Source organism: Marmota monax, unplaced genomic scaffold (genome assembly GCF_021218885.2).
Source record: "Marmota monax isolate L192 unplaced genomic scaffold, Marmota_monax_Labrador192_F-V1.1 WCK01_AAM20220418_F8-fsc00175, whole genome shotgun sequence".
Taxonomy (NCBI): domain Eukaryota; kingdom Metazoa; phylum Chordata; class Mammalia; order Rodentia; family Sciuridae; genus Marmota; species Marmota monax.
Genome location: NW_026695246.1, coordinates 2,752,563 through 2,896,741, shown reverse-complemented (window position 1 = coordinate 2,896,741; position 144,179 = coordinate 2,752,563).

Genomic DNA, 144,179 nt, shown 5'->3' with positions numbered 1-144,179 from the left:
TGGGAGGTGGTGGAAATTTGAGGTAATGAGCATAGTTGGAGGAAGTAGGTCTCTGTAGACATTCCCTGGAAGAATATGTCTCATCCTTGGCCTCTCTCTGCTTTCTGCCTGCCATAAACTGAGCAGTTTCCTTTGCCATTTCCTCCACTATAATGTTCTGCCTTACCTCAGGACAAACCAAAGAAATCAGCTGACAATGGAATGAAACCATGAGCTAAAATAAAGCTTTCCTACTCCAAATTGTCTTTTCCAGGTATTTGTCACTGAAACAAAATGCTAACTAATACAGTATTCATGTGGTGACCCTATGAAATAAACTAGAAGAGTCAGTTGATAAATATCCACACCTGAGTCCTAACAAATTTCCTGGAGTGTAGCTTTTGCACTGGCTAACAATTAATTGATGGAAAGCCCAACAAGCACATAAAAAATTTTATTCTTTGGATGATTTTTTTTAAATAATATTTTTGTGTGTTTGTTTGGTACTGGGGATTGAACCCAAAGGCATTCAACCACTGAGCAGGTCCCTAGCACTTCCACCCCACCCCGGTTTTATTTCTTTATTTATTTTTCCGTTTTACAACAGGATTTCACTAAGTTACTTAGGACCTCACTAAGTTACTTAGGGCCTCAGTAAGTTGCTGAAGCTGGCTTTGAACTTGCTATTCTCCGGCCTCTGTCTCCTGAGAGGTTGAGATTATAGGCATATGCCACTGTTTCTGGCTCTTTGGTTAATTTTAAAAGTACTATTTCTTAAAATTTGGTGCAATGTCTTGACAGATCAACACAATCTTTCATATTTAATAATATATTTATAGAAGAAATGGTTTAGAAGTATATACTATTAATAGTTTTGTCTATTGAAAGTAACTACAAAACAAAACCACTCAAAGCCAAGTTATAAATTGATTTAAGAGTAAAAGAGAGGGCTTTCAATGGACATTGAAAGAGTCACCATTATTCAAAGGAATCGTTTTTTAGAAAGGTAAGGATCAGCTTTTTGATCACAGGTAATTTTGTGACTTCAGCTAGGATGACTTTCACATTAGACCTATTTCTGGTTAGAATATACTATTTCTCCCTTTCTTTCAGGACATGTACACAACATTTTAGTAAATAGTCTACTTGCTCACAGATTAGCAATACTATAGCTTCTAGAACAGCAATAATAATGAAAGTGAAATTCTTACATGGCACGTTTATAAAAAGGGGTCAGTCTGTTCCAAGTCCTCCTCCATTCTTTGGGTAATAATTGGAAATATTTCTCCATGAGTTATGGTAAATGACAACTATTGTCTTAAAACTTTTTTCTTCCTCTCCCTCCACCTCTTCCTCCTCTTCCTTCTTCTTCTTCTAGCTCTAGGGATCACACAGGAAAAAGAAAAGAAAAGAAAAGAAAAAAGAAAGAAAGAAAGAGGCCTGTTTAATTCTAAACAAAAATTAAGTACATTTTAAATTGATTTGCATGATTTAAAATATGGTACATTATAGCTCTTATGAAATATCCCAAGTTTGCCTTTAATAATTCTGAGGTTTTTTTGCTAGTTTCATTCTCTAATTTCCCTTCTTCTCATGTTACCCTTTCCTTTTCCTCCTTCCGCACCTTGATTCTGTTCTGTACAAGTTTAACAGCTTTCATGAAGATTTTATTTTTCCTAATTTTTTATCATATAACATGCTATAAAAGTGGGACCAAACTGACTTTTGTACTTTAAAGTAAAAATGTGAAGATTTTTTTAAACCTGGAAGCACATAAGATTAATTGTCCTTAAGGTTGTTCTTTTGCTACTTATTTTTTCTTTCTTTCTATTAACAAAAACTATGATTTGATCCAATCTTTTAAGTAGCTCATTTTTCATGGATTTAGTCTGGATTTATAGGAGACATGATACATGACAGAATACAGAATATAGTTTTTCTAACTTCACAGACTTATATATACAGAAAGATGTATATAGAGATTTACTTTTTGAAAAACATTTCTTGAGTTCCTAGCTATTTCTTCTCCATGCCCCTTTAATCATTACATTGTTCCTTCTTATTTTGAATTCAGTTTCCAGAAGGTTATCCAGTGGGGTTTTGTCCTGATGTTTACTGGTGACATTTGAGAGCAGAGTCTTTGAACATGTAATCAAGTTAAGGTGAGGTCAACCGGATATGAGTGGACCTTGAATCCAATGACTGGTATATTTAAAAGAGAAAATAGAAGAAGACAGAGATGCAGGCATGCACAGAGGGAAAGATGAATGCAGAAAGTTATAAGCCAAGGAGTGTCAAGGATTGCTGTCAACAATAGATGCTAAGAAGTGGCAAGGAAAGATTCTTTCTGTTGTTTTTTGGTATTGGGGATTGAACCCAGGGACATTTTGCCACAGAGTTTCATCCACATCCCTAAAACTTTTTATTTTGAGACAGTATTTTGCTAAATTGTACATTATATGAAATTATATAGATGTTCTTCTTTATAAATATTGATGAATCATTAAATGCCATTTTAAATAAAGATGAATTACAATTAACTTCTAAAATTTTAAAAATGCTATAATGAAGAACACAATCAATTTCACTTTGATATTATTGCTACATTTGATCAAGTGTGTATTATGCAAGATTAACACTGAAAGAGCATTGGTTATGTTTCTTGACTGTCTACTCTATGCTACCATCTATACTAAATATTCCACATAGATTGTTTCATTTATCCACAGCAACCTTGTACATTACGAGTTGTTGTTATCCCTTTTTTCTTATTGATGAAGTGACCTCCCAAAATGAGGTTTTGTTTTTATCTTTAAAGATAGTTAAATACTATTCATTATCAAATCCCAGTCTTGACTAGCATTAAGCCAGAGTGTCACACATCATACAGGTGCTTTGTACTTTTTTTCCCTTCACGGTAGGCATTCAATGAACATTAGAAAGTAAGAAGGCATTTTTGGTAATTATTCTTAGAGTTTTTAAAAATAGCATTTATTCAAACACACAGTTTCCTAGAACCGCAAGAAAAAAGGGCTGACACTTCTGGAACTATCTGCTTGTCTTAACCACTCCCATGCCCAGCCTTTCCCAAATCTCTTCTAAAGTCCCATGAAAACTTTACAAAGCAATAGTTTTACTGACTTCATCATTTTAGTAATAAGGAAAATGAGACTTAGAGAGACAGAGGGACTTACCCACAAACACTTACCCACAGAACTGAGATCAATAGAAATCCTGCTGAGAAGGAGAAGACCAGTCAACACTTTTTACAGCATAATTAATATGAGCCATCTGGGCTTCCCATTTTTCTTCTCACGTATACAGTAGGAAGCCCAGACACTACTAAGCAAACTACCTCACAGCTGCAGAAAGGACCATGAACATCTGTGAGCAATGTGCATTTTATGAAATTATGCAGATGTTCTTCATTATAAATACTGCTGAATCATTAAATGCCATTTTAAATAAAGATGAATTACAAAGGTATTAGCTGATGGTGATAGAGAATGTGCATATCTTGGTTATGTGTAAAACATATTGTCTCCCGTGTGTTACTTACTATACTTTATAAAATATAGATTTTCTGAGTCTAATGCAGGTGTAATGAATTTGCATTAAGTGCTGAGTGTTTCCTTTCACTTTTTCCCCCCTTTTCATCTAATCATGGGAAAATGAATTGATCTTAGAGCTTTGTAATTTGGATTTTGTAAAATTCTTAGGTCCCCTGAAATACATCAAGTTCTTTTATCATTAAGTGATTGTAAATTTCATGAACTTCTTCATGACAAAAATGTGATAGCTAGGATGAGTTATCCCTAACCCTTGACTGTCAGGTTATCTCCTGTGGTCTTACTTTCGGAAATATTATGGGAAAGAGACGTGTCCAGAATGGGGTTAAAGCTAGAATTGGAAGATTTTGAAAAAAAAAATAATAATCAGGGTAAATTGAGGTGTATATCCAGACATAGATTACCTTTAATGTTATCAGTATGTCAAGCAATCAATCTACAACAAGCAATCATTGATTTTCTTAGTTTCTAAGTCACTCATGTATACATTAAGCATTGCAAATTTGTCTACACTTCCATGAATTCTTCTGCCTAGATAATTTAAATAACCCCCTTGAGATCTAATGAGAAAGGAGGCCATTATATCCATGTGCAGTAATCACTTGTGCATCAGGTTATAGAAAATTCAAAAAAGCTTGATGTCATGCTATAGAAATCAGGACCAAAAAGAAACTGGAGAATTGCCTTGATATCACATGCAAATTTTACCAGTATTACACTTGTAGGTCTTACCAGATCATAATTCGACATTAAGCATACTGAATGAACTTCACTTTTTTTGCCTTAATATCTTAGCCCAAAGCTCCTATGCTCAGATCAATGTTTGAAAGTCTGGCTGTGAGTAGGCATGAGCCTGCCTTGATTCTGAACCCAGAGCTCTATCTTATCTGAGCACATATCAGAAGCTTCTTCTATGCAAAACATTAGAGTTCATGCAAAATCATTAGCCTCAGATCCTGGGTTAATTTTTGTCATATTTAAATATGCCTGGGTGCAGCAATACAAGTTGAAAAGGGCAATTTACAGGTGTATGGACATCTTTGTGACTGTGGATTAAGAAAAGATTTATTAAACTGGGCCCCAAATAACTAACCACATATTTAAAAATGATAAATTGGACTATATTAAAATTAACAATTCCTTTCATAATCAAAGTCAGCATTAATTGTATATAAAAATTACATGGGACAAGAGATACACATACACCCTTAAAATAATTTATATCTAGAATTTATGAGAATAATTAACAAAGAAAAAAGATGATCGATCTAATAAAAACTAGCAGGTAATTTGAAGACACTGTAATAAAAATATACCAATGACCAATAAAGATATGAAAAAGAGTCCAGTCCAATTTCATTAGCAATTAAGAAATTCAAAGCAAGACTTCTAATGTGATAATCACCGAAATGGCTAAAAAAGGAAAAAGAAGAAAATACAAGATGTGAACTTTGAGGAAGGTGTGGAGCCAATAGAATATTCCTACATTGTTTCGATGTAAAAATTATTACAATGCTTTTAGAAAGCATTTAATTAGTATTTACTAAAGTTGAGTTGTTGATTTCAATGATGAAGCAATTCCATCCTGAAATATATCAGAGAATATATATATATATATATATATATATATATATATATATCTTATACATGCACCATATGTATAACAAAAGACATGAGACTGAATGCTATAGATAATTGCTTCAAACTAGATATTACTCAGATGCCCATTAAGAGAAGAGTATACAATTAAACTACAGTGTATTGGCACAATGGACTACTATTCATAAATCAAAATCAAATGCCTACAACTAATCAATGACCTTGAGTGAATTTTATAAAATACTCTTGAGTCAGAGAAGCCAAGTGCCAAAATCCGCATAGTGTATAAATACTTTAATGTATAAACATGAAAGAAACTGAGAAGTATTCACTGTGTATCAAGTTACAGAAAATCAAAAAAAAGCTGGAAGTCATGCTATCCCATCCCCATGTAATTTCATTTTTCATGTAGAACTGGATTCTGCCTTTTATTAATTCTTGCATATCACTCTGAGGGCCTTCCTTAACAAGATATAAATAGCTACTACCATTGGGGTAATGCCCCTCTGTTGTCACAATTTCTGTTGGATATGTGAGCCTTGAGATCTACACTGAGCAAGGATTTTCTAAGCCCTTTCAAGATTTAGTGAGTTGTACTCTTAGTTTCTCTTAGAATAAGACTACTTCTTATTTCTTCTCTTTCATTTTAATTTTTTCTTTTCTTGTTTTAGATCAGGTTTCTCTTGTTGCCCAGGCTGTTTTCAAACTCCTGAGCTCAAGAGATCCTCCACCTTAGTATTTTGAATAGCTGGGACTAGAGGTGTACACTACCATACCTGGCTAGTTCTTCTTTCTTGATAAGTTCATTTTAGTCTTATCTAAGCCACCAGTAGCTTATTCTTGCTTTATTTCTCTGCACACACTCAAATTCACCTTGCATATCTCAAACTCATATGAGAAGAGCCTCATCAGCATAAATATATGTCTAAAAAGTTAAGTTAGTTTTGGAATTTAAATTGTAGTACAGATACAACATGTCCCTATGTTATTATGTTTATTTTAAACTTATAAATAAAAATGTCACAATTTATAGCTTACCATCTCATGTTTTAATTATATGTATATGTGTGTGTGTATGTGTGTGTGTGTATGTGTATGTATATGTGTGTATATATATATATATATAGATTTCAATGATGTGACTGTGGATTAAGAAAAGATTTATTAAACTGGGCCCCAAATAACAAACCACATATTTTAAAATGATAAATTGGACTATATTAATTGTATATAATTGTATATAACAATTGTATGTGTATATATATATATATATATATATATATATATATATATATATATATATGAAAGAGAAGTGTCCAGAATGGGGTTTAAGCTAGAATTGGAAGATTTTTAAAAAAATAATCAGGATATATATATATATATATATATATATATATATATACACACACACACCACACACACATACACACAAGATGAAGTCAGTTTAAACATATTGACCTCCTTAAATATTGATCACTTCCTTTAAAAAATATAGTACTCTACTGTGTACTAGAACACTGGAACTACTTTCTTCAATCCAATTGTAACTTAGTACCCGTTAATCAGTTTCTCTCTGTTTATTCTCTCTCTGTTACTTCCCTAGCCTGTAGCAACCACCATTCTAATCTCAGCTTCTATGAGATCAACTTTTTTAGATGCTACATATGACTGACATCATGCATTCCTTACCTTTCTGTACCTGATTTAATTCACTTCACATAATGACCTCCAATTCCATACATTTTATCACAAATGGGAGGTTTTCATCCTTTAAAAGGAGTGAGAATTCATAACTTCTATGACACCATAGCAGTTAAGGTTATATGTAAAGCATTTAGAGGTAGTATCAGTAATAATATCTTTTCTTTTATAGTATGAAAAGTAAATCTGTATAGGAAGAAGTTTTCAAAATTTTAGGGGGATTGCTCTTCTAAGTCATCTTTTATCATTCCCCATATTTTATATATCACAGACACTGAATAGGTTGAAAAGATAGTTCTGATAGAGGAACAATTTCATTTCTTCTGGTCACTTATTTCAAACTTGCTTTATTAGAGACTAAATCCTCAAACTATAACTGGCATGTTGGTTATATTCAATAATAATGTCCTCATATTCAGATATTTAAAAAGCACTTGTTTTGGGGAATTAATATTCAAGCAAAATCTTATTCTCACATTTATTTCCAGTCTTCTCTTTGAACCCCAACTCAAGCTTGATCTGCTATTTCAGGACAAGCAGTAAGGAGGGATGTTGTGGTCAATTTTGACTCACTTTGTTCATTTTCTCTCCTTAGCCCCTCTCCTCCAGCCTCTAATTCATGCAGAACTGAACTAGTGAACCATTAGGAGAAAAATAAGGGAAGACATCTCTCTGTTGAGTCAATAACTATAATTGAATATTAGCTGATGAAACCTCTTTCCCTAAGCAGATATTTTAATGCTTGCTCTTCTGTGTTGTAGTATTACTGGGCTCGTTTGAAAGCCCCTGCCTTTCACTGTCTCTTGGTATGAAAGTAGTCAAATGGTTTACTTTCTATAGGTCACCTTACAGCAGTTACCTTATGAAAATCCATACAATTCTTTTTTTTCTGGGACCCCTTTGTTCTAATCTGTGTTCCTTTTTGGTTGTGTCCTTTTACTCTGTCAGTTCTGGCTGCCTTGTGGTTTCTCCTTGCCCTTTGAGCACTCATATAATCTTGCCCCACCAATCACAGGAATGCATCTTGCTCACATAATGCTCTCCTCTCTTTCTTTGCTGGCTGCTCAAGGCATCCTCCTATCCTCAGACAGTTCTAGATAAGAGTCATTATAGGTCTCTAAGCCCTACCTCCTATTTGTGTATGTAAAGTTCTCCCAAGAGTCCTCTTGACTCTATTCTGGTGACTGCCCTGGAAAAGCTGAAGAGTTTTAAAAGCTTAGTCCATATCCTCTCAGGCAATAAGATATGAGATTCTCCTCTACCAACAGTCCACATCTTCAAAAATGTTCTCTTGATGCCTCTTGCCTTAAAATGTAGCAGGAGTGAGGGGATCCCCATTCTCTAATGTGGAGATGAAGGAGAAACACTGCAGAATTTTGTACTTTTACCAATTACTCCATAAAAGCATCCTTCCCCTATCCTTCTCCCTGTCAAATCCTCGCCATGCTTGATATTATTGTTAGTTACTGAGCCTGCTTGTTGCATTTAATGTCATGCACTACTATTAAGAGTTTTGTGCACATATACCTCATAGACATCAGAATTAATGATATATAAATTCTAAAAATTCCCAGTTGACATCTTATTATCAATCTAATATTTCACATGCTTATTTAGAACATATATCTCCATTAGTCACTACCCTATGTCATGATTCTACGGACCAGTGCAGTCCAAAAAGACTATAAGGAAAGCTACACATGTAAGTTTTACATTTTCTGGTACCAGTTTAAAAAATTTAAAAAGATATAATACAATTTAATAATTAAGATATTTAATAATATATACCAAAATAGTTAAACATGTGATCAGTATACTCAACAATAGGCATTTCCTATTTTTATTTCTTCTTTATAATAAACTCTGCTAGGTATTTGTTAGAGTTTGGTCATGAGGTATCCTTCCAAAAGCTCCTGTGTTAATACCAAAATATTCAGAGGTGAACAGATTAGATTATGAAAGCTGTAACCTAATTAGTTCATCCTAGTTTTAATGGAATCTAGGTGATTCCTATAAGCCGGTTGGGTACGACTGGAGGAGCTCAGTAACTGCGAGTGTTCCCTGGAAGGGTTCATATTCCCTGAAGCCTCTTCCCCACCTTCTCTTTGCTTGCTGGCCACCTTGAGCTGGGTAGATTTCCTTTGCTGTTGCCTTCAGCCAAAGTAGTCCAGCTCATCTCAGTCCTACTATAATTGAGTCTGCCAACGAAGGACTGAACCTCTGAAATCATAAACTAAAAATAAACTTTTACTCTTTGCTATTATAAGGTATTTTGATCACAGCAACCAAAAATGACTAGCACAGTATATTGAAAAAAATCGCCTTTTATTTCTGTAGCTACCTTTCAAGAACCCAATAGCCACATGCCATAGGGTCTACTATATTAGACAGTGCAATCTTGGACTACTACTCCTGATGGGGAAGAGCTGTATCTTATTCATCGCTTAATGATAGGTAATGAAAATCCAATACTGTAAGTTAGATATTCAGTTGTAACATAAAAGGAAAAGTATACCAGTAATATTGATTAAATATATTTATATATCTATATAAAAAAAGAAGAGACAAAATGAAATGATACCCTAAATTTATTTCATTTACTTTAGGAAGTACATTTAGAATCAGATTGTACTCGACCTATTACCACAGTGATTTGCATCAGATTTGCCTTTTCCCTCTGACTTTCTAATGCCTACTTGATGATTTTTTCCTACATACTTGTTTAAATATCAATTATTTTTGTCAGCTCAAGATGCATTATTTGAATGTCTAGAAAGTACAAAGTGTAATAAGAGATAGGAAAAATATAAGGATAATAACATTAAAATCTTATCAAAAGAATAAAACAAATAAAAATGAACTGCTTAACATTAGCAATTATAACCTTAGTAGCAATATCTAAATAAAAAAGTAGTTGTTTAACTGTTATTTATAAATAGTTCAGGATTTACAGTGATATGTCACTGATGAAGGGTTAAGAATGACAAGAGCAACAATGAATTGTACTATTGGACTATGTGTGAGTTAAGTTTGTAGCATTTCAACTTAATTAATCTGCTTTTAAAAGATTGCTTGGTTATACGATGTAGCATGTAGAAATTCAGTTACAGTCCTTTAACACAGTCAAATAAATCCTTGGCTTAATCAAGGGTACTATTAAAAACACTGGAAGTTATTATTTTTTCACTTTTATATAATAATTCATATAGTATTAAGCAATCATGCTGTCATATTTTAAGATTGATTTTTAGTTTATTATGTCTGTTGTATAATTAAAGAATTGACATCATATTAGGGAAAAAGGAGGTTAAAAGAAGTAATATTTTAATTCCTAATCTATTTCACTGTTTTATCAAATGATGCATTTTTATGCAGATAAACAAAATGGAAGATTGAAAATTGAAAATTAAATTCAGTAGACAGTACAAAATGATGACAAGCTTTCCTTAACTCCATGTAACTTGGAACAGTCCCATTCATTTCGGGCAGCCCCTCCTGTGTAAAGCAGTCATTTAGGAGATGTAATTTAGTTCTGTAAAAACAATTTTTAGATTATAAGTTTCTCTGACCAGAAAATATTGTTGTTGAAAACAAAAGTATTTCTGAATCCCTGGGCTAGAGTTGGATTAAGGTTCTTAAGTATGAAACAGCTATGAAATATTTTTGGCATTTGAGAATTTTCCAGACATTTCTTTGGTATTAGGTGAAAGAATGGAAAGGTTTTCTTTCTAAATTTTCAATACTTTACAGATATACTGAAGTAAACTTCAAACACCAAATGGAACACATGCAATAAACAATGATACTTAGTTTTCTAGCCATAGGTTAAACCACCTGCACAGTAAGTCACTGGCATTAATTCTTTTCTAGCTAACTGTGTCTGAAAAGATAACTTCTGAGGTGCTGTGTTATCTTTATTTCTTTGTCCTAGGTTGTATAACTTGCTACAACTGCAATACATTTTATGTTACTTTATCTTGAGCTAAGGAAAGGGAGGAAATCACACCATCAAATGTTTTGAGTCAATCACCAGTATGACCTAAATGTTTTCCATATGTTTCAGTATTCTCCATATGGTATTTGTGTCAGGAAGTTGCTAGAAGGAAAAAAGAAAATAAAAACAAAAATCAAGAACAAGAAATCTTATCATACTTTCATTGCAAGCCTCATTATCTATTTCACGTCTGTTGAAGAGAGAAACTGAAATTTTTCTTGCTGCTCCAAAATGTCTCTCACTTGCAAATTTGCCTGATTAGTCTTTCTGACCATGCCTGACATATGAATTCTCTTGAAGAACATAGTTGCTCTATTACTTTATGTGAAAACTTCTGATTATTTCTCTTTATTTAACTGACCATGACCGAACCCTTCAGCTTTGCATGAAAGTCTTCAGTTTATTCCACAACTACTATTTCATTTTTACATGCATTACTATCAAAAGTATTCTCTGGTTTCCTGTGTATATGTTTCTGTTCATGTTTTATGGCACCTCTATTCATCCATCTTTAAAAATATAATTTCATTTCATTTTGAAATCTATCCTTTAATAAATAAACATACCATGAAGTATGACAAATATTAAAAATGCATACAAAAATCACACCACCAAAAACAATGATATAAAGCAATAAAATTGTTAAGATTTTCTAAAAATTGTGTCTATATGATTCTAAGAATATTCAGAGAATGTAATATGACTAGATATGCAAGGGAAAAAAGTAAGTCTCCTACACAAGGGGGAAAATAATCACATTCATCACAAATTTCAATTTTATTTGATGACATATTAAAAGTCAGGTCAATCATGATGTTATGGAATGAGAAATCAATAACAGGAGGTTTCAGAAAATTTACAAACAAATGGAAATCAAACAATATGCTACCATGCATATGGATTAAAGAAGAAATTGATGGATAAAATTAAAAAAAATCTTAGACAAATGAAAATGCATACCCAAAGTTAAAGCTCAAAAGCAGTTTTAAAAGGGAAGTTTATAGCAATAAATGCCTGTACCAAATAATAATAATAATAATAATAATAATAATAATCCTCAAATAAGGAACATAATACCTCAAGAAACTAGAAAAAGAAAGAGCAATTTCAACATTATTAGAAAGAAAAAATATAAAATCAAAACAGAAATCAATGAAATGTATACTATAAAAACAGAAAAAAATCAACAAAACTTAAGAGTTTCTTGAAAAGATAAGCAAAATTGATAGCACTTTAGTTTGTGGAAGAAAGAGGGAAGACTTAAATAAGTATATTCAGAAATAAAAGGCATGGATTCCAATTGATGTCACAAAGGATCATAATAGATTACTGTGAGTAACTATGTGTCAACAAATTGGCTAACATAGAAGAAATGAATGCATTTCTAAATGCACAGAAATAAACAAGGTTGAATCAGTAAGAAATAAAATTTGAACTGACTAATAATGTATAAGGACAAAATTAGTAATAAAATCCTGTCAACAATGAACATCTCAGAACTTGATGGTTTTACTGTTAAATTCTCCCAAATAGTTAGAAGAAGTAATACCAATCTTTCTTAAACATTTCCTATGAAATTAAAGAAAAGAGAATACTTGCAAATGGATTTTATGAGGCCATCAGTTTCCTGACACCAAGCCAAACAAGGATACAATAGAAAATAAAATTATGGGTCAATATATTCTATGAACACAGGTAAGCTAAATATTAGAAAACTAAATTTAACATAACATTAAAAGGATCATTCATCATGAACAAGTGGGATGTAAGAATAGTTCAACGTATGAAAATCAATAACAACAACCACATTAATAGTGTGAATAACAAAAGCTATATCACTCTCTAAATAGAGGTAGAAACCATGGATAAAATTCACCATCCTTTCATTATAAAAACTCTGAATAAATAAAGTGTAAGCAGAAAGTATCTCAACATAGTCTATACATGACATGACAAACCCACAACTAGCATTATTCAGTCATGAAAAGTCTAATGTTTTTGTTAAAGATCTTGAACAAAGCAAGAAAGCCCACTCTTGACACTTCTATTTAACATAATACTGGATTATACTGACCAGAAAAGTTAGGCAAAAGAAAGATATAAAGCCATCCAAATTGGAAAGAAAGATTGTACAATTGTCCCTGCTTGAAAAGTATTTTAGATATAAAAAAATCCCTAAAGATTCCATCAAAACCCTGCTATAGCTAATTATATCAGTAAATTTTCAGGATACAATATCAACATGTAAAAAGTACTAGCAATTTAATATTGTAACAGCAAACTGTACAAAGTGGAAATAAGAAACAATCCCACTTACACACGTAAATTAAAATATATCCCATGTTCATAGATTGGAAAATTAATATTTTTAGAATGTCAGTATTAGAGAATGCAAACTATAGGTTCCATGTACTCAATGCCAATACTACTCTAACAATGCCTGAATATAAACAAAGAATGCACATTATCTGCTGCAGAAAAATAGCCAAATATCTCCATGGAAAACAATTGCTCTTTACTTTCAAAGACAAGATTAGCCTTGCTTCATTCTTTGTCTTCTTGATTAGAATATTAAGATACTCTACCATAAAATTACCCTGCTGTCTGATTATATCCAATTCAAAGTCTTGTTTCCGTGAAGCCTTTGCCAAAGCATCTCACACAAGCTCAAATAGTGTAGTGATAGCTTGTTATTGAGATAGCCCACGGTTCCCCATGCTGTGAGGTATTGTTCTGGAAAAGAGAGGATATTAAGTGACAGATATTAGAATTTTATTGACAGTCTCTCTTTTTCTAGCAGGAGCTAGAGAGAAAAGAATAAATTTATCAGACCCCATGAATCATGTCTCAATTTTTTATTTCTTTTTTTATATTTTTATTCTTACCATATTTCCCATTATTTAAAGTACAAGAGTTCTTTTTGCACTTTGCTTATGATCCTGTGTTTTATGAATTTTTAAATGTTTTCAATAGTGAAGAAGGTGTTATCTGAGATTTCACTTTATAAGTATCTTTTTTTTCCCATTTGTAACCAGAAGTTCACACAAAGCTTCCCCAATCTTTCAACATCTCAAAGATAATACCATTCTTTTTGTGTCTTGTATAAGTCCTTAATACATTTAGTATTTCCTGACTTGAGCCAAAATAATTTATCTTCTGATCTCCCTGGTATGATACTTTTTTTGACTCTTTTACCTACATATTATAATTATAGCTCAAATACGATCTCTTTAAGAATAAAAGACAATATTTTATGATCTTTGTATATTATAGAAAAGCTCAAAGATATTTAGTAAACATGTTGTTTTGGGAAGAATGCATAATAATGAATTTAAAACTATGGAAAAATAGCAAGGTCAATGCAAACATTGAAATGATATAAAGATAGCACTTTAAAAAACAATAGTTTCCTCTCTTGCCTTCCTATCCCCTACTTTTGATCTTCACAGTGTTAATGTCCTGATCAATACATACTCGTGTGCTTCCTCATGCTTATGCACAAACTGTACTAGCACAAATACAAATGCATTCAATGTATTTTTCTGTAATTATCCATAAACACTAATTATTCACTATGTTTATACATATATATTTTTTCAGATGATTCTCATATTCTTCAGTAAATCACTGATATCTATTCATATGTTCATATGTCAAACTGAACTAATTTCTAATTAAATAAATTTAAATAAATTATATAATACTGAATAATAGGTCAATTGAAGGATACTTAGATTCTTACTTTTTTATTTCATTAATAGCAATAATGCCATGTGTAATATTTCTAGGTTAAATTCCAATCGGCAGTGGAAATTCACTGATGCATGATTAATATATCATCTGTATATGATGTTTCTTAAACTTTTAAGGTACATAAGTGAAAAAAAAGAAAATGTTATTGTACTTTGTAATTCCCCAGCCTCCAGGCATATATTTTAAATTTTACTGATCTTTTATAATTTAATATAAAATTTTTAATGAAATTTTTGCATACATTTATGTTAACTGTATTTCTTATGTATGTTGCCTATATTATTAATCTTTTTGCTTTTATAAAATAGTTAAACGTATCTCTTTTATTTTTGGTTTCTAGAGTTCTTGATTGGATATAGTCCAAAGTTCTGTTGTAAAATATTTTATTATTATATTATGTTGCAAATTTTAATTTATTAGCCTAAAATACTTTATCTGACATTAGAAAGGATCCCATTCATCCATTTTTTTCAGATACCCCATTCTTTTCCTCATGCATTGAACTGCCAAGTTTTTTGATTACTAATTTTCTAAAATATACTAACCTTTCTTTGTTGAATATCTTTGCTATTAAAAAATCTATTAATCTATTAATAAATCTATTAATATCTTTGCTATTAATAAATCAATAGATTTATTACTGTTTTTTCTATGTACTGAATATATTCCATTTTTATTTCTGTGGTACTATAGTTTCCACAAATTTTTGAACAATATCAAATGTTAAATACATAAAACTCATTTATTTAGATAGATATTAATAAAGTGAGGTCTAATATCATGAGTTTAACCATATTTTTCTTTGTGGAAAGAGCCTCTAAGGCTAGCCATAACAGGGCACACAGTCTGAATATGAAGAAGATGTTGGAAAGAAAGCAAATGCTTGAATGAAAAGGAAAAGAGAAAAAGAACTGTGTTAATGATCTCCATGTATTTTCTTTTACCTCAGTTTAGGAGAAGATACATTTCCATTTTATCAATGGACAAAGAAGTTCAAGGCCAGCTGTTAAGACTTTATTTATCCTGTTGCAAACAAAATGTACTGGTTTTGAACTAGAATGTCCCCCAAAGTCTCATGTGCATGTAGGTTGGTCTTTTAGGAAACTTTTAAGTCATGAGTGCTCTGAGCTCATCAGTGGATTAATCTATTTGATGGATGAATCCATTTGTAGCAGAATGGTTTACTATGAGATGAGACCTAGTTGGAGAAGATGTGTATGGTTTAGATATGAGGTTTTCCCCTAAATGCTCATGTGTGAAACAATGCAAGAATATTCAGAAGGGAAATGATTACTTTGTAAGAGTTCTGACCTAATCAGTAGATTGATACACTGATATCAATTAACTGGGTGGTGACTGCAGACAAGTAGAATGTGAGTGGAGGAAGTAGGTCACTAGGGTATGACTTTGGGTTTTATACTTTGTCCATGGTAAGCTGAGCACTACCCTCCCTCCCTCCCACTCTCTCCCTCTCTGCTCTCTGGCTCTTATTTCCTGAGCGGCTTTCCTCTACCATGTCTTTCTACCATTATGTTCTAACTCATATTGAAACCAAAGCTGTGGAATTGACCAACCATGAACTGGCCCACTGAAACCATGAGCCAAAATAAACTTTACCTCCTCTAGGTTGTTCTTTTAAGTTATTTTAATCACAGCAACAAAAAGCCAACTAAAACAAGGTGGAATTCTGTGGTATATCTTCAAAATGTGTCTTCTCCCTGTCTTTTCTCACTCTTTGGCTGCCATGAAGTGAGCAGCTTTCCCTGCTCTGACCATTACTCAGAGTAAAGGAACTGACCAGCCAAGGTCTGAATCTTCTGAAATTGTGAAATAAAATTAATATTTCCTCCTTTAAGTTCTTCTTGTCAGGCATTTTGGTCATAGTGATACTAATACATCAACTGTAGACATTCTAAGCATCTACGTTGTGGGCCTGTTGATGTGAGCTGTTTTGAAATCATATCTTTCCACACAATGAATTTCTTGAGTGTCATGTAGACTTAGCTACAATCTGTTATGCGTTCCTTACAAACTGGTTGGGACAAAAGCACTCTACTTTGTGATATGTAACAAAAAAATAGAAAGCAGTGTATTTTTAAATTGCCTTAGATGTCATTGTGACGATATGACAGAAAAGATCTGAACATTGTCTCTGATAACCTAATGTATGTATCAATTCACCAAAATAATAAAAATAACTCAGTATTTAGTATTGACTTTCTATAGGAGTCCAATACCTTCACTAGACTTGTTAGAAAAGAATCTCAGAATAACTTATCTGTATAATTAAGTAGACTCCCATCTAAGGACTGCAAATATATATTGCATTTTAAAGTAAATTTTAACACTTTTAAAAAATATTTATTTTTTAGTTGTAGTTGGACATAATACCTTTATTTTATTTATTTATATGTGGTGCTGAGGATCAAACCCAGGGCCTCGTACATGCTAGGCGAGTGCTCTACCACTGAGCCACAATACAAGCCCACAGAATACATTAATACATTTTTAATGTACTTTTTAAATACAGAAAATTGGCTTTTGTCACTCTGGCTATTTTAAAGAATGTATATTATTGTTGGAGTTTGAAACCATTATCTTAGAAGGTATTAAGCCAAATGTCATTTATTTGTATCTGAGCCTATTTCTGAACTGAACACAGAAATGCAATGTCCTCTTCACTGCAGCAAAAGATATTGAAACCCATATAATGTACTGCTTATAAGCTCTAGCTTTGGTGTGAAATATACTTTTCTTTGAATCTGGGACTTAACTCATATTTGAAAATTTACATTTGTAGGAGTTAAGTAAATTAGCTTGCTATTTCATCTTCAAAATGTCATAATGCTTCTTACTGATATAATTAAAGGGTTTGCAGTACTGGAGCTTGAACCCAAGGCCTGATACATACTAGGCAAGCATTTTGCCACTTAGTTATATCTCCAGCCCTTTTTAATTTTATTTTGAAACCGGGTCTTACTAAGTTATCCAGGGTGATCAGAACATGTTATCTTCCTGACCCAGTTTCCTGAGTCGCTGTGATTACAGGTGTGCACAACTGTGCATGGATTAATATATATTTTTAATAAGCTGTGAGTGTTACAAATATCTTGTTTCTTTGTCCTCCCTATGGCCTTAGCCAAGGGTGATATGCTAAGTCAATGAAAAACATGCAAATTCAATGGTGTAGAGTCTGACACATGATCTATGTTACTTATAATTAAATATTCCAGTTCATTGCAAAATGTACCATAGCCTATTATTTGTTAAAATTTGGCCTTCAGAATTATATATGACAGTACTTAACACTATGAGGTAAAAATATATTCCAAGTTTAAACATTTTGAGTGATTTACAATGAATAATGAAAAAAAATATAGTTCACCTAAAAACTAATTGGCTAAGTTTTTGTCTGAATCCACAAATTTATTTCTTATTCCATTGAATTAAAGTTATTTTAAAAATCTCACTAACAAGATGCTGAGAGGTCATTTAACTGCAAACGTGCTAAAAGTCTCCACAATAATAAACAAAAAAAGTTGGATGTCATAAGCTCTCTTTGATACGGCTATTTTAAATGATTACAAGCTTAGTGATAATTAATTATATTTCGTGAGACTGCAAACTCATTTTCTATACTGAGAATTGAAAGAAAATCTGATATTTTATAGCAAAATACCAATTGGCATTTGTTGTTTTATAAGTGTTGCCTGGAATGAGGTACTTGAACAGGATAAAGATAAAAGGAAAATGCCAAAAAGATGATTTATTTTCCAATTGTTCATGCCTTTCCAATAAACAAACAGCAATGCTACACACTGAGACAATTCATATATTTGAAACAGGAAAACAAACTTGTACTTCTTTGTGATTTGTTTTATTTCTAAATATCTAAGCTTTTCATTTCAGGGTTCAAGCAAATGTGGATATTTTGAATGGCTGGGGCATTCTGCATCTCTCTGGAGCTTGTTATTATTCTTGGTACATAGAATTTACACAATAAGTGTCCAAGGAAGGACCAAGTTATTCTACTGTTAAAATAAGATTTACCAAAAATTAGATAGTCTAATAAAATAATTAATATGCAATTTTTTCTTAATAGACTCCTAACATTTAAGTAATACATGTTATTTAGTGCTCCCATTTGATCAAAATTAGTTCTAGTATACTTACCAGAGCAACAATTTGAAACGAATATTAATTTGAATCAATCTTTGATTTGAACATGACACTCAGTTATTTATTAAGAAAAGAAATTTCAAAAAAGAAAAAAAGAAATTTCATGTTCTGATTCCTTTGGATTTGATCAGCTTAGATAATTTCCCTTTTATAAAAAATTTTAAACCCTAGAAACTTGCTCTGATCACTTAGAGTTGATGATAGAACTCAAATTAATAACCAGATTTTTTCTAGTTCTAATCTAAAGCCTTTTTCATGCAAAGCAGAGATATTATTAATTAGCAATCTGATTTGAGATCCCTTTTCAAGGCACATTTGCTTTAAATCAGATATTCTACTATAAACAAAGCCACAATTATCAATGAAATACAGAAATGTCATTGAATTTCCTCAAATTTTAAAATTTATGTTTTCTGACAAAATTTGTTTTCTATTGTTGAAAACTTACTGAAGTCATCAAATGATATGTTAAAATACAATAAGAAATTTAAACCTGATCCATAATTTTTTTCCTGTTTAAAATACTAGATATGTAATGTTAGTGAATTAATAATATCAAGTAAATATATAAAGCTAAACATTTGAATTTATTTTCTTTTTAATTCCAATGTGCCTCATTTTATCACAAGTAAAATAAATTCTTCTCAAGTGAGATAATTGTTGAACTTTGGGTTTATTAGAGCATATTCTAGGTGACTGATGAAGTCAAACAAAGCACAAGGACAAGTTTAAGAAAATGTAAAATCAAAGTTATAATTGCCAAGCTTGCCCATTTCAATTTCCTTCAAAATGTTTTATCATATGGAATTATTACTATTTATGTTTGTTATGCTAATTTCCTTTTCTCAATGAAATACAGAATGCCAAATCACTAATTTATTAATTTTACTTACAGCTTAGATGAGTTTTTCTAGGCATATGGTGGTTCCCTTAGCATATATTAATTTTATTCAGAATGTGTTCCCTTTGAAGTTAAAATAATAATGAAGTGTTTGGAGAATAGTACATTGAAAATGCAACCAGAAGCTCTTTCTCTGCACTAATGTCATTATTCTCCTTAATGATACAGAATTTGGGAAAATCTTGAGATACAGTAGTATCTCAAGCATAAATTTTTTAGGCATAAATTATCTCATGTTTACAGTGATACCTGTTTGCCCACAACATTGACGTAGCTCTGTTTTTAAGAAAGGGCACCAAATCAGGCAGAGATCTTACTTTTTTAACACTTTTAAAAATATCCACCTCTTTTTAATTTAACATTATCATAATAATCCCTCCGTATCATTTACACTAGTTCAGTGCTAAAGATAACAAAAGCTACCAGGTACCACTAATGTATTTTTAAACCTATGAAAAAAAAAAAAGACTTATTTATTTTTTTATAATGTATGTTTAGCTGTTTAAACTTAGTCTTCAAAATGGAATTTGATAACCAGTGTTTCTCTTTCAAAATAATACTTTGTTAAATTTGTTGGAAGTGATATTCATATTGTAGCCTATGTACATATTTCTATGAATAATACTAACACAGTCTGGCTCTAAGGCTTAGAAGCTAATGTAGAAAATATAATGTTAAAACTCACAAAAATATAAATTGATACAGTGCATGGACAAGAAATATAATCTTGAGGGTTGGACTCCATGTTTTCTTTTCTGTTTTATTCTTTGGTTAATTTCAGTGTCTTTGCCTCAAACTCATATTTTACCCTGAACAAATTCAGGTTGTATTGGTCCATTTCTATACAACTAGGGAGATGAAGTCAGTCCTTTGGTACTGACTTGTTTTTCTCCTATCCAAAAACATGTATTGTCCATACTCTTGAATAGCTTGATAACCCACACTGTTAGCTTGCAGACATTTCTGCATTTTATTTAAGAGTTGGGTTACAATAACATATGGCTTATTCTTCCTAACTACATAAAGCATTTATACTGCTGCTTTTACAGTTTTACTGCTCCCTGTTTTCCATTATATTGGGGCAAGATATATATTATAAGATTAATATTCTTCATTATCTTTCTAGCATTATGTTTTATATTCATCAATAGTTTTTTTTTTTTTTTTCATTATTTTGATACTTTCAAAAGAGGCCAAAGCTGCTGTAGAAATTCTGAAGTAACCTGGTATGGTTAGATATATGGCTGCAGGGTCAGAAGTTATTGGAAGCTTATAAGTTGTGAGTGTAGAGAGAGGGCACATCCTTAGACCTATGTTACTCAGCTTTTCATCGCTGTGACTTGGACCTGAGGTGAGGCAGAACACTATGGTAAAAGGGTAAAGGGTACTACAGCCAAATATTGTTAAGCTTGTGGCCACCAGGAAGGAGGGAAAAAGAGAGAGAGACACTACTGACTGCAAGGCGCCAGATGCAAAATACAAACCCCAGAGGCACACCACTTGTGGCCAACTTCCTTCAGTCACACATCTATTGCCTCTGTACATTCCTCCATTGCCAGTGGGACCTTTTGGGGACACCTCATATCCAAACCTTAACAGACCTCTTGGGCCATCGTCACCCTGTGCAACCTTCCTTTACAGTCTATACTTCCCCTGCACTGTTACCATCACCACCTGGAGACATTCTTTCATCATTGGGGAGCAACCAAGCAATCCTCTCTTTAAAAAAAGGGAGATTTTTCTTCATTCATGTTGTTTTTTTAATCAGAAAGTCTGGAGATTTTTTTGGTGCCAATTGTTAGACTCCCATTAAAAAATAACCATATTTTCTCTGTTTTTTTTTTTTTTTTACTGTGTTTTCAGTCAAATCATTTCAATTGAATCCAGTTTTGCAAATGTATGCTACCTACTGAGACAACCTCAAAAATGTCCATAACATCCCTTCTAACTACTGAATAATTATTTATATTCTAGTCCATGCCACCAGAACACATACTATGTATTTATGCACGTGCATGTGTGTGAGCGCACTTAGTTTCCCTCAGATACCTGTGAATATTTTTTGCTAGGTAAAACCTCTAATTAAGTTAAATTAATTGAGCTCAATTTAGTTAAATTAATTTAGTTAAATTTAATTCAATTTAGTGAAATTGAGTTAAATTAATTTTTTTCTCTATATATGTATGTGTGTTTACAAATACATACATATATGTAGAGATACAAATATATAACTGCATTCATTTAAAATGTTACATAACTATGATTCAAAGAGATCTTAAATAACTTGTCCAAGGTCACACAAATCACTAAATGTTAAAGTCTAAACCTGATCTCAAATCTTCCTGTCTCTATGACACTTCCTACTCTAGAGGAGGGCAGTAGGTTGATGACCATTTGATTCTGCAGGGTTGAAACATCAGCAGTGCTTCACAATTTGCAAAGTATTATCATCGATCTGATGCTATCTGGATCTCTCAAGAGTACTTAGGTCTATGATTTTCTTTCTTTTTTTTTTTTTTTTGCTTTAAACAAAGGGAAACATGGAGTTTATAGGGCTATGGAGGGATGCCAGGCTCAGTTAAAGGATTTTAAAGTGATATCCAAAACGCCCTTGCATATTCTGTAGAGATGATAACAATGAAAGGATGCATGTTTGAGAAACTGTGCCACTGTAGAATGTATTAATGAACAAACAGATGACAAAATGGGAAGCTCTAAGTTGTAAAAATCGGTGGTTGTCTTCTTTGCACTGGATTTATTTTGTGCCTTCAACCTACAGTAGCAGAGCTCCACTATGTACAACCAATGAAAAATCTAGTGGATGAGTTTGTTTGGTCCTCCTCATTTATCACTTTCATTTTTCAGGGCTTTCTTCATAAATCATGTTGTACCATGTATTTGCCAAGACCCTATTGTTTCCACTGTGCTGGAAGCATGTTCTAGTCACCCTCTCTTATGATTAGATTTGTATTTCTTTCCCAGTTCTACTCTACATTCTTAGTGTAATAAACTTGCCAATGGTACAAACATTGATTAGGTAGCATCTTCATAAGAGAGTTATGCATTTGAAACTAATTTCTAGAAAAAAACCTTTCTCAAAATATGATAATCGTAATCACTACAGCTACATTTCTCAGACACTTATGATATTAGGCACTATTCTAAAAACTTTGGCATTATCTTCCTTAATTTTTAAAAATCTCCAAGAATTAGGTGTGATTCCCATTTTCTTTGTCTAAATATTCTATGATATTTAAAGATTTTAGAGATTCCCAAGTCCATGTAGGAGATAGCAGAGAGATCATTATAAGAGTGATTTCTTAAATATCAAAATCTATACTTGAACTTTTATTCTGAACTTGGGAGACACTATATGATTGGATTGTGACTATTCTCCCCATAAAAGCTCATTCTAGCTTTGTAGGAGGTTAATAAATAGCAATTCATGGTAATTCAATAAAACTCTAATGTGGGTTTCTAGTCTTTTCCTATAAACAGAAACTGTTGTTAAAATGTCAGCTAATTATGTCTGAGTTTCAGGTGGTACTGGAAACATGTATTTAAGTTTTAAAGACAGTATACAAACAACTACACCATCAAGTGTCATCACACATTCAGTACAGAAGTATAGCCAGGCACATTACCAGTAGTGGTGGCAATATTTCACCAATAGAAGATCACAACAATAACAATGAGTCACAAAGGCTGAATCTAATCATTCTCCAAACGAAATCTGGCTTACCCCATGATCTTCAACTAGCATAACTATATTCTGTGGACTCAAACAGTTATCTGTCATTGAAGATAAACCATGCCTTAGCCTGCACAGTCATTGAGCCTACAAAAAATATAGAAACCATATTAACTTAAATTAATAAGTAGCAACAAAGACTCTTTGCAAGTCTTTTTAAAAATTATTTCTTACATACACGACAATAGTAGAGTGCATTACATTCATCATTTTTTGCATTGCAATTCTTAATTCACCTTTATACCACAATTTATCAAATCTCTGTTTGTATGTATGGTATGTTGACACCAAATTCACATCTTCATACATGATTGACAAACAAATTCTGTCTTACTGGTCATCTGTGTGCACAGATAAATGTAAATGAACTATTCTATCTATATGTCTGAAGTATTTTATAAGCATAGCCATTTAAGAGCTATGTTTCTGCACATGTGCCCTGATTCCTCTACTTCTCTACAGCATCTCCTAACAAGATACGTAGAATCAACATTATCTACAGCAAAGCCTTTTAATATCTGGAGTCTTTGAAAACTGGCTGCTCTATGACAATTAGGAGATGCCCTTCCCTTAACTCTTGTTGGCAGTGTCTTTCTGAAACTCTCTCAGGCCCTTTCCTGCCCTATATTGTTCCAGACATCAGACAAGTGGCAGGAGCAACCAGTTTTGGATTCACTTCTCTAAGCCTTAGGAAAACACACTGGTCTCAGGCTGTCATTGCTACCACAATATCTGAACTCTAGGCCACTAGGTTAGTCGCTGCTTTATCACACTTTGTTGTTATTTTTTCAGTGTACCCATCAACCTGTCAAAGCTTGTTTTCCTGTTTCTGACAATCACTGAGCTATGGCCAGAAAACAAATATGCATTGGGATTCTTTTTTTAGGGAAACAAACCCAGTTCTATAGACAAGCTGTTTCTCACACTTGAGATCCATACAAATAGTTTCTGTCGATGCAGCCATTCTTTTGGTTTAGGCAAGCAGTTTCTGTTGCACCACAGCTCACAAAGGTTTCTGGGTGCAGTGCACTCTTCTTAAATTTATTGATATAGCCTGGCATCAAATGAAAAGCTAAGCTCAGCCCCTGTGACCCTTGGAACAAGTCTGTATTGCAAATAGCCATGGAACTTCAAGCCAGGATTTGGCTTGATGACCTGCTGACACTTCTCAGATGCAGAATGTACGGCTCCTCTTCACTGGGCCTGAGTAAATAGTCCCAAATAAAGGAAGCCTGTCATTTGGTTCTTCAGGCGCTTATCTCTAACTCTTCAGTATATTTGTAAGATTATTACTCTGGGCATGTTCACTGTTTCCTTGATCAATATTTCAGACTGAAAGAATTCAAAGAATATTTCAAGTTAAAGAATAAGGTGACCAGCTATACTTTGTAGCAAATTTTATATATATAATATATAATATATATATATAGTGACTATAAAGTTTCTAATTTTGATTCTAAAATAAACTACAGATAATAAATTGTCCATAGCTTGGAAGCAATATTGAAAAATCAAATCATATTTTTTTTGCAGATCTTCTTCATATTTTAGAATTAAGTACCAAAATCTATTTCTGCAATTTAGATACATTGTAATAATTTTTGATCCAGTTTTTCTAAAGAACAGGACTATTGGGCCAATAAGGTCAATAGCAATTTTCTGAATTCTTCTGATATCTTAAATAATGGAATATACTCTTATCAATATAGGTGGTTATTCAACCAATGTATAACCATAACTGTGATAAAGAATTTAACCTGTATAAGGCAGTCCTTTGTCATAATTCTCCTGTTTGATGGAAAGTTTATTTTAGAAAGTCAAAAGGCCAAATTGAAATGAAACAAAATAAAAATGGGACATAGGTTTTTTACTTTCTAGGCAAAGGCTGTCTTGTAATGAGTATTGGCTCATTTATTCTGTATGTGAATGTTTCAATGTGTTTGGATGTGTGTGATTTCATACATGCATATGATTGTGTATGCCTATGATTATGCAATGTGCTCTTTACAGTCCAAAGTTATTCAAACATGCCATCTGCTTCTTAAGCATTTTGGAATAGTGTTACACTGAACACATTATTTCAGTAGTTGCCAAGGGTTTAGAAGTCTTAGATGTCCTTACTGATCATTTGTGTGTGTGTGTGTGTGTGTGTGTGTGTGTGTGATCTTTGCCATATCCCTACATTCTTTTTTGGCAAGTTAATCTCATTTTAATTTATATAAAAATTATTTCCTCCTCTTCTACCTCTTTCTTCTACCCTTGATGTTTAGGAAATAATATCTTTCTTAGCATTTAAACTTACATTGTGAAAAATGCTTATACTTTTATTTCTAGGTTGGACAGCTAGCTGTAAGAGACTTCCTGGCTTCCATCAAAAGTGAGAGTATCCACAAATTTACTGTAAACTTACTTATTATTTCTTTCTTGCATTCAAATTCATTTCAAGTTGCGTTGTCTACACATTCATTGCACTTTATTCACAGTACACTGCAATGAACTCAGTTTATGCACCATTCTAGATCCTTGAACTTCCTTCCTTCAGGGTATAATACCACTAGAAACAGCTTGAACTTCTAACGTCTGAAGTAGGTGGGTCTTGCTACTCTTTTATTCTCTAAAGCTCAAGGGTCCTGCTTTGCTGGTTAATCTCAGGTCCTCCCAATCACAAGCAGAAAAACACTGAAAGACATAAAGCGTGATTCCTGCTCTTCTTGCTTTCCACCTTCAGCTTCAGGGCTTCCCAGAGAGTGCTAAGGCATGAGAACAGCAAGAAGTGTCTGTCACCCATGAGTATGGGCCAGGCTCCTAGGCCTGCAGCTGGCAGGTGAACAGATAGAGCTTGTTGGCCTGCGAAACTCTAAGTGTGTTATCCTTGCTGCATTGGGCACTTGTGTACACAGTCCTGAACACAGCCAAGGAGCCTCAATGTGTACTTCACCGTTTTGACTAAAAAGACACAGAAGTCTATAGATGATTTGTTTTCCCTCTTTAGCTCAGGACAGTTGGTTTAGAGATATGATGCCTTCATAAGGCCCTGAAGGTGTCCCTCAAGAAAAGCAGTACAGAGTGCTCATCATGATGCTTTAGCTGGTTGGTAAAGCCCTCTGTTACTTTTGTTCTCTCTTCTCTGCCTCATTAACTTTTGCCATCTCCCTCTTCCCTGAAATTGCATTCTCAAATAACATGTTTGCACATAACCTTTGCTGCAGGATCTGCTTTATATTGTTTTGAAAAACAGACTATGCCACCCACATTAATTCCTATATTTTAAGTCTTAATTCCTTTTAAAAAATGCCTTCCAACTCATTTTTATTTTTTTATTTGCATTTTTTTTGTCCTTGAATTGTTTTCTTTTTATTGTTTTAGAGTGGGTGATTGAAGGCATGCCTTGAACATATTCTACTATTGAACTCCACCCCAAGCCCCTGGCTCATGAATTCTTATATTTTTTCTTTGTGAACTTTTCCCTCAGAAGTTACTATTTTACTAAAATTTTGTTTTCTTTTATCATGGAACCATGTTAATGATAACTTTATTCTGTTCTGAAAAAATATATCTATGGAGTACATTTACTGAATTTTGTGCTTTCTAATTTTACTTTAAAAAATATCATCTATGCTTGTTTATTTTTATTTCTAAAAATAGAGTTGAGTTTTCTGCTGTGTACCAGGAGATTATAGGGTGAGTCCACATTTGTTCCCTAGGCTGTTCAACTTGAGCACCTTCTTTGTGGTCACAGAGAAAATTGCTTCCCATGGAGGTTGCTAGTCTGTGTAATTTTTTTGTGTTGCTTTGCCTCCCCTGCCTCTCTGAATTCAGATCTAGGGAGACTCTGCCAAAAGACAGTGTAGCTTAGGTTTATGCATTTGTGTTAGAGGAGGAGTGCAGCTTTGGCACTGCAGGGTGAACCCCTCAATGATCACAGGGGGGAATTTATGAAGACAGTTGATTTCTAAAGGACCCTCCTATCAGGTTCCTTGTCACTCTTTTTGCTTCTCCCCTTCTCCATGGCTTTTGCCTGTCTGTAGCTTCTTTTGGCAGCCCTTATATATATTTTGGAATGTGTGAATTGCCTCTGAAAACACATAGGTATTTGCCATCTGTCATTATAGACTGGCCAGCTTAGAGTAGGTGTTTTGGGTATTACATAAAATTACAGGGTACACAATGGCCACTTTTATTCAAAAATAGTAATCAATCTACATTTTAGTAATCATATTATTTAAAAGGGCAGAGATATTAAAATGACTGTATAATAAATTAACCACAGTTAAAATTTATGTGTAACATGATTGTGGGAGCTAATGTTAATATTTGTAGGACACTAAAATAGTGATGGTAACTTCACAGAGGATTACTGTAAAACTTAAAATACTGCATGCCTTCTTTGAAAATTTGAGCACTATCTATTCTTTACAGATAAAAAATGTAAATCAGAATCTGTGTGTACATATATACACAAAACACAGCCCTACGTGGAAATAATATACATTCGATGACTTTGGAAGAAAATGATTTGTTGGAAAGGGGGCCAAGTTTTTTGTTTGTGTTCATCATCATCATCTTCCCAGACCTCAACACAGTGCTCACATAAAGTAGACCCTCAATAAATGTTTGTTACTAACTAAATTGAATGAATGCTTTTGTTATAACAAAATAATGATGCTCCATATTATTTCTGCCTAAAGAAATAGCTGTCTTTGTGATAGAATGATTCTTCATGGATTAATAGCTTTAGGAAGATGGAAAATGGTTGGTAAGAAAAACTGTTCAAGTAGAGGGGATATCGGAGGAACTCTCAGTTAAAATGATGCATATCTACATCTCAAAAAATTGAAGCTGAAAAAGTAAAGTTTGTTAAAATTTCCTGGTTCTTACAAGGGCAATAAAGAATTAATATGCATATTTTTTACTTAAATTAATATATAAAGACTGAGTTTTTATATGTTATCATATAGAAGGACAAAAGTATAATGTAATTTTTCGGTTCATTTTCTCCATTACTGCTGGTTTTCAATGGAGATTTTATAATTACTGAGGTGAGCAGTGCAAACTGGACTTTTTGTGTGTAGAGAATTAAAACAAAATCATGCATTTATTATTAATTTTTTAAAATATTAGTGGTTCTATTGGCACTTCTCTCTTCATTATTAATTATATTATTTTTTTCCACAGAAGGACCATATTATATTAAAATTGTTCCTTTGTGCACTTGACAATCTAAATACATCTTAAATAAGCTTCATGTTTCTAGTTATGCAGAACCTCTCCTTCCTTTTGGTTGGCAATGTCTTATGTTCAAATATCTTTTTAATCGTTTATATTTTATAAAACCAAATATGTTGACTCCCTTAACTTACTGGTGTGTATCTGTGTGTACATAGTAGCAAGGCATCAGAGTCTCAAGTGCATAATTTATCAAAATGTTCATGTTAAATCCTTTACCAAATGGCAGTGGACACTATTAAGTGGATAATTCTGTTCTCTTTACGTGAAAAAACATGCCTTTTTCAACTTTCTTTTTAAAAGATACATTATGTTAATTAAGCAGGAAATGGGATCTAATACCATAACCTGTGTTATCTATTTCTTTCAGAAGCTATAAGTCACTTGTATCAGAATCTCTGAGAGATTTATTGAAAATGCTTAAGCCAGTTTGGGATGGTGTGTTCCTCTAATGCCAGGTACTCAGGAAGTGGAGGTATGAGGATCACTTGAGCCCAGGAGTTTGAGGCCAGCCTGGACAATATAACAGTCACAATAGGGCCCTGTCTCAAAAAAATTTAAAATTATAAAGCCTATTCCCATCCACACAATAAATAAACACATGTCAACCTCACATATGCAGAACTCAAAATGAATCAAAATGTTGGACACATCAGACATAAACTTTAAAAGAGTTTTAAACATGCTCTTTGAGATAAAAGGAAAAAACTCTTGAAATGATAGAAAAATACATTTCAACAGAGAAATAAAAGCTGTAAAAGAGAGCTAAATGGAAGTGTCATAATCAGAAAACACAATATCTGAAGTAAAAATTTATAGTGAATGTGTTCAATAGCAAAAAGTCAGTGAACTTCATGATATCTCAATAATAAAAAAGAATTTAAGCTGTAGAACAGACAGAATGTATCAAAACATTTAACACTTTTGTTATTTGAGTAAGATAAATGAAGGAATGCATAAAAGTAATTAAAAAAAAATAATAGTCTTGGGCTGGGGATGTAGCTCAAGCAGTAGTGCGCTCTCCTGGCATGTATGGGGTGCTGGGTTCAATCCTCAATACCACATAAAAAAAATTAAAAAAATAAAATAAAGATATTGTGTCCACTAAAAAATAAATATTACAAAATAATAGTCTTTCAACTAATTTTATAATAATAGTTTTTCCAACTAATAAAAATATTTGAAATTAGGATGATACATAAATTAACAAATTTCAGGAAAATTAGTGAACACCAAATAAGATCAACTTAAAAGTAACTCTTAGATAAATTACATGGTACATTACTTGTTACAAATCAAAGATAAAGAAATGAAATTTTCCAAGTATCCAAAAGAAAAAAAAAAGTGAAAGAAAGAAAGAAAACATGTATTAGAACAATAATTTGAATGACTGAAGCTATCTCATATAAAAAATCACAGACCCTTTGGGAAACAGCATCTATTCTGTGTTGAAAAGAAAAGCAATGTCAACTCAGAAAAATTTTATATGCACCAAAAAATATCCTGGGTAAGTAACCGAAAAATAAGATATCATAGATAAAGGAAAAATAGGGGCATTAAATGAAAACAAGTTATTTTTTTAAGAAAGGTCAGAGAACTTCCTCAGGCTGAAGGAATATTTTCTTTCTTCCAGATAAACTGTGGAATGTTGCAACTAAAAGAAAAACAGGAATTTAACTACTAAAAAAAAATACCAATTTTTTCTCTGAAGTTTTAAATGTGTGTATGTGTCTCGAAAAAAAAATACTACTTGGTTAGGTGTTAATATGCATAGATACAGAAATGCAATTATTATAAAAAAAGGCATAGAGGTAAAGAGAGCATTATAATAAAGTTCCTACATTTCACCTAAAGTCACAAAATGTTAACTTGTATGAGAAAATTAGATAAGTTTCTTTCAATCTAAAGAATCACCACAACAGGAATAACATAGAGCTATCGTTAAATTTAAGTGCAATTCTAAAAATGTTCAAGAAATTTGAAAGAGAAAAAAAAGGAGAAAAGAATAACTAGGTGAGAAAAGAATAATAGAGAGAAAAATAGAAAACAAAGAGTATAATGATCAACTTAAGCCAGTCTTACTAATAATTATATTAATGTTAGTCTTCCAAACATATCAGGTAAAAGTATGAGAATAGCTAATTAATTTAAGATGAAACTAAACTGTACACTGCCCATAAGAAATTGATTTTAAATATCAAGTCTTAGGTAAGTTGCCAGTAAAGAGATGAAGGAATTCATACCCAGAAAACATGGATGGGCTGTGGAAAAGTAGGTCAGTTGCAGAACACTGCCTACCTCATATGAGGACAGGGGCTTACTTGTACAATTCAGGATCAATTAATGCTTCTTGTATCAAATGTGATATCTTAAGGAGCCAGTAACTGGAAGTTGCTACTTATGCCCCAGGACATCTTGAGAAAATAGATTTATCCTTCATCTGGAATCTTAACATTGGTAGCCATGGGTGAGTTAACATAAAAGTGGCTGTACACTATTTCTGTTTCTCATTTAATGTCCTCAGTGCCTCAGGCAGATAAGCATTCTACCCTACTACAGAATTCTTTGTGGCTCTTAAGTCTTGTTTCAGCAGGCCATTTATTTATTCAATTAATCCAGCATCTGTTGGGTTGTATAGCAGGTGAAAAATCCTGGTCTTGAGTCCTCTGTTAATGGCATGACCTGTGAAATGGGTACCTTTGTCACTCTCAATTAGCTGTGCTATGTCATAATGGCACTCAGCCGAACTAGTCCCTTAAAAGTTAGTTTTTGATGGGCTCTTTTTCTAGGGAAGACTTGCATTAAGTCTGTAACTATGTTCACACAAGTCAAAACATGTTTTATCCATTTTGCTAATTGGGACAGAACAAATGTAGTCTATCTGCCAGAGCTAAAGAGGAAGTCACTAAATTTGCTTTGCCCCTTGGTGGCTTCTAGTCATTGCCAGTAATGCTGAGAGTAGGCAAGAATTTTGGCAAGCAGCAGCAACATCAGACATCTTAATGGTCAGTCCCCAGCAGGCCACAGCTATCGGCATGGTATTCTGGTCTGTATGCTTTGATCTACAATGTAGTCAAGTGGTAATTTCCTTAGCTGGGGCTACCTCCAGCCATCTTATCATCACCAGTTGTAGGACCTTGACTGGAGCTCCTCTGGTGCTGGGCTCCATGGTATGAAGTGCAGCATAAATGGCACACAGTTGATTTTCCAACAGTCTACAACATTGCTCCACCTCTTCCATAAGTGATCAGACTCCAATGTGGGTCTTTTGACCTTTAATCTACTGCCATAGTCCCTGTCCAAAGCCCTCTGGAGTGACATGGATGATAAGCTCATCAGGTTTTAGTGTGTGTTTAGTGTCCCCAGGGCTTGTTCCTGCTTTGCTGTTCAACCTGATTAAAGGCCTCAGTATGCTGGTCAGCCCAGTCCCATACTGTGTTTCTCCTACACAAATTATTTAGGGACCATAATAACTGAGCCAGATAAGGATGAAAGCCCAACAAAACCCAGTTGTTCCACATATTCTTGTAATTTCTTTACTGTTTGGGGAAGTGGAAATGCAAAATTTTATAACAAATTGAGGTATAACCTTTGTCTTACTGAACCTGGAACACCTAAAAAATTCAGATAGACCACAGCCCTGTACTTTATCTGGGTTCATGACCCCTCTCTTCCCTTGTAAAGCAGTCATGTACATGGGTACAGCTCTATTGAGTGCACAGAAAGATTCAGAAACATCACTGTAATAAAACATTTTTACCAGCAGAGATCAGAATCATGTTTGTAAATGTTGCACTACCATTGCATGATACATATTGAGGCTGCAGAGTCATCTTTGAAGTAACTCCATAAACTCCCATTGCTTGCCTCTCCCATCCACAGACAAACAGGCCTTGACTGCTAGGAATTATATCCTAGATAAAAAAAGGCATTAGCAAGGTCAAATATGCAATATATTCCCAATTGAGTGCTAATCTCTTCCTAGAATGATGAGTATATTAGGAAAAGCTGCATAAAGTGGAGAGATCCCTTTATTTCTCTAAAATCCACTGTCCTGTGCCAAGTTCCATCTGGTGTTCTTACAGTAACACAGGGGAGTTAAAAAATTTGGTTGAATTATGTTTACTTTAGCCAGTTCATGTATCATCTCCCTTATCTCTTGATGTCCACTGGGAAGCCAATATTGCTTGGTGTAGATCATCCAGCAGGGTTCAGGTAAATTAAAAGGGTGGTGTTTGGCATGCTTCCTTAATATTGACCTTATAGTTGACACATGCTTAATCTCCTGGCAACACAAACAGAACTCCCCTACTTCCATTTGTAGGCATTTAGCCCATAAGATATAAACACTTATAATATATTCAGGAATAGGAGCTATGAAATCCTGGTAGGGGGTGGGCAGCAGGTGTCCAAGTGGCAACATGAGTGTTATCGCCTGAACTCTCAAAGTTTTCTCCCTTATCCATCAATATCAGTTAACCTGCATGAGAATTTGTCAGTAGTATCATATGTTAATATACACTCAGCTTCTGTGTCCACCAGTGTTGTGACTCTATAAAGAGTTTTTTTTTTTTTGAAGACCAAGGTATTTTCAATTCTATATATAGCCTCTAGTCCAGAGACCTGGCTCAGATCCCTGAACCATGACATTTCTCTTACTCATCCCAGAACTAGGGACTCAAATTCTCTTCAGGAGGGAGCTGTAGGTTCTGCTTTTATTACACCTCCTAATAACAGAGGCTTGTCTTTGTATCCCTTTAGAATAAGAGTGAATTACTCTACATTTCTGATTCTCTCTTTTTTCTTTTCCTTATTGGGAGGTAATGATTGAAATCATTCATCTTTTGACAATTTCTTCCATAACTGTACCAGAGAGGAATTAGATTGTTTATCTATTTTCCTTTCATCTATTCCTGCTGCTAATAAACCTACCCACATCTATTTATGGGAGAGCTGAAGAGTCCCCATTTGGGCTGGGTTTAATGAACTTCTGTTTTCTGCAATAACCTTTCCATTTTCCGTAACTGTTCCTATATTCTGGGAAACTGAGCCTGAGTGTCTAACTCAGCATCTGTGGCTAACTTTAATGCACACATAAGATTTCTGTGAAGCAAAACAACCCCTTAGTGGAACTGTGAACCACTTGGAATTTGGCACAGTTCCATTTATAAATCTCTGTTTGCTTTACCTTTTAACAATGTAATTTACAAACTTTGACTAACATCATTATTTCACATTGCTTAATGGATCAGTTAATAGGTTATTTGATTTCTGAGATTTTTAAGAGCATAGCATTACTTCTGTATATTATATCTCAATAACATAGTGCCATCTTGATTCTGTGTAAAGTTCTCTATTGCATGTATTCATTACTAAGTATGAATATTTATGGAGTATTTTCTCCTGGCAATTTTTGAGTCTTTTAACACTAGGATTCTTTGTGATTTTTAAATCATTAATATAAATGACAAATCATATATATCTATTTTAGTACATTTCTTATGCAACAAAATTATTAAAATAAGTTATTTTAGTAAAATTGAAGGATACCAAAATTAGCCTAAGAATTAGTTATGTTTCCTTTTCTAACACAAAGTATTTGACAAGGAAATAAAACAATTTTATTTACAATAATATCTAAAAAATGAAATAAAATACTTACAAATAAATTTAACCAATATGGTAAAAGATTTATACACTGAAAACTTGAGGACACAATCAAATAGAAAGATCTCCCTGGCTTATACATATCGAATAATTAATATTGGTAAATGTCTACACTAGTCAAAGCACTCTAGAGATTAGTGTAGTCCCTACCACATTTCAATTATATTTTTCACAAAAATAGAAAAAAAAATCTAGACTTACATGGAAAAATAAGTTTCCAAATACCTAAAATATTATTGAGCAAAAAGAGCAAAGCTAGAAGCATTACATCACTTGACTTCACTATATTATGAAGATAGAGTAATAAAAACATCATGGTATTGATATAAAAATAGTCACATAAACCAATGGAAAAGAATAAAGAGCCCAGAAATATACCCACACATTTATGATGGTCTTTGTTCATCTTAAACAAAGATCCCAATAACAAACAATGGAGAAATATTCTTTGTCTAACTCAGTGTATAAGTGCAATTCTAATTGTGCCTTTGAGTATTTATTTCTTCATGAAGGCTCTTGGACCTCATAAAATTTGTATCTCAATACATGTGTATGTTTTTCTCCTATTAATCTGTTTCTTGTCAATTTTATTCTTAGGTATAGCTAAAAAAAAAAGAATGTTAAAGTTTTGACACCTCTCCAACATCATAGAATAACTTTATTATTAAAAGGATTTCTATCTTTACTTTTTGAGATAGCATACCAAATATTTTGCAACAATAAAGCTACTGTCATAAACACAAATTTAAACATGGCATTATGTGATTATTTTCTCAAAAAGATTTTATTCACTTACATTTTTTTCTTTTTATTATAACAAAGTGCAAATGATGTATTTTGAAGAGTTTTTTTGTATCTCATTGAATTATTATTATTTTATAATGAAACCTAATTTTACCTCGTAGAAGGAGTTTAATCATTTTAACTCAGAAAATTACTTTAAAAAGAAAGTTTTGAGGGCTGGGGTTATAGTTCAGTTGTAGAGCACTTGCCTAGCACATGTGAGGCAATGGGTTCAATCCTCAAAACCACATAAAAATAAAATAAAGGTATACTATAAAAATATTTTTAAAAAGAAAGTTTGGACATGGAGTATGAAATTTATGAAAATAATTAATTACATCAAAAAGTCAAAAACATGTTCCCTATATATTTCAATCTCATATATAGTCTTTCACTATATGTCAATACATCTATTAATATTAAATTTGCTGAAATATCCTCTACAGCAAGGAAATATCTTAATTTTTTATGTATTCTCATATTTCAGTTACTCAGCAGGTACAATAGGAGCATTGATAGTTTATTAATTTTAGGTTAATTGACATTTTGTGTTGAATCCCAGTTCTTCCTTTAACTTGCTGCATACCACGGGTGTTAAATATACTGTCTGTGTGACGTAACCTGTATTGTTTTTTGTTTTTTTTAACTCTATGTCAAAAGATAGCAATTTGTCTTTCCCTTTTGGATCTAGGATGATCTTGTGATTTGCTTTCTTACAATACAAGGTGGCAGAAATGACAATGTCAGTTTTGGATCCCAGGCCTTAAAATGTTTTTGTGACTTCCATTTTCATCTTTTAAATATTGCCATTAGTTACCCTGTTAGGTTCCAGGCTTGCTTACTAGAAGATGAGGAACCACAAGGAAGAGAATTGATTCCTTCTCTGGCAGGTCCCAAATACAAATAGGCAGATATATAAGTGAAGCTGTCTTGAAACTTTTAGCCAATCTAAGACTGATGCTGATGAGACTACTTGTCTGAGTCCAGGTGCAAGCAACAGAGGAATCACTCAGCTGATCAACAGAACCCCGAGAAGTAGTATTTTTCACACTTTAGGTCCCTAAGCTGTAGGGTGATTTCTTATGTAGCAACAGACAACTGATGCAATTGTAGCAGCAAAAATAGGTGGTATAGAAATCTGAGAAGAAATACTTTTCTCAATTAAGAAACCTAAAGAAAATGAGCTAAAAAGGCGCAATCAATAGTACATTTTTCTCTAAGGGAATGCAAAATCCAAGACTAGATAAAATATGCTTTGTTTTGAATAGTGAGTTGAATAAACCTAAGGGAGTATACAACATGCCTTTTGTACCACTTTGTTATAAACATTATAGTGATGTAAATGTTGTGAAGATAGAACTATATAGAATTATGCATATTTTATAGTATATAATGAGCATATCTTTTATACAGATATGTATGGACAAAGGTGTATATGTTCATATGTGTGGATGTATGATAATAATCACACACAAAGTTAAGACTCTATTGTTAAAATTTATATATATATATATATATATATATATATATATATATATATATATATATGGTTTTCTGGACTCAGCAGTCAAAGCCTAATGATTGTGTTTGGGCAAATGTTAAGGTTGGAGTAAATTTTCAACTTGGTTACATTATAAACTGTACTTTCAACTGTGGGTCATTGTCAAAATACTTGACATTAATATAAGGGTTTTCCAAATAGGACATTGAGTTTAAGCTCTTTAGCAGATGAAAAGAGAAGAAAATATAAAATACCAGAAAAAAAGCAAGTTCTACAATGGATAGTGTTGACAACAGTTACTTTGTATTCTGGGCTTTCTGTCTTCCAGACACTATTCCAGGTACTTTTAATAAAACTTTCCTACTTGTCCAAAACAATTGAAATACTTATTATTCTATATTATATACCAGAACACTAAAGATCAGTGAGGTTTCATGTTTGTTAAGTGGACAAAATTTCATTAAGTGGAAATGACTCAAGATCACATAAAACACTGAAAGTAAACTAACTTCAATTCAAAAATGACAAGGAATTCAGAATATTAAGACAGAAAGAGTTGGAGAAAACAGAAATAACCTCTATTATCTTCAGCTCCATTAAAGTCATTTGAAAATAGGGTCTATTTAGCATTACAGAAATAGTGTCACAGCTGAGAGTACTGAGAGTTTTTTTTTCAGAAATATGTCAAAAACATAAATTGCGATTCATAAATTTTAAATAATAAGATAATAATATTTCCATTTTTTCATAAAATTTCAGATTTATTTATGGCTTGCCAAATATTCCTTCTGTAATAGTAGATACAGCTCTGGCCTCCATTTCAGACTCATTTTTATTTTAAAATTGGGGCCGTTGCCAAAATAATAAAAGCAAGCACCAGTATAGCACTTACTATATGCCAAATATTATCCACGACATATAATATATATAAACTCATTCTCAAAAAGCTCTAAGAGGTCATAACTGCTAATATTCATGTTTTATGATAAGGAAACAAAGTAATAGAAAGGTGAAAAAGTTATCAACTTCAAACTACCAGTGAGTGGTGGAACAAAATCATATCCAGAATGCCCTAATAAACAACATAGAATGGATTCTATTCAGTTGGTCAAAATCTAAAGGTGAACTTAACCAGTATTTCCTATGTGGAAACTAAGACTTTTCACAGAACTCTATTTTTCCTTCTATTTCTAGTTAGTCTATTGTATTTTAAATGCTGGCTATAATCCATTGAGCTACTCTATTGTCTAGGCTACCATAGCAAAACCCAGCAAACTACATAGATGAAAACTACATAAATTTATCATCTCATAGTTCTGGAGACTAGAATCAAGATATTTGTTGGACCAAGGTACTAGTGAAACTTCTGGTGGAGGATCCTTCCAGGCCTTTTCCAGTCTGGTAGATCCAAACGTTCCTTGTTTTATAGCAAAAGAACTGTAATCTTTGTCTCTATCTTCACCTGGTTGTTTTCTTTTTTGTGTGTCTGTGTCTATTCAGACCCTCTAAAATCCATCTTAGCTTCATTATACCTGTGAAAATCCAATTTTCAAATAAGACCACATTCAGCAACACTGGAATGCGGGGAGGGGTGTGGGTATGAGGATTTCAACATCTTTTTTAGAGATGTTAATCAAACTCCAACAACTAATGAAATCCATGTCTCACTACATTTTCAAAACATAGCTTTCCACCATATTATCAAGAAGTGATATTCTTAAACTTTAAAGGAAAATAGCACTGTGGTCCACATACTATATGCAATGCTTCCTAAATCATATTAAGTGATTTAAAATCTGGAAGATAATGAAAATTACCTGTTGGGCTTTTAGTCAAATCACCTTTTTCTTTCTCTCCCTCTCTTCCTCACCCCCCTCACTCTCTCTCTCTCTCTTTCTAAAACACACACACACACACACACACACACAGTGGTAGATACATTGCTGGGCATAAGACCAAAAACTGTCAAATGGAAACAAATCACCTCTTTGATTTCCTAGTATAATTATTTATTGGTAAATTTTATCTATAAGAAATGATGTATTATTCTACAAAATAGTAACAAGACACTTTAATTTTTAATCATGAAATTTTTAGATGAGATAAATTATTTTAGAATAATAATTGCATGAAAAATAAACTAAAATTAAGTAAGCTTTCATTCAATATAAATTGATTCTTATGCAAGCATTTGATTTTTTTAAGTGGGAAAGAAACCTTTATTTTTTATTTTTTTAGAGCTTCATATATATATATATATATATATATATATATATATATATATATGTTTATATATATATATATATATATATATATATATATATATATATATATATAATAGTTGGTTTCTTTCTGACAAACTCATACCTTCCTGCATGATCAGTACATGATCCCCCTTTCCTCCTGTCCTCCCTCCCATCCCATGTTCTCTTTCTTCTACTCAACTTCCTTTCATTCATCTGTTTACTTATGTTAGAGCCAGACCCTTCTGGTAGGCTTAATGGGTCATGCCCTGGCTTTAAAAATATTTTTGCCTTTTGTCTTTGTTTCTGATATATTACTTTCATAGCTTTTATTTCATAGCCAGCCCTACCCTCCCTATGGGTACCCATTTCCTCGCCCGTACAGGATGTGAGTGACCCATTTGACCTTAAAGTATGAGTATGGCTTATTTCAGTTAGCATGATATTCTCATTTCCCATCTATTTATTGGGAAATATCACAATTTCATTCTTTCTTATGGCTGAGTAAAACTCCATTGTGTGTACGTGTGTGTATATTTATATTTTTTATATATGATTTTGTACAGGGTGAGAGATAGGCATCTAGTTTCATTTTTCTACATCCAGTTTTCTATCCAGTTTTCCTGATACCACAATGTCTTAATCCATTTATCTATTGATGGGCATCTGGGTTGGTTCCCTAATTTATCTATTGTGAAGTTTGCTGCTGTAAACAGTGAGGTTACTGTATCACTATAGTATGCCAAGTTTAGATCTTTGGGGAAAATACCAAGGAATAGGATATCTAGGTCATATGGTGATTACATTAGTTTTTTGAGGAATCTCCATGCTTCTTTCTAGATTGGTTGTACTAGTCTTTAGACCCACCAATAGTGTATAAGTATACTTTGTCCCCCACAACCTCATCAGCATTTATTATTGCTTTTATTCTTTATTGCCATTCTGATTGGAGGAAGATGATATTTTAGTGCAGTTTTGATTTTCATTTCCCTGATTGCTAGAGATGTTGAATTTTTTTTTTCAAATATTTGTTGGCCATTTCTGTTTCTTCTTCTGGATATTAATCCTATATCAAAAGAGTAGCTGGTAATGATTTTCTCGCATTCTATAGGGTCTGTCTTTCTGCTTTTTATCTTCTTTGCTGTGCAGAGATTTTTTTAGTTTGATGTTATTGATTATTGGTTTTATTTCTTGCTCTTTGGGTGTCCTGTTAAGGAAATTGGTGCTAGCACCTATATGATGAAGTGTTGACCCTACATTTTTTCTAGCAGTTGCAAGGTTTCTGGTCCAATTCCTAAGTCTTTTTCCTATTTGATTTGAGTTTAGTGCAGGGTAAGAAACAGGAATCTAGTTTTATATTTCTACATACAGTTATCCTGTTTTCCCAGCACCACTTATTATAAAGGCTGCCTTTTCTCATAAATATATTTTTGGCAGCTTTATCAAATATCAGGTGGTTGTAGGTATGTGGATTCGTCTCTGTCTTCTATTCTGTTCCCTCATTCTTTATGTCAATTTTGATGCAAATATCATGGTGATTTTGTTACTATGGCCCTGTAACATAGTTTCAGATTGGTGTCATGATGATTCCTGCTTTGTTTTTCTTCTTTAGTATTCCTTTGGCTATTATGGGTCTTTTAATTTTTCAACTGAATTTCAGAATTGATTTTTCTAATTCTGTGGAGGATGTCATTGTTATATGGGATTACATTGAATCAGTATATTGCTTTTGGTTGTACAGCCATTTTGGCAATATTAATTTGGCTTGTCCAAGAACATGGGATGTCTTTCCCTCATGTAAGATTTTCAATTTCTTTCTTCAGTGTTCTATAATTTTTACTGTACCTCCTTGATTTTTCTGATTTCTTCCTCTGCTGAATCACTGTTGAAGTATAGGAAATTTATTGATAAATGGGTGCTGATCTTGTATCCTGCTGCTTTCCTGAACTCATTTTTAAGATCTAGAGGTCTTCTGGTGGAGTTTATTTTTGGAGAGGGCAGAGTCTCCTAGGTATAGAATCATGTTATTGGCAAATGGATTATTTAATGTCTTCTTTTCCTATTTGTATTCTTTTGATTTTCTTTTCTTGCCTGATCATTCTGGATAATGTTTCATACTCTATAATTAATAGCAGTGCTGAGAGTGGGAAGCTTTATCTTCTTCCTGATTTAGAGAAAATGCTTATAGTTTTTCTCCATTCAGTATGATGTTGGCTTTGGGTTTGTCATAAATGACCTTTACCATGTTGCAATAAGTTTCTTCATTTCTTAGATTCTCTGGTGTTTATAACATGGATCGATGCTGGATTTTTGTCAAAGACCTTTTCTCTGCATCTGTTGAGATGATCATGTGATTCTTGTTCTTAATTCTGCTTATGTGGTGAAATTACATTTTTAAAATTTATTTATGATGAACCAAACTTGCACCCATGCAATGAAACTCAATTGGTCATAGTACATTTTCTTTTTGAGGTGTTTTTGAATGTGATTTGCTACTATTTTATTTGGAATTTTTGTGTCTATGTTTATCAGGAATACTGGTTTGTAGTTTTCTTTCTTGATGCATCTTTGTCTGCTTTTGGTTTCATAAAATGTATTTGGGAGTGTGCCCTCCTTTTCAATTTCATGGAATAATTTGAGGAAAACTGGTGTTAGTTCTTTTATGAAGTTTTGGTAGAACTCAGCTGAGAATCCTTCTGGTCCTGGGATTTTTCTTTTCTCTAAGGCTTTTAATTGCTGTTTCAATTTCATTACTTTATATTAGTCTGTTTAGATTTTCTATATCTTCCTGTTCGATATGGGTTGGTCATATATGTCTAGAAATTAGTCAATGTGTTCCAATTTTCTAGTTTACTGGAGTATAAATTTTTAAGAGAGGTTCTGATAACACTCTGGATTTCTGAAGGTCTTCGGTTATATTTCCTTTTTCATCTCTGATCATGTTGATTTGGGCCTTCTCACTCTTTTAGTTAGTTTAGCTTAGGTGAGTTCATCTTTTCAAATAACCAGCTTTTCATTCCATTGATTCTGTGTATTGTTTTCTGATTTTCAATTTCATTGATTTTGGGCTCTGATATTATTTCCCATCTTCTAATGGGTTTGAAGTTAGTTTGTTCTTTTCCTAAGGTCTTAAGGTGAAGCATAAGCTCATTTATTTTAGATCATCTATTTGAGATTGCTTTGTGAATTATATTTATTGATATATGTATGTTGAACAACCTTGTGTCCCTGCAATGAAACTCAATAGCACTGGATCATGTGATGATCAGCATGATCAGTGATGATCTAGATGTCTGATAGATTCATATAGAATCCTGTAGGTTGTAGATTTCTTTATTAATTTTATGTTTTGATGTCATATTAGTGATAAGGGTGTTATCAGCAGTATTGTTTTGTTAGTGTCAGGGATTTAATGTCATGGTGGTTTTTTTTAATGTAATTGGGTGTATTGATATTTTGAGTATAAATTTTTTACCACTGTTATATTTTCTTGTTGGATTGTTTCCTTTACCAGTATGTACTGTCGTTCTTTGTCTCTTTTGCTTGACTTGTGCTTCAATCTGCTTTGTCAGCTATGAGATTAGCTACTCTTGCTGGTTTTGAGCGTCTGGATGCATGGCATATTTTTTCCGTCCTCTACATCATTATAAGTGGAATAATTTGGGGGAAAATTTTGAGATTTGGTGGTATATTTGTTTGCCTATTTCATGTTTTTAGATGTGTTAGATTTGTGCATTGATTGAGATGAATTCCCTTTCCTCTTTTATACACATGTCCTTTTCTATGAATTTATCTTATTTGTTTTGGGAATATGATATGGATAGATGCCAAAGGATGGGATCTGAGCTCCTCTCTGAATGTTCTTCCTTGGGTCTGTGTTGTTGGTTTGGAGCTTTTGTCTCCTCAACTCTGTGCATTGGAGTAATGTCTGGGCTCAGGTGTGATAGATTTTGTGTGGCATGAGATTCAGTTTCTTAGTTGAGATGTGATTATTTCTCAGCTAGAGGAGTTCTGCTCTGTGACACTGAAGGGCTTAAATCTCTTTCCAGCTCCTATTAGAAAGAGCGAGAAGCCAGAAGTGGCATCAATGTCAGCAACAAATGTACAGCTTTGTAATAAATTTTTAGTTGCTTCTTGGCTTTAAAGCAAACAGCAGGTGTCAACTACGTCATCCACAGCAGCAGAGATTGCACCAGCATTAATGGTGAAGCAGGAGTTTTATAAAAGCATTAGTTCTGAAAGCTGGTAAAAATACAGCTAACTTTAATTAGGAGAAAAGAAAATTTGTTAGGAAGGTAGAAAAGAATTTACAACTTCAAAAAGTGAACAGAGAAGATTCAGAAAATGTATACCAGCTGATGTTTATAAGAAAAGATGGGGAAAATACAAGAAAGTAATAAAGGAAAATAGGAAAAGGGAACAATAGAATTTGACCATTAGTAGAAGGAAAAAAAAAAGATAAAGAAGCAAATGAAAACAACACTAATCAAAATAAAAATATGCAAATCAGAAAAACCCTGTCAAAAGACAAGGCCCCCCCTCAAATAAAAACTACATTGAAATGCTAAAAATGAGTGGAGGAGGGAAGTATATGTATCCATGTCCCTGAACCAATAAGTACATCAAGAATTCACACACACACACACAATTCATAAAAAAAAAAAAAAAAATGAAGTAAACATCTCCACTGAGGTGGTCAAAATACTTGACCAGAATGGATGGCCATTCTCTATATTCAACTGTCTTTTGTTTTATATCTTCTTGAGCTATGTACTGATAGAGTGAGAAAGAGGTGTGAGTTATTAATCCCTTCCTGTTTCTGTGTTGTTGTCTGAACTGCCAGTTGGAGTGGCCTAATACTGAAGTTGTTTAATGTAAAATTCAGCTTCCCTTCTCACCATAAGAAATGGAATGGATTAGGATGTACTGTCAGTTGAGTTTTGTCCATACAGATAATATTGGTGTATTTACAGGGTAAAACTTCTGCAGAGTTCTGTGAGGGGAATTACAGCAGTAAGGACTAAGGTCTCATCAGGCCTCAGGGCTTCATTGGATGCTATTTGCTCTGGAGAGATTAGATGGATTTTGCTCCTAGGGCCTGGCAGTTGCAGATTTCTTATGGGAGTCTGGATCTCAGGAGGCTCCCCAAAATTCCAATTATGGGGCAGGGGAGAAAATTCTCCACACACTCTGCTGGCCATAGCACAGGATTTCCAGTATTATTTCCCAAGTGTACTCACCCTTGTCCGCTCAGACTTGTGGACTGCTTCAGCTGGTCTTGTGAGCTGCTAGATTTAAAGAAGCAGTAAGCTGGGCTCCCTTTCACCCTCTCAACCCAAATCCCCCTGAGTACAGTCTTCTCCACTCCTGTTTTACTCGTGTTCTTCCAGGCACACTCTAGTCCACAGGAGAGACACCTGCCTGGATATTGTGGCAGTGTTTGCTCTGATCTTCCATCTGCTACAGCAGTAGCTACAGTGTGATGGCCTAGAAATAGAGCACTAGCCTTCAAGCACCAGTGCATGGTGCAGCCTCTGGATCAGCCAAGTTCAGTTTTGATTCATATTTTTCCATAATCTGTGTTTCTTTGTGTTCTCCCTCCCTCTGGTGAATTAGCAGCAGTATCACTTCCACTATTAGTGGAAGTGCAGCAGCCAGGTCAACTCCAAAGTATTATTTCTTCTTTGTTTATTGTAATCAAATTTCTGGGCCCCTAAGCCTCTTTGAATGTCCAATATTAAATTTTAGTGAATTCTCTCTTTCCCTGCCTCACTAAGAAGAAGTACTCCTGATGCTCAAATCCCAAGATATGGAGTTAATGGGAATGCAACTTTCCTTTGTCACTTTAATTCATATCTAATGTACAGCATTGTTGACATAAGTTATATCTTACATAACACCACAAGTAATTTATTTATTTTTATATAAACTAGTAATGAAAGAATTAAGCCTCAATCAAATTAGCCTTGCTCATATCTATTAAAAATAAAAACTGTTCTAGAAGAAAATTAAAATAGCATGATTATTATAGAATAAAGGAAAACAATAACTAGTTATTGGCTTCAATTGCATGCATGTCCTGCATGGGGTTTTTAGACAAAATGGGATCAATGCCAAAATGAATTGAAAGAGAACTTGAACAGGTGTTTGGGTACATCTGCCTTCATTGATAATGGCCTTGAGATAAGACCTCTGATTCTAAGGTGCTCTTACATTTTATGCTTATTTGTCTTAGAAATGGAAATGCATTGAAGTCCCTCAGGATGAAGAGTTGAAACTGAAGGCAAATAAAAGTTGTATTTAACAAACAGCTCTTGTAAATAAGATATTAACATATTAACGCTTAAATAAGGTACTAACATATGAATGCTTAAATATTTGTACTTGGTTATTTAAAAACTGATTGCTTAAATATAATAACATTTTTAAAATTTTGCAATCACGTGCATCGATTGTTGAACTTGTACTAATGCAATAAACAGAAGAGCAAACTATGTGTATTGGTGATGCCCAATGCCTAATATGTTTAAGAGTTGTGGAAATTATCTTCACATATAAAATTCAATTACTAAAACTTGTCTGTAATTATTTTCTTGCTTTCTGATTTTTGTAAATCTAGAAAATAGCCTCATTATTCTCTACATATGTATTACTATTTTGATATTATATAAAAATTAATAATGTTTTTTAATTCTTTAGTTTTTGTGATTTCTTATAATCAAATGTGCATGTAAAGAAGGAAAAATTTTAAAAGTTTTTGGAGTAATCACAAGCGATTTTGAATCCTGAACTTGGCAGTTGTTATCTTTGCAGCTTTAGGTAAGTTATATAACTTCTCTTAAGCTTAGTGTTTTGTAAGAATAATCTTTTGTTGGTGGAACTAACCAATAAGTATTTAAATTATTTTAAAGAAAAAGATGATTGCTTATTTTCAGATAGTTAGCTAACAAAAAACTGTAATTAAATAGCAGAAATGTCACTAGAATAGAGGGAAAGGAACAAGGGGAAGGAGAAGAGAAAGGAAAGGGGAAATACTGGGGACTGAATTAGAAGAAATTTTATTACACACTTTTATAATTATATCAAAATGACTACCATTGTTATGTATAACTAAAAAGAACCAGTAAAAAACAAAGTAATTTTAAATATTTTTAAATTCACAAGTAAAAATTCTATGTATTCATGGAGTACAACCTGATGTTTTTATACATTGTAGACTGGCTATTCAAGCTGATTAACATATGAATTAACTCACTGCTTATTAATTTTCATTGAGAACAATTAACTTCTGTTTTAGCAATTTTCAAGTATACAAAATACGTTATTAATTATAGTCACTATATTGCACAATATATGTCTTCAACTTAATCCCTGATATATACTATATACACATTGGCTCATTCAAACACAGTCATAACAAATATTCACGTAAATAAATATTTATGTAAAAATTAAAAATTTGGGATAAAATTTATTGATTTAGTTCAGTGAGAGGAATGGATAATCAGTGACAATTTCCTGGTTTTTATGTGTTTTAATTATGCAGGATGTTACTATGTGGACAGACTGGGTGAAGAGTGTACAGGACCTCTTTCCACATTCCTTTGCCTTTATATTTAAATCTAAATGTCTTCAAAATAAATGCTCACTTAAAAATGGGATGAATTTGAACTGAAATGACATTTTTCAAGTGAAAAGAGTATTTAAAGGGAAATTGTACTATCAGAGAAAGCAAAGAGTATTAACTATCAATTAACAATGGACAAATTATTACAGAAACTAAATTTGATTATAGGATTTAGCATAGGACGTAAAAGATCAATAGGAATATTGAAATCCATTCTTCTGTAGGAATCGGAAATTTCTTTTATGTGTTTACCTGGAGTCTATGGATATAATCACAATCTAGAATTTCATGTGAGAAGCATGAGAGAAGAAACAAAAACTATTTTATTTACAAAAGCATTTGAAAAACATTTTCTAGAAAAAATTTAAAGCAAGATTATGAAACAATTATTTAATTTCCATCTTGTATTGGAATGTCCAGTTTTATCATTCAACAGTATAATATTTTTTCAGGACACTAAGCATCTTAACTCTATTTCTGAACTTATAAAACAAGGTAGCCCTTTGTCTAATTTTCCTGATTTGAAAACTAGGGTAATAATATCTTTCAATATTTATATACTGCAGCACTATAAAATATTTGTTATTATTAATTTACAAACTTACATTTAAGTGAAATATCAATTAAAATTATCTGATAAACTATTTATGACAAATACCAGGAATGCACTTTAAAACAATACAAAAAAATTATGAAAAATTTAGAAAAAAGAATTTCAATCAAAAAAAATACTGAAGTATTTACTGGGATATGTATACTGAAGGACATTGTTTTGTCCCTAAAGTAAGCAAAACAGTGAAACTTAAACAATGTTGACTCCTGACTTTTATTTAAAATGTATAATAGTTATTATCTAATGAGATACATTACTTAATCCATTTAATCTTTGCTCATCTCTGTATAATAAATATTATAAATATTATTGTAATATTTATTCCATTATGCTTTTATTTAAAATTATAATTTAATAAATAAAAAGCTATGTGAACAAATAAAATTAAGTTGCATAGATTCATTTGCATAGATTAATTTTTTAAAATTAAGCAATAAAACTTTATGGGAAAACACAGTGTAGTTTTATATTTTAAACTTTTACATTTTCAATATTGCTATTGGTTTAAAATAGCTTTGAAGTTTATCCTGAGTTTGAGATTTTTCAAACCATACCTGGAAACTAGCAAGATTTCCATATTGTGCAGATAGCATAGCTTATCATAGAAGAACAAGCTATTGAAGTAGCTTTGTCACTTATATAATATTCCAAACTATTAGCCATGGTAACTTCTAATATGAGGTTTAATCTTAATTTAGTGTTTTTTTTTTTTTTCATTATTCCACCATTCTGATTATCCTGGTTAAAAATTTTAGCTCATGGAATTCAGGAAATTCAGCTCACAAACTTGATAGTTACTTGATGTACAAATTCTAATAGTTTCTTTTTGAGCTTTCCAGTTCACTCAGTTTTAAAATGGAACAGCATTCTTCCACATAGAGGACATTTGGACAGTTTTGGAAACTTATGTAGACATTAATATGGAAGAAGAGTTGGAAAGAATGGCAATTGAACTGCTGAGATAATTCCCATCAGCTGCAGAGCTCAGAACTGGCTTGTGTCCATCTGACGCCTTCTGGTCCTGTGGTCTCACTGAAGGCAGTGTTCTGCATATTATCTTTGATCGAATTATGCTTGAATGATTTTGGCTGAAGATGGAACATTTTCCCACTCTTCAGAACTTTATATTATACTTGCTACTCAAAATATGGACATATTCATTTTCCTTTTAAGTATAAGCTAGTAGTGAATTAAAGTTTTGAGTTTAAAATTCACACTAAATTTTTATTTGTAAGAATGGAAAACATCTATAGTATCTAGACAGTATAACCCAATGGAATCCAAATTATCTTTTGTTTTTAAATCACTAAATTGAAATAAATTATCATTATAACATATTATATTACTTTAGTCTGCTATAATAAAATACTGTAGACAGGAGAGTTAAAACAATAGAAATTTATTTCTCATAGTTCTGGCTACAAAAAGTCAGAGCTTAGTATGTAAACATGATTGTTGTCTGGTGAGGATGCCCTCCTTGGCATGACACATTCTTATTGTGTCCTTACACAGGGCAGATAAAGAAAAGGTAAAAAGGAGGGAGAGAAGGAGAAATGTGTGTGTGTGTGTATATATCTATATCTATATATCTATATATATATATATATATATATATAGATATATAGATATATATAAGAGAGAGAGAGAGAGAGAGAACAAACTCTGTTGTTCTCATAATAAGGGTTATTTTTTTTTATTTTAATATTTATTTTTTAGTTTTTCGGCGGACACAACATCTTTGTTTGTATGTGGTGCTGAGGATCAAACCCGGGCCTCACGCATGCCAGGCAAGCGCGATACTGCTTGAGCCACATCCCCAGCCCCAATAAGGGTTATTAATCCCATCATGAGGGCCTCATTCTCATTATTTCATCCCACCTTAATTACTTCCCAAAGGGCCACATCTCCAAACACCATCATATAGGAGAAAAACTTTAGCAAACAAATTTCTGAAACTGTAAACATTCAGTTCATAAGACCTTTATTAGGAATCTTTTTAAAAGACATGTTTCAAATAACATTGCATTTTCAAGGGTCCAGAAAGGATCATACCATGAGATAGCTCTCCATTTTCTTCACTATTTTATTGAAAACAAATTTTACAGTCTAAATTTTGTGTAGTTGTAATTTTTGTTTCCAGAGACTATTTGAAGAGGTGGAAAGTCAAAGTTGTAATTTACAGCAATCAAACTAAGACTCAGAGAGTTTACATGATTTGGCCACCGTGTTTCTGAGAGATGACCACAGCTTTTGTGACACCAGTTTTCATGGTGGCTTCATGAACATTCTAATATTCCTGAATGAATTTTCTTCTTCAATAATAAAATGTTTCCCCCAATTTTTTTTTCTCTTTTCAGTTTTACATTCATGAGCATTGAACAAATTTTGTCTGAACACCGGAAATATTACATTTTTTACCTTTTACTTTCCAGAAGTTATTATTTTCTTCCTTTTATTTTTACTAGTGCTCTAAATAGTATTTCTTGAGTGATAACTTAATCTTATAATTTTTAGATATATGGTTTTTTTCTAATTTGCTACAAATGGGCAGATTCTTTAACATATTTCCTAAGATTATTTTCTATTATTACAAACAGTGGGAGGTTTTTTTACTATTTTGTGGTGTGTAAAATAGAGAAAAATGTGAAAGGTTGAATAATATATAATTTCATATCTCATTTTAGCAGTTACTTCAGAATTCGTTCAGACTACATATGGTAATATAACCAATATTTATTATTAATATTTTAGTACTAGATTCTCTGTTGTAAATGACATTGCTTTGGGCTCTGCATATTGCTTTCAGCCTTTGAAAATAATTATGTAGAAATATGAAGTCACAATATACAAATATTATTACAGGTAAGTGAGCAGTCAGCTTATTAAAATATACATTAATACATATGTTGTTATAAATAATAAGAGGAACGGAATCTATGGCTATATGAACATTTATTTCAATGGTATGTTAAGACACTTAGGAGATTACTGTTTCTAGCCTATTACTCATAATGATTAATGGTCATATTGAGTTTCTGCTCTAGTAGTTTAACCTGTTTGGTGAAACCTCAACCACCATCAGTACATGACTCAGGATTAGAAAGAACACATAATCCTGTCATTATTTACATTCCAGAAAACAGATTGAGGGACATAAATTGCCAGCAAGAGGTATCATGCTACCTCTATCTTTTTCTTATTTAACTATTACTTATGGATAACATTACCAAATGTTGTATTTAATGTCTGCAATGCTCTAAGATTTATTTAAAATTGATATTGTGTCCTTCAAACCTAAAATAATTCTTTTTTTTTCAATTTTCAGAGTTTTATTTTTAAAAGGGAATATGTGGTTTAAAATTTCAGATTTCACAAAATTGTTTTAAAATGATCTTCTTTAAGATGGAGTTTGGTTCCTCATTTGTCAGATATTCATGTTTTGTATCTCACCTGCAGAGCTCAGTAGTGTACTCTTTCAGGGATAGGCTGCAAGGGTAATTTGTTAAATGAGTTCAGCTTGAAATTGATCAAAATTGGCCTGGGATACAGCAGGATGTTACTCAACTTGACATGGGTGGAATGGAATGGAGTTGTCAGATCTATGAGCAACAAATGAATTTTATGCACACCTTCTAAGTCAATTTATAAACATTAAATAAATCAATTAATGTAATTATGCTGCAACACTTTTTCACACTGATTTTGATTTGTTGTACATTTAATATAAAACTATTAATTGAAGAAAGCTAGTAACTAATAGTATTAATAAAAATATACTGATTGTACTACTTTTTGCACATTGATCCCCTTGCATTTAAAAGAAAAAATGTTCTGGGCTGGGGATGTGGCTCAAGCAGTATCGCGCTTGCCTGGCATTCGTGCGGCCCTGGTTCGATCCTCAGCACCACATACAAACAAAGATGTTGTGTCCGCCGAAAACTGAAAAATAAATAATAAAATCCTCTCTTAAAAATATATATATATATATATGTTCTGAAAAAACATTAAATAAATTTCTTCTTGAATTTTTTCTTGCAATGTTCAGTGACAGGAACAAAATGATTGTTAGCTAAATCCTTTATTTTATATGCTATTTTATATATCTTTTTAAATAGTTCCAACTTGAAGATTTGAATTTGAACATGTAAAGTAATGCCAGAATCAAAATTTAAAAGAATAAAAAATGAGAAATCGAAAAAAGAAGAAAATAGTTCATTTGTAAAATGGTAATTCAGGGATAAATACAAAATATAAGCAAAATTACCATTATATCTATTAACAAAACATTACTTTTGACATTTAGTGGTAATTATTTAGATGGATTTTTAAAATTCATCTTTGAAAAATAACAATTTTTCTTACTCTTATGTTTCATTTTTTCAATAAATATTTAGTGTACATCTACAGTGAGCCAGACACTGGAATGTTAAGGTGAAAAAAAAAAGACAAATACATGTTACTTTTGTATGTATTTGTTTATTATTTTTCATTGATACATGTTATCTCACTTTAAGAACAGACTCTCTTTCACACATGTACACACATATGCATGAAGTATTTTTAGTATCAAATGACTCTGGTGCTGTTTTCAGAGCTTTTTAATTTGCCTTTTTCTTTAGTTAAAGTCCACTCTACCATTCTTTTTTTAACACATGAAAACTAAGCAATGATCAGATTTTAGGAAATGCAATTAAAAAATATATCACATAACTTTGAATTGTTTTCCAAATTAATTATGATAAATTTTATAAACTGGTAAATTGGCAACAATTTAAATTGTCAGACTTTAACTCCTTAATTTTTCTGTCTGATGAATATTAAATAGAAACTTGCTGTAGAAAAATTGCATTTTCTCTTATTTGAAAAAGAATAATCATTTAAAAATAAATTTTTTGAACATTTTTATTTATCATTGATTTCTCAGTTTTATCATATATGTCTACACCTTTGAATACGGCATATATATAAAGTATCTATACACGTATTTGACTTGTGTTTCCCTTTTTCTTATTGTATTTTCTTCTATTTGCATTTGGTTATTGGATTATTCTTTGACCAAGTAGCCCTTTTCATATCTTTGTTTTGCATTTCAACAGTAACCTTTTAACATTTTGATGCATATTTATTAAAATTTTAAATTATTTGAGAAGACCTGACATATTCACAGTCATATATTAAAATTGGAGTATGTCTAGAGCTATCCTTTTCTTTAGTATTTTCTTTCTAAAAAAAAAAAAGAATTTTGAAGCTCATTTGTGTGGCTCAGATTCACATACTTCTCAAATTTATTTTTCTTTAAATTGTAATTCTCAGATTATAAATGTGATGCTTTTTTCATTATGTTTTACTACTTATTAATTATATGAGAGAAAGTTATGTGTAGTGACTAGTGACTACTGTCTACATTTGTTGTTTATTTATACCCAGTTCTTTTCTTTTTCTAATGGAAAAAGTAACCAGTATGCAAAATCAGCTTCCTGATGTAAGCAGAAAGATGAAAACTCTAAGAAAAGAATCACAATGAAATGTAAGAAGTCCAGACACCATGACAGAAATAAAGAACACCTTGAAATAATCATCAGTAGATTAAATATAGTGTAGAAAAATATTAGGGGGCTTAAGGATATGTTAATAAAATTTCTAAAATGGAAATAAACAGAGAAAAAGAACAAGTGTCAACAATCAGAATGTAATAGTCACAATATTTTGGACAATTACAAAAAGAAACAGATATGTATGACAGAAGAAGAAAGAGAAGAGAGCAGAAAAATATATTTTGAGTAATAGCTAAGTAATAATGATTAAGTAATGGAATCTTTATCATTCCTAACTTAATTGATACCAAACAATTTAAACAAGTAGCTCAGAGAACAATGAGCAAAATAATACAAAAAATTACATCTGTCCATATTATATTCAAACTGAAGAATCCCAAATATGAAAATTTTGCCAGGAGCTAGAGACTAAAAATATCTTACATTTAAAAAAGAAGTTAAATTATATCATACTTCTCAATAAATTATTCAAGCAAGAAGAGATTAGAATGAACTGCTGAAAGAGAAATAATACTTGCCAAGATTTCTAGAATATAGCAAAATTATACTCTGAAAGCAGAGAAGACATATGGATTATATATTTTAAAATTGTTAAGAGATAAATATTTACATTTTCTTAAGATGAGAAAATTTAAAATACTAAGTTATTAATTAACCTAATTTGATTATTCTACAATGCATACATGTATAAAAAATTCACATGCCACTTCTGTGATCACTATTTGCTAATCAAAAATAAAACAACATTTTTAAATGAAGTATGAATAAAGACTTTTATAGGAAAAAAAGGGAAATCCATCACTTGCAAGTGCCTTGCATAAAATGTAAAAAGAAATTTAGTAGAAAGGAAATAAGACAGGTCAATAACTTGGATCTTGATTTTAAAAAAGGAAGTGGGGTGGGGTAGGGTGGGGAGAGTATTGGAAAAGGAACAAAGTTAAAATCATTATTTTTTCTTAATATGAAAGAAAATTATTTTAAATAACAAACAATATGTATCATTATACCACACTTGTGAAATGTACAAATATATTGTATAGTTTTAGCAAATGGATAAGTAAAATCAATGATAACAATGTGATGACATGGGAGATAGGAACTGAGAATACTTATTATAAGTTACCTGCTTTACAATAAAATAATGAAATATTATTTGACAGATTTTATTAGGTAAAATGCATATTGCAAACGCTAACTGGACAATTAAAATTTCTCAAAAATGTAAAATAATTGTGCTGAAAAGAGATAAAATAAAATTATATCACTAATAAAAATCAAGAAATCTAGAAATGCAGGGAAGAAATAAAAAGTATAGCAAATAGATGATGGTTACAATCACAGTAGATATTTATCCAATTTTATTACTAATGACCCTAAATGTGAATGGTCAAATTTTACAATTAAAGACAGAGACTGTCAGAGTGAGATTAAAACAAACACACAAAATCTAAGACCCCACAACCTGTTGCCTACAAACAGCCACTTTAAATATAAATTTTGGACTGTTTGAAAATAAAGGGTTGATATAACATGCTAAGACAAATTAAAAGACAAAATAGCTATGTTAATTCAGACAAAATTATCTTCAGAACAATGAAAATTATCAGGTATAAAAAGGGATGTTAAATAATGGGAAAGTAGTTATTGCACTAATTAATATCTGTGCATGTAACAGCATATCATAAAATATATGGATCAAATACAGAACTGCAAAGAGAAGTAGGTAAATCCACTATTATATTTGGACACTCTACTGATGATCTTTCAGTAACTGATAATTAAGCACATTGATAATCAATAATGATATAGTTGAGTATCAAAAAACTTTTTCTAATTGAAAATTATAAATTTCTTTTGTTTTATAATGGTTGCATAACTTTTAAAAAACTTGAATTGAAATAGAAAATTTATCCAGTGCAATGGTAGGGATCATTATGTGGAAGTAGGACCCTTTTAAATAGAAAAATCCTCAGAGAAATGTAAGAATTTAAATGAATTTAATTTAAAATTTAATAGAATTTAAATTTAAATTAAATGTAAGAATTTTAAAATCTCTATATTGCATTATTAGTTGTACTAATGGAGTTGAATAAAATTAGACATGAATGATTAAAAATTAACATTTTACATAATGATCTGTATCAATACGTGTTTACTATCTAATACTTTTGTTATTTCCTAAGAATCTTTTCAATTACTTGAAATATTTCATGATGGAAACCAAAGGTATACACAATAATATTCTTATTTATTTATTTATTTATTTATTTATTTATTTATTTATTTAGGTCCTCCAGAGTGAACCCAGGGAAACTATCACTGAGCTACATTCTCAGCCTTTTTATTTTATTTTGAGATAGTGTCTCACTGTGCCACAAAGGCTGGCCTTGAATTTATAGTCCTCCTGTATCAGCCTCACAAGTAGCAAGGATTACAAGTGTGTGCAACTGCACCTGACTAAAATTTATTTGTAAGTAACAACATTGAAATCATGATTGTAAACACAAAAATATCATACTTTTTCAAAACAAATTGCTTCCCTTCATGTATGTTCATTTACATATTTTCCCATAAATTGAATGAAGATGCATTCCAGTGAGTGTTTCCATTTAAGTAACACTATCATCTCCCTTTGATATTTTAATTTTATCACAGAAACTTTTATCACTAATTTTTTAACATACATAAGAAAAAGGAACATTTCTGATGTTTTATTTGATTAGAGATCTGAATATACTGTATATATCTTATATCATAATATTACAAACTCTATTACAGAACTGTGAATTTACATTTATTCAAAATAAAACTAGGAATATTAAAAACAATTTTGGTTGAAAACTGACCTGAAGTGTAAAATATTATAGAAATATTTAGTTTTATGTAACCTGTTTTATCTTAAAGTAAAATTAATAATCCTGATACATGTATTGATGAAATTCATAATTTAAAAATAGAACTAGAGTATGATAAACACAAAATGCATCAAAATATTAAACATAGCTTATTACCCACTATATTTTGGTAAATAACCAAAAAAGATATATTTATTTTTTTTCTATTTCTAGGAGAATTATATGAAACATAGTTACTGATATTAAGTCAGTTAAAAATTTAACATTCTAGTATATTTTCAAGAGTAGAACAAGTCTTATAGAACTTTATAATTATATGTAGGATTTTAAAAAAGTAACATAAATGTAATTTAAATTTTCCTACTTGAATATGTCTTCCTTAACACTATTATAATTATTCTGTACATGATTCTTAATGTTTTTCTAACTATGACTTTGAGATATTTTATTCTGATTTTACTATTAGTAAAATAAGTATTAACTTCAATTTTGAGAGATGAGCATTCACTGAAATTATGGGACATTTTATGTATAACAGTTAATCATCTGCAATCTAGTCTCTAATTAAAGGACAATTATGAAACATTTCTTAGTGCTAATTTTAACTTTTAAGTAAAATTACTAACCTTTACAAATGAACCAATGTAGGAAATCAGCCAGCAAATGTCTTTTCATTTTTGTGGTTATCAATACTTTCTGCATCAATTACTGTGCAAATAATGGGGATTTCAAAAGACATTCTTTATTCTTATTATAATAAAATTTCAGATAACATTCACCAGTATTAAAGTAGCATCATTTAAATAGACATTAATGTAATTCAGGTTGAAGCTAAATTTAAATATTACTCTTCACTCAGAAGTTTCCATTACAGAGCTAGGTTTTACCCTAGGAGGATTATGGCATTACTCATTTCCTCTGTGCTCTACTATAAGGGCTCTATTCCAGGCAGGTGTGGTTGAGAGGATTCTGAGACGACTCATTGGTAATTATTAACATGGGATACAAATATCTTCACATTTTTGTTCATTTTAGAGACAGAAACTTGTATATCTCTTCTAAAGACCTTGCTTTCACTAATATTCCAATTAAGTTTCTTTTAAAATATTTTTTATATATATATATGACAGCAAAATGCATTATAATTCTTATTACACATTTAGAGTACAATCATTCCTATCTCTGGTTGTATACAAAGTATATTCACACCAATTTGTGTCTCCATACATGTACTTTGAATAATAATGATCATATAACATTCCACCATCATTTCTAACCCCATGCCCCTTCCCTTCACCTCCAACCCCTCTGCCCTATCTAGAATTCATCTATTCCTCCCATGTTCCCCCTCCCTACCCCACTATAAATCAGCCTCTTTATGTCAAAGAAAACATACAGCATTTGGCTTTTGGGGATTGGCTAACTTCACTTAGCATTATCTTCTCTAAGTCCATCCATTTACCTGCAAATACCGTCATTTTATTCTCTTTTATTGCTGAGTAATATTTTATTGTGTATATATACTACATTTTTTTTATCCATTCATCTATTGAAGGGCATCTAGGTTGGTTCCATAGTTTAGCTATTGTGAATTGTGCTGCTTATAAACATTGATGTGGCTGTGTCCCTGTAGTATGCTGTTTTTAAGTCCTTTGGGTATTGACCAAGGAGAGGGAGAGCTAGGTCAAATGTTGGTTCCATTCCCAGTATTCCAAGGAATCTCCATACTGCTTTCCATATTGGCTGCACCAATTTTCAGTTCCACCACCAGACTGAGTGTACCTTTTTCCTCACATCCTCACCAACACTTATTGTTTGTCTTCATAATAGCTCCCATTCTGACTGGAGTGAGATGAAATCTTAGATGAATGCAAATCAAAACTACTCTAATTGCTAGCAACGATGAACATTTTTTTTATATATTTGTTGATGATTGTATATCATATTCTGAGAAGTGTCTGTTCAGGTCTTTGGCCCATTTATTGATTGGGTTATTTGTTTTTTTGGTGCTTAGCTTTTTGAGTTCTTTATATACCCTAGAGTTTAGTGCTGTATCTGATGTGTGAGGGGTAAAGATTTGCTCCCAAGATGTAGGCTCTCTATTCACCTCCCAGATTGTATCTTTTGCTGAGAAGAAACTTATTAGTTTGAGTGCATCACATTCACTGATTCTTGATTTTATTCTTGCATCACAGGAGTCTTATTAAGGAAGTTGGGGCCTAATCCCACATGATGGAGGTTAGGGCCTACTTTTTCTTCTATTAGATGCAGGGTCTCTGTTTTTATTCCTAAGTCCTTGATCCATTTTGAGTTGAGTTTTTTGCATGGTGAGAAATAGGAGTTTAATTTCATTTTGTTGCATATAGATTTCCAGTTTTCCAAGAACCATTTGTCAAAGAGGCTATCTTTTCACCAATGCACCTTTGTCTAATATAAAATTATCGTAATTTTCTGGGTTAGTCTTTGTCAGTTAGTCTATTCTGTATCATTGGAAAAGTTTTAGAACTAGTAAATGAATTCAGCAAAGTAGCTGGATATAAAATCCACATCCATAAATCAAAGGCATTTCTGTACATCAGTGACAAATCCTCAGAAAGGGAAATGAGGAAAACTACCCCATTTTCAATAGCCTCAAAAAAAAAAAAACTTGGGAATCAACTTAACAAAAGAGATGAAAGATCTATATAATGAAAATTATAGAACCATAAAGAAAGAAGTCAAAGAAGTCCATAGAAAATGGAAAGATCTACCTTGCTCTTGGATGGGCAGAATTAATATGATCAAAATGACCATACTTCCAAAAGCACTGTACAGATTTAATGCAATTCTGATCAAAATCCCAATGGCATTCTTATAGAAATAGAAAAAGCAATTATGAAATTTACTGGAAAAATAAGAGACCCAGAATAACTAAAGCAATCCTTAGCAGGAAGAGTGAAGCAGGTGGCATCACTATATCAGACCTTACACTATACTACAGAGCAATAGTAACAAAATCCAATTAAGTTTTTTTCAAATCCTCAAGCATCCAGTCAAGCCATTGTACATAGCACATAGAATTGGCATACATTTGCACATCAGGCATTCTTTCAAGCAAAATTAATAACCAGGTAACTACATCCACTGATCAAATTTGGCCACAGGGAGAATTTCCCATTTTCTCTATCCTTAAAAGATGTCCGAGAAAAGGGCTGCAATGCTGTTCACTATAAAGTGAACAGCTAAGCCTCATTTTTTCTTCTTTTAGTTCAATGATCATTAGGAACTTGACATGTGGGCAGAGGTACAGGATGGAATATAGAAGGTAACGAAGAAGAACCATGAACATTTGCGATACTTTCAGGTAGGGATTGCTTGTACCTTCAGGGCCTGCTCAAGACTTATCTTTTATATATCACTTTCATCTGCTGAGGAAGTACCTCTATGAATACTGAACTTTATGTCTTGGGTCAGTTAGATATTATTCACTTCATAATAGACAGCTCAGGTTGCATGGAAACTTGGTGGCCCAAGATGAAGCATTCAGTCTTGCCTGAGGCCTAGTAGCCATCTGATTTGACACATAACAACACTAACCATGACAACTGGGTGAGTTTAACATACATAAATCAATTAACATGGTACACAATATTAATTGAACAGAAGGCAAAGCCCACATAATCATTATGTAATAGACTTAGACAAATAATTGGCAAAATTCAATAAACTTTCATCATAAAAACAATCAAATTATGAATGGGAAAGTTTTTTTTAAAAAAAAATTCTTAATCTGATAAAGAGCATATATGAAAACTCACTGCTTATTTCACGCTTTAAGTAAAAAAAGTGAATGTTCAACCGCCTAAGATCAAGATAATGATATCCATTTTTTCAAATATAATTAACGTTTTACTAAATACTAGACAGAGTGGTTAGACAATAAAAATAATACAAGAAGTCCATACTAGAAGGATAGAAGCAAAACAGTTTCCATTATTTGATGGCATTATCTTTTATATCTAATATTCTTAAATAAAACAATAAATTATAATTAGAAATGAATTCAGCAAATCAAAGGGTATAAGATCTATGTCTAAATATCCTTTGGAAGATATTCTAAATCTATAGACACTAGCAATAAAAATTCCAAAAAGAATTAAGAAAATATTCCATTTCCAAAAGTATCAAAATAACAATATGTTTTGTATAAAATTAGCAAAAGGAGTGGTAGATTTGTATACAAAAAATACTAAACCATTTTTGAAAAAAATTAAATATAATCTAAATGAATGGAAAAAACATCTAATGTCCATAGAACAATACCTAATATTGTTAAGAAGCAGTATTTCCCAATTTAATTTACAGATTTAGTGTAATCACTACCAAAATCCCAGCTGCCTTTATTTTAAAAGTCAATAAGCTTATACTAAAGTTTGCATCAAATATAAGGGACTTTGAACAACTACAACAATATTGAAAGCAAAGAATGAATTTGGAGAACTGACATTTTCTGCATTAAGAATTTATTACAAAGCTGTAATAATCAAGAGAATATGATTCTTGTATAATAAATATGAATATAGAGCAATAAGATAAAAGAAAAGAGTCCAGAAATAAACTCTTAACAATTGATTTTTCAATGGAGATATTGAGAAAATTCAATGAGGAAAAATACTTTTTAAAACTAATGCAGGGTCAACTGGATATTTACAAGTGAACAAATAAAATTGAATTCCTAACTCACCTCATAACAAAAAATAAATCAAAATAGAAGAATGGAAGGATTATCTAGTTTTATGAAATATATAGATATTTATAAGGATAAAATTATAACTTATATGTTAATGATTTAATAAAATTTCATATCTACTCCTTATTAAGATTCTTAGTAAACTTCAGTAGGAAGGTAAAAATTTATGTGATGGATAATAAATATTTTCAATTTATTATCAAAATAACAATCCATTTAAAACAGAAATACGACTGGAATATTTCATGCAGTTAACAAGCTTCACTACTGATAACTTTGTAGTAGGCAGCTATGCTTTTCCTTTATTGATATCCCATTTCTTTCTTTTGGTAATATCTCCCAATTTGGAAAGGTCAATCAAGATTTCCTATCTCCACAAATCAAGGGTGGAAAACAAATTGAGTCACATCACTAAGATTCTTCATTTTTGGAGCTAGAATTACAAACTACCTAGTTTAATTTAAGCTGACAAATCATAATGGAGGGACATGAATGCACTATTATTAGGGTCCTGGAACTTACATTCCAAAACCTGTTTGCATTGATCAATTCCAAATTGGGAGGGGGAGGGGGAGGGGGAGGGGGAGGGAGAGGGGGAGGGAGAGGGAGCATTTTTTTAATTATTGGTAATTTTTAGCCAGGAGTGATGGTACATGTCTGTAATCCTAGCAACTTGGGAGAGTCTGTAGGTTGATTGAAAGTTATAGCCAGTCTCAGCAAGTTAAGAAGACCCCATCTCAAAATAAAAATAAAAAGGGCCTAAGATGTAACACAGTGTGGTAAAGTATCCCTGAGTTTATTCCCCAGAACCACATACACTAAAGTTATTGCTAATATTCAAACAACTTATATGGTTCAAAAAAATCAAGTCTCTATTTTGTCACCATTTAAAATTATCTTTTTCCAATGACTTTACATATTTATTTTCAAGTGTATTTTTATTTTTATTGTTTTAGTATTATGAAAGACAATTGTTCTGCTACTTTTTAGAGCTCAGTAAAATTAAATAATTTTGAACACAGAAAATGATAAATAAAATTAATTTCAAGAACTAATTACATAAGCCCATTGCAGGATTTTTTTGTCTATAAACATAACAGGAGAAAAACATGAATAAGTTACTTACAATGTTGAAGAGTTGCCGCAGTCTGGCTGGGCAAAATAACCGGGAGGTGACAAGCAATTTTAAGGTTGAAGTGGGAACTGCTTTATTGCGGGAGAATTCAGCCGGAACTGAGCGGGAACTCAAGGTAGCAGCAGGCACCCAAGGTATCAGGAGCAGCTTTATTGCAGGAACAGCAGAGGTATATATACCTAACTGATTACACACAGCTTGACTCAATTAGCATCATCCAGATACAGCAATCAGCCAATAAGGAATCTCCACCATCTTAATGGCTTGGTGGCGTTGCCTCACAAACCACTCCTCCTGGCAAACTGCCAGGCGCCATCTTGACTTGATTTGGGGTCCCCAACAAAGAGTAATATCTTATAAAATGATAATATACTATTGATTCTAGGATAATTAAGATATTACATGTAATTTTTAACATATTTTTCTTGTTTTGTAGTAATTAAAGAAATATACTGCAAAATGGATCATTTAGTTTTGAAAATTATTTGTTAACAGAAGGGATATTGTGTTCTGAAATATCACTGACATTGTGTGTGTTCATTACCAGTTATTTATCTTGGCTTTACAAATTGTAGTATAAAGTTTACAAATTTTACAGTATGATATCATACAAATTTATTACATTCAATTAGATATGTTAGCTAACCCCTATGTTTACTTAGTTCAGTTCCTATATTAAGCAAACTTAAAGCTCACAATGCTTTTTATTTTTCTCACACATCACTATTCATGAGACCTCTGCATCATTGTCTGCTAAATTGACTAAATATTAAATTTTAGTTAATGTTTCTTAAGGAACACATTAGATATGATCTTTTCTTAATGATTATATAGTTGAAGATATCCAGCTGTTTGATTCATGTTTCTATAGTGTATTTTCCCTTATATAACCCAATTTGTAAAATGTAACAAATCAAGAGAAAAATAAAAAATTTACAGCTAGAATATTTTTCAGAAGTTGAACATATGTGCATAATGCTTATTAAGATAAATAAAAAGTCCTTGATTAGCAACCCAGAACCCCTCTTACACCTTCCAATAATTACCGACTCATTGCTCTCTAAAGATATCTTGAGTTCCAAAGCTATACATCCGTTTTGCTTTATTTTTGAGCTTTTTGGATTTAGAGTCATCAGAAAGTCAAAGACTGCATGGTGTTTTTTTTTTTTTTTTCTTCTTCTTCTTCATTTTTCCTTGTATGTGGAAACTAGGGAGAGAAAAGGAAAAAAAGGGGGCAGGGCTCTTTTGAAAACAAGGAAGAAAGGAGGGGAGGGGAAAAGGAAGCACTTGGAAATGAAATTGACCAAACAATATTATTTGCATGAGTGAATATATCACAATGAATCCTAGTATTATGTATGATCATGAACCAATTAAGTATTTAATAAAAATGGAATTAGAGTCATTTGGCATGCAATCTTTTATTCCTGCCTTTTTGTTCTGGATGTTATGTTTGTGAGATATGTGCATGCTGTTACATTTAGCAAATTCATTCATTCTTATTGCAATACAGTGTTTCATTGCATGAATATAACATAATTTACTTAATCATTCAACTGTATTTAAACATTTGTACTGTTACCAGTTTGGGGTTTTTATGAATTGTATAGTCAGAAATATTTCTGCATATATCTACTGATAAACATGTGAGCATTTTCATTGAACAAGAGAATTGTTTGGGTCATGACTGTGCATATAGTTAGAGATGACAATGCTGAAGAATCTTCAAACTGGATGAACCAATTTACTCTTTTTTTATTTTTAAAGAGAGAGAGAGAGAATTTTTTTTTTTGAGAATTTTTTAATATTTATTTATTTTTTGGTTTTTGGCAGACACAACATCTTTGTTTGAATGTGGTGCTGAGGATGGTGGTGCTCACATGCCAGGCGAGCGCGATACCTCTTGAGCCACATCCCCAGCCCCCAATTTACTCTTTTTTTTTTTTGAATATGTATCTGTTGCTTTCCTCACTCAAGATGTTTGTATTTTTCTTAGTGATTTATAAATAACTTTATATATTTTGTAAAATGCTGATACTATTTTCAGCATATTACATTCTCTTAATTTGTTAATGCCTTTAATTTTGATTTATTAGTTTGTTGCATAGAGACACACTTTAACATATTGATATGTAATATACAATTCAATATTTAATATTAAAAGTTATATATTTTATTGTTCTCAAGGTATGTCATGTGTGTGTGTTTTACATCTTAATAAATATTTTACATTTGTGTTGCTATAGTGTATGAGTTAAATTAGCTTTCAATTTCTCACAAAATGGATTTCCAATTGTTCCATCAAATATCACTTATAAAAAAATCCATTCTTGATATGCTACTCTTAACACTGAGCTTATCACATGCACTTGATTTTGATGATCTGCTATTCTAATGTCAGAAAACTACTTCTATTAATGTAATTTTGTAATGTGTTATAATATGTGGCTTGCACCTCATTATTATTCTTTGTAATTAAAGCTATTCTTTTCTTTTGCTATTGTGATAACATTTATTTTTATACATAAAAAGAATTCATCATTCTTTTCGATGGGCTTGTCATTGCATTTTAGAGATTAAATATATTCCTTTATACATCTCCAAAAAGCTTTTCAATTTCCTTCTTAACCCTACACATTATTTGTCATGTTTCTTCCGAGGCATTCAATCCCTGTTCCTGCCTGCAATTATGAATGATATTTTTTCTAGTTATTGCACTTTGGTTATAAAAATAGAAACATTTTTGGGTTTTATGAATTTAATTAAATTATTTAAATTAACTTCTAGATTTTATTTTATTTTAAATAAATTATTAATTTGGTTATTTTACTCATTTTTGGTACAGGTCTTTAAATCCTATTTTTGATTTTTTTTTCTGATGTTATTTTCTTATTGTTTACTTATGAACTTTCAGGTCCATATTGCTTAAAAAGGGAGCAAATGTGTTTTAATTTTCAAATGTAAAGAAAATGATTCATGCTTGACTATTATATTTGATTCAGATCTCCTGATACATATTCTTTTTTTTTTTAATTTTTTATTGTTGGCTGTTCAAAACATTACATAGTTCTTGATATATCATATTTCACAATTTGATTCAAGTGGGTTATGAGCTCCCATTTTTACCCCATATACAGATTGCAGAATCACATCAGTTACACATCCATTGATTTACATATTGCCATACTAGTGTCTGTTGTATTCTGCTGCCTTTCCTATCCTCTGCTATCCCCCCTCCCCTCCCCTGCCCTCCCCTCTTCTCTCTCTGCTCCCTCTACTGACATTCGTTTGTCCCCCTTATATTATTTTTCCCCTTCCCCTCACTTCCTCTTGTATGTACTTTTGTATAACTCTGAGGGTCTCCTTCCATTTCCATGCATTTTCCCTTCTCTCTCCCTTTCCCTCCCACCTCTCATCCCTGTTTAATGTTAATCTTCTTCTCATGCTCTTCGACCCTACTCTGTTCTTAGTTACTCTCCTTATATCAAAGAAGACATTTGGCATTTGTTTTTTAGGGATTGGCTAGCTTCACTTAGCATAATCTGCTCTAATGCCATCCATTTCCCTGTAAATTCTATGATTTTGTCATTTTTTAATGCAGAGTAATACTCCATTGTGTATAAATGCCACATTTTTTTTATCCATTCATCCATTGAAGGGCATCTAGGTTAGTTCCACAGTCTAGCTATTGTGAATTGTGCTGCTATGAACATCAATGTAGCAGTGTCCCTGTAGCATGCTCTTTTTAGGTCTTTAGGGAATAGACCGAGAAGGGGAATAGCTGGGTCAAATGGTGGCTCCATTCCCAGCTTTCCAAGAAATCTCCATACTGCTTTCCAAATTGGCTGCACCAATTTTCAGTCCCACCAGCAATGTACAAGTGTACCCTTTTCCCCACATCCTCGCCAGCACTTGTTGTTGTTTGACTTCATAATGGCTGCCAATCTAACTGGAGTGAGATGGTATCTTAGGGTGGTTTTGATTTGCATTTCTCTGACTGCTAGAGATGGTGAGCATTTTTTCATGTACTTGTTGATTGATTGTATGTCCTCCTCTGAGAAGTGTCTGTTCAGGTCCTTGGCCCATTTGTTGATTGGGTTGTTTGTTCTCTTATTGTCTAATTTTTTGAGTTCTTCAGTTTCATTCCATTATGATCAGATAAGATACATGGTATTATCTCTACTCCTTTATATTGTCTAAGAGTTGCCCTGTGACATAATATATGATCTATTTTTGAGAAGGATCCATGTGCTGCTGAGAAAAAAGTGTAACTGCTTGATGTTGGGTGGTATATTCTATATATGTCAATTAAGTCTAGGTTATTAATTGTGTTATTGAGTTCTATAGTTTCCTTATACAACTTTTGTTTGGAAGATCTGTCCAGTGGTGATAGAGGTGTGTTGAAGTCTCCCATGATTATTGTATGGTGGTCTATTAGACTCTTGAACTTGAGAAGAGTTTGTTTGATGAACATAGCTGCACCATTGTTTGGGGCATAAATATTTATGATTGTTATGTCTTGTTGGTGTATGGTTCCCTTGAGCAGTATGTAGTGTCCCTCTTTATCCCTTTTGATTAACTTTGGCTTGAAATCTATTTTATTTGATATGAGTATGGATACTCCTGCTTGTTTCCAAAGTCCATATGAGTGATATGATTTTTCCCAACCTTTCACCTTCAGCCTATGTATGTCTTTTCCTATCAAATGCGTCTCCTGTAGGCAGCATATTGTTGGGTCTTGTTTTGTGATCCATTCTACTAGCCTGTGTCTCTTGATTGGTGAGTTTAAGCCATTAACATTTAGGGTTATTATTGAGATATGGGTTGTTCTTCCAGCCATATTTGTTTATTTATGTTACTAAACATGGTTTGTTTTCCTCTTTGATTATTTCCCCCCCCCCCTTTACTGTCCTACCTCCCACTGTTGGTTTTCATTGTTATTTTCCATTTCCTCTTCCTGTAATGTTTTGCCAAGGATGTTTTGAAGAGATGGTTTTCTAGCTGCAAATTCTTTTAACTTTTGTTTATCGTGGAAGGTTTTAATTTCATCTTCCATCCTGAAGCTTAATTTCGCTGGAAACACAATTCTTGGTTGGAACCCATTTTCTTTCAGTGTTTGAAATATGTTATTCCAGGATCTTCTAGCTTTCAGAGTCTGTGTTGAAAGATCAGCTGTTATCCTGATTGGCTTACCCCTAAATGTGATCTGCTTCCTTTCTCTTGTAGCTTTTAAAATTCTCTCCTTATTCTGTATGTTGGGCATCTTCATTATAATGTGTCTAGGTGTGGGTCTCTTATGATTTTGCACATTCGGCGTCCTGTAGGCTTCTAGAATTTGGGATTCTGTCTCATTCTTCAAGTCTGGGAAGTTTTCTCGTATTATTTCATTGAATAGATTGCTCATTCCTTTGGTTTGAAACTCTGTCCCTTCCTGTATCCCAATGACTCTTAAATTTGGTCTCTTGATGTTATCCCATATTTCTTGGATGTTCTGCTCATGGTTTCTTAACAGTCTTGCTGAGCTGTCTATGTTCTTTTCCAGTTGAAATACTTTATCTTCATTGTCTGATGTTCTGTCTTCTAAGTGTTCTACTCTGCTGGTAGTATTCTCCATTGAGTTTTTGGCTTATTGCTTCCTGCATTCCTAGGATTTCTGTGTGTTTGTTTTTTATAACCTCTATTTCCCTGTATAGTTGATCTTTTGCTTCTTGGATTTGTTTATGTAATTCATTATTGAAGTGATCTTTCATTGTCTGATTTTGCTGTCTGATGTCTTCCTTGAGACTCCAGATCATCTGAAGCATGTATATCCTGAATTCTTTATCTGACATTCCATCTGCTGCAGCTATTACCTCTTCTAATGTTGAGTTGACCTGCAATGCTTGTGTTCCTTTCTTTCCTTTTCTCTTCATACTGTTCGAGTTCCTTTCTACTTGGTGAAACTGTTGTGCTATTGAATTTTCCCCCTATATATTTATATTGGTCTTGTATAGTTGCAAAGTGTCCCTCGCAGGCGCGGGCGGCGGCTCTGTCCCTCTGCGGGCCGCTAGGCTTGTTCTGTTGGTGGTCACAGTTCCGTCTACCTTGCAGGCGCGGGGGGGAGGGGGCGGCTCTGCCTCTCAGCAGGCCGCTGGGCCTGCTCTGTGCATGGTCACAGTTCCCTCTACCTTGCCGGTGCAGGGGGAGGGGGCGGCTCTGCCTCTCAGCAGGCCGCTGCTCCTCTTCTGCCGGTGGGTCGCAGGCCCGCCTACCTTGCAGGAGTGATTGGAAGCTCTCCCCAATTTACTCTTAATGCCAGTATTTGCATTTGAATACAAAACTGTAAATAATAATAATAATAATTATTATTATTATTATTATTATTATTATTATTTGAGCTACTCTCTTGAGGGGATAGTGATGCTTAATTCAATTTTTCATTTGTATCTCCATGATAACTAATGAGGCTTGGAAATTTTTCATATGTTTAATACCTACCTTCTTTTGTAAAGTCCCTATATAGTAGTTTTATTCTGATGTTTAAATTAAATTTATTTTAACAGTTATGTAACAACATAAAATTGTACACATTAGTGGAATAACATTATATTTTGATATATCTACATTGCTTACCAATATATTTTTCAAGCTTTGTATAATGTGTAGTTATTTATTGTATTTTTATATAACAGCACACCAGAACTTCTTGCTCCTCTCTAACTATAGCTTAGTATCTCTTAGGGTCTGTAAACAAGTCAAGATGGCGCCTGGCATTTTTCCAGGGGGAGTGGTTTGTGAAGTAACGCCAGGGAGCCATTAAGTGTGGAGATTCCTTATTGGTTGACTGCTGTATCTAGTTTATGTTAATTAAGATAAGCTGTGTGGAATGTATATATACCCCTCCTGTGCTACAATAAACAGGGCTCCCACTCCTGCTGTATCAATGTACACAAGTTGCTCTTCAACCCCCGGTTATTTTGCTGCAGCCGGACTGCGGCAAGTATCTATTATTCAATGTATCCCCATCTTTCCTGTTCCCCAGCCTTTGGTAGCTACCAGTCTATTCTCAGCTTCTACAAGATCGCCTTTTTTTTTTTTTAGAATTAACATCATGTGTTCTGTTTCTGTTCCTGGCTTTTTTCACTTAACATTATGATCTCCATTCCAACTGTATTATACCAAATGACAGGATTTAGTCATTTTTTATAGCTGAATAGTATCCCATTGTGTTTATGCACCATGTTTTCTTTATCCATTCATTGGCTGATGGACACTTAATTTGTATTTATTCAGTTGCTATAGTAAATATTGCTACAATAAACATGGGAGTGCAGCTTTCACTTCAATATGCTGATTTTATTTGTTTGGATATATACCTAATGTGGGAATGTGGATCATATGGCAATTCTATAACAAAGTATAGAGGCTTACTTTTCAACATTACCACACCATATTTTAAAATAACAATGATAAAACCAATACATGTAAAAATAAATAATTGTTTAATTAAAAAAACCTATTACCCAAGATGAAAATGTAGGATTAATAAATTCAAATTTTAATTTAAATTGTATACATGCCACACTTACTAACAAGGAAAAGTGAATTGTATTTTAAGATCAAAATATTAAAATATTCTAGATCATTAAGATTCATGATAACTTATGTTCTTATGTACAGTTTCTAAAAATTCTGAAAAAGTATTTTTTGTGTCTTAAAAATTCTAATATAATTACAGTGTTACTAAGTCAATTTATTTTATATTATTTTAAATGTTATATTTTTATGAGTATCTTTATTTTCTATAAAACAATTGAATAGAAATCCTTGAAACTGACTCGTTTTCTTAAATAGACAAAGAAATTTTAAAAGATTATTGAGTAGGATTCTCTATCAGTTCTCACCCACAACAGAATCGACCTCTGTTATTACCTAACTTCACTTTGCTTAAAGATTGCAAAGTAATCAGATATTAAAACCAGATTTCTACTTTTCACTACCACCAACTGGAAATAATATTTTGGCACTGAGCAAATGAGGATCCGAAACAGCTTGGCGTGGAACTGGAAAGTAAGACAAAAACACAGACTTACTAAACACAGACAACCAGGAGTCAGAAATTTAAAGTTCTAATGCTTCTTGGGACTTACTCTTGGAGCCAAGACACAATGTGTCATCAGTGGGTGTTCATCTCAGGTAACTCAGCTGATTGTCTCTGGTACCAGCTCCCACTGGGGCACGTCCATTGAACTTCTGAAACAATTAACTTTTCATTATTCTATGTTTGACTATCATGCAAACATAGAATAAACATGTGACAAAGGTTTTATTCATCAATAAATAAACAGTAAGATAGTAAAACTAGCTCAAAGTTTTGAAGGAAGATTTTTATTGTCAAAGGATTTATGGAAAGAATTTGTTAATGAAAATGAAACTGTTAAATTTCTGATAAACTTTAAAAGTGAAACTGGAGATATTTGGGCTTATCTTTTCTACCTGACAGAAGCTTGTAAGTTAACATTTAATTTCACAGCTTAAGGACTCTAATAAAATAATAAATAGCAAAGTAAAACACAGGTGCATCTTCCTAGATAATTAAATAATTCTTGAGTGAGCCTGTTAAACAATGACATTGAAAGGACGTGCAGTAATCTTCCTGCTTTATTTTCAGCTTATGGATATTTTTCTCCCAACAAAAGTAATGGTAAAAGAATCTTGCCACACATAAAACGCTTAAACAAGGTTACTCAAAGACAGAAAGCAATTTATTTTTGACTTTCACAGGCATATATCAGGATTGCCAGGACAGGCACAGGGACGTATTGGATACCTGATACCAATCTTTTATTTTTAAAATGTAAACTAAATTATAAATAATAAATATTAAAATAAAATGAACAAATGTGACTAATATTATACACTTTCAAGCTATCCCTTGATTTATTAAACAATGGTCTAAAGAAAACAGGGCAAATTTATTTTCTTTATTTGATCAGTTTTATTCCAATATTATTTGGCTGATGTATAAGAAAGGTACCCTTGCTTAATACTGTGTTTTAAAAAAAACAGAATGTACACAGAATTGTAAAAATGGACTCCAGTAATTATATTATCAATTGTTACTGTGTTTACCCGTGAACCTACATAATAAAGAAATAATTTTTCACATAATCAATTGAATTTCTTAGAAGATATATAAAGTTTAGGTCAAATTTGAATTGGTCATAATTACTTAAAATGAGAAAAAATATTCAGAACTAGTTAAACATAACTTTCTTTGTCTAACACAGATTTTTCCAATCATATAGATGACATTTTAACTACCTGCTCTTTTAAGTGATGCTATTATCATTAACTGCCAAATCTGGGTATGACAGAGCTCTTATTGCCCTCTGTTGCCAAATAGTCCACCTGCTTTTAATTAGTAAAACCATCAATGTATATCTATTGCAGGACACTTTGGCTTTTTTATTGTAAGTGTTATAAGAACAGAACTTTCATTTAACTCAATCATATTTTTCATTTGCAAATCATAATTATTACATATGAATTACATATAATATATATTCATATATACATATACATATGTTTACAGATATTTATCTGATATCTTGCTATGCAACTAGATGAGCATTTCCTTTGTCAGTTGCAATTTTCTTTGATATTTTAATAGATCCCTTAAATAGAAATATTAGTGAGATTTTTCACTTATGAGAGAATTTTTAAATCTATTTCAGATATTATTTTTGTAATTTCCTAGTATTTAAAAAAATCTCCAAGCCAATGAATTTGGAAAATAAAATTAGTTTATTTCAAATACTTTTTTCCTGAGTGGTTTGTGTATTGAATATGTAGAATTAATAATTAAATACAACAATATTTAAGTGAAAACAAACTTTTTTTTTTGAGACAAACAGCAATCCCCAAGTTACACTGTCTTTTCATGTCAGAATAAGATTTTTTAACATGATTATTACACTTCAAAGTTTTATCAGGTATCATTACTGACAAAATTAGAAATAAAGATATTTCTATTAGAGAACAACTTACAGTAAGTGGCTGAGGTGTAATTTATTTCAGGAACAGAGGTGATGAGGTGTTACATTTTCAGTGTGCTGACATTCATTAAAATAATCCTTTCTGGGCCTGATTGGCAGACACCTGTAATCCCTGTGGCTCTGGAGATAGGAAATCACAAGTACAAATCCAGCCTCAGCAACTTTCTCAAAATAAAAATAAAAAGGGCTGGGGATATGGCTCAGTGGTTAAGTGTCTCTGGTTTAATCCCTGGTAAAAACAAACAATCAAATAAATAAACTTAATCATTATCAGTGCAAATGATTTTGGGAGCAGGGGTCTTTGGGGACATCAGTTGGGTCACAAGGGTTCTGTTCACATGAAAGGATTAACTCCATTATAAAAAGAGCTTGTGGAAGTGAGTTCAGTCCGTTGCCCTTCTGGCATGTGCAAGAAAGTCTTCACCAGATGCTGGCATATTTACATATGTGTGTATGTAAAGATACCTTTATTTTTATTTATTTATTTTTATATGGTGCTGAGGATCGAAAGCTGTGACTTGCTCGTGCTAGGCAAGAGCTCTACTGCTGAGCCAAATCCCCAGCCCCCAGACGCTGGCATCTTAATCTTGAATTTGCCAATCTCCAGAATTATGAGAAATGTGGGTTTTTTAAAAAATAATTATCCATGTATAGTTTCTTGTTATAGCAGCACAGCATGCACTAAAACAAGAGGGTCCCCTGGCCTTTTTGTTATTTTGTCTGTATCAGTGGGAAAACACTTCACTTTTCTGTTATGTTGTACGTTTAGAGAAAGGGCAAAATGCCAGCTTTGTTTCTATGATACTGATAAATGTGACAGATGAAAATAGCAACAATAACAACTATCATAATAGCTTTCATTATTTTTCACTCAAAAATATAACAAAACTTACTGTGCACCTATTTTGGACAGCCTCTTGGTGTATGGCAGTGAAGAAAATAAAAATAATCTTTTCAAGGAGATTGCATTTAAGATATTGAAGGCAGAGAATAAAAAATTAAGTAGGCAAAGAAATATTTGTCAGATATAGATAACTGTCATCAATGTCTACTAGAAAAAAATCATTATATTCATGTGAAGTTAATTTAATTTTTTATTTAGTTTGCAGGACAAAGTGAGAGTGCAAACCAGAGGTACCTTGACACTATCTCAGAGGAGCTAATTTTTTTTTTTTTTTTTTTTTTTTTTTTTTTTTTTTTTTTTTTTTTTTTTTTAGTATTTGGGCATGTACTGGATGGCTACATATATAAATACAGCATAGTGAATCTCACCATGGTGTACACCCACAACACTGGGATTCTAATTAGAATAAGATATATTTCATGTTTGTATAAACATATCAACATAGATTCTAATGTCATGTATAATCAAAAAGAACAAATATAAATTTAAAAATAAAGAGGGATCAGGAAAATGGGGGCCAGCCCTGCACTGGATACTGATTGAATACTTACTAGTTGACAGGTATTAGAAATAAACCTCAGCTATATAGTCACACAGATAATATTAATAGCCATAGAGTTGGATAAGAGTGCCTGATAGAGAGTAAGCATAGGGGAAAAACAAAGAGGTCAGAACAAGGAATGGAACCACCATTTGACCCAGTAGTCCCACTTCTCGGTTTATGTCCAAAGGACTTAAAATCATGGTAGTATAGCTTCATCAATGCTTATAGAAGCTGAATTCACAATAGTTAAACTATGAAACCAACCTAGGTACCCTTCAACAGATGAATAGACAAAGAAATTTTGTATATATACACAATGGGATATTACTAAATTATAAAAAAGAACAAAATTATGACATTTGCCAGTAAATGGATGGAATTGGAGAATATCATGCTAAGTCAAATAAGCTTATCCCTCAAAAACAAAGTCTGAATGCTTTCTCTGATATGCAGATGCTAATTCACAATAAGGAGGAGGTGGGTAGAGAAGGCTAGAGGTATTTTGGATTAGACAAAGGGGAATGAAGGGAAGGGAGAGAGAAATGGAATAGAAAAAAATAATAAAATGAATCAGGCACTACTATACTATGTGCATATATGATTGCATACCCGATGTAATTCTACATCATGTACAACCAGAAAAATGAGAAATCATACTCCATCTATGTATAATATGTCAAAATACATTGTACTATCATGTATAACTAATTGGAACAACAACAACAACATAAAGAAGTCACAACATAAACAATTCACAATGAGGAGATAATAGCTTATAGGAAGGACTGTCATGTAAATTAAGAGGAACCCCCAAAACAGTATGTCCTTAAGGCAAAGGGACAAAGTGATTGTGGAAGATTTATAAATTTTTTTTATTAGTTAATAGTAATTGAGTCCAATCCTGCAGCCCATTCAAGGTGAACAATAGTATGAATAGATTAGGCAGAGTTTATCTAGAAATGACTAAGAATTTTGTTGTTGATGATGCATTTTTTTAAGTAAACACATCCATACTAATATTTAATAACTAATTTTCCTTATTCAATCATTGTAGCAGCCAATGAGGTTTCTGTGCTCATTGAATCTACATGACAAAGAGATGAGTAATTTTCAGTGGTTTGTGGGAGGTTCTATAGTTATTAAGTGAATCACAGGGCTCACACAATGATTTCTCACTCCAGTTGTTGATTTTATTAGTATACCTAATTGAAGGTGTAGACTAATAATTTTGAACTATGGAAGCTATCTGCAGATATTTTAAAACATGAGCCTATATCTTATGGTTAGAGTTTCTAATTAATTATATCACTTCATTGATTTAGAATAGTCTTTACAAATGTCCATTGTGAAAACTACTTCTTTACAAAAATTATACTCAGATTATTTTAATACTGATACTCAGATTTATTTTAAAGAATCTCATAGATGGGGTTTGTGAATATTGAGATGTAGCTAGCTTCCTACTTACATCCTAGGTGATGCTTAGTGATACAAAGATTTTAAAACAACAGTGTACAAAACTGATTCTCAAACATTGCTTCATATTAAAATCATCTGTGGGGATTAGAAATATCTTTTTTTTGAGAGAGAGAGAGAGAGAAAATTTTTTAATATTTATTTTTCATTTTTCGGTAACACAACATCTTTATTTTTATTTTTATGTGGTGCTAAGGATCGAACCCAGTGCCCCATGCATTCCAAGCGAGCGCTTTAAGGCTTGAGCCACATCTCCAGCCTTAGAAATATCTTTTTTGCACAGTTTATGCCACGTGCCAATTAAATCAGATCGTTGGGGAATGACAATCAGCCTTTAGTGGTATAAAACTTCCCAGATGATTTCAAAGTGCAGCCAAGATTGACAACCATTGGTATAATGACACAAGCAAAATAGATAAGTAATACAGATTACATAAAGTGATTATGATGAAATTATTAGTTTGAAACATGAAACTATTATTTGAACTTTTGATATTTAAAATGACAGTTTCATACATCTTAATTTAAAATAATATAGTGTTTTATGAATATCTTTTCAGAAGAATCTATTTGCTATTTCTTAAGTATATTGCACAGATTGTACCTTTATTCTGGAGAGTACAGATAATCGTAAAGTTTTATAGGCAGAAAAATAACACCTTCATCTGAATGCAATTTTTGCTTCACATTTACATTTCTTTTATTCTTTTTTTAATCTTGAAGTTTTATAAAATATTTTAAAGTTTTTACATTACCTTTCTCATAAACAGATCAAAATATTGCACTTTAATATACATTTGTATTTATCATTTTTTTCAGAGTTTGAATTATATTATAGAAGTAAAATTAACTTCTCTGGTTAGTTGAGACATTTTTAGCACTTTGTCTCATGATTTCAAAACTCACATTCTAAGGCCAAATTAATGGCAAACTAATTGAGCCCAGAGAAACTGAAAATGATGAGAATTAGTTTATCCAAGTGTTACATAAATTCACCCCTCAGGATCCTTCTGCTGATAAATCCAAAGTTTGTACTCTGCTAAAAACCTGCCCTAAATGTTTTAGAATAATGAAGATGTCTTCATTGTAAGCACCAATGTCTCTCTGCTATAAAATTTCTTGACTCTCTGATAGGTTGGAACAGACACTTTTTTTTTTTTAATAAGAAACAAGAAGGGTTACAGTGTTGTGTGAAAGAGAATGTTGATTCAAGTCAAACAATATAAAATTGATAATATTGTAGCATAAACCAGGAGTATTTTTTGAGCTTTAAAAAATTCCAAAAGTAAGTTTTAATACTTAAGTAATATAATATATAAATAGAAAAATGACTGGATTTGACTATATGACTTCAAAGGAATTTATTAAAAGCTATTTCCATATTTTATGTAAAATCTCATTTTCTTTATTGGCATTAGTGTCTCTCTGTAAATATTCACTAGTATACATATATTTGAATATGTGTACTTACCTAGATGCCAATTATATTTTAATCGTTTTCCATATGAATTTTGAGATTTGGAAATATAAACAAAAGCAAAAAAGAAGGGGAGGAATTCAATTAAGTAACGATTAAAATACACAATGTTATTTTGTTTTATCTTTTCCTCTTAAATGGATTAAGGGATTTCTTTCTGACCTGGTTTCCTTCCTGTTTTTGTTCATTAGTTTAATTTTCAAATACTTTGGAATCCAGTTTAGCCAAAATTCTGTATTCTCTCTATTACCTCCTTTTTTATTTGATGTTATTGTTTGTTATTCTTAGTGAGCCAGCTAAACTAGCTCTCAGTCTTATGGAATCAACAGACATCCCAGAAAATTGGGAGTTAAAAAGTAGACCAATGTTTGAAGGTATTAGAATAACCTACAGAAATCAGCTCAGCCTTTTAGACTATGTGTTCAGCAGAGATATCAAAATGCCAAAGCCAGACAAGATACAGTCACAAAAATCAAACCGATGATACAGAACAATAGTTTTCCCGGATATGAAAATAATGTTCAGGACTCTGGGAAAATTTCAATTGATGAGGGCAAACATATGTGTGGTTAATAAAGTAAGCCACAGCTGGTACCTTTACTTTCTTCACATTATAAAAAATTATACCCCTGGCTGATCACTTAAGATGGTAATGTGATATCCATCACATAAAGAGGCCTGATAAAGCAGAGTGCAGGTGCAACTAAAACTCCACCCCCATGTGTCATGACATCAAAACACCAGGCCCCTGCCAACTCTGCAGATGACATAACCACTGTACACCTTTAGCCTTAATGGGAGTCAGCCTGGAATTTCTGTCCCCCACATGTTGCTTCCCTTGTGCTGGAATATAGAATAAAGAGCCTTGTTCATGTCCCAGGTGTGCTTTTATTTGAATCTTTGAACAGCAGAAAAACCCATGGAGTTGGCAACAATAGGAAAAAATGTTTTTAAACAGTTATTTCGATATGAGGTACGTATGGCAGCTTTGATTTATTTAGTCCAATATGTTTTTCTTTAAAAATATTTGAAATGGGGACTGGCGATGTAGCTCAGTGTTAAAGTGCTTGCTAGCATGTATACAACCCTGGGTTCAATTTCCCATACCAAAAAAAAAAAAAAAAATGAGATTGTCTCTAATTAGTGAAATAATGCATGATTGTTCTAAATATTATTCTCTGCAGACACTAGTCTAGGTGTTTATACTTAGTATCCTACATCATCATCTTAATAATCTTACAATCATGGTCTTAATAATATTATACTGAAGCTATTATTAGCTTCGGTTTTTAGCAGAAGAATTAAGACTCAGAGTCTATATATTTTGCCAAGGGTTAACAGCTAAGGTACAAAATCCAGTTTTGAACAAATGCTTATTTGATTTGAGGGGTTGTGTTTGCATAAAAGAGAAAATTTTATGCAATGAGTGTAAGGGTTCCAGACGAAGATTTTTTACTTAATTTAAAAAAATAAAAAGTTAAACTTATGGAGCAATTACATTTTGATTAAAAAAAAGTCTGAAAAGATCAAATGTTAAATCTGAATCTTTTAAAGATAATAAACAACATGTGTGTGTTTGTGCATGCACATGTGTGATTATACAGTATAATGTGTGATTACACAGTATAAAATGTTTCACTTGACACATACATCTGATATAAATAGTGGCTGATTTGTTATAACCTATTAGACACTTAAATTATATAATATAAGATGAGGGGGCCATCAAAATGTAAAATTCCGAGGAGATGCTTGTTGTTCATGTTCGCTAATCTGCTATGGACACCAGGGCAGACAGACAAAATGCTGCCTTTATCTGGATCATAGACATGATTTACTTAGGCTTTGCCAAAACCTCAAAAAGGTAGCATCTGGATAAAATAAAAATAGCTGTGAGGCTTCATCTGCCTAAAAAGAAAAGCATCTGGACAGCTGGCAAATGCTATGCCTGTTCCTTCATTGGGAACACATGCCTTTCCTGTATTATTGAGCATGAAATGTTAAACAAGTTTGACTTCTTCTTGGTTCCCAAAATTATCTGTTATAGCAACATTAACTTGCATAGGTCAAGCAGCTAACTTTGATAGTCAAAATGCATTCTTTTCAAATTATCACAAGTCCCTTTTTAAAAGTGACTCCATGTATCTTGTACATGTGTCAAAGACACATATGTATTTTTGAAGCTAAAGCCATCATTACTCTATGAAAATTAATATAAATATCAACACTATTTATTAATGTTTTCGAAAAGGTAGATTCCTCAGATATGTAAGTAGATTTTAAAGTTACAAAGTTTAAAAAAATCAATATAAGAGCATTAAGTAGTTTTTTATGGTATTTTTTTCACCTTGAACTAATATTTAATTTCTCTATTTGGTTAAAGATGGAAACAAAGGTTGCTTCATCTATGGATGTGAAAGAACATGACTTATCCATCTATCTATTCATTCATTCATTTATACATTTATTTCCTGATTAAGAAAGCAGTTTTCATACCCCATTTGATTCAAATGTATGATATGTCAAGATCATTGTATTGTCATGAGCAACTAATAAAAAAAGCAGTTACATAACGCCTAATAAATATATTCCAATATTATATTAGAAACAGGAAATTTGTTTTTAAACAAGACCTATAGTAGAGATTTCTGAAAAGTTAAGCTGAGATCTATAGGAGATCAAAGCAACATTTTTAGGTATTGAGGGGTAAAATGAGTCTTTTAAATAATAAAAGACCTGAAGATTTTATGGAGAAGAGAGAAATAGTGAAAATATAACATGATAAGTAGGAGAAAGGCATGGTCTGGGATATGAGATATCTGCTATGTTATGAGATGAAGTTGGAAAGGTCAGAAAAAAAAAATCATGATGGCTAGTTACAAGCCAAGGTAAGGCATTTGGGTTTTATATTGAGGGCCATAAGAAGCTACTGAAGTTCTTAAGCAGAAAAATGAAATTACTTGGTTTATATATTTTAAATGTTGCTATAATTGCTGTGTAGAGAATTAACTCTTTGGATTATGAATTGGCCAAGGAAATATGCTAGAAGCTATTTTAATAATGCAGATGGGATACAATTATGGTGGCAGTAAAGATAAAGGTAAGAGAATGGATTTGAGATATAAATTTTAGGGAGAAATGCCAGACCATTAAAGTAATTGATATATGGGAAAGAGAGTCTTAGCAATTGGTCCTCAAAATTTAGTATTCAGAAATGGGCAAAGATTTATACAATGTTCAGCATGTTACACAATAGGGAAAGGCCAGGAAGGCAAATGTTAGAAGGGAAGGAAATGGAGCAAGAGCTTCAGTGATACAGTATCCTTAAAGTAAAAATGATCATTCCAAGAAAACATTTAGAGTTTGGAGAGGAGTCAGCAGATTCAAAACTCAGCTCAAAGTTAGGAAAGAATAGAGAGAATGACATAAATAAATAGTACTATAAAGTAGTGGCCAAAGAGATGAAAGAAGATGCAGAGAAATAAAGCACCAGAAAATTCAAGAGAAAAGAATAATTTATAAACAATGAAGTGGTTAACTATATCAAATACTTCAAAAATTCAAGATTAAAGATAACCACATAATTAATTATTTGGAAATGTTCCCAAAAATCCTTGGGGATGGGGTTGTGGCTCAGTAGCAGAGTGCTTGTCTCACACATGTGAGGCACTGGGTTTGATCTTCAGTACCACATAAAAATAAATAAATAAAATAAAGATATTGTGTCCATCTACAACTAAAAAATTAAATCCTTATTCCATAGCTTTTATAAATTATTTTCATAAAAACACAGAATTAGACTCTTTTACTTATTTGACTCACTCATTCTAAATTTAATGTCTCAATAGATGTAACAAAATTTCCTTAACCAGGAAGTTTGAAAGAAAACAATAATTCAAAACAGCATTAGGGGCTGGGGTTGTGGCTCCCTGGTAGGGCACTTGCCTAGCATGTGTGAGGCACTGGGTTCGATTTTCAGCACCACATATAAATAAATAAAAGTCAGTCAAAAACTAATAAAAAAACATTATAAATTAGTACAAAAATCTTGCCTTGTGTTTAAGAACACGTTTGTATGATCACCAAGTTTAAGAAGAAATAGACCAAAATGTAGGCATTAGAAGAGAAAACCTAGAAACTTAGGAGTGAAATAGTTTCTGTTATATGTGGAAGCTAGACCAAAAATTGAAGAAGAAAGAGGGGGAGGAGGAGTGGGGAGAGAGAGGAGGAGGAGAAGAAGGAGGAGGAGGAGGAGGAGGAAGAAGAGGAGGAGGAGTGGGGGAGAAAAAGAAGAAGGAAAGGAAGAACAAGAAGAAGAAGGAAAGAAAAAAAGATAGGGAGACATCCCATCAAAATAGAAGAAAAATCAGCAGATCAGGAGAAGGGGCCTGAGGCGGAGGGATGAATAATGGGTACAGGGAATACAAAGAACAATGCAATGAGTGTGATCAAACTTTCCTGTATATATCTGAATAAATCACAGTGAATCCTATCTTTTTGTAAGTACACAAGCACTCATTTAAAAAACTATATAAATAAAAAATATCAGTAAAGGAAAGGGAACTGGGGAAGGGGGGAGAGAAGGGTAAGGAGAAGTACTGGGGACTAAATTGATACAAATTATATTCTCTGCCTGTACAATTGTGTCAAAATGAACCCCAATATTGTGTATAGCTAAACCAAACTAATAAAGATAAATATAAAAGAAAAACCTATCCAATTCTTATATAACAATATAATTTATTAAATAGTTTCCTAGCAAACATGTCAAAGAGAAGAAAAAAATCACAAGGTACTTTTTTTTTTTTAATATTGCTACACAGGACAAATTAGAAATAGAAAAGACTTCAAATTTCCAAACCCAGTTACACTGAGACAGAAGAAAAGAATCAAAGAATGCATTTTAGGAGTTAAAGGAAGAGATGACAAATTTACCATTACCAAAAAGTTTTGCTAAAAAGAAAGTAATCCAGTTACCAGTTTAAAGAATTCAGTTTTTAATTCTAGCTGAAATAGTTCATTATTCTGTGACTTTTACCATGTAATGAAAGTAGCAACAGAATTCTAGGTAATCTATTGAAAAATCTCCATTTTTCAAAGTTGTCCATTGAAGACCCCCTTTGATAACTATTATGGAGCGACAGCAAAATTGTGAATTGAACCATAAATCTACAACACATTCAATTTAAAACAAAATTTGTAACTAGTAAAGAATAGAGACTGCTACTTTTAGTTCTATATAGTGCTATACATAATTTATAACAACCTTAGGCAGTTGCAACACCTGAAATTAAATAGGAAATAAAATTATTCCCGGAAGGTAGTGGAAGTTGATGTCAGGAATACATTTAGAATGAGTACGCAAATAGTTTATACTATTATCCTGTGTGTTACTTAGCAGCTGTGACCTTATTACAAATCCCTCACACATTTCTCATAATATCACTTTAACCCATTTAGTATGATGCTTCTAGCATCTTTGATGTTACTCTTATAAAAATACATTTTATATGAAAAAATGTGACTGGTTGCTATTGTAACAATCTATAATGTCAAAAAAGAATACACAGGAAGGACTTCCTTCCTTCCTTCCTTCCTTCCTTCCTTCCTTCCTTCCTTTTCTTTCTTCCTTCCTTCCTTCCTTTCTTTCTTTCATAATTGTGATGGATTTGTTCATTCAATTGATAAATACAGAAAGTTTCTACAGTACACCAGATACCCTTTTAGGTGTGGGAAACTATTAGTGAGAAAAAATATTTACCCGCTTTTCTAAGTTTATAAAAGATTTACATATTTGTTCATTTATTTTACATATACATTAAAGAAAAGTTTTTAATGAGAATAGAATTAAGAAGAATGAAGGTTGATTAAATTTTTATTAGAATCTAATGTATTTTTTTTCTTTCTGGTACCTGATATTATATATTAATCCCATGGACTAATACTATATGCATCATATTATAATCAATTTTTACTTCATTTCATATGAATCTACCTCTCGCACTTGAATCGATTCAGGACATTACAAGTTTACTATGTCAGGGCCTGTGCTTAGAGGATCAAGGATGAGCATAGCCAATTATTTCGCTGCCCTCTTACATGAATTTCACTGGTCACAAGATAAGAGTATGATTCACCCCCCCCACACACACACACACAACACACAACACAGTGTGGTTAGTTTTACACACTAAATAAACTTGATGATTAGAAAATAAAAATGTTCTGCATAACATAATTGTAGATCGTCATCTATCAAATAATTAGCATTTATGTTCTCTGACATTTTAGCAACAAATCAATAGCAGAACTATAATGATTGTTTTGTTGTGAGAGCCATGTTGCTTGATGTCCCTCAATAAGTACTTCATATTCACTTAAAAGATAATTTGAGATATGACTCAGATAATACTAACATTTAATTTTCCATGATAAGAAACCCAAAATGTGGTATGTATACCAGAAAATTCTAGATAATTCATTCAAAATCAACTTAAAATTATGAACTGAAAATCATTCTAAGCCTTTTGCTAGATGCTAAGTCTATAACTGTGTTACACTCAAATATTTACATATGTGAGGGCTACATATTAAGAGATGGGCACTGGTGAATTCCTAATGTAGTATGAAGAGTTTTGCCTTAATTGCCAACAGGTGTTTTTTTTTTTTTTTTTTCTCTGCTGGCACTGAGTGAGATACACTATTTTCCAGGCTGTATTACTGCTCCAAGAAGAGTGATAGTAATTGCTTTTCTATCTCAGTGATATTACACAGCACCAAAAATGTCATCAGGTATAGATATTTTGCCAATAATTCATTCTTCTTTCTCTCCAAGCACAAAATTTGTCATTAAATTTGCTATATTGGTTTTGCGAAATTCTTGGCATAATAAGACTTTCTTGTATGTCTGAGAGGAGCGATGTTTCTGTGGTTTTGAGCTTTTCTCTTTAAAAAAATCCATCAACTTTGTACTGAAAAGCATCGTCTTGTCCTCGTGCTTCTGGGAGAATAAAGTTCAATTGATGCATCAGAGATAGCTGTACTTTTTAAAAATAATGCAAAATTTCTGTTTGCTTCATGTTACAATTTGACAAAGTTTAATAACAGAAAATTCACAATATCCTGGGGCAAATGGATAACCCCAATAAGAAAATCCACTTTGCAGATGTTTGTCATTGTACGTACTCACAATTTTCTTTTTTAAAGCTGTTTGCTCAAAACCACAGACTTTTGCTAACATACTGTATTTTATCTTTAATCCCAATGTAAGTCTCAGAGAAGTCAAAATAATTGCCCAAGGTCACAAAGACAGAGGATGCATTGAAACTCAGGTCCCTAAGAACCAATATAATTTGTTTTCACTCTCTGGTATTCTTTTTTTTTTTTAATTTATTTTTTTTATTGGTTGTTCAAAACATTATAAAGCTATTGACATATCATATTTCATACAATAGATTCAAGTTGGTTATGAACTCCCAATTTTACCCCAAATACAGATTGCAGAATCACATCGGTTACACATCCACATTTTTACATAATGCCATATTAGTAACTGTTGTATTCTGCTACCTTTACTATCCTCTACTATCCCCTCACTCCGTCCCCTCCCATCTTCTCTCACTACCCCATCGACTGTAATTCATTTCTCTCCTTGTTTATTTTCCCATTCCCCTCACAACCTCTTATATGTAATTTTGTATAACAATGAGTGTCTCCCTCCATTACCATGCAATTTCCCTTTCTCTCCCTTTCCATCCCACCTCATGTATCTGTTTAATGTTAATCTTTTCTTCCTGCTCTTCCTCCCTGCTCTGTTCTTAGTTGCTCTCATTATATCAAAGAAGACATTTGGTATTTGTTTTTTAGGGATTGGCTAGCTTCACTAAGCATGATCTGCTCTAGTGCCATCCATTTCCCTGCAAATTCTATGATTTTGTCATTTTTTAGTGCTGCGTAGTACTCCATGGTGTATAAATGCCACATTTTTTTTATCCATTCATCTATTGAAGGGCATCTGGGTTGGTTCCACAGTCTAGCAATTGTGAATTGTGCTGCTATGAACATGGATGTAGCAGTATCCCTGTAGTACGCTCTTTTAAGGTCTTCAGGGAATAGTCCAAGAAGGGCAATAGCTGGGTCAAATGGTGGTTCCATTCCCAGCTTCCCCAGGAATCTCCATACTGCTTTCCAGATTGGCCGCACCAGTTTGCAGTCCCACCAGCAATGTACAAGAGTACCCTTTTCCCCACATCCTCTCCAGCACTTGTTGTTGTTTGACTTCATAATGGCTGCCAATCTTACTGGAGTGAAATGGTATCTTAGGGTGGTTTTGATTTGCATTTCTCTGATTGCTAGAGATGGTGAGCATTTTTTCATGTACTTGTTGATTGATTGTATGTCCTCCTCTGAGAAGTGTCTGTTCAGGTCTTTGGCCCATTTGTTGATTGGGTTATTTGTTTTCTTATTGTTTAATTTTTTGAGTTCTTTGTATACTCTGGATATTAGGGCTCTATCTGAAGTGTGAGGAGTAAAAATTTGTTCCCATGATGTAGGCTCCCTATTTACCTCTTTTATTGTTTCTCTTGCTGAGAGAAAACTTTTCAGTTTAAGTAAGTCCCATTTGTTGATTCTTGTTATCAACTTTTGTGCTATGGGTGTCATATTAAGGAATTTGGAGCCCGACCCTACAATATGTAGATCGGCGCCAACTTTTTCTTCTATCAGACGCAGAGTCTCTGATTTGATATCTAGGTCCTTGATCCATTTTGAGTTAACTTTTGTGCATGGCGAGAGGAGGGGATTCAGTTTCATTTTGTTGCATATGGATTTCCAGTTTTCCCAGCACCATTTGTTGAAGATGCTATCCTCCCTCCATTGCATGCTTTTAGCTCCTTTATCAAATATAAGATAGTTGTAGCTTTGTGGATTAGTCTCTGTGTCCTCTATTCTGTACCATTGGTCCACCCTCCTGTTTTGGTACCAGTACCATGCTGTTTTTGTTACTATTGCTCTGTAATATAGTTTTAAGTCTGGTATCGCTATACCGCCTGATTCGCACTTCCTGCTTAGAATTGCTTTTGCTATTCTGGGTCTTTTATTTTTCCATATGAATTTCATGATTGCTTTATCCATTTCTACAAGAAATGCTGTTGGGATTTTGATTGGCATTGCATTAAACCTATAGAGAACTTTTGGTAATATCGCAATTTTGATGATGTTAGTTCTGCCTATCCATGAACAGGGTACATTTTTCCACCTTCTAAGATCTTCTTCTATCTCTCTCTTTAGGGTTTTGTAGTTTTCATTGTATAAATCTTTCACCTCTTTTGTTAGGTTGATTCCCAAGTATTTTTTTTTTTTGAGGATATTGTGAATGGAGTGTTTTTCCTCATTTCCGTTTCAGAGGTTTTGTCGCTGATATACAGAAATGCCTTTGATTTATGCGTGTTGATTTTATATCCTGCCACTTTGCTGAATTCATTTATTAGTTCTAGTAGTTTTTTTGTAGACCCTTTTGGGTCTTCTAGGTATAGAATCATGTCATCTGCAAATAGTGATAATTTAAGTTCTTCCTTTCCTATTTTTATGCCTTTAATTTCTTTCGTCTGTCTAATTGCTCTGGCCAGTGTTTCGAGAACTATATTGAATAGAAGTGGTGATAGAGGGCATCCCTGTCTTGTTCCAGATTTTAGGGGGAATGCCATCAATTTTTCTCCATTCAGAATGGTGCTAGCCTGAGGCTTAGCATAGATAGCTTTTACAATGTTGAGGTAAGTTCCTGTTATCCCTAGTTTTTCTAATGTTTTGAACATAAAGGGATGCTGTACTTTGTCGAATGCTTTTTCTGCATCTATTGAGATGATCATATGGTTCTTATTTTTAAGTCTATTGATGTGGTGAATAACATTTATTGATTTCCGTATATTGAACCATCCTTGCATCCCAGGGATGAATCCTACTTGATCATGGTGCACAATTTTTTTGATGTGCCTTTGTATCCGATTCGCCAGAATTTTATTGAGGATTTTTGCATCTAGGTTCATCAGAGATATTGGTCTGTAGTTTTCTTTCTTTGAGGTGTCTTTGTCTGGTTTCGGAATCAGGGTGATGTTGGCCTCATAGAATGAATTTGGCAGAGCTCCTTCTTTTTCTATTTCCTGAAATAACTTGAAAAGTATTGGTATTAATTCTTCCTTAAAGGTTTTGTAAAACTCCGCTGTATACCCATCCGGTCCTGGGCTTTTCTTGGTTGGAAGTCTTTTGATTGCTTCTTCTATTTCATCTATTGTTATTGGTCTGTTTAAGTTGTGAGTATCCTCCTGACTCAGTCTGGGCAAATCATATGACTTAAGGAATTTATCGATGTCTTCACTATCTTCTATTTTATTGGAATATAGGTTTTCAAAATAATTTCTAATTGTCTTCTGTATTTCTGTAGCGTCTGTTGTGATATTGCCTTTTTCATCCCGTATGTTAGTAATTTGAGTTCTCTCTCTTTTTCTCTTCATTAGCATGGCTAAGGGTCTGTCGATCTTATTTATTTTTTCAAAGAACCAACTTTTAGTTTTGTTAATTTTTTCAATAATTTCTTTTGTTTCAATTTCGTTGATTTCCGCTCTGATTTTAATTATTTCTTGCCTTCTGCTACATTTGCTGTTGTTTTGCTCTTCCTTTTCTAGGGCTTTGAGATGAAGTGTGAGCTCATTTATTTGTTGGTTTTTCCTTTTTTTGAGGAATGACCTCCAAGCGATGAATTTCCCTCTTAAAACTGCTTTCATTGTGTCCCATAGATTCCGATATGTTGTGTCTGTATTTTCATTTATCTCTAAGAATTTTTTGATTTCCTCCTTTATGTCTTCTGTAACCCATTGATCATTCAGTAACATATTGTTCATTTTCCATGTGATGTAGGATTTTTCCTTCCTTCTTTTATCATTGATTTCCAGTTTCATTCCATTATGATCAGATAAAATGCGTGGTATTATCTCCACCCCTGTATATTTACTGAGGGTTGCCCTATGGCCTAATATATGGTCTATTTTTGAGAAGGATCCATGTGCTGCTGAGAAAAAAGTATATCCACTTGATGATGGTTGATATATTCTATATATGTCAGTTAAGTCTAGGTTGTTGATTGTGATATTGAGTTCTATAGTTTCTTTATTCAACTTTTGTTTGGAGGATCTGTCCAATGGTGAGAGAGGTGTGTTGAAGTCACCCATAATTATTGTGTTGTGGTCTATTTGATTCTTGAACTTGAGGAGAATTTGTTTTATGAACGTCGCAGCACCATTATTTGGTGCATAAATATTGATAATTGTTATGTCTTGTTGGTGAATGGCTCCTTTTAACAGTATATAATGTCCTTCCTTATCCCTTTTGATTAATTTAATCTTGAAGTCAATTTTATTCGATATGAGGATGGCCACCCCTGCTTGCTTACGAGGACCGTGTACGTGGTATATTTTTTCCCAACCTTTCACCTTCAGCCTGTGTATGTCTTTTCCAATCAGATGTGTCTCCTGGAGGCAGCATATTGTTGGATTTGTTTTTTTTTAATCCATGTTACCAGCCTATGTCGCTTTACTGGAGAGTTTAAGCCATTAACGTTTAGAGTTACTATTAATAAATGGCTTGTACTTCCAGCCATGTTATTTATTTTCTTCTTCTTTTTTTTAATTTAGTTTGTTTCTCCATGGTTAGCTTTCCCCCGCCCTCTGTCTTTATAGAGGCACTTCCCACTGATGGTTTTGGTTATTGTTTTTCATTTCTTCCTCTTGTAGTGTTTTGCTCAAGATGCTTTGCAATGCTGGTTTTCTGGCTGCAAATTCTTTTAGCTTTTGTTTATCATGAAAGATTTTTATTTCGTTGTCGTACCTGAAGCTTAATTTTGCTGGATACAGAATTCTTGGTTGGCATCCATTGTCTTTCAGTGTTTGAAATACGTTGTTCCAGGATCTTCTCGCTTTCAGCGTCTGTGATGAAATATCCGTTGTTAACCTTATTGGTTTACCCCTGAATGTAATCTGCCTCCTTTCTCTTGTAGCTTTTAATATTTTCTCTTTGTTCTGTATATTGGATATCTTCATAACAATGTGTCTTGGGGTTGGTCTACTGTGATTTTGTGTGCTCGGTGTCCTGTATGCATCTACAATTTGTATATCCATTTCCTTTTTTATTTCTGGAAAGTTTTCTGTAATTATTTCATTCAGTAGGCTACTCATTCCCTTGGTTTGAATCTCTGTACCTTCTTCTATCCCGATGACTCGTAGGTTTGGTTTCTTTATGTTATCCCATATCTCTTGGATGTTTTTCTCATGGTTTTTAACTAGCCTTTCTGAGTTGGCTAGGCTCTTTTCAAGATGATATATTTTGTCTTCATTATCTGATGTTCTGGCTTCTACACTCTCTAGTATTCTAAGGGGTAAAAATATTATCTTTTGTCACATCCTAAACATTGCATGAATACTAAGATATGATACTATAGGAAAGACAAGGCTTAGTTTTTTTTTTTCAGTAGATGAAATAAGTCACCAAAAGGTTTTAAAAATAAATTATCTCACCAGGATATACGAAAGCGATTCTCAGAAGACATTTTCTTTACATACCATAGTTTATTAAATAATCGTGTTAGCCAGTAAAGGGCTAGAAAAATATCTTGTAATTTATCTTACACAGGCTTGAGTTGAACTCATGCATCTTGTCACTTAGGGGATTCAAGGAACAAATCATTGTAGCTCACTCAGGAAGGAAGGCATGATACTTCAGTGATAGAATTTGGTTAGTCTTGCAGTTGGTATCCTACAACTACAGACCTGGATAAAGAGTTGAAGAATTCCTCAGACAGAAATTTCTGTACTCAATCAATGTAGGTATGGAGCATTTTTCTACATTTTATCCAACCAGCATATATTGAACTCTTTCAGCATCCACAATGAACATACACTTCTGATTTTAAATACACAGGCTGAGCTGTTACTGATTTCACTAATGAACTTTCAGTTCTGATATTCATCATGTTAATTAGTAAAGCCTCCAGTTGATAGCTCAGACCCTTGTAGTGTGTTCAACTGTAACATTATATTATTTATGCTTAAATATTTTAAACAATCCGATGTAGCAGAACAGCTTTATTTGTCTTTTTTAAATAAAAAAGTAAATTTGAGGGATAAATAGTGAGAGAAGTAGGTCTTTTGAATCATCTTTTGCATATATAATTCTTATTGGGTTAGTTAATTAATTTATTTTTTTTTGTGTCTTTTCCCAACCTGCAAGGGGAAAGGTATATGTGGCTTCCACGTTTAGCCACAAATCAGATACGCTAAGCACTCTTGGGCTTCCTTATTCACTCCTGAAATTTATCTTCCCACCCTCAGATCACAACTAAAAATTAAATTGATGTACAGATATCCAAGTTGTATTTGTAATGTGTAACAAATATTTACTCAGTAAAGTCTATAAAAATGAGGTAGATGTTTCTTTCTTTAATTTTAGGTTTAATGACAATGGGAATCAAGTGCAATAATCTAATTTCTATTAATAGTAAAATAAACCAAAGCTTTTATTATTTTTCTGCTTTTTGTTCCCATGATGTATATTTTCTGCATCCATAAAGTAACTGAATTTATAAATAAAGTTTGTTTTTTTATGTATGATAAAGATTAGAAACTAAATTTATAATAGGAAAGTGGTTAATTAATCCACATATACCTTTCTAAATATCTAGAATTAATTATTATATAACCTGAAACTCTGTTTTCAGGGATTACCATATGATAACAGAAATTTTTAATGATATGATGTTTAATGAATACGGTGTAATTTCTAATCATATATACATAATCTTTATAATCCTAATTTAGACACAGCACCTTTGTAAAGCTGGTGGTTCTCAAAATATGTTCTGAGGACTTTGGGGGATTCATAACACTCCTTCAGTGCAAAGCTAGATGCACTCACATATAAAATCTTATTCAAACCTGAAGAAAGATTGATGGGACTGTAATAAAACAACCCTCAAAAATTTTATATATTTGAAAAGACTCTACATTCCAACTAATTTGAAAGAAATACCACTTTGTTTAATTTTAGTGTTCTATCAAAAAGTATCCTCAGGCCTGAAAAGACCTTATATCACCCCTATTTTTTCCAACAACATATCTGTAAGAGGCTGAATTTTCTTTATATATTTCAACAATAAGAACATGTTCCAACAGTCTGGATGCATATGTAGATATGAAAGTTCAGCAGAAATTATTAAGTCAGATAAAAAAAGAGATGTGAAAATAAAAAAATTCCACTCTTTCAATATTTTTATTATGGTAGTTATTTTTAATAAAGAAGAATTACAGAAACAGTTCCAAGTGTAAAGGGATTGTGTGACTAGATAGTTTCAAACCACTGAGTTTGAGTATTTCTCTCAGTTGCAAATTTCACAGGAATAATAGGTTCTGTGGGTCTTTATTGCATTAAATGATGCATGTGAAAAGGTTAAATCTTTACATAATGACCATCTTCATAAACAACTCAATTTATGCTGCTTAAAAGATTGAATTAAATTTTAAAATAATACAAAGAAGAAGATAAAGCCCTCAAAATGAGTGTACTTGCAAACAAGTACCAGTTTATTATGCATTCAACTGGTTTAAATACATAAATTGTGATGTCAGCAAGAGCGGAAGTACCAGATGCTCTTCCTTCACAGAAACAACTTAATAATCATACACAAGCCAGTTGATTTTGTAAGAAATAAGGAAATCTGTTATGAGATTCTGGCATCACCAGTGAGCACAAGCCAAGGGTATGGTAACCTAGTCCGAAAATTCATAGCACTACATTCCCAGCTTGTTTGTCCTTAATATTCAACTGATAATGTATTTACCAAAACTATCCTTCAAAAATAAAGGAAAAATTAAAACTTTTCTGGTAACCAGAAGGTGTGAGGGCTGGTTACAGGAGGATTGACCTTATAAGAGAAATCTGAGATTAGTTTTCATTATTTCCCCCACCCCCAGTCTTGGAGATTGAATTCAGAGCCACATGCATACTAGATTCTAGGCATAGGCTCTACCAGTGAGCTACACATCCAGTCCATTTTTTTTTTTATAGATTGAGACAGGCCTCTCTAAGTTCTAGAGGCTGACCTCAAACTTGCCACCCTCCTGCCTCAGCCTCTCTAGTAGCTGAGATTATAGGCATGTGTCACTTGCCCAGCTAAAACAAGTCTTTGAGTTGAAACGAAGGGATAATAAACAGCAACGCAAAAAAAAGGCTGGGTTGGTGATGGATGTTTGCAATCCTCACTATGATTTTAGGTAGTGAGCATCAAGACAGGAAGAACATAAATATAAGGCCAGCCTGGAAAACATAGCTAAAGTATACTTCAAAAGAAAGTAAAATTGGCTCATGTTTTAACAGCTTTGGCACTGCTGTGACTAAAATATCTGACAAAATCCACTTAGTGGAGGAAAAATTTGGGGGGTACATGATTTCAGAGGTCTCAATCCATAGAGGGCTGACTCCATTGCTCTTGATCCAAATGAGAGGGTGCACATCATGGGGGAAGTATGCAATGGAGGAAAGCTGCTCTCTTTATGGCAGCAAGGACATAGAAAGGGAGGGGGAAGGAACTGCAGGGAAGATGCACCCTTGCAGGGAATACCCTCAGTGATTGACCACCTTCAGTCACACATCACCTACCTAGAGTTATCACCCAGTTAGTTTCATTCAAATTAGGAAGGACTGAGTAGGTTACAACTGTTGTAATCTAACCATTTTACCTCTGAATATTTCTGCATTATCAGGAGCTTTTGGGGAGACATCTCATATCCAAACAATAACAGCTAAGAATTTTCACTCAGTGGTAGAGGATTTGCCTAGTATGTGTAAGGCCCTGGATTCAATCCTCAGTACTGCCAAAAAACAAATATGAAATATAAAACTCTCTGATGGGAAAATGTGTAGCCAAATGCAGAATTCTGTAGTATTATAATGTATGTGTGTATAAAAACTTGTAAATTCAATATAAAGTTTTAAAAATGAAAAAGCTCTAAGTCAATGTCAATGAATATGACTATAAAAAGAAGTAGTCTGAATAATCAGTAACAAGGTAGAGATATGTAAAGGAACTGACTTTCATATGTGATTAGACTACACTGTATAGTTTTGAAATAGATTTATATAACTTTAAAATATTTTATGTAATTTCAAAGATAACCAGAAATAAAGTATCTGTATAATATATACAAAGAGAAATGAGAAGGGAATGAAAACATGTCACAACAAGTGAAAAATGTAACAAAAAGAAGGCAGAAAGAGAGGAAAGGGAAGAGAAAACATCCACAATACATAGCAAAGAACTAGCAGAGTGCTAAAATTCAGTCCATCCTTATCCACAATGATTTCTAACGTAAATGAATTAAACACCCAAATCAAAAGCGGTAAGTTAGAGGGTTAAATAATCACTGTCTAACTATATTCTCTCCAGAATAGACTGGTTTTATATCTATGGACACACACTGGTGGAAATTGAAGAATGGAAGCAGAAATTCTTAGCAAATGCACAGCTAAGGAGAGCAGGGTTGGTGCTAGTTAGAACAGACAGTATGAACTTTAAGACACAAATCATCACAGAGACCTTGAAGGATGTTATACAGTGAATTTATAAAAGCAATTGATTTACCAAGAAGATATAATAATTGTAAGTACATAGGCGTAACATTAGAACTTCAAAGTAAAAGAAGCAAAAATTGATGAACTGCAGGGAGAAATAGCAATACAATAACATTAAGAGATTTCTCCACTTTCAATTATGGACAGAACAGCCAGATAGTAGGTCAATAAGGAAGCAGAGGACTTAAACAACACTGTAGACAGAATCTAACCAACATGGACAGAACATTCCACCAAACAATCGGGCAGGGAACATTCTGCCAGATTTACCACAAGGTTTTAGATAGATAACAACACAAGTTTTTACAAATTTAAGAAGTGAGATCATACAATGTATTTTCTTCAGCCACAATGGGAATAATACCACAAATTAATAGAAAACAAGAAAAGGCAAAACGTGGAAATGAAACAATCCACATTTAAGGACTATTGGGTCAAAGAATAAATCACAGAGAATTTTGAAAATTTCTTGGGGCAAAATGAAAATGAATGATCATGTACTAAAATATATGGAATGCAGCAAAAACAGTACTAAGAAGAAAGTTTTGATGATAAATTCTTAACCTTAAAAAAATAAAAGAAAGTTCTTAAATCACTGATAATGCTTTACACCTCAAGGAATTAGGAAAAGAATAAACTAAAATAAAAGTTAGAAGAAGGCAGGAAATAAAGATTAGATCAAAGGTAAATAAAAGAGAGAATAATAAAACAATAGAAAAAAATCAATGAAACCCACAATTGTTTTTGAAAAACCACCAAAAATTATAAACTCTTAGCTGCCCTGTTTTTCTAACAATAAAAAATAAGACTCAAATAATTGTAATTAGAATTGAAAGAAAGAACATTACCACAGATGCCACACAATAAAAATAATTATAAGAAATTATTATCGAAAATTATAGAGCAACAAATTGGATAACTTGGAAGATATGAATAAATTCCTAGAAACACAAAAATCACCAAAACTAAGTCATGAAAAAATTTTAAAAATTCTGAACAGACTTATAATAAAATAGTCAGGAGATAGAAGCCATAATTTAAAAACCTTTTCAAAAAGACAATCCTGAAGCCAGGTGATTTTACTCAAAATTTTTTATCTTCCTAAAAGAAAAGTCTCTCCTTAAAGAGTTTGCCTTGGCCCAATCTTGACTGGTCATGTTTTCATCCTGCTGCATACCATCATCTTGGGAGAACCCATCAATTCTGCATTTCTATACTCTGCTCTTGTGTAAGATCCCTGTTTCCAGATTCCACTGTCTTCCTTTTTCTGGATTGTTCTGTTTATATGGGGCATGTACTCTACAAACATTTTTCAAAATGTATCTGTAATAATCTTATTTTAAAATCCCATACATTTGAAATATGCTCTTGTATCTTTACATTCCCTTCAGAGTTTGAATGGCTATAAAATTTGGGGCTAGAAATCATGATATGTCAAAATTTGAAGATGATTTTATTCCTGATCTATTCTAATTTGCTTTTTTTCTCCTATTTTAAAACATTTTTCTCGTTATCATGTTTTTTTTTGTTTTTTTTTGGAGTGCTGGGGATTGAACCCAGGGCCTCATGCATGAGAAATAAGCACTCTACCAACTGAGCTATATCCTCAGCCCATTTTCTTGTTATCTTATACTTCATGTACGTTTTTTTAGATCAGTTCCTCTTTTATGTTGTACAAGTATTTGATGGCTTATTTAGATGAGATAATTCATGTGTTTTCATTCTGAGAAAATGTTGAAATATTTTTATTATTTTCTTGTTTCCCTAACTTCCTCTTTCCAACTTCTAATTCTCTCTCTCTCTCTCTCTCTCTCTCTCTCTCTCTCTCTCTCTTTTCTTGGAGCTCCTTAGCTTTTCAGCTCAACTACTCCATTGAGTCTTTCCTTTCTTCTTTCACTTCTCTAATGTTTTCTTTGGCTTCTCTTGGTTTGTGGATGCCATGAATTCTATGACCTGTTTATCATAGTAATTATTTTTAGTAATTTTCACTTATTTTCCAGTGAAATATTATTTCTTTTTAAAATGTGTTATTTTATCAAATCTCTGATGAATTTAATCATTTGGTTATCTTTATAAGGCACTAAGAAGCTAACTATGGCCTCTGTTTGAATTTCATCATCTGTGGTCTTCACTTAGCGGTTAACTGTATGTTGTTCAGTAGAATTGCTGGTATCCATATGCTTGTGATCTTTAGAAAGATCAGAGCCCTTTGAGAATGATTATACAAATATTTCTAGATAGGATATAATTTTGAATGGTTAAGAGTTAACTGATTTGGAGGGATAGAGCACACCTTGGTTCAATCCGAAGTATAATAATAATAATAATAATAATAATAATATTTTACCATACCTGTCTGTAGTGAGCTTTGAAAAAACATAAAAAATTTTATTTGTTGTAACTTATGCAGTATTAATCAGTAGGATAGTTCATATTATCTAAGCCACATCACTAGAAATCCAACATTATTTTAACTAATTAAATATGATAAAATTTTATTGTCTAGTCGGCTGGAGATATAGATCCATCGTGGAGCACTTTCCTAGTATATGTAAGGCCTTAGGTCTAATCCCCAGTAACATACACACACACACACACACACACAAACATATGAAAAATAATATAATAAAATGCTTTAAGAAATTGTTACAAATGATCTGTTTACATAAAAATATTAATCATAATTTTATGTTAAGTCCTCAAAATTTTAGTTTCTGAAATAAATATTATCCATCTGATCCTAAATTGTTACTCTTAGTCAGACCATTACAAAATTTTCCTTAAGTTACAGGTTTCAATAAACTATTTAATTTTGTAATAATTCAAGTCCAATATTCCCATTTTTTCATCTAGATAAATATATATATTGGTTTCTATAATATCTTCAAGCATATATGCTTGAAAATATTGATCTAGAAAGGAAATATAAATTCAACTAATGCAATTGATTTAGTTCTTTTTCTTTTATTAGTTAATTGAGTCAATAGATCAATCTTAATTTCATCCCTAATATGACAGGTAATTTGTTCCTTACTAAGTTTTCAGTGAATACAACATGGTGTAACCATTGAGAAGCATAATTCAATTTTGATAGCATGCCCCAGAACAAAAGCCTCTCACAGAAGCATCTCTCCAGGTTAAAAAATAAAACAAAACACAAAAAACTAAAACAAAACTAGTATTAACAACCATACTTGACCAAAAAATATATATAGAACCTTGTTAAAATATAATTTTTCTCTGTCACATATAACTTTTTGCATTTTAGTATTATATTGGTTCTTTTCAGTTATACATGATGGTAGAATCCATTTTGACATAATTATAAAAGCATGGAATATATCTTGTTCTGATTCAGTCCCCAGTACCTCTTCTTTTCTTTTTCTTCTCCTATTCTCTGTTTTCTTCCTTCTATTGATCTTTCTGCCATTTACATATAGTATTTCTTTAAATTCATTTCTTGTGAACATACATGATGGTGAGATTCCACTGTGTTATATTCATATGTGTACATAAGAAAGTTACGTCAGATTCATATATCCCCTGTCCCTTCTCTTCATTCCACTTTGTCTACTCCACCTTTTAGTTTAAAGATGTAACCTAATAAAATACTACAACTTCAGAGAAAATATATATATACCATTCTTCACCCTGGAATAATTTGTTATGAGACTGCTAAACTCTACATTAAAAAATGCATAGGTGATCTGGGTGAGGTAGAGCATGTCTGTAATCCCAGTGGCTCAGGAGGCTGAAACAGGAGGATCACACGTTCAAAGCCTTAGCAGCTTAGCAAGGCCCTAAGCAACTCAGCAAGACCCTGTCTCTTAATAAAATACAAAAAAAGGGGGGGTCCTGGAGATGTGGCTCAGTGGTTAAGCACCCTGAGTTCAATCCCTGGTAAAAAAACAAACAAACAAAACAACTCTGTTTCTCTCTATTGTGTTGGCAAAGGGCTCTTTCAAACTTCTCAGGTTGGATAAGGTAATTCAATATTCACTAAATTCTCATGGAATTTTGGTTTATAGGATAAAAGCATTCAGCAAACAGAAAAACAAACAAAACATGGGGGCCTGGCAGTACATTGCACACATGTAATCTCAGTCTCTTGGGAGGCTAAGGCAGGAGTATCACAAATATGAGGCCAGCCTAGGAAATTTAATGAGACCCTGTCTCTAAAATAAATAAATAGTGGTAAGGATGTAAATTAGGGATAGAGCACACCTTGGTTCAATCTGCAGTATAAAAATAATAATAATAATAATAATAATAATAATAATAAATGGGGATTTGAGGAAAAAGAAAGAAGAAAATAAGTCACAAAGGAGCTAAAAAAACAACATTAAAAACCTGGTACACTCTATTACAAATTCAAATAGCTTATTTTAGTGGTAATTGGTGAAACAGAAATTAAGATGATTGTAATCCAAGTTAATTTTTTCAAAAACTCTAGAGAAAAGAATGCTATGTAGGAAAGAAAGTAAAGAGTTTACAAGCTCTTCAGGTATTATACACTGAACAAAGGGGATTATATAGCCTTATAGTTACAGGAATTTGATTTGGTTGTAGAGACTGTATTTCTCACAGAACATTTGCTGAGAATCAATTCAATAGTATATTAATGTTAAACCAACTTGTTAAACCAACTTGATTCCAGCATAAATGTGAATTATAAAATATGAATATATTGGTATGAGAATCTCAAAGAAAAACAGATTTTCTAGGAGATTTTGGAAAAATTTCAAATGGAGGGTAGTAGTCCTCTGTGATGTTGAAATCTTGAGTTGATTATGAAAGTCAAAAAGTAGGAATATTTATTAAAAGATTAGTGAAAAGCATGTTTAAACTTTCAAAGGGGGTCTGGAGTACACAAATAAGTCCTTAAAGCTGGCTGAAACATGTATACAAGGAAAATTGATAGGAAGTAAAGTTAGAGAAGTGGGCATATTCTGAAGGGGTTTAAATGTAAAACTAAAGATAGTTTTTACCATTGTGCACTCTGGGATTGTCTGGACTGTAAAACAGTCCGTGTACACTTTTCAGAAAATAACTCTTTTTTTAGAAAGTTACTTTATAGATGCTGGATTGGGATATACACAGATTTCTTACAGAGAATTCAGACTCAAATTGGAATTAGCAAGATACAATAACTTTGAGGAGGTAGTATTGGGAATGAGAAAGGAATTGTGTGTACCAGAATTTTTCTGAGATATAAATTGGTGACTGAATACTTAGGTGTTTGAACTGACCTAGAGAAATGTTTCATATTTTACTTTATTTATTTCAAAGTTTACTCGGGTATATCTAGAATTGGTCATAGGTGCATTAAAGTGGAATATAATTATTTCTTTGCTATCTTCTGGTACCTAGCTATCTTCAACTCTATTTCTCTCTATTGTGTTGGCAAAGGGCTCTTTCAAACTTCTTAGGTTGGATAAGGTAATTCAATATTCACTAAATTCTCATGGAATTTTGGTTTATAGGATAAAAGCATTCAGCAAACAGAAATTATTAACAGTATCTTTGCACAGTTTTATTGAAATAACTTATCCATATTTATCACACTCAGAATCAATTTCCCTCCAAATTGAAGTTATTACACAAGGACAAACATGCACCTTTCTTTTAAAGATAACTCTCTAAAAAGCACTTAGGGAAATAGAAAGTGGAAAGGTATAAGGGTGATTATTTTTAGCAAAATGATGAAAAGAAAATTCCACTGTACATAACTATAGAAACAAAATGTTTCAACCATCTCTACACAAACAATATTCCTTTTTTTTTTTTGGTTGGGCTGTTTATATTTGCTTCCTTTTGTATACAATGTAAAGATTCATTTTACCAAAGTCATATATGCATGTAACACTATTATAAGAATATAAGTTTTTGTATTTTTTAGATAGAGAAGTATCTTCCCAATACTTGGTATTTAAATATACATATTAATTGTAGGGGTGCTCTTGCTACTTTAAAATTGAAATAGAAAATTATTAATGGTACCATTTAACTTTATATTGTGATTAAAACATAATAAAATGTCTCTTATTTTTCAAGTTGTGCTATGCATAAGCTAAGTATATATCTAAATATTTTGCCTACATAATAGTGTGTTTTGCTTTTTTGTCAGTCTTTTTGAGATTTTATCTTCCATATTCCTAGCCTTACCATGATGTCATATTTGATAATATATACAAACCACTAAATTACTTGATTCTAGCTAGTCCTAAAACAATCACTGGATGCTAAGTGTTTATTTGGAAGATTTGGAGTTACATTATGAGGTTATATATAATGAAATTAACCATCTTGGGGTGTCTACAATTCTTGGAACATCAATGTTATAGCCAGATATTAACATTCTCCTGAATACTGGTAATGATGAAGTCAATTACCTATGTATATGATTAAGTAAGTGGTTTTTTTTTTTTTTTCCTCTCTGAGAAGTGATCTGAAATGGAGCAGGGGAAGCCTACCTGATGAATAATATAGGACTATTTTTCTTTACCTAGAAGGCATTAATGTAGATAGAAGTAGGCTCTGTGTAACAGGCAGAAGTCAACCCATTGTTTACAAAAGTAACCTTAAAGAATCAATGTATTGGCATGTGAAAATATTCTAGCCTTATTTTAACAATACTCGAGAGTTTCCCAGGTAAATCACTGAATATTACAGGATGCATAAGGTCATGAAGCAAAAGTTTCAAACAGAAAAGATATTATATTTCATATTTGCACTAACTCTATAATGCTATTTTGGTTTTAGGAATTTCTCACATTAATTATTTTTCTCTCTCTCTTTCATACTCAAGCCATCTTAGATTTATAAGTTAAATATGATAGTTGGGATAGATGATTCTATGTGCTGCAAAAAATCCCAAATCACACTGCAAAAACACAATAAAAGATTTTTTTTCCTATTTCTGCAAATTCCAATGCAGATATTTCTACTGAGTAGCTGTCTTCTGTACAATGACTTAGCATACTAAAACTCTTTTATGTGGACTACCAACTTTTCTATAAGTGACTACTGAAGAAAAGGAAGAGTGAAGATTATGTTTGGGGAGATTTTTTTCTTAACGTGTTAAATTGGAAAACATGATTGTTTTATGTTGTGTTCTTACTGTATTTTGTTGGAGAGAACCATTTCTGTACTCTATTTAAATGCAAGTGCACAGGGTAATGTTGGTGCTTTCTGTGTCTAGAAGTAAAATCTAAAGATCATTTGAACAAATAGCTAACAAGGTAACTGTTGTAAGTCTGGGGTTACAGATTATAAGAAGTATAGTAAATATCTGCAAGTAAGCATGCCCATGGCAAAAAATGAAATAAAGTGGATAAAACTTACCAATTGCACATAATTTAAAGGAAAGGGCATACACACTCTTTCAGCTATCTTGTGGGCTCTAAATCTTAGAAATTTACTTCAGAAGCATTTTACTTAAAAATCTAACCCTTTATTTTTTTGTTTTGAAATCATTTTGTAATGATTTTATAAATTATTTCATAATTCCAGTAAAATTACAAAATTCACAGTAAAATTAAAGAGTATATTTCAAATTATTTTTCATGAATTGGTAGTGCCTAAAAATGAAAAATGTTTCACAACTGTAACATTTATTTTTGACAGTCAATATTTGCATTGGGTTTATCTGTTTTGATATTTGATTTGATTATTGAATCATGGTATTTATATTTCATAATCAATTGAATATATTTAAATATATCTAAGTTAGATAACTTTTTATGTTTTGGATTATCATTACATTCAACATATGACATTGAAATTTATTAAAGTGCCAAAATAAAGTAAAAAGAACTTTAAGGATTATGTAAGAATGCCTGTATTCAAATAATTTTATTAAAGTGTCATTAATAAATGTACTCAATGGATTACATATTGAGGTTTTAAATTTAAATACTGAAGAAAAGATGTACAACAATCAACATAGTTGTAAAATTTTATACTAGTTTAACATTTTAGCCTAGATATTATTTATAATTTTTTAATCATCGAAAATGTCATTTTTTTGTAGTCAACAATACATAGGTACAATTTTAAGTAAGATTTAGGATTTACTGCTGATTTTTGGGGATTATATGGCCAGTTCATTAGGTCATTTTTCTGATTTTTTTTTACCATTTAGATTGGTAAATCAAATATTACAAGAATTTAGCCAATTCTTCTATGTTAGAAATTCTTTGGTCCACTTTTGGTCACACTATTTAGACCAGAATTTGATTGCTAGTAACAAAGTCATTTTCCTTCAAAACTATGACGTTGGTGACTGGACATGAATAATGCATTCTTTATGATACACTGCTGCACATATACGATTATTTGTTTTATTTAGTATAAAATATGAACCAATGTATCAGGAGATTCTCACAAAAGCCCCAAGAAATAATTGATATTCATAAATCATGTGAAAGTGTTAATTATACCCCCAAATCTCTACTAAACTAAGACATTATCACTATCAATTTGCCATTACTCCTTCAAAATACCTGCTCTGTGTCATTTATGTAAATTAGGATCAGAATAATACTACAATAGTCAGATTCATATACAGCAGTAGTTTTATAGAACATATTTTATACAAATCACTGTTTATATAACATGAAAATCTATATCAATTTCTTCTGCAAATAACTTTGCTACTTAGAACCCTCATAAAGGTGTTTTGAAGGTGAAGAGTACTTATTCTCCTATTATCCTTTAATTTCCTCATTTGTTTTTTCCTCCTAGCCAGTGGTCTGAAGAACCCAGATTGTCTTCTCTTCCTTCTCTTTGAAGAAATGTGATTCTTATACCAGTGTCTTTTTTGGCTCTTTTCCTGCCATATCTCTGTCCTCATTTTCTCTCTCTTTGTGAATAACATTAATCAACCTTTCCCCTCTAGGATTCACTTCTCATTTTTTTCTCCCCCAATCCATTACATATCATTACTTTACTGCTAAGGAGATTATTATAAAATATAAATCTTCTTTAATCATTAATTCATTCCATTACTTATGTGCTCCATAGATCCTTAAAGCCTTCCATATGGAGTTTCACAAGGACAAAGAACACCAAGTAAGATTTGACTCCAGCCTGTTATACAACCTTACCTATTATCATATCTCTACCTCTGTTCTCTTTGTATTTCATTTAGTTAGAAACCCAAGTGTTAGAGTCTGTAAACAAGTCAGGACCCCGGTTATTTTGCTGCAGCCGGACTGCGGCACCCAAGCAGTTTCCTAAGTGTGACATGCTTATCTCATTTTTAGCCCTGCTACTCCTGAAAATATTCCATACCTAAAACTGCTTTCCTCAATTATTTCCCTCCTCTAAGTCTTGACTTACCCCCTCACACACAAGTTAGGGGTCACTGGTCTGGAATTTCAAATGCAAACTTCCTTTAGAATCATCTATCATTCTCTTTCTTCTCCTGAGGTTCTCATCTCTGAGACATTTACATGCAAATGGTCTGAAAATCTTAAAAACTCATAGTTTCAGAGCAAAATAAAAATGAGGTGAGCTTCAGTGGTATACTTTGCTCCTGGGTAGTTGAAGTTTTTCATGTGTTATTCTCCTGATTAAAGCTCACTTTTTTTTTCCTAAAAGTTTTTGTGAGATAAGGGGTTGCCCTGCTTCTCACTTTTAATACTATTCATTCTTCAGGAGTCTTGCCCAAAGACATCAGTTAGTTAGTCTGGAAAGAAGATCTTGAAGGTTACTCTTGTTTCAAATACATATGAAACTACCTTTGCTACTTCCTCTCCCATTCCTGTTGAGCCACTGAAAAAAAAATGTTACAATCCAAGGTAAAAAATTTTGAGCAACAACATCATTTTCATACTCTTACTCTAAAACGTTTTTTTTTGTGTGTGTGATCTTATCAGTAAGTGTTCCTCAGCCTTTTCTTAAGAGAAAAAGATAAGACATGCTTTATGGCTTAAATGAATGTATATGTCCAAGAGAAATTAATGATTGTATAGTTTTTCTTGGAAAACATCTCAATCTAATTACATTTCTACTTGAAACTTTGCTGATTATGAAGATTAGATTTGGCAATATTAAATTTGAAGAACTATGGATAAAACATCAATGTTGTGGTTTAGTCATACGTACAGTTAAAACTCAGAATGCATTTGTCAGGAATGAGGGGAAACAGGTGGTTTAGAACTACAGATGATAGACTGTTGCTTAATTTTGCCTACAAGCTACTTTTAAAGAATAAGAGAAAGACTGAGAAATCTTCCAGATTATAGTTTTATGAGAAAAAAAAATGAAGAAATAAGTCCAAACTACGACTGAGTTGGATCCCATACCCAAAAAATAAAACTTTCTGTTCTTTTCTATTATTGGGCATTATTGGGACTATTGATGAAATTTGCATAATATTAGAAAAATTAGGTAATCTCCAAAAACTGGTAATTTTTTTCTATCAATAATTCTACTGTGGTTATATAAAATAATATTTCTATTGATTTTTTTGTTAGAGTATACACATTGAAATACTTAAAGGAACATGTTTATAAGTTACAAATGTTTCAGAAAATAGTGTATGTATATATATGCAATATACACCTATCTGTGTGGTATATGTAGAGGAGGAAAGATAAATTTTTTAAAAGTATAAGACAAGAGATATAGGCTTGGTACTACTTTTACAACTTTTCTGCACTTTTGAAATAGTTAAAAAATTTATTCATTTCAAAATAAGGTGTTCAAAATGAGTATATAAAATATATATTTATAGGATATAAGAACGTGTTGTAACACTGCTTGAAGAAAATTTAATATTGTTTGTTTCTTGCTACATGTTTTAGTTCAGATTTTAAAAAACATGTTTTACTTTCCTAACTTTCAAAATAATATTTTGTCATATTTATTCTCTATATATTTTATATACATGTACATATATATGTGTATGTAGAAGCTGCTGATATTTTTCTTTTTCAAATAACTCGATTAGTACCTTTCATCAAAACTCATCTTAGAATTCTCCTTCCCTGTTGGTTAAATGAATCTTTTTGTGTGTGTATTTGAGGAAGTGGGTGTGGAGGGGACTGATATTGACCATCTCACAGAGGTTACTGTGGAAGACCTAAAGTATGACTACAATGGGTGAATGGTGAAATTTAAATTTAATTTAGTTTTTTCAATGTCAGTTGTTTTTCTTTTAAAGTGTTGTAGTAGTATGAAATGCTTTTCCCTTAAACTCAACTCTGTTTGGGTACTATTTTTACATTTTAACTGTTGAATTGACTAAAACATATTGTGTTGTAATGTAAGCTTTGGAGGTAGAAAAAATTTGTTGTGTGAAAATTAAGCATATCAGTAATAGAGCTGGTGTCAGTGGTCTAATTCAAGTGGAATAGTTTTTATGTACAATGTAATATATGATGTTTATTGGAAAGATTTATGCAAATAGTATGAAATATAATGATGACTCTTCAAATTTTAATTGGTGATACATATAATTAGATTAAGAAATACGTGTGGATTTTTTTTTAATTTTTTATTGTGGGTTGTTCAAAACATTACAAATTTCTTGACATATCATATGCCACACTTTGATTCAAGTGGGTTATAAACTCCCACCTTCACCCCATACACAGATTGCAGAATCACATCAGTTACACATCCATTGATTTACATATTGCCATACTAGTGTCTGTTGTGCTCCTCTGCCTTTCCCATCCTCCACCCTCCCACCTCCCCACCTCTCCCCTCCCCTCCCCTCCTCTCTCTCTACCCCCTCCACTGTATAACCCTGAGGGTCTCCTTCCATTACCATGCAATTTCCCTTCTCTCTCCCTTTCCCTCCCACCTCTCATCCCTGTTAAATGTTAATCTTCTTCTCCTGCTCTTCGTCCCTACTCTGATCTTAGTTACTCTCCTTATATCAAAGAATACATTTGGCATTTGTTTTTTAGGGATTGGCTAGCTTCACATAGCATAATCTGCTCTAATGCCATCCATTTCCCTGTAAATTCTATGATTTTGTCATTTTTTAATGCAGAGTAATACTCCATGTGTATAAATGCCACATTTTTTTTATCCATTCGTCTATTGAAGGGCATCTAGGTTGGTTCCACAGTCTTGCTATTGTGAACTGTGCTGCTATGAACATCGATGTAGCAGTGTCCCTGTAGCATGCTCTTTTTAGGTCTTTAGGGAATAGACCAAGAAGGGGAATAGCTGGGTCAAATGGTGGCTCCATTCCCAGCTTTCCAAGAAATCTCCATACTGCTTTCCAAATTGGCTGCACCAATCTGCAGTCCCACCAGCAATGTACAAGTGTACCCTTTTCCCCACATCCTCGCCAGCACTTGTTGTTGTTTGACTTCATAATGGCTGCCAATCTTACTGGAGTGAGATGGTATCTTAGGGTGGTTTTGATTTGCATTTCTCTGACAGCTAGAGATGTTGAGCATTTTTTCATGTACTTGTTGATTGACTGTATGTCCTCCTCTGAGAAGTGTCTGTTCAGGTCCTTGGCCCATTTGTTGATTGGGTTGTTTGTTCTCTTATTGTCTAATTTTTGGAGTTCTTTGTATACTCTGGATATTAGGGCTCTATCTGAAGTGTGAGGAGTAAAGAGTGTTCCCAGGGTGTAGGCTCCCTATTTACCTCTCTTATTGTTTCTTTTGCTAAGAAAAAACTTTTTAGTTTGAGTAAGTCCCATTTGTTGATTCTAGTTATTAACTTTTGTGCTATGGGTATCCTATTGAGGAATTTGGAGCCCGACCCCACAGTATGTAGATCGTAGCCAACTTTTTCTTCTATCAGACGGTGCGTCTCTGATTTGATATCAAGCTCCTTGATCCATTTTGAATTAACTTTTGTGCATGGCGAGAGAAAGGGATTCAGTTTCATTTTGTTGCATATGGATTTCCAGTTTTCCCAGCACCATTTGTTGAAGATGCTATCCTTCCTCCATTGCATGCTTTTAGCCCCTTTATCAAATATAAGATAGTTGTAGTTTTGTGGATTGGTTTCTGTTTCCTCTATTCTGTACCATTGGTCCACCCGCCTGTTTTGGTACCAGTACCATGCTGTTTTTGTTACTATTGCTCTGTAGTATAGTTTGAAGTCTGGTATCGCTATACCGCCTGATTCACACTTCCTGCTTAGCATTGTTTTTGCTATTCTGGGTCTTTTATTTTTCCATATGAATTTCATGATTGCTTTCTCTATTTCTACAAGAAATGCCATTGGGATTTTGATTGGCATTGCATTAAACCTATAGAGAACTTTTGGTAATATCGCCATTTTGATGATGTTAGTTCTGCCTATCCATGAACAGGGTATATTTTTCCATCTTCTAAGATCTTCTTCTATTTCTCTCTTTAGGGTTCTGTAGTTTTCATTGTATAAGTCTTTCACCTCTTTTGTTAGGTTGATTCCCAAGTATTTTATTTTTTTTGAAGATATTTTGAATGGAGTGGTTGTCCTCATTTCCATTTCAGAGGATTTGTCGCTGATGTACAGGAATGCCTTTGATTTATGCGTGTTGATTTTATATCCTGCCACTTTGCTGAATTCATTTATTAGCTCTAATAGTTTCTTTGTAGAGCCTTTTGGGTCTGCTAGGTATAGAATCATATCATCTGCAAATAGTGATAATTTAAGTTCTTCTTTTCCTATTTTTATGCCTTTAATTTCTTTCGTCTGTCTAATTGCTCTGGCCAGTGTTTCAAGAACTATGTTGAAGAGAAGTGGAGAGAGAGGGCATCCCTGTCTTGTTCCAGATTTTAGAGGGAATGCCTTCAGTTTTTCTCCATTCAGAATGATGCTAGCCTGAGGCTTAGCATAGATTGCTTTTACAATATTGAGGTATGTTCCTGTTATCCCTAGTTTTTCTAGAGTTTTGAACATAAACGGATGCTGTACTTTGTCGAATGCTTTTTCCGCATCTATCGAGATGATCATATGGTTCTTATTTTTAAGTCTATTGATGTGGTGAATAACGTTTATTGATTTCCGTATATTGAACCAGCCTTGCATCCCAGGGATGAATCCTACTTGATCATGGTGTACAATTTTTTTGATATGTTTTTGTATCTGATTCTCCAGAATTTTATTGAGGATTTTTGCATCTAGGTTCATTAGAGATATTGGTCTGTAGTTTTCTTTCTTTGAAGTGTCTTTGTCTGGTTTAGGTATCAGGGTGGTGTTGGCCTCATAGAATGAATTTGGAAGTTCTCCCTCCTTTTCTATTTCCTGAAGTAGCTTGAAAAGTATTGGTATTAGTTCTTCTTTAAAGGTTTTGTAAAATTCTGCTGTATACCCATCCGGTCCTGGGCTTTTCTTAGTTGGTAGTCTTTTGATGGTTTCTTCTATTTCCTCAATTGATATTGGTCTGTTTAGGTTTTCTATATCCTCCTGACTCAATCTGGGCAGATCATATGACTTAAGAAATTTATCTATGCCTTCACTATCTTCTAATTTATTGGAGTATAAGGATTCAAAATAGTTTTTGATTATCTTCTGTATTTCTGAAGTGTCTGTTGTGATATTGCCTTTTTCATCCCGTATGCTAGTAATTTGAGTTCTCTCTCTTCTTCTCTTGTCTAGCATCGCTAAGGGTCTGTCGATTTTGTTTATTTTTTCAAAGAACCAACTTTTAGTTTTTTCAATTTTTTCAATTGTTTCTTTTGTTTCGATTTCATTAATTTCAGCTCTGATTTTCATTATTTCTTGCCTTCTACTTCTTTTGCTGTTGTTTTGCTCTTCTTTTTCAAGGATTTTGAGATGAAGTATGAGATCATTTATTGGATGGTTTTTTCTTTTTTTAAGGAATGAACTCCAAGCAATGAATTTTCCTCTTAGAACTGCTTTCAATGTGTCCCATAGATTACGATATGTTGTGTCTGTGTTTTCATTTATCTCTAAGAATTTTTTAATTTCCTCCTTGATGTCTTCTATAACCCATTGATCATTCAGTAACCTATTGTTCATTCTCCAAGTGATGTATGCTTTTTCCTTCCTTCTTTTATCGTTGATTTTCAGTTTCATTCCATTATGATCAGATAAGATGCATGGGATTATCTCTACTCCTTTATATTGTCTAAGAGTTGCCCTGTGACATAATATATGATCTATTTTTGAGAAGGATCCATGTGCTGCTGAGAAAAAAGTGTAACTGCTTGATGTTGGGTGGTATACTCTATATATGTCAATTAGGTCTAGGCTATTAATAGTGTTATTGAGTTCTATAGTTTTCTTATTCAACTTTTGTTTGGAAGATCTGTCCAGTGGCGAGAGAGTTGTGTTGAAGTCTCCCATGATTATGGTATGGTGGTCTATTAGACTCTTGAACTTGAGAAGAGTTTGTTTGACGAACATAGCTGCACCATTTTTGGGGGCATAAATATTTATGATTGTTATGTCTTGTTGGTGTATGGTTCCCTTAAGCAGTATGTAGTGTCCCTCTTTATCCCTTTTGATTAACTTTGGCTTGAAATCTATTTTATTTGATATGAGTATGGACACTGCTGCTTGTCTCCGAAGTCCATATGAGTGATATGATTTTTCCCAACCTTTCACCTTCAGCCTATGTATGTCTTTTCCTATCAAATGCATCTCCTGTAGGCAGCATATTGTTGGGTCTTGTTTTGTGATCCATTCTACTAGCCTGTGTCTCTTAATTGGTGAGTTTAAGCCATTAACATTTAGGGTTATTATTGAGATATGGGTTGTTCTTCCAGCCATATTTGTTTATTTATGTTACTAAACATGGTTTGTTTTCCTCTTTGATTATTCCCCCCCCCCTTTACTGTCCTACCTCCCACTGTTGGTTTTCATTGTTATTTTCCATTTCCTCTTCCTGTAATGCTTTGGCAAGGATGTTTTGAAGAGATGGTTTTCTAGCTGCGAATTCTTTAAACTTTTGTTTATCGTGGAAGGTTTTAATTTCATCTTCCATCCTGAAGCTTAATTTCGCTGGATACACAATTCTTGGTTGGAACCCATTTTCTTTCAGTGTTTGAAATATGTTATTCCAGGATCTTCTAGCTTTCAGAGTCTGTGTTGAAAGATCAGCTGTTATCCTGATTGGCTTACCCCTAAATGTGATCTGCTTCCTTTCTCTTGTAGCTTTTAAAATTCTCTCCTTATTCTGTATGTTAGGCATCTTCATTATAATGTGTCTAGGTGTGGATCTCTTATGATTTTGCACATTCGGCGTCCTGTAGGCTTCTAGAATTTGGGATTCTGTCTCATTCTTCAAGTCTGGGAAGTTTTCTCGTATTATTTCATTGAATAGACTGCTCATTCCTTTGGTTTGGAGCTCTGTACCTTCCTGTATCCCAATGACTCTTAAGTTTGGTCTCTTAATGTTATCCCATATTTCTTGGATGTTCTGCTCATGGTTTCTTAACAGTCTTGCTGAGCTGTCTATGTTCTTTTCCAGTTGAAATACTTTGTCTTCATTGTCTGATGTTCTATCTTCTAAGTGTTCTACTCTGCTGGTAATATTCTCCATTGAGTTTTTAAGTTGGTTTATTGCTTCCTGCATTTCTAGGATTTCTGTTTGTTTGTTTTTTATAACCTCTATCTCCCTGTATAGTTGATCCTTTGCTTCCTGGATTTGTTTGCATAATTCATTGTCGAAGTGATCTTTCATTGTCTGATTTTGCTGTTTAATGTCTTCCTTGATACTCCAGATCATCTGAAGCATGTATATCCTGAATTCTTTATCTGACATTCCATCTGCTGCAGCTGTTACCTCTTCTAAAGTTGTGTTGACCTGCATTGCTTGTGGTCCTTTCTTTTCTTGTCTTTTCATACTGCTTGCATATCTTTCCTGCAGGCGCGAGCGGCAGCTCTGCTCTCTCCTTATTCCAATTGGGGTGTCGTGGCTACCACGCCGGCAGGTCACTGGGCCTGTTCTGGGCGCTTGTGGCGGCTCTGTTCTGCCCCTACTCCAATTTGGGTGACGAGTGCACCACGCCGGCAGGCCACCAGGCCTGATCCGCCGGTCGGTTGCAGGTTTGCCTACCCTGCAGGCGTGGGCGGCAGCTCTACTCTGCCCCTACTCCAAATGGGGTGACGTGTCTGTCGTACCGGCAGGCCACTGGGCCTGTCCCGCTAGTCGTTCGCAGATCTGCCCACCTTTCGGGCACGGGTGGAGGCTCTGCTCTGCCCCTACTCTAATTGGGGTGTCGTGACTACCCCGCCTGCAGGACGCTGGGCCTGTTCCTGGCACGGGCGGCGACTCTGCTCTGCCCCTACTCCAATTAGGGTGGTGTGTGTACCACGCCGGCAGGCTCCTGGGCCTGATCCGCCGGTCTGTTGCAGGTCTGCCTACCTTGGAGGCGCGGGTGGCGGATCTGCCCTGCCCCTCCTACCACGCCTGCGGACCCCTGGGCCTGATCTGTAGGTTGGTCACAGGTCTGCTCACCCTGCGGGCACGGGTGGCGGTTCCGCTCCGCCCCCACTCCAATTGGGGTCACGTGGCCACCACACTGGCAGGGCCTGATCCGGGCGTGGGAGAAGGATCTGCTCTGCCCCTACTCCAGTTGGGGTGACATGTGTACCACACTGGCAGGCCACTGGGCCTGACCCGCCAGGCTGTCACAGGTCTGTTTACCTTGCAAGCGCGAATGGCGGCTCTGCCCTGCCCCTCCTACCACGCCCATGTACCACTGGGTCACGGGTCTGCCCACCTTGCGGGTGCGGGTGGCGGCTCCGCTCCGCCCCCTCTCTAATTGGGCTCACACGTCACCACGCTGGCGAGCCGCTGGGCCTGCTCCGGGCTCTAGCGGCGGCCCAGCTCCTCCCCTCTGGCTCGACGACAAATTGAGGAGACTCGGGTGTCTGTGCCTCACCCCCCCTACCAGGAGACCAACTGTTGCTGTCGCCGCTGGTATTGATGAAGTTCTCTCCTCCGCTGCTTTCTGATGACATCAGATCTCTGCCATGTTGGTATCCTATGTGAATGGCAGCATTTCGTTCCCCTTGCCGGGCAACCAAAGCAATGGGTGAGTCCTGATCGACCCTCAGCAGGACCTGGACTGAGAAGCAGTTTCCGCGGGCTCCTAGCCCCGGGCCAGGGAAGTTCCGGGAGCCGGAACTCGGCCGCTCCGTGCTCAGTGTAAGCTCCTATTAGTGTAGGCTCCAAGAAGCAGTCCCCGCAGGCTCAGTTCCGGGAGCCGGAATTCGGCCGCTTAGTGCTTGGTGTATGCTCTGATAGGAGCAGGGTCCAAGAAGCAGCCTCCACAGGCTCCGCAGCCCTGGGCCAGGGCGGTTCCGGGACGGTTCCGGGAGCCGGAACTCGGCCGCCCTGCGCTCGGTGTTTGCTCCTATAAGATCACGTTCTAAGAAGCACCCAGGCACTGAACCCTAGCAATCTGTCTGCAAGCCGCAGGCGAATTGCAGCCTGAAATTACCTGTTCTATGGCTGAATGAGCTGCGGTCAGTCGAAAACAGGGATGGTGACATCAGCTTTCCAACATGGTGGCTGCTGGCCCCCTCTGTGGTCTGACCGGTGTGGAGAACCGAGATGGACCGCTTCCTTCCCCCGTCTCGAACCCAGAATTCAGCCCTGAGTACGGTGCTTGCACGGCTGGCAGAAACTGCAGCGCTGTATCCCTGCGTCACTATCTCCTCATTTCCCAGCGCTCTGCAGACTCTAGCCGCGGGGCGGTTTGCTGAATAAGCAGTGTTACCCTCCGTGCAACAAACCTCTCGCGTTTGAGTCCCCGTAGCTGATCCTTGTGCGATGGAAATCCTTCCTCCAGGTTCCGGAGCACCACACTATTGCTGGAAATTCCTAACAAGATATCCTTTAGCTGTCCTGACTTGTCATACTCCCACACAGCGAAGCAGCACACGGGGGCAATGCACTCCCCTCGCCGCCATCTTCCTTCCTCCTAGGTGTGGATTTTTAAATTTATTTTTAATAAAGATACCAGAGTGATGCAGAATTTAGTGAGGATGCAGAAATGATGCCACAATGGACTGGTAAAGAAAATAAAGACACTGTATGGCTAATTTGTTGCATCATAATTACAAATAATATGTAGTGAATTTGATGTTTTCAAAATGAACCTGATTTTCACAATCTACACACCCAAGTTCATGATAACACTATTCACAGTAGACAAGAAATGTAAAAACCTAAGTGCCCATCATCTGATAACTAGATAAAAACAATGTGCTACATATAAACAATGGAATACTATTCTGCCATAAATAAAAACAGAATCATTTCCTTTGTGATAACATAGATGGAACTGAAGATCATAATGTTAAGAGAAATAAGCCAGGCACCAAAAGAAAAGTACCACATGATTTCATCCATACGAGGAATCTAAAAAAATTAATATCATACAAATTAAGAATAGAATAGTAGTTTTCAGGGGCTGGAGAGAGAAGTGGGATTGGTTTGGTATCAGGAAATCTGGCCAATGAATGATGAGTTACAGTTAGAGAAAAGCAAAAAGTTCAGATGTGCCATTGAACAACAGGGTGACTATAGATAACAATCATTTACTGTAGATTTCAATAAGTTAGAAGAAAGAATTTAAAAATTTTCACCATAAAGAAAATGACAAATTTGGGGGGAGATAAATATATTTAACCTGATTTAGAGAGCATTGAGTGTATGCACATATTTAAATATAAAATGGTTCTGCATTAATATGCATGTTTTATGTTTTAATAAAATACTCTGTTGCTTGAAATAAAAGCATTTGAGAAACAAACAGAATTTGAGCTTATAACTTTTCCCAATATTTATTCTCACACCAATAAAGGTTATTTTAGATGAAGAAATAGTAAAATGAATTGTTTAAGTTGTTGAAATTTTGTTAGAAATTATGAGGAATGACATTTAAAAGATGTTTAAAATGTCTTCAATTAGCAACCAAACCGTACTGGGCAACTCCAGTCATTTCTGGAAATATTGAATCAATTGTTTCAAAAACTAAAATATTGAAATCATTTTTCCTTAGATTGAGAATAAGCATGTGATAAAAGACACACTATCCCTTTTTAATATCTTGGTTTTTCATATATATTACAACTTGTCAAGAAATATTGTAGATCTGCATCATGAAATAAAATTTGTGACATGATATTTGGATATTTCATCTGTCAAGAAAGAATTTCAGCTACATAAAATTATTTTCTGTCATGACAGATGGTACTCGTTTTATTGTAAGCCAAAAAATTAAGATTTATTGGAATTTCAAAACAAGTGTGTAACATTCTCTTGTAGTTCCATTCCATTGTTTGGTACATATTGAATGCATTTATGCTCAATTTTCTGAAACAGATGCTTAAAAAGCATCATAGATATAGTTGTTAAAATCTTTCAGTTTATCTGTGCATATGTTATAAATTATCATTAGTTAATGGAACTGTGCATAAAAATAAAGGACAATGGATTTAAGGGTTTTGTATATTTTGTCACTGCACATTGGTTGCATACTAGAGAGTTTTATGAAGATTTACTCATTCTGTTTACGTCCAATCCAAGATTTTCTTGAAACAAAGGAAATCCATGCCAGATACTCAACAATCAAGACAAATATCTCAATGTGGTTTAGGTATTCTTATCAATATTACCCTGCATGCAAGTAAGGTCCAGAGAAAGAAAATGTCTGACTTAGTCAATAAGAGAATTTATATTGAAAATTTTAAATTATGATATAAATCAATAGTGATTTTACTCATTTTTTAATTATATATTAAGGTGTGTATCTTAATTGTAACAGTGTAATTATATAATCGAAATTGATAACACTAGGTTATTATCTAAATATACTAATAATATTTAGCATCAGAATCCTAGAAACATGATAAATGCACACGAAGCAGATTTTATGATATTATATGAGGTATATAAATTATATAATACCAACTATTTGTATTAATTATATGTTATATTTTATACATATATTTGTAAAAGTAGATATCTCAATTCTTGCTATGAACTGGAAAAATCATAAAATTACACATTTCATTTTGGACATATTAGGTTAAATATAATTAACCAATAAAATTAATTTTACTTGTTCTTTTGTACTTCTAGAAATGTGGCTCCTGGGCAGGGCAGGGTGATGAATGTTATCTCACATACTCCAGAGGCTGTGGCAGAAGAATCACAAGTTCTATGCCAGCCTTGGCAACTTAGGGAGCCCTGGCTCCTAAAGGAAAAATAAAAAGGGCTGAGGATATAAATTTATGGTCACATCCCCAGCACTGCAAAAAATCAAAAGTGACTACTGGAAAATTCTTATATAGCTCTCATTATAGTCTATGGCATGGTTATATTTTATGACCAACCTAACCTGATGCTAACTAATGTATTGTGGAAACAAGGTTCTATGGAAACAAAATGTTAACACTATTTTAAATTCCTCCTGCCCTCTTGAAAGGACATGTAGCAATGCTGTTACTGGTTTGGGTAATTTATAGAAGTCCTCTTAGTTTCTTTTCCTGGGCTCTGTGGACATGTGAGCATAGTGCTTTGCAGTTTCCTAAATTATGGGTTTGTTTGTTTTTCATTGTAGACCTGTTTACCTTCTCTATTTGAATATGAATAAAATTCTGATTAAAGGCCAATATAAATGTTTACCTTTGGAAAATTAAAAATAGAATTTTATCAAAACATTACAAAAGAGAGCTATTTTTGTTCTCAGTTCGTGGTAGGAATTGAGAAGTCAGCATCTAGAAAATGAAGTGTTCTGGTGATTATAAATATTGAGTAAATGAGAATATAATGATTTTAACTTTTCATAAAAACAGTATGTGGCATGCATAAATGAATAGCTAACTATAAAATTATCTAAATCCTAAAGCTGTACGTAGAGAGAATATCACTGAATAAATATTTGCATTAAACAGCATATAAAGAAATGTTTATAATTTGTGAGACCTTTAAAAAAATAATGGCTAAATATTACCTTGGTTTTCATATTATTTGAATATAAAATTTTCACATTATTTGGAATTTCACAAAAGTGACAGTAATTTGATTGGTAGGGCAAAGTAAAGCAAGAGTGTTTCTTTAATATGGGTAGATTATTCATTAGAGGCAGGAATGAATGGTACTCCCTATCAATGGAAAAGTCTTCTAGCCTTTTGTTACCACTAAGGCACCTTATCTGCTGGGATACAACCTAGGTAAAGTGATAACTATATTTTGTTGTTCAAGACATTAATTTCCTCATATATTTCTGTCCATTGTAGTTCTTTGACCCTTCTCAAGTGTTTTAGAGACGATTGTATAAGAACATTTTTAACATCCCAGGATTTTTCAAGTACTTACTAGATGAATTCATGAGTGTAATTTAATAAAATAATAATTAAATTTTCAGATATACCATATTCTTGGGGAAGATGACAGGTTTTAATATAAAATAGTATATATTCCTCATGTTCCAGTAGAAATTTGGAATGTGATGGCTAAAATAACAAAAGTGATGATGTCATCGAAATTTTAGTCTTGTAGAAGAAATCTACTAAAATACTTAAACTAATATACATTAATATAAGCAGTGAAATTATTCTTAAAGGGATATAACTTTGTTTTAGGTGACATAAAATGTTTCTGTGAGAAATAAAATTTTAAGAAAAAAGATTAGCAGAATTTTACTATGTGACAAATAGTGTTGGGAGTTTGAGATGGAATAGGTTTCTTGACATTGAAAAAGTATTTCCACATATTATCTGGTGGTCAATTGGGTAAGTGGGATGGTATGAAGGGAGGTAGATATGTAACAATTTAATAGCAGTTATTGGACTGAAATAGATAAGGCATGAACACTGTCTTGAGTTCCCAAGGAAGAAAAGCCAATAAAACCATCAGTGGGTGCTTTTGACTTCTGAATATATTTTTAATTGAAGACTAACTTTCACCTTTTTAAAATTCATAATAATGTCTTCTCAGATCTCTGACATTGAAAGTTAATTCGCAGCTCAAGACTCACTTTTCAAATAGAAAAAAATTACACACATCTCTTTTAAGTCCAGAGACTCCAGACAAAAGATCATTATACTAAATTTCAGACTTTCTCTGGGAGAAATTTCAAATAAACTAGATATATTTTTTATAAAATACTATCTTATTTCTATTTTCATGAAAAGATTGTTTCTAACATTTTAAAATAATTATTTATTTATTGTGGTTCTGGATTTTAATCTCAGGGCTTTGTTCATACTAGGCAAGTACTCTACCACTGAATTACATCCCCAAACCATGTTTTTGACATGACAAAAATCTTAATTCTCTAGACCCTTCAAAGTTGGAAAATACATTAATAAGAAATATATGACAATCCAGTGGTCAAAAGTATCTGTAATTGTTACAAATATAATAAACAGTATGTGAAACAAAGTAATATGAATTTTGAATTAAATTCAAAATATATTATCAGCAGAATTATTTTAAGTAATTTAGATATGTCATTCCTATATGAGACACAAAAACATACATGTATGACAAATTCCACATGTAGCAATGTCTTTTTATACATTTTATGATTTGCATATTATAGTTTATTTTATGAAAAATGTTTTTAGATTAAAGGATTAAATGTTATGAGAAATATTTCATTATCTTGCCCTTGATAAATTGAGAATGATTGAACTTCCTCTTAGAAAACATCTGAAGTAACTATATTGATACTTCTGGAAAAAAAAGTGATTAGAAAGGTAGCTTCATGAATGTGCTTTCCAAATTATTTTAGAATAATGAATATTCAAATATTCTTTTATAGATTTTCACTATATGTTTGCAAGTTATTTTTTTTTAAATTAGAGTTATCATAGAATGTATAATGCTCAAAACTATATTTTTCAAATTTTTAACTTCCAATGGTAACTACTTTATTGAGAATGGATATTAGGAATGCTGATGAGAAATACATCTGATACAATTATGAAGCTTTTGGAAACTAAAAGTTCTTAGATTTTTCTTAAAGCTTTAAAAAGATTCATATGAAAGACTTTGTTTGCCTTTGATATATCCTTAGTTGTTCTATCAAAAAAATGGTCAACCTGTTTAAAAATCAACATCTTAAACTGTAGTAACCCTCAAATTCATTTTGTAGATAGTACAAAATGAATAGTACATCCTCCTCATAATGCTATAGTCACATATGGAGAGAGAATAAGATGGTATTTACAAGGTTTTGCAATCATGGATACAGTTACTTAAATCATTTCTTAAGATGGGAATATGATTAAAATTCTGCAGTTTGTGGCATAATAATTTGAACTGGTGAATATAGCTAAGTGAGAAAATTGAAATTCATATTGTTAAGGAAACCATTGTTTGAGAAGTGAGTTATTTGCACCGTTAACCATCTATTGCCTTGAGAGAAGAGCAACTTTCCCAAGAAAATTATTTTGCATGAAATATGTGAAACAAACACTAAAATTATTTCTTGGTTTAAAACCTTATCTTCCTGTGTAAAAATCACCACCCCCTCATCCCAAAAAAATATCAGGTTGACAAAGATAGTATATGTTTTCACTGAGAGATTAGAAATGGTTCTAGGTCTCCACTCCTTCCCTTGTAGTCATGTTTTCAGCCTAAGCTAGAGGGTAGATTGTTATTGCATTGGAAAGTGATCTATTACAGCAAATTTCAGGGGGTTCCTTCTTTTCTCTGTAAGCACAGTTTTCTGTTTTTGTTGCTGAATGACTATCTGATGGCTCATTTGAAGAGCTCCTGATTCTACAACATCTATTGAGATTTTAGATATTATATTTTGACACTAAAATATATTAGATAATGATAATCACTTCTGATTGAGGAGCCAAGGATGTCTGTGTATTTGCTAAATTTTCTAATTTCATGATGTTTCTTGGATATTTTTAGTTATAATAAAAATTACAGAAATGTGTTATGATTAATTTAAAACATTTCATCCATAAGACATTTGTTACCTCTTGAGGCATTAGGACTATTTGTACTATTTCTGTTAGAAATCGTCACTTATCCAATAGCATGACCCTTGCAAGTGGGGAAGTCTTAGTGAAATTGTCCTGTTTGTCTGCAAGTCATGTATATTCCCCATTATAAATAGGCTCCTTTTTAATCATAAAAAGAAAAGGCCTGAGAACGTAAGTTACACTCAAGACTTTCTCTTGATCATTCATAGTTTGTATTAAGATTTTTCTACATTCTTCAATTAACCTAAGAAATTTTTTTTAATGAGAAAAATTTATGGGCCAAAACAGAAACTTAGTTGAATCAGAGAAGGCAGGAAATAGTTTGCAATGACAGGAAGTTCTTATTCAATGTTGGTCGTAGTAGCCAGTAGGCTTTTATGGTATAAGTCTTAATACCAGTCATTCTGTACATCCTGGGATCTTATTTTATTTCATGTACTTCTGTTAAGATTGTTGGATCTATTGCTGAACTAAATGATGAAGTTTTAGCTTAGGGATCATCATATATAGAGCAAGAGACCTTGGAGCTGAACTAGGTTGTATTTCTTACTTACAGGTCTCTCTGTAGAAGCAAAAAATTTCCAAATATGCAACAAACACTTTGTAGTTCTTTTCTAAGCTTTATTTCTATGAAATCTCAGTGACAAAAAAAAATAGTTCCCATAGAAGATTCCAAGATCTCTTTAGGGGATTGTAAGATATTTTTATAGGTACAATGTGGTAAAGTATTTATATTTATATGATCTTTTAAATATTTACACTCTTGCACAGGGGAGCCCAGAAAGCTGTCTCCTCGATATTCTTTTCACTGTGCTCAGCTGCCTAGGCACTAAGAGTCCCTGCAGCTATAGTAACAGGGGGCTCAGCTACTGTTCCTATGAGCAGCAGAACTTGGTGTCAGCCATGTGTTACTGGTTACGAGGAATGCAAAGTGCTAGAGTTAGTGTGTCATAAAGGCTTCCACTGAGATTTCAATGAAAGGTCTGAGAGGCTAGGAAAAATGTAGCAGTGTCAGAGCCCCTGTGGGCAGCCTCTGAGAGGGCAATGCATGAAGGTGTGAAGGTGAAACCAAAGTGAGAAGGCAGATCTCATGAATTAAGAGATGCCAGTAACATGTACCATCCGCAAAGGCAAGCTGTTGACTGTAGTGAAAACTAAGCTAAGAAAGATACCAGAAGCATGGAAACTGGCCAGGACAAAGTAATAAGACTATACAAAGTCCTTTGGAGATCACATTTTTCCAATATGTATCCTAGATGCCAGAGGTGGAACTTTAGAACTTGTTTGACCAGATGGTTTCAAACTTGTTTGGGTCCATCCCTTCTTTGTGTACTCCCATCCCTCTCTTTGGAATGGGAATATTTACTCTGTGTGTTGTACATCAGATATAAGTGACTTGCCTTTGATTTTTAAAAGGGCTCACAGACACCACCTGTCTTCTCTCTCACATGAGACTTTGGAGTTGGACTTTTAGGCAATGAAGAAACACATAAGACTATAGGACTTTTGCTGATGGACCAAATGCATTTTGCATTGTAACATCAACGAGAGTTTTGGAGTCCAGGGTTGGAATGTTGTATTTTGGATATGTATTTGTATATTTTCATGGGTGTCCTTAAAAAACTCTTGGGTTAATGCAGGAATATTCAGAGGTGAAGTTATTCGACTATAAGAACTGAAACCTAACCAGTCCACTAAGTTTGAATGATCTAACTGGTGTTAACTATAGGTGGGTAGGGAGTGGCTGGAGGAGAAGGATCACTGGGATGTGCCCCAAAAGGCTTCAGCTTCCTTACCCACCCACCTCCGCCCCGATTCCTGGTCACCATGAGTGAAGCAGAAATTTTTTTCATCATTATATGCTGCCTTATCTTGGCTCCAACAATGGAGTCAGCCCACCATGGGCTGAACCTTTAAAACTGACCCCAAATAAACTTCCTACTCTACATAGTTCTTAGTTGGTATTTTTGTCTTACTGAGTATATAATTCTGAATTGAGAGTATTTTCCTTTCATCACATTAAAGAGGTCCTATGATAGTCTTCTAGCATACGGTTTCTAGAAAGAAGTCAGTTGTAATTTTTTACCTTTGTTTTCCTCTATGAAATTGTTGTTTGTATCTGCCTGTCTTTAGTATTTTCTCTATATTTTCTGGTTTGCATAAATTTTAATATGCTAAGTCTGTACATGAGGTTTTCTGTTAATTGGTTAGTTCTACGCTCTTATTTCTTGATATTTTTTTGAGTTCTTGAAACTGGTTTGGTGTCTATCATCTCTTTGGAAACTTCTTAGCTGTTATTTCTTTAGTTATTTCTTCCATTTCCTCTATTCTCCTTTTAAGAAGTTCTTTAATAACTTCTGTGATTTCAGTGACACATATATTAGAATAATTGAGAGTATTTTCCTTTCATCACATTAAAGATGAAATACTCTTTTTAAAGATGTTAATACTCTTTCAAAAATCTTTTTCCAACTGTGTCAAAAATTTTCTGTATTGGGTCTACTGATAAGGCCTTCAAGTGGATTCTTCATTTTTGTTACTCTATGACTTGCCAAACAATTCCATTTCATTATATTTTCTATCTCTGTGACAAAAAGTATAACCTTTTTTGATAAATTATATATACATATATAATTATATATACACATTATGTATATATAATTTATTGTTCCCACTGGAACATTTGTTAAGCATAATAATGTTATCACTAGATGACAGTTCAATGTAGTATTGTATTATCTGAATTTGATTTTGTTGCTGGTTTTTCTCCTTTGATGGTGTGTGTGTGTGTGTGTGTGTGTTTGTTTTGTTGCTACATGGTATGCCTCATAGGTTTGTAGATGAAAGGTACACATCATGTAAAGAATAGTAATGACTGAAATACATACCTTAGAAAAGGATGCATGGAAGCTATTGCTGGCCTTTATTATGGGGCTTTGAGTTCATCTAGTCAGGAGAGTTAAAGTAGGTTTGAAGTTACTGTTGCTGGTTACATCATTGGCCTTCAAATTTTTTCTTGCCAGAATGTTTTTCTCAGTATCTGCTTCAATTTCAATTTAGGATTTATCTTTTTCCCTTTATGATTATAACCTTATTGTTACTCATTTTTTGATTAATAATTGAGGGGTTTCCTTCAAAATATTTTTTTTTTATTTTTCTGTATAAACTGCAGTTAGTTGTTACTCATCTTTTTCATGTTAAGGGGAGGAGCTAGTGGTGTTCTCTCTTGGTCTGGTTTGGTTTTGGTCTTAGGCAAGTGCTATTGTCCTGGAGATTTTTCTATTCCTTTTGCCTACCTGAAATTGGCCTTTACCTGTTCTTTAAGACAACTGTGTTTGACATCTTTTCTCCAGGGGTTTACAGCTCTCCCTGAAACTTTCAGGAAATAAGCAGAAGAAGAATCTGGGTGAGGATTCATTCCTTAACTGCAGTTCCCACCATGAGGGAGGTTGTCTCAGGTCTCTTTTTGTCTGTTTTACTCAAGGACATTAGGCGAGGTTCATGCATAAAATCCTGTGATTGGATGTAGCAGCCTTTTTATCTACAGCTCCCAAAGTTCCTATCCATGTCTCAACTTAACTATCATACTCATCCACCTGTGCTTTTTCATAAACCACTGAAATTTTCTTTTACTGACTTCTGGATCATCCTGTATCATCCCTAGGAAAATACATTCATCACTAGCCATCTATCCTTGTAGATACTTGTACTTTTCCTAGATTTCAAGTTACTTGGTTACCCCATGACCTCAATGTTGTGTTGTGTTCATGAAAAGTTGTGATTTTACAGAGCATCTGATGTTTGTTTTTAAAAATGAGAAAAATATTCTTTCTAGGTTTCTATATCCTGAGAGAAAACTGAAAGCACTCGCAATCTCCTTAGGATACACTGCAGCATACATTTTTCTGTAATCTTTTGATGGTTTTAAATAAAGTTTCTACTGAAGTTAAGAACTCACATTTTTATAAAAGCAGTTCTTAAAAGTATCATGAACTTTCTTGCCTCAGATAATCAATATGTGCTGTTCAATTGGACTGATTCTGCTATGTAGGAAAAATTTTGCTGTGGTAAGGGTTCATATTGAAAGGCTGCGTTGACTTGGACAATGGTATATCCTGTATGAGTGTTTCCTATTTCACTCTTTATTATATGAACCCCAAATATACAATATTAAATGCAGATTTTTGACAGTCTTTCTAATAAATATTTTATGAACACAAAGAGGTCACAGACCAAGGGTATAGAGATAAAATTTCTCTTCTTCAGGTAGGAAGAAAACTTTTTGCTAGGTTTAAGACATTAAAATGATAAAATATAAATGAGTAAGAGAGAAAATAAACAGGTAGAGAGAATATTTGCTCAGAAATTTGTTTAATTTTTCTTGCTATTGCAACATGGTGAGTATTTTGCCTCTGGATCAGGAGGAAGGCTGTGGAAAACTATCTGCAAAGATTCCCACAAAGATGAGGTAAAGCATTGAAAACTTTACCAGATTGATAGATTAATACTTTTACATCACCCCATTCTGAGGACTTGCCAAACTGTACTTGCATGTTGGATGAAAACATAATCTCTGGGAAATTTATGGTCCTTAGAGGCTTATTCTAGAGATTGGAAATTTAGAAGGATTCCATAGTAAATATTTGAAACACAATTGCTTATTTTTACTTTCTGTATATAAAGGCACACTTAAAGAAATCAAAACTGTCAAATATATAGCCTCAGGTGGTACTAGAGATAAAATAGTATTTGATTCTACTACAGGTGGAAAACAAGAAATAGCTATTTATTCATAAACTTGAGATCCTAAAACAATATAACCTCACTTTTGGTGTTTTTAAGCTATAAGTACTATAAGAACTGATGTGTTCTTTCTCTATTAAGCTATTGACTATTGGTTTAAGTCTTCTTAACTTTATATTTTATGAGTTCAGCCCTAATAGTTTTGCCAACTCAAGTAGAAAGTTTAGTATATCTTCCAAAAGTTTAGTCTACCATCCAATTTAGTTTCAACTGAATGAAAAACTATAATAACTGAAGGAAGTTTTTGAGAAAAGAGATGAAGTGAGAGAAATACTTTGTCCCTGATTGAACTCCAGTGAGCTTTTTAAAAGTATGTGACAGAGAATAATCATATTTTAAATAACAGCTTGAATTTCAGTGCTAGAAATTACAAATCCTTTTTGGATTCAATCTTAGTAACACAATTTTTTTCTATAAGTTATTGAGCTAACTTGTGAGTTTTAAATGCAAAATGTTGATTTTTATCACATTTCTAATATTATGACATTTGTCTGCACATGATTTCTTTCTGGTTTTATATGGACAATCATCCCAATGTATATAATATATTTACTAACACATGTTCCCTTTAAATGTATATTGTTTACGTTTTCTATTTCAATTTATATAAATTTATATGTATTTATATATAAATTTATATATAATATATAATTATATTTATATATATAAATTTATATATAATAATATATAATTATATTTATATATAAATATATTTATATATTTATATATTTATAAATAAATATATAAATTATTTATAAATATATTTATATATTTATATATGTATATAAATTTATATATAATAGTATATAATTATATTTATATTTATATATAATATATAACTATATTTATATATAATTATATTTATATTTATATATATAAATTTATATTCAATATTTTACATATCATACAACTGTATATATGTATATCTCAGAAGTGTCTATTCAGTTCCTTGACCCATCTATTGACTGGGTTATTTATTTATTTTTGGTGTTTAGCTTTTTTCATTCTTTATATACCCTAGAGATTAGTGCTGTATCTGATGTGTGTGCTAAAAAATTTGCTCCCATTCTGTAGGCTCACTATTCACTTCACTGATTGTTTCTTTCACTGTGAAGAAGGTTTTTAGTTTGACTGCATTCCATTTATTGATTCTTGATTTTAATTCTTGTGCTATAGGAGTCTTATTAAGGAAATCAGGGCCTACTCAGAAATGATGGAGATTTGGCCCTACTTTTTCTTCTATTAAGTGCAGGGTCTATGGTTTAATCCCTAGATCCTTGATCCACTTTAAGTTGAGTTTTGTTTATGGTGAGAAATAGAGGCTTAATTTATTTTGTTGCATATGGATTTCCAGTTTTTCCAGCACCATTTTCTGAAGAGGCTATCTTTTCTCCAATATATGTTTTTGGTGCCTTTCTCTAATGTAAGGCAACTGTATTTAATTGGGTTTGTCTCTGTATCCTCTATTCTGTGTACACAAGTATTTTTATCCACTCTCTTTCTTCAAAGTTTGAATAATACATTTTTTCAATTTTGACAATTCAATAGGTATAAGGTACATCATTGATTTAATTTGCTTTACCCTATGTTTGAAGGTTGATGAATTTCTTAAATATTTCTTTTAGTCTCTTGGATTCTCTCTTTCATATCTAGCATTTGTGTATAATATTTGCCCATGTATGTCAAGTGAAAATTCTTATTTTATGTTTATTGTTTTGTAGGAATCCCTTGTTTTCTAAAAATAGTCAAATTTTAGAAAATGGAAATATTTTTCCATAATGTATACTAAATCTAAAAACTTTGTCCATAATATCATTTATTGAAATATATGTTTAAATTTGATATTATTATAAATTTTTCTAGGAATTTGTGTTTCAAAATGTTAAGAAATGCTTTTTATTTATATTACACACAAAAAAAATCATATTTAAAATTAATATTATAATTAAATTTAGATTTATCTTGCTTTTAAGTTGTGATTTCCTTTATGATTCACCTGTGTATGCACTATTAAGTAGCAGGTTTTAATTATTTCTATTCTTTCCAATAAAACATAATGAATAATCTACCTTTTTACCAACCATTTTTTGCATTACATGCATTACCTATTTATCCTTCTTGCACATGTATGTCTATTACTTAGCTGAGATTTTGTTGGTATATTTATTTGCTTTTGTGATAATATCACAAAATTATTAGTTTTTATTGTATGTGGTAAATAAATTTCTTTTTATTCCTTGTGTTCTTTTACCAAACTCCTTAAGACAAATTAACTTGTAGTTTTATTATTCCATGTGACATGTGTTATGTAGGAGTTCTTTAAAAATCAAAATGAAATATTGATAAGATTATTATCAAATATTATTAGCATCTTAACATTAATCTTATTAAGTGTTTTGAATGTTTCTCCATTTATTTAAAACTTTTTCTATGAATTTTATAACAGTTTTAAAGAATTTTTCTGCTTAGATATTTTACACATTCACTTTGTGTTAATGCCTAAATGTTTTATCTTTTCTGCTATTATTAGCACCACAAGTCTTTTACTAGAATTGGTAAATAACTATTTAAGAAATATTATTAAATTTACAAATTAATTTTATTTTTAAAAAAGTCATTGTACTCTTTACTTAGGTTTAAGATTTTGAATTAATGACCACATAGTCTATAAATAATAATAGTCTTATAACTAATTGATCCTCTCACTTGTTTCCATAAACCTTTATCAGTAATTTTGCTGGGTTAGACAACAATGGAAGAATATGCTTCCCTTTGTTATTTTAATGGTTGTTTATTGCTCTAATTTATTTTAATTTTTGTGTGTTTTTTCTGTCTTTTAATCTAAAGAAAAAACACGTGAATTTTTTGTATTAGCAGTTATTTATATTTTTAATTAATAAACTTTTTGTTTTAGAGCAATTTTATGCTCACATGAGAATTGAATAGAAAGTACAGAGTTCATATATACTTTCTTTCCCTCCAATTGCACAGACTCCCTCAGTGTGGACACCTTGCACCAAGGTGATACATTTGTTAATAACCCATGAGCCTACACTGATATGTCATTATCACCCAAAGGTTCACATTTTATGAGTTAACCCTTTAGTATTGCACATTTTGAGAGTGTATATACCTTTATTTATTTATTTATTTTTATGTGATGCTGATGCTTGAACCTAGTTTCTTATACATGTTAGGCAAGTGCTCTACCACCCAGCCCCATTTTAAGAATTTTGACAAATGCGTAGTTACATGTGTTCACAATTACACTGCCATATAATGCAGTTTCACTGCCCCCAAACTTCCATGCTCTACCTATTTATATCTCCCTTCCATAAAACTTCTGATGACCACTGATATATTTATTATCTTCACAGTTTTGCATTTTCCAGAATGTTATATAGTTGGAGTAACATAGTATGTGGTTGTATTAAGATTATATAGAGAAACAGAATGAATAGGATACATACAGGTACAGAGATATAATTGTGAATATATGATTAGGAATTTGGGGTCTTACAATTGAATTTTCTTTTTTTCTGTGCTGGAAATCGAACCCAGGGCCTTGTGTGTGCCATGCAAACGCTCAATATTGAGCTGCACCTTTTAGAAAAAGTAGGTTGTGGACTTCTTGTCCACTTGGATCACATAATTTTGAGGCCAAGAAATCCCACAACCTGTCTATGCAAGATGGAAATTGAAGGAAGTCAGTTATCTATTTCAGTCTCAGCTCCAAGGTCTGATAACCAGGGGAACTAATCAAATAAACTGTAGTCTGGGGTCAAGAGAAAAATTGAGATGAGATGTCTCAGCTCGAGTAATGAGTCATAATAAAAGAGACATCATATACCTCCAATTTCCAACTTTTGTTCTATTCAAGTCCTCCACGGATCAAATAAGTTCCAATCATATTAGGGAGGACAGCTTACCCAGCCTATTGGTTCAAATTCTATTCTCATCCAAAAGCTTTCTCATAATTACATCCAAAACATGTTTAATCTGGGTACCATGGCCCATTCAAGTTGACACACCCAAAAAATCTTCACTTCAGTCTTTTCTGATTGATTTTTTTCAGAATAATTTCCATTTAAATTTTCTCTATGCCTCCCATGTCTTGATAAACACATTTCTTTCTAATGTTAAATAATATTTCACTGTCTGGAGGTAACACAGTTTATTCATTCACCTATGGAAGAACATCTTGATTGCTTTCAAGCTTTGAAAATTATAATAAAGCTAATGTGAAAAATTTTTGGTTGGTAAATTTATTATATAATAGTATGTTAAGATATATGAGCTTTCATATTATCTTGTATAATGGCTGTACCACTAGCAATAAATAAAGACACTTATTGTTCCAATCCTCATCAACGTTTGAAGTTGTCAGGTTTTGCATTTTGTCTATTCTAACAAGTGCGTTCAGTCTGTCTATCTGCCTGTCTCTCTCTTTCTCTCTTTTTAATTTTCAAATACCAAATGACAAGGTGTTGAACATGTTTTCATATACCTAGTTGTCATCTTTTATCCTTCTTGCTAAAGATTCTGTTCAAATATTTACTCATTTTTAATTGGGTGATTTATTTTCTTCTTGTTGATTGTTAAGTATCATTGTGTATTTTGTGTAAGACACCTTTATCAGATGTGTCTATTGCAAATATTTTCTCCCAGTTTGTGTTTTGTTTCTTTCATTTTCTTGACATTATTTTATAGAGCAGAAGTTTTTAATTTTAATAATCTTAATAAAGTACTGATTATCAGTTTTTCTTCTTTCATGGATCATAAATTTCTTTGATGTTATATCTAAAATATCATCACCATACCCAGAGACATTTTGATTTTATGCAAAGAATTTTGTAGTTTTACATTGTACATGTAGGGCCTATAACCAATTTTGAGTAAATTTTTATAACTCATATAACACCTCTGTCTAAATTAATATTTTTTTCCATGAGAATATCCAATTATCCAGCACCATTTGTTAAAAGACTGTTTTCTCCATAATATTGTAGTTGCTTCCTTGTCATACCTAAGCAGAATATGTTTTTTTGTGCAGCTATTTCTGGTTTCTCTATTCTGTTCAACTGATCTGACTTTTCTTTTACCAATAACCATACTATCTCAATTATTGTTTCTTCATAGCAAGTCTTGAAATCAAAAATCACCAGTCTTCCCAGAAATATGATATTAGAAGTAGGCTGTTTGTGTATAAAAATAGTAATGACATCAAACTAGACTGTTTATATAACCATGATGACTTCTTATCAGAGAAATAGAAAATAAAACTATTAATTTCAAGAGAAAATTGAAAAAATAAACACTCTGAAGAAAATTTTGGAATTTAAAATGTAATTCTGGATATTAACAACTAAAAATGGTCAGATCCACCCACACCAACTGTGCAGGACCTAGGCTCACAGTAGGTCCAGGTCCACCTGTCCAGGCACCCATTGGAGCCCAGCCTCCAGCACAGGACCACCTCTTCTGACCAGCAGACTACCATGGGAGACCAGGCCCATCCTGGACCGCCCACACCAGCCCACATGGGACCCAGGCTCACAGTAGGCCCAGTTCCACCACTCCACTGTCCAGAGCCTGGCCTCTGGCACAGGACCTCCCCTTCCTATCAGCAGACTACCATGGGAGGTCAAGCATTGCTGTGCAGATCCACCCACACGGGCCTGTGTGGACCCAGGTACACAGTAGGCCTGGGTCCACCCATCTACCTGCGGGTACCCACCAGAGTCCAGCCTCCAGCACAGGACTGCATCTTCTGACCAGCAGACTACCATGGGAGTCCAGGCCCAGCCCAGATCTGTCCACACTAACTTGTGCAGGATCCAGGTTCAAGGGAGGTCCAAGTTTGCCCCCCAACACCTGAAAGCCTAAGCTTAGCCCACTTCCACCTTGGGACACTGGAGTCATCACCATAGCCTTCCCCACACACTAGTCCCTAACTTTATAACAACAGATGGGGCCTAGAAGCAGCTGCATTGCAACAGCAGGCATACCAAAGGGAGTATGAGGCCCACCCTTTAAGCCCCATCTCTGTAAGACATTGCTTTCATCTTCAGCACCTTAACTATTATATTGAATTACCTTGGCTATTGCTGCCACCACCTTTAGATGAAATACCATACACTGAGGGACACCAGCAGGGTCTGAAAGCCCAACATCAAGGTGAGGTACAGACAATCTGCATAGGTACTACAAGAATATAGGGAAACAAACTGTAATATCTCAGATACACACTGCAAGAAAGGAAGATATATAGACAACATAAAAAAAAAAAAAACAAGGGAGGAAAGTACCCTACTCTCAAAACCAGGATACTAAAATAACAGAACCCATGGAAAGAAAAGTTGATGAAATTTCAGAGAAGGAGTTTAGAAGGTTCATAATTAAAATGATCTGTGAATTAAAGAATGACCTAAATGAGCAAATGCAGGCAAAAATTGATCACGCCGACAAAAAGAGAGCAAATATAAGTATCCAAGATTACTTTGAGAGAGATACTGACTCTGAAAAAAAAAGTCAGAAATCCTTAAAATGAAGGATACAATAAATCAAATATGAAACTTAATAGAAAGCATAACCTACAGACTAAATCACTTGGATGAAAGTATGTCAGATAATAAAGACAAAGTATACAATTTGGAAAATACCGTTGATCACACAGTAAAGATAGTAAGAAACCATGAACATAACATTCAAGAATTATAGGACAGCGTCAAAAGACCAAATCTAAGAGTTATTGGGATAGAAGAAGGCGAAGAGTTTCATACCAAAAGAATGCACAATCTCTTCAATTAGGTAATATCAGAAAATTTCCCTAGCATGAAGAACAAATTGGAAAACCAAGTACAAAAGGCTTACAGGACACCAAATATACAAAATTACAACAGATCTACACCAAGGCACATTATAATGAAAATGTCTAGCATACAGAATAAGGATAGAATCTTAAAGCAGCAATAGAGAGGAATCAGGTCACATATAGGGGGAGACCAAATTGTATCTCATAGATTTTTCAACCCAAACCCTCAAAGATTGTGGAACAAATATACCAAGCACTGAAAGAAAATAAATGCCAACCAAGAATCGTATATCTAGCAAAACTAAGCTTTAGATTTGATGATGAAATTAAAACCTTACATGGTAAACAAAAGTTAAGAGAATGTACAACTAGAAAGCCTGCACTACAGAACATCCTCAGCAAAATATCCCACAAAGAGGAAATGAAAAACAATGAAGAAAATCAGCAGAGGGAGGTATTACAAAAAAAGGGAAAAAATAATCAGAGGATAAACCAAGTCATGTTAAATACCAAAAGTAAACAAAAATGGCTGGAAATACAAATCAGGTCTCAATAATAGAAATGGCCTAAACTCACAGATCAAAAGACATAGACTAGCAGATTGGATCAAAACAACAACAACAACAACAACAACAACAACAACAACAACAAAAGACCTAACAATATGCTGCTTACAAGAAACTCATCTCAAAGGAAAAGTCATCCAGAGACTGAAGGTGAAAGGTTGGGAAAAATCATACCACTCACATGGACTGCAGAAGCAAGCAGGGGTTTTCATCCTTATATCAAATGAAGTAGACTTCAAACTGAAGTCAATCATAAAGGATAAAGAATTACTCTACATACTGCTTAAGGGAACCATACATCAGGAAGACCTAACAACTATAAATATATGTGCCCCAAACAATGGAGCATCTACATTCATCAAACAAACTCTTCCCAAGTTCAAGAGTCAAATAGACCATAACACAATAATTTTGGGTGACTTTAACACATCTCTTTCAACACTAGATAGATCTTCCAAACAAAAGCTGAACAAAGAAACTATAGAGCTAAATAATTCAATCAATAACTTAGACTCAACTGACATATATAGAATATTTTTATCCTTCAACAGGAGAATACACTTGCTTCTCAGCAGCACATGGATTCTTCTCTAAAATAGACCATATACTATGCCAAAAAGCAACTCTTAGCAAATATAAAAAAGTAGAGATACTACCCTGCATTCTATAAGATCATAATTAAATGAAATTAGAAATCAATGATAAAATAAGAAATAAAATCCACTCCAACACCTGAAGACTAAATAATATGCTACTGGATGAACAATAGGTTACAGAAGATATCAAGGAGATTACAAAGTTTTTAGAGGTGAATGAGAACACAAATACAACATCGAAATCTCTGGGACACTATGAAAACAGTTCTAAGAGGAAAGTTCATTGCATGGAGTTCATTCCTTAAAATAAAAAAAAAAATCAACAAATAAATAACTTTACATTACATCTCAAAGTCCTAGAAAAAGAAGAACAAATCAACACCACAAGCAGCAAAGGACAGGAAATAATTAAAATCAGAGCTGAAATCAATGAAATTAAAACAAAAGAAACAATTGAAGAAATTGACAGGACAAAAAGTTGGTTTTTTGAAAAAATAAATAAAATTGATATACCCTTAGCGATGCTAATGAAGAGAAGGAGAGAGAAAACTCAAATCACTAATACACTAGCATACGTGATGAAAAAGGAAATATCACAACAGACACTACAGAAATACAGAAGACAACTAGAAATTATTTTGAAAATCTGTACTCCAATAAAATAGAAAATATCAAAGGCATTGACAAATTTCTAGAATCATATAATTTTCTCAAATTGAATTAGGATGGTATACACAATTTAAACAGATCAATTTCAAGTGACAAAATAGAAGATGCCATCAAAAGTCTACCAACCAAGAAAAGCCCAGGACTGGATGGATACACAGCCAAGTTCTACAAGACCTTTAAAGAAGATCTAATACCAATACTCTTCAACTTATTTCAAGTAATAAAAAATGAAAGAGCACTTCCAAACTCATTCTATAAGGCCAATATCACCCTGATTTCAAAACCAGGCAAAAACACATCAAAAAAAGAAAATTTCAGACCAATATCTCTAATGAACCTAGATGCAAAAATTCTCAATAAAATTCTGTCAAATCAAATACAAAAACATATCAAAAAGATCATGCACCACGATCAAATGGGATTCATCCCAGTGATGCAAGTTTGTTTCAATGTACGGAAGTCAATAAATGTAATTCATCACATCAATACACTTAAAGAAAAGAATCATATGACCACCTCAATAGACACAGAAAAAGCATTTGACAAAATAGAGCTTTATGTTCTAAACACTAGAAAAAAATTAGGGATAATGGGAACATATCTCAACATCATAAAGGCTATCTATGCTAATCCAGAGGCCAATATCATACTAAATGGAGAAAAATAGAAGGCATTCCCTTTAAAAACTGGAACACGACAGGGATGCCCTCTTTCACCACTTCTATTTAGCATAGTTCTTGAAATGTTGGCCAGAGCAATTAGACAGACGAAATCAATTAAAGGGATACACATAGGAAAAGAAGAAATCAAATTGGCGCTATTTGCTGATGATATGATTATACTTAGAATACCCTAAAAGTTCCACCAGAAAACTTCTAGAACTAGTAAATGAATTCAGCAAAGTATCAGAATATAAAATCAACAGCCATAAATCAAAATGCATTTCTATATATCAGTGACAAATCCTCAGAAAGGGAAATGAGGAAAACTACCCCCATTTACAATAGCATCAAAAAAAAATACCCTTGGGAATCAACTTAATGAAAGAGGTGAAAGATTTATATAATGAAAATTATAGAACCCTAAAGAAAGAAATCAAAGAAGACCTTAGAAGATGGAAAGATTACCTTGCTCTTGGATGGGAAGAATTAATATGATCAAAATTACCATACTTCAAAAGTACTATACGGATTTAATGCAATTCTGATCAAAATCCCAATGATATTCCTCATAGAAATAGAGAAAAACAATCATGATATTCACTGGAAAAATAAGAGACCCAGAATAGCAAAAGCAATCCTTGGCAGGAAGAGTCAAGCGCATGGCATCACTATACCAGACCTTAAACTATACTACAGAGCAATAGTAACAAAAGCAGCATGGTATTGGCACCAAAACAGACTGGTAGACCAATGGTACATAATAGAGGACACAGACACTAACTCACAAAATTAAAATTATCTTATATTAGACAAAGGCTCCAAAAACATGCACTGGAGAAAATATAGCCTCTTCAACAAATGGTGCTGGGAAAACTGGAAATCCATATGCAACAAAATGAAATTAAACACCTATCTCTCACCATGACAAAACTTAACTCAAAATGGATCAATGACTTAGAAATAAAGCCAGAGAACCTGTATCTAATAGAAGAAAAAGTAGGCCCTAATCTCCAAGTGTTATTAGGCCCCAACTTCCTTAAAAAGACTCCTTTGGCAAAAGAATTAAAGTCAAGAATCAATAAATAGGATGTACTCAAATTAAAAAGTTTCTTATCCGCAAAAGAAACAATCTGTGAAGTGAATATAGAGCCTACATCCTGGGAACAAATCTTTACCCCTCACACATCAGATAGAGCAAAAATATCTAGGGTATATAAAAAACTCAAAAAGCTAAACACCAAAAAGACAAATAACCCAATCAATAAATGGGCCAAGGACCTGAACAGACACTTCTCAGAAGATGATATACAATCAGTCAACAAATATATGAAAACATATTCATAATCACTATCAATTAGAGAAATGAAAATCAAAACTACTCTAAGATTTCATCTCACTCCAGTCAGAATGGCAGCTAATACATAAGCAAACAACAATAAGTGTTGGTGAGGATGTGGGGGGAAAGGTACACTCATACACTGCTGGTGGGACTGAAAATTGGTGCAGCCAATATGAAAAGCAGTATGCAGATTTCTTAGAAAATTAGGAATAGAATCATCATTTGACCCAGCTGTCCCTCTCCTCAGTCTATACCCAAAGGACTTAAAAACAGCACGCTACAGAAACACAGCCACATCAATGTTTGTAGCAGCACAATTCAAATTAGTTAATCTGTGGCACCAACCTAGATGCCCATCAATAGATAAATGGATAAAAAAAATGTGGTATATATAAACACAATGGAATATTACTCAGCAATAAAAGAGAATAAAATCATGGCATTTGCAGGTAAATGGATGGAGTTAGAGAAGATAATGCTTAGTGAAGTTTGCCAATCCCCCCCCAACACAAATGATGAATGTTTTCTCTGATATAAGGAGGCTGATTTATAGTTGGGTAGGGAGAGTGAGCATGAGAGGAATTCTAGATAGGATATTGAGGTTGGAGGGGAAGGGAAGGGGCATGGGATTATTAATGATGATGGAATGTGATGATCATTACTATCCAAAGTACATGTATGAAGATAAAAATTGGTGTGAATATACTTTGTATACAACAAGAGATATGAACAATTGTGCTTTATATGTGTAATATGAATTGTAATGCATTTTGCTGTCATATATAAATAAAAAAAATAAAAAGAGCCACATCTAGAAAAAATAAGATGAGACCATGGAAATATTCAGACTGTCCTAAGAAGATGAGTGTGAGAATATTACAGCAGCCTGATTTCTCTAAACTCTATCAAAGACCAATGTTACCTAACACTTCCCTTTTTCTTCTCAAGTTGTATTGAAATTGAAAGCATTTTAACCCTTTAAGGGAGATCTGCTGCTTTCTAATCCCAGAAGGGGAGGATTCGAGTGCAGGAGAATATGTACCAATAGCATTTTTGTCTTCAGTGATCTCTTCATTTTTAGCCAGATCTAGTAATGAAAACTGTAGCTGTCATTTCATTTTATTAGTTTCCTTCTTTGAAAACAATATTACATTAAAATATTGACAGAAAAAAAAGAAAAAGAACTACAAATGTTTGGATCTAATAACAGTTTATAACAAAATGAGAACTGGATTTTCAAACTAGAACATAAGACAGGATAAAACATATAATCATGAATGATGAAGAATAAGGATAAACATAGAAATTAAACAAATATAGTATTTGATGTAAAAGTTTTAGGGATGAAGAAAAAATTTCTAACATATAAGAATGTTTAAAATTCCAGAAGAATGGTATAAAAAAGAATTTAATGAGCAGAAATGACATTTTCCCAAATTTGTAAAGATATCAAGCCAAAAATACCAAGTGTGCAACATAATATTTTTTTAAAGCCATTGGAATAGGATTGGGTGGTGGTGGTGAGGAAGAGAAAACAGAAGCAAATTCATAAAACAAGCCCCCAAATAGAAAGTAATAATATCTTTCACAAATTAAGTTGAAGCTGTTTTCCTCAGATAAGCAAGAAAATAGAAATTAGAACAAGGCAAATAATCAAACAAAAACAACAAGTATCAGTTACCTATGCATCCAGCCAAAGAAAGTAGAAAAATAGAAGAAAATAAAACACACAAAAAAATAGAAAAATGTTAAGGAGAGGAATTAATAAAATAAAGAAACCAAACATAAAATAAAGAGTAAATTAAATGAGAAGTTGATCTTCATAGCATTAAAATTGAAAAGCATATGGCTACATTGCTCAGTACAAGAGTAGGAATCTAAGAACAAACGTAACAGTGACAAGGAGACATTATATATACTATAAGTATATTGCAAGCAGTGTTACATCCAAACATATGACAATTGAAGTGAAATTAATAATTCCTAGAAAATGACATCTCAACACTGACATGTTAGTCACAGTGAGGTACATAGTCAAAAATCTCCACCAAGATATTTTTAAACCAAATTCAACAAAATATTTACAAAGAAATAAAAACAATAGAATTGTGTCTATTTAAACAAAAGTAGGATCATTGGACATATTTTTAAAAATTGTAAATCATCCTAGTATCCAAATATGAAAAAAATGTTAAATAAAGAAAATTATTTATTATACTTAATTTTTTGTAATCAATGCTTTTATCAAAGTAGAAAAAGAATAATCTTCCACAAACTAATAAACTGTACCTTCATGCCTTATGAAAACTTATAGCAAGCATTAAATATCATGGCAAAAAAGTTAATAGCTTGTACTTCCAGGTTGCTAATAAAAATGCAGTGATCTTTTTACCTTTTCTATGAAGCTTTGAAATTAGGGGAATGCAACAAGAAATGGATATAAAATGCATTATTAGAAAATAAAAGTTCTGCGTTATGGGAAGAACTGTCTTCTCACTCCACCTAAATTTTCTATGTTGAACCTTTAACCCCCTGTGCATCAGAACTTGATGATATTTGGAGATAGGTTATTCATAGAGAAAATTAAGTTAAATGAAGTAATTCAAGTAGATCTGAATTCAATATGACTGGTATTCTTGTAAGAAAAGGATATTTGAACATTGACAAGTATAGAAGAAAGTCATGTGAAGACAGAACACCCATTTGAACAGTCCAGCCCAGAAGATTGAACTGGGACAGACTGTTTTTTCACAGCCCTCAGGAATGAACCAAACCGCCTAAAACCATTGTCTTGGGTTTACAGTCTCCAGACATAAGAAAGTACATCTCTTATTTTCTTACAGAATTGTAAGAAAGTATATTTCTGTCATTTTCTTCACCCAGTATGTGGCACTTAGTTGTGAAAGCCCTAGCAAAATAATACATTCTATAATTATTGTATCAATTGTGTATTGTCTTATAAAATAGGCAACATTCAAGATACTCAACAGATTATCAAGTTTTATAAGGAAGATTAGATGTTCAATATAAAATAAATAATGATTGAGTAGAAAATAAAATTTTTTAAATATAACAAAAGTTAAATTCTCAAAAATAAACATAATAAATATCTGTGAAACTTCCATAAGGAAACTATAGTGTTATTGTAAAAACTACTGAAGGACCCAAAGAAATGCAGAAATACTGCACATTCACAAATCAAAACATTCAGTTATGTTTTTTTAATTCATTTTACAAAATACTTGCAGATTCTTTTCAGAAGTTTAAAAGCCAATTTTGTAATTTTGGAGGAAATAACAGGACACTCTTGGAGAAGAGCAAGTTAGAATGATTGCTTTATCAGAAAACAAGATTTGTTTTGAGGCTATAGTAATTAAAGAAAGTGTGATATTGGCAAAATAATAGTCTAATACACAAATGGAATAGATAGTATACAGAAATCCTCATCTATAGAAACAAATGGGACCAAAATATCAAAACAGATCAGTGGAAAAGGAACAACTAAAAAAAGGATTCTGGGTCATCTTCATATCTTTAAAAGAGTCATGTATATAAATTGTCTCTCTCATATACAAATATCATTTCTGGTTGGATTGTGGATCTATATGTGTCAAACTAAATTGCAAAGATTTAGAAATACAAAATAAAGATATCGTCTTGGTATTTAGCCAGTAAATTCTTACATAGGATACACACACACACACATAAAAAAAAAAACCTGATATTATTTAGGACTACACAAAATCAATACTTTTGTTCATCAAAATGTTATAGGGCAAAGGCCCATGATGGCGCCAAGGAAGCCATGTTCCTCAGGTATTGGTTATTGTAATTCTACTGAAAGAATTTGAGAGACATATATACTAGCAGGCAAAACTTAAAGAGACGTGAGAAGTAAGGACAATGTATAACACAGGAACTGTGCAGACCACTTTGGAGAGAGGACAGTGTGGTGTTCATAGAGTTAGAATTTTTAAGGAAAAATTTAAGTCCCCTGTTCCTGCCTCAGTATTTCTTTCTACTCAATTGGTTATTTATCCTTTGGTTAGCCCTCAGCAAACTTTGTTTGTGATAGTCTTGATGCCCTGATTGCCAGGGTGAGTGGGCAGTTGTGACATAGTTTCACTGATAAGGAGGGTCCTCGTGACGTGGTTACAAAAGATAATGACAACAATATATGGAAGGAGTAATGTCCCTTGAAAGGTTATAATTAACTATTCTAGGGGGAGGTTTTGACAGATCATGCTCCACTTTTCTGAAGTTCCTCTCCTTTAATTAATGTTCCCATTATTTTATGTAATAGTTCCCTATAAGTAATAGTAATAGTTCCCTACAAAAGATTATAATTATCTACAGCTTGGGGAAGGTTGGACATTCCAATCTCATTCCCCAAATGTTTGCATGTTTCTAGAAGCTTCCTGGCAGTTTCAGTTTTATAATCCCTGTATTTTCTTAATGCATATATCTAATATCTGTCCTTCATTATCCTTTCTGCTTACTCTCTTCCTCTATTTAGAGTGATATAAAATGATAAAATATGGTGTGTTGTATGCTCTTTGATTTTTTATGTGTGTGTGTATATATATGTATCTCTCTCTCTCTCTCTCTCTCTCTCTATATATATATATATATATATATATATATATATATCAACATTTCCAATGAGCTTTACATTTAGTTTCACTTGGTTGTATGTATTGATATTATTTATATATATTTATATGATGTATGTGTATTCACTATTTATGTATAGGCATAAATTTGAACAGATACAGAAAATATCCAAATAAATAAAGAAATGTACATTTAACTATGATAAATTTATTAGTCAACTTGGAAATGCAAATTATAGTCATAATATTGTGCAACACCCTTTCATTGGAAGGAATAAAATGAAAAAGATAACATTTAGTTGTGGAGAAGCAATATATCAACTAAAATTCTCACTAGTTTTATAGAGGAGGATAAAAACTTTGGAGTATGATTAAATATATGCATTTTTTATGAAATAGCAATTACATTTATCAGTGATACTCAATGTATATTTGTACCAAAATTTCATGTACAGAAAGTATTCATGGAAGTATTATGATAGTTCTAAATTGGAAACAATTAGAAAAATAGAATAACCTTTCCATTAAACGAAACAACAGAGGGTAATGTACATGCATGAAGTATTCTTACAGCAGCAATATAAATGTTTACATTGCTGCAGTTAAAAAAAAAGTATAATATAAAACAATGCATAGTGATTTGCTTCATTTATGTAAAGTTTAAAAGGAAGCAAAACTAATCAGTGGTTCTAGAGGGAGGTAGTTGTCACTACTGGATAGGAAGAATGGAATGATGATTGGAAAGATGCACATTTAGAAAATGGAGTTCTGGGTTGTTGGAAGTGTACATTTCTTAGTCCAGATGATGGTTATTTGGATTTGTTCACATTGGAACAATTTATGGGGATATAAATTCAGGCTTTCTAAATTATTCTGTAAGTCCACTTAAAATATTGAAAATATTCCAATTATGAGGAGAAAACTATTATTAGGAGAAAAATAGCAAGTAAATGCATTTATTACATTCGAGTTAGAAAGTTTTTCTAAATTGTAAGAAAATAGTCATAAAAAGCTATATTTGACTATGTAAATAGTAAAGGTTTAGAGTGAAGATTCCAAAATGAAAGTGAAAACATGTAAAAAATTGACTATAAATTAATACCTCCTTGTGTAGAGTACATTGTATAAATACTCAGATATCTATAAGCTATCAGATATTCATCATAATTTAGATTTTTTAAAGCATTAAAATTTATCTCATTTTGTGGATAAATGAAATTCAAAGATCTTTAGGGACTTTTAAGGGTTATGGATGCAGTAAGTGGCAAATTCCATCTTCAAGTTCCTATCTTTAAATTACATACTGTCTTTCATGACAGTCACTTTTGAATTTTAAGGAGATATAAAAGATTTTGTGAACTTTTTGAAATTCAGATTCTAATTTACTAGACCTGGAATGGGGCTTGAGATCAATATTATTTATTAGCTCCTTGATGATGATAATGATTGCTATCTTAAGAACCACACATAGAAGAGCACAATCTTTGAACTCATCACTTCTTTGTTGTCCATAAGATGTTAAATTTTTTTCTGGAGGCATTTGGAAGAACAAAGTTAAGTAGTGCAATAATTCTTGTCTTTAGTAAGAGATAAAATAATAATAATAAAATTCTATAATCAATTTGGAATTTTGCTATGAAATACATGATTCAAAAAATAATAATAAAAATCTAACACTTTTAGATAACAAGATTAAGATTATTGCAGCTTTGCCATGTATATTTCCTTGGAGTAATATCAAAACAAGATCAATTTATACAGATAGGAAATACACAGACAAATATGATCATTTGGTTGTATGTATTGATATATTAAAGACTTTTTGTAAACTATCTTCTTTGCAGAGTAGTGCCATTGTGTGAACATTGATACATTTAAAGCTTTTAGTTCTTAATATACAATACAATCTTCTATATTATACAATATGACTGATTTGCATAAGTTTATTATTATCTGACTCAGCCTCATTTTCAAATGTTTGAACAACTTCATATTATAATAAGTAAACATTAGAAAATTTAATCTACTGGTAATAGATTTCCCAAAGAAACATGTTTCAGCTGTAATCAAAGGATATTTGTAGATATCCTACTATTTCTATCATCTGAATTTTAGTCTAATTTTGCAAAGCTCATTACTGAAATGTGGATAGTTTGCTAATTTGCACTATCAAGAGTTTTCTTAATTTAATAGATTTCTTATCTCATTACTTGTGTGTGTAATTTCTAGTTATAAATTGATATAAGCAGCTTAACATTTTAATTAGTATAAGCAAAATTTTAGCCATTCTTAAAGCCATGCAAAGTATTTGTTATCTTCTTACTTTTGCTACTAGATAACAAATATATTTGATATTTCATTTGATATTTGATATTCCACAGATAATTTGGTAAAAAAATAGCTAGAGAAAGAAAATAAAAAGTCGTGACAATATAAGCTCAATGATCAAACAAAATATATGGAGAATAAAAGATGAAGGTATTACTTACAAGATATCTAGAAAAATATTTGTGTGGATTAAATAAGTCCCTTTTATCAATATGACAATGTTTTAACATATAAAAGGAAATTACTTGCCAATTAAACTAAATTAAGCAAAAGTGTTTAAATATGCTAGATAATTTAGGTTAAGCACACATTTTTAAAACTAGATATTATGTTTATAACATTATATATATATATATATATATAATGATATAGCATTGTTTTTCTTGAAATTGAATGAAATAAATGAATGTTAACCAGAAGAGATTTCATTTTAACATTTGTCATGAAAGTTATACTAGATATTGGAACTTTTGACTCAGGGTCAATTAAAAGATACTCAAAGTCAAATGAGCAGGAATGTACACGAAATATTTTAATTGGGAAAAGAAACAGGAGAAGGGCTTCACCTTCAGATGAAAGGGCAGGTCTGATTGAGAGAAAAGTAAAAAATTCCCTATGAATAAAAGAATGACCCAGTCTTTTACTGAGTGGCTGGAATTTTATAATTTGTTTATTAAAAAGTTTCTATAGGAAAAAACTTTTCTTGCTTTAAATGAAGTTGCACTATATATTAGATACCAACCTTAGTGCAGTTTCACTTTCCTGAGGCTAATAGGATTGTGCTGCATTCATAACTTGAATAGGCCAGTGATACCTCCAATTAGAGGAAAATCTTTAAAATGACAAAAAAAAATGAAAATATATTGAGACACTATCATTGAGCTTTCCCTGTCTTTCAAATTAAATTTAAATTGGTATATCAGATATTTTCTAAAGAACTATTCAGTATCTAATGGGAAATTTGGGAAGACTATAGGACACAATTAAAAGAAGGGGTAGTAGGAAAGCAAGAAAATAAGGTACCTAAAATAAGAATTGGAAACATTTCTGATGAGCTTTACATTTAGTCCCACTCCATAGTTTGGCTATGATGTAGATACCAAGTAGTGAAAAGTAGTAGTGAGTGTAAGAACTTGAAGCTTGTGACAATTTGTTCTAATATTTCATGTCTCAACTATACAGAAGGCAAAATTTCTTATATCTCACCCTGCAACTGCAAAATGTAGTGTTTATAGATTTTAAAAGAAATTATAGATTTAGAAAAAAAAGAAGGAATTTTGAAAAGTATTTTGGTTAGGACCCCACCCCCCCAAACAAATAAACAAACAAACAATGCAAGGCCATTGTTCATGTTTAATATATTTAATGTTCATGTTTAATATATTTATTGATCTTCAAGATTAAAAGATTAAAACTCCACTGGTAACTTCTGCAATCAGGTAAAACTGTGGGTCATTTTGTCATAGTTCTTAAATTTAACAATTTAAAAGACAGCATAACTACATAGTTCCCAGTTACTTGTAGTTGGCAACATTTCCAATTACTTTTATTCTAGTTAATCAAAGGGAATATTGAATGTCTTATTTAAAAATGACCAAAAATAAGTGTCAGATACCATTGTAGTAAGCTGTCTGAGAAAATGGAAAAGCAAAGAAGTTACATGTATATCACTAATGTAGCTTCTTTCCACATGTTCATTCAACATCCCATTTCCAAACACAAGTAAAATATATTGTTAGAGTTTCCTTTGAATATTTTCAAAATATTGCTTTTCTCAAAAGGTATTTTCATCAGAAGATGGCAGCAAAATCTCATAATCCATAATGTTGACAAGTTTTTTTCCAGGAGTGTAATCAAACTGTTTGGCATATTTATAAAAATCTATTTTATTTTTACTTAAACTGCTAATCTGTTGAAATGTGCTTGATATGAATAATGCATCAGCACAGTGATTTTTGAAGGCAATAGGATGAGAGACACTTTATAATTTGAACAACTCCTCAGCAAAAATAAACAACTTATTTGAGCCTTTAAATTAGTGGAAATGGTTATTTCTCATTTTTAATTTTTTTTTTTAATTTTTACTTTTTTCAAAGAAGCACTTCAAAAATTCCTACTACAGAGATTACGTAGTTTCTTTTAAAGACTTGTTAATTTAGAACATATGTAAACATCCATGTATACAACTGGACCTAAATATAACTAAAACAAATGCCTTTTTTATTTCCTGAGTTCTAAAAAATGGGAAAAATATCATTTTGTGATAAATATGAATTTTTAGATTTGTAAACATTATATGAATGTTATTTTAAAATTGTCCCTTTTAATAGTTTATCTTTTAATGATATCTAATATGCTTGTTAGCATATTAATATGCTTGTTAGCTAGGTATACTTGAGCATGAGGAAAATGTGGTCTGGAAAAAGGTTATTGTTAAAATGTAAGTATATAATGAAAAATTAGTTAAGAACCACATAATGAAAATTTCTGTACAGAAAGTTATGTTGTTTGAACTTCACGACAGTACATTGGGAGAGAGAGAATATGTTTTAAAGTGCATTTATTAGTTATTTACTTATCATTGATACCTACTGATTACATGTTGGTTATTTATGTATTGCCTCTCAGTTCTTTCCTCACTCTACTCTGCCGCATGATGTGAAGCTGGCAAGTCTACAGACCACATATCCAAATGCCTTTTTAATTGACTTCCTCTTAAGAATCTAACGTTGGAGGCATTGGCAAATGGGAAAAATGGGAGGTGGGAAAGGGGGTTCTGCTTACTGTTCCCAGGCTCCAGATTCTTTCTGCCCTTCTCCTAGCTGTCTGGCTAATTATAGGAGCTTCAGTTACCTCATCAGTCTGAAAAGTGACCATGGAGTACCAAGCCTTCCATGGTTCTGAGCACTAGTCTCAGGATGACTCCCTCTGAGATCCAAAACTAACCAAACATATCCCCGCACAAAACATCATTGGATACATACAGAGGCTATAAGAATAATGACAGACGTACAGACATAATGCCCACTCAGACATCTCTCAGAACTGACACTGTGGTATTCAGTAGTAGGAAGCAAACAGCCCTTGGGATTTCCAAACCTAGTCTGAGTATTTCCAGGAGACCAGATGCAACTCGGATTAATCTTAAAAACAAAACTTACCTTTGAAAGATCAGCTTAGATTCCCATGTGAAAGAAATATCTGGTTACTGACTCTGACGAAATGTAAGGACGGGATAATCCTTCAAACTCTGAGAATGTTATTCTAATGGAGAGCTTCTTGGTCAGGCATTCATTCAAAGCACCCCACTCCTCAGCCCAGCCTCACAACTATATCTGGCTCCTGCTGCATTCTGAGAGTGCCATCAGACTAAATCATTTGAACATCAAATAGATTTATCTTTGAAACAAATTAGACCTAAGGCAAAAAGTTGGCAATGGGGAAACTAAAGTAACTAGGATCACTCAACACCCTGGAACAGGGCACTAACACTTTCTCTTATTTATCCAGCTCCAGAAATGTAAGCTGTTTCCTGCTTTAATTAATCCTGAGATTCCTCCATTTACTATTGTTTCTTTCAACCACCAATATCTGTACTAAATTCCCTGCATTTCAAATACCCAAAGTTTACAACTAGATCCCAATGACCTAATAGGAAAATACAATTAAAACTCAGAAAGAATGCAATTGTAAAAAACAAAGGATTGTCACTGGTTTGTATTGTTTTGTTTCATTGCTATTTGTTAAGGTTCATCATGATTATCCAATTTATTTTTGTACTGCAAGGAAAAATCCTTCAGAAAGAAAAATACTAGAAAACATTTTAATCAACTAAGGCTTTTTTACTTTTTACTGTAAGAAGTGCTCTCTCTTATGCTTGAAAAAGATATTTTAAGAGAAGTGGACATTCTATGTTCCCTGAGTTATGAATGCATATGTTTGCATAGTCAGGGATTAGCATATCTCAAGATTTAAATGGACCTTGCTGAATTACATTCTGCAAAAAATACAGTCTGTGTGTTTGAGAGTTCAGGCATTCTAAATTATCTCTGCTCTCCAAAAAATAAAAATAAAAAGGGGGGTTTTTTCCTTAGATTCCAATTAGTTAAGCAGGATTTATGTCTAAAGGAAAATACAAGTTAGAAGGTAACATGTTAGCTCTAAGATGACTTCATTGAATATTTTATTAGTTAAAATATTAATGGACTAAACCTTTATAAGGTGCAATATCTAGAATTCATGAGGCAAATAATTTGCCTTAAAGAGGAATGTCAGAATGTATAAAAACATGGAATCCATGAGAAATATCTAAGAGAGTGCTCTAATCCACTGAATAAGTACAGTAAGAGCAAGGACAAATTCTGGTAAGAGTGAGACCAAGATAAGACTCACAGAATGAGACTTATTAGTTTCAGCATTCAGG